Source organism: Perissodus microlepis, chromosome 17 (genome assembly GCF_051167445.1).
Source record: "Perissodus microlepis isolate ML-2025 ecotype Zambia chromosome 17, ASM5116744v1, whole genome shotgun sequence".
NCBI classification, from domain to species: domain Eukaryota; kingdom Metazoa; phylum Chordata; class Actinopteri; order Cichliformes; family Cichlidae; genus Perissodus; species Perissodus microlepis.
In genome coordinates this window covers 27924001-28068179 of record NC_140477.1, presented here as the reverse complement: position 1 = coordinate 28068179, position 144179 = coordinate 27924001, and the positions used below count along the sequence as shown (strand labels likewise).

Sequence of the window (144179 nt, the reverse complement as noted above, 5' to 3'; positions counted from 1 at the left end):
TAAGAAAATGTAAGAAAACCAAGCAATCTTGGTTAATGTAGGACAAATGTTATTTTTTTATTCTTTTATTTTTTTATTCTGCAACAATTAAAATGTAAAACAAGTTCAAAAACTGTTCTGTGGTGCACTCAAAAGTTATAAAATTTCATGAACAAGGTTTCAAATGTCATGCAGTTTTTCGGGGTACTTCAACATGGATGTAAAGTAGTACTGATCTAATGCAACCAAACTTAAACTGTTGTACTTGGCATAATAAAAGATCTGGATTATCCTCTCTACACAGTGTCATTGCTACAAGTGCTAATTTAGCAAAGGCAGGAACAAGAAAATGTAAAAATCCCACCACCCACTCCTGGTAAATTGCACCGTTTATGAATTACTAGCCATGAGAGTAAATCACCTTGGTCTTATTGCACGATTAAAAGTAATTTTACCCTCTGTGTTTGTTACTTTTGCTGCTAAACTGTTATAAAATGCAACCAAATATGATTTTAATGAAATTCAGAGGGGTGCATGACCATTATCTGGAAAGAACTTTCAGAACTTGAGTTTAACTGTAGTTGAGTTCACCATGTGACAAACAGGGGGGAATGGGGTGACCTGTTTATTGTTTGTGACATAGCTAGATTTTTTGCATGGGAAATGTTCCATATGTACCAAAAAATAGAAAACTATCCAAAGTTCATGCTCTGTTCACAAAGTTTTCAATTCTACTTACATTTGCTAGAATGTTTTTCCAAGTAACTTCTTCCAACACAGTGCAGTTTTGAAGAAATATAAATATGCACAATACGTTCTGGTGGGATTTCTTCATTGCCACAAACAAACCTATTTTTGCTTTTGAAATATGACTAATTTTGCTGGTGGTAGATTATTTTCATTACACTGCAGCTCTATGCTGAGACATGTAGCTGTTTCTTGATTGATGGAATATGGCATACGCACGGTCATATTACTGTTGTGACAGCTGGCTCCGTTTGAGTAATTGCTTGCTCGTGTATCTTCTTTTATGAATAATTGGAGGATTTCTTTGTCAACAGGGTTCACTTTGTGCCCATTTTGACTGTTACAGTTTGTTTGAGGAGGCTGGATGTGTAGTGCCATGTATCTTTCCAGAAAAAAAAAGAAAACACAAGTAGTTGTGTGGGTTTGTGCACATGTGCAGACTGCATGTGTGGGTGGATGTACTGTCAATACAGAATATATTAAACCAACAGATTGTTGTGAGCAGTAACACCATCATTTAATGAAGCTATCTGCTTGCTGGCTGTTCTTTGGTGGTACGCTAATGGTATAATTCCAAAATTAATGTGAAAATGAACCTGGGAAGACATCTGGTTTCTGTGTGTAAATTGTTTTTCTTAATTCATGCTATACATATAAAAATACAGTATGGCCCTTCAATGTAACACAAGACTTAATTATGCTGTTTGCCTTAATGTATTGGGATAGCTTTCACTAAAGTTGGATTCTGGAAGCTTCATGTTAATGAGGATAATTTATAGTATATTCACACAAATCTCAAACATCCTATGCAAATATGAACATAAGGGCTGAGGGAAATGGAAATATGAAAATACTTCAATTTTTATTCTCACTGAAAAAATGTGTGCATGCTCAGAGGTGTTTTGTCTTAACGTGGGAGTAGTAAGGCCACTGAAGGCAGGTGCTAACAGCAGCAGCTATAATGAAACTTCACCTGTTTTGATTTCCTATTTAAGCACCAATAGAGGCAGTAGCAGTTGAGGCTCCCTGTGCCTGATCGCCTCATTAAAGAGCCATAAAGCAGTTTGACACTCACAGGATGCCAATCCATCATAGCTAGGCCACTTCTGATAGGGGGTAAACCTCTGGGGGAGGAAAGCTGCAATGGCTGGAAGGAAAGGGAAAAAAAACAGTCCATGTCAAACTGAGCTGTCGTCTGGTGAGCTGAGATGCCAACACCCCTGAGGCGGCAGAGCTGGATCCAGATCCTGTAGTCGACTAACACGTCCCACAAACTCATGAGTGAGGCAATTAGCAGGAGCCCCTGTGGATAGCACATTCCTCTCCCAATGATTGTTTCCCTCCCCAACCCCCTCTTTCGTTTTCGTTTTGTCTTTCCGTCTCTTAAAATTCCTCTGCTTTCTTGCCAGTCCAGTGCTTACAATTCAGCTGTCATTTCAGTGCAGCGGTGGTTGTCTCCCCAAGCACAGTTGTGTGGCCTGTTGTTGTCTAACAGCAATGTTCCCAATTACTCTAATTACCTCTGCAGGAAAATAAAAAAAATAAAATTTCATTTGGGTAGCCAATTAACAAAATGGAAAGTTAAGGAGGAAATTCAGTTTGTAATTAAGTTGTCAACCATCTCATCATTTTGTGCAGCATTTTTTTTTACTGTAACACTTGCTAGTTAAAAGTTAATGTAAAAAGAAAGCATATATCTGTTTTGCATACACTCATGATGGGACTTTTAATGATTTCTTTGAACTGTTTTTTCCCATGGTGAAATGATTGTACAACATAAATCTTTTAATAACTTAAAAAAACAGTTTGGTACAAAAATTTGAATGTATTTTGGATTTAATCTAATCAATGCAGGGAACAAAATTGTACATACTGACTCAAATACACAGATATACCCCCACCAACGTTTGGATAAATGTCCCGTAGCAAGTTGTACCTCATTCAGATGCTTTTGATCACCATTAACAAACTTCTTGCATAATTCTGGCAAGATATTTGACCACTCTTCTTGGCAAAAGAGGTAGACTTCATTTAAATTGGTTGATTTCCTGGCACGGAACCAGCTTTTATACATCTTCCACAAAAGTGGGTTTAGGTTAGGGCTTTGAGAAGGCCCTACCAGAACCTTAACGTCATCCTGCTTTATCAATTCCAAAACCAGTTTTGATGTGATTCGGATAATGAATCATGAAATTGGTGAGGGACACCCAGCTGTGTCGATGTTTCAACTGTCTGGCTGTTGATTTGAGGTGAATTTGATGAATTTATATATATATATATATATATGTGTGTGTGTGTGTGTGTGTGTGTGTATATATATATATATATATATATATATATATATATAGTTGAGCTCTAAGGTTGAGTAGGTGCTTCTTTCTTGGTCAACACTCTCTCAGTCAATGCCAATGCCAGTGTAAAATTTACCTCAGCGTACACTATTATACTAGTTTTCCAGCTGTTTGAGCCTTGGTGGTTCCTGGTTTTCCTGAGTATCCTAACCAATTTCCTCTCATCTTAGGGTGACAGTTTAAGCCTTCTTCCAAACCTTGGCATTACACTGACACATATCTGTCACAGTGTTTACAGTTGTTTGAAATGAAGATCTTCGAATCTGCAGATCCTCCTTATTAAATCTTCACTGTGTTCCTTTGACTTTTCTATTGTTCTGAGTGCTAGTCAGTCTAATGAATGCTGTCAAAGAAATCTTTTATATGCTGGCAAAGACAAACTACTAGTACCAGTAGTTTAGTGAAACACTAGCATTAAACTCATAGGCCTTTGGTTTGTCAAATTAAAAGACACCTTATTATATATTTGTACCAGTTGGAGGGAACCAAACCACAGATGACCTTGCTCCTCCAAGGAATAAAGGATTTACCCTACTTGAACTATAAGACATAGGATGAACATGTTTATCTGATTAACTCACACCATCTGCTTGGAGATTTGAGCTACAAAAATTCTGCACTTTGGCTTGTAATACACTGGGAGAAACTGATATGCTTACAGCAACAGATGAAAACATATGAAATTTGTTTTATTATTCTGTTACTTTGCATGTGTTTTATATATATAAAAAAGTGATTTAATCTTTCAACCTGCAGTAAGCAGCAGTAGTGCTTCACCAAAATATACAAACAGTTAACATCCAGCTGGGGTATCTACCTACATTGACAGATGAATACTACTTGGTTAGGGTCATACCAAAGGTAAAACAGCACATACTTGACTTACATTTGTAAAATAACCATTACTACAAGTAAACGCTTGTGTGTGTTGGATGTTTGAAGTATGGAACTTTATTAGACTTTATGGCACTTTATTACATTATTAGATGTTGATACTGTATGTTGTAGCCATGACTCAGAGCCCTCTTGCCCTATTGGAGCTTTTTGAAAGCTCATATTGCTTGAACATTTGCTTAACAAAGTTAAAGTGCTTAATCGATGGCCACAAAATAACTCCAGTGTCTAACCTATAAACTATTTCATTTCAATCAAAGTATGATTTATAGGCATGGTTTTCACATTGTCAAACAATGACAAGAAACAAACACGCACCAACACACATACACACTTCTCCCTGAGGATAATATTTTCACATTGATGATATCCTGACATCAGTAACCCCCAAACTAAAAGGCATTCATTTTTTTCTCTACCACACATGTTCACTGAAGCAAAAGTCAACTTTTTCAGCTCCATGATGGTTTTAGCAGATTCTGACTTTGGTGAAAAACTCATAATGGTGTATTTATAACGATATATGCATGTTTTCACATTTACATGAAAAAAATCATTATTTTTTTTTAATGTTACATCTGTTCAGTTGAACCGTTCACTACCAACAACATTAGTAGGGGAACCAGACAAACTGAAAAAAAGTGTTCAGTGTCGCATTTGCAGGCTGGATTTCATCAATAGAGTGAAAGCTATGTCTATAGGGACTTCCTGTTTTTCTCTGCTAGTCAGAAAATCAGAAGAAATACATTTGATACAAAAATGTCTCAGAACCTAAGGGGCAAGTGGTAAATATGTAATTCCTGCCTCTGCACTGACACTGTAGGATAGCATACTGCTTTGAAAAACAAAGAGTGGCCTTTTTCCCCAGGCCTGCACATGCTGTGATATTAATAAATGTCCTTGATCATTTCCCACAGTGGGATCTTGTTAACCTATGCACCACACTTAATCAATCTTTAGAAAAACAAACTATGCCACCATGTAAGTACTTTACCTTAGAATATACTGCAAGATTGTGCATTTTTTTTATCTTAACACGCACACACACATAGTTGATAGAAGGATAATGTTAGATTTTTTTAATATACTGTATATATATATATTTATATATATATGCATGTGTGTGTGTGTGTGTGTGTGTGTGTGTGTGTGTGTGTGTTAGCTAATACTAGCAGCTGTCGACTCCAGATTAAACTCTACTTGGGTTTACTTGCTCAGGTGGGAGCTGAGAAGTTTTTATTTCTATTAAAAATGAAAAAAAGTTTTGAGTAGGTTTACACTTTGTTTTTAGCTCATGCATTTTCTAGATGTCTATCAAGGAGATGTTCGTCTAAGGGATGAAAATGGGCACACTAATTAGTAAGGAAACCTTTGTCAACATTTAGAGTTGGTAAAATTAACAAAAACTATTTTTTCAATTCATAAACTCATTACATTAATAAACATAAGTAATAACAAACTATAACTATTTGTCAACTACCAATAATTAGGCTTTTATTTATTGTTAACAATAGGTATATTTAATTATTGATGGATACACACATACACACACATACAGTTGCTGTTAGAAACTATTTTTATGTACTGCACCACATGCATTGCCTACAACTTGATTACTGAGCTATTACAGCACTCATGACCTTAAGCAGATTAGATGGAATAAATGCATTTTTGTATAGAGAGCATTTCCATTTAACAGCACTCAGGTCTGCTTGTAAAAATGCAGCTTACTGTGGGTCATCGCACCCAGCTCCGTGGGAAGAAATCTAACCAAAGTGGTGATAAAAAAAGAAAGAAAAGGAAAGGAAAAGAAGAGGAGGAGGATTGGTTCCTTCTGACTGAACTCACAGTGATATATTCATCAATAGTGCTGAAACCATGCAAGCAAGGCCGCAGATAGTTTAGCTGTTCTATTCTTGGCAAGGCAGATAGTGCCCCTCTTGTTAAATTCATCTGTCAATGCTATTGGAGAAGAAGATAAGAAGTGGAGTGACCCCACATGGAATCAGTCAAACTCATATCGATCACTCTTGCCTTCATTTCAGCTGGATGGTTAAAAATGATTAGAGTTCCGGAACTGAAGTTAATTCTCAGGGATTGGCTCTCTATAACAAGAGTCTGACATAATCGTTGCAAATGATCTCGCACTCTCATGCTATCAAATCCAGCTCCCCTCACAGGCAGAAGTTTAATCAAGGACTATTTGTCATTGTTTAAGATTTGCATTACCCCTGTCTGCTAAAGTCTGACACTGTGTGTCCAGGCAAGGATACTGCTATGACTTTTTTGTCCACCCTCTGGAAAGTAAAATGATTGATTAAAATGTGGTTTTAATGTCAAAGGCTCTGTCAGCAGCACGCTGGTAAGAAATGGGGGAAAAAGATTACTTTCTTGTGTAGAGCAAACTGCAAATGACTATTGAAGATGACCCTCCACTGAACGAAAAAAATGTTAGTTGACAGTGCTACAGTGAAACATGGGTGTCTGGAGCTGTTCAAATATTTTGCAGATCCCCTGACTAGAACTGAATGAAAGTCAATGAAAAACAAAAAAGCCCAATTATCTCTTCCAGTTCTGTTTCTTCCTCCAGTGTAGTACTCCACAGGTCTCGGCACTGTCATAGCTGCTCTTGGATGTTCACAAAAAAGGATGACTGCAATGATTCACCGCACTTAGTAGCAAAAACAAATGTGAGTCTCTTCAAATGTCATAGTGTGGAACTCAGCACTCACCACTAGTGTCATGGTCTGCGGCCCAGTGTCCAAGGAGCTGATGGGATGCCCTCGCCCACGGGTGTGGCTGTCGACTCCACACCCGCATCCCATCCCAGGCGATCATCAGGTGGACTATTTAACCCAGCTCACCCAGCTGCTCCACGCCAGTCCGTTAGTCACCTTTCAGCAGTAACGTGGCCCCACGTGAAGGAGGTTGTGAAATTCTGACTTGCTTTAAACAATGCTAATGCTAATGCTAATGCTCTTCACTCTCCTGCCCTCTGGGAGGCGCTACAGGAGCCTCCGGACTAAGACCACCAGGTACCGGAACAGCTTCTTCCCCACAGCTGTCAGACTCCTGAACTCTGCCTCCTGACATCTGACCCACGTTAACACATGGACTGAACATACACACACCCACAATGGACAACTGTACCCTCAAACACACAATAATAACATGGACTGAACCACCACTCACAACCACTAGCACTTTATATAGATACTGTAGAAATTATCCACATATCTAATTTATCTTAACTGCACTACTGTATAGCTCTGTAAATAATCATTCTGTACATACGATAATTTTTAACCCTACAACTGTTTACAACTTGCATAGTTCCCATTTCTGTATAACTGTATATCTCAGATTTCTGTAAAGTTATTTATTTCATATTCTGTATAGTTTTTCATATTTATATCCTGTTCATAGCCTGTACATAGCTTGTACTCACTACAGCCTGTACATACCTATAGTTATAGAATTCACAACATACTTCATACCGTGTACATTATAACATACCATAATAGACCCATTTCTGTAATATACTTACATATCTATATTATTGCTAATATATATTGTAATATATCTATATCACTAAAGCAGTTCTGGATGGATGCAAACTGCATTTCGTTGCCCTGTACCTGTGCATGTGCAATGACAATAAAGTTGAATTATATTCTATTCTATTCTATTCTATTCTATTCTATTCTAATCCTTTCCTTGTGCGCTCAGGTAACCGTTCGGCGTGTTTTGAGCCCTCACCTGCCTGTCCTCCTGCCCGCCTGGAGTTCGGATCACCTCCGGTCTTCATCTCCTCTGTTTTCCCTGGAGCTCTCCCGCGGACCCTCACCCCTCCCTCCGGTTCCCACGGCCCAGCCTTGATCGTAAGATTAACAACTCTACCCTGCTTATGCTGTTATTTCCCCGTTCCCCAGTAACTCTCTTCTTCTTTCTGTTGCAGCCTCCCTCAGTCCCGACTATGGCGTTCCTGAGTTGTTTATCTCCCGGTCCCTTGGTTTTCCAGTTAATCGGCATGTTTACCTTTGACCCTTCCGGGACACCCTTAGTTAAAAATAAAGTTTATTTTGCACGCACCTTGGCATGTTGTCTCTGCTTCTGGGTCCAGCTTGTGTGCTGAACTACGGTTCGTGACAACTACAATTTGAATATATTCATGAAAAGCAAGGACCAATAACTTGCATCCATCCAAGCTCACAGTTGATGAGCGGTGTGTTTTGGTAATTGTGCTTCACTTCCATTTCTCTTTAGGATTTAAAAAAAAAACATGTAGAAGTAAACATGAGACAAGTGGTTGCAGAGTGCAGAGTTGTGGGAACATAATGGAAAGAAGAGTTACATTCATTAGCAAGACAAACCTTTGAATATTTTGACTATTTTCATTCAAATCACATTCCACAAGTCATAGTTATTTCACAACCACATCCATTGGAGCTCGCTGTTTCAGTGCCGAATACCACTGCAGTATTCTCCTGAATGGCATTACCCATCAGGCAATTCCTCCACATCAGCACTGATATAGGAGGAGAAGAAGTCAAAACCGGAAGCGAAGAAATTCCTGTGTTTTTTTCTCCCAAGCCTCATTTTTTTCAGCCTGTTGCAGCACCTCCCTCTTTATAACCTGTGAATCTCTGAGCTTCTGTATCGATATCTCATCAAAATGGTGGGAAAAACAAATGCGATCCTGCAGTAGTGCTAGTCCTGAACTAAATTGGAGGGTTACATCAGGAAGGGCATCTGGTGTAAAATCTGCAACAAATCAAACATTCAAATGGTTCTCAAGAATGGTGACACCTTGAGAAATATGGGGTCATAAGCAAGATATGACCCCTGAGCGAATGTTATGTTTCACTTGCTCCCTTAATGAGTTGATTTTGTGAAAGTCTGCTGCAGATTTTTGATTAACTGTAGACACTTAAGATAGGGTCTGTTAAAACAAGCTCTGCAGAACTGTCTCAAGAAGTTCTGAAGCTGGAAGGAAATTTAGGTTTTGGGTATGAAGGGGACATAAGATCTGATAGGTTGAGCAGTACAGAGTTGGTAAAGTAAAGAAAGTAAACTGAGCAGATTTGGCAAATGGAATTTAGCAGGCAAACATAAAAAAAGAAAGAAAAAAAGCATATGCTAACACTGCTGGCCTCTGATATCAGGGAGAAAATCTTAATATCCACTGCCTGTTACAAAAACCACAATTGGTAGATGTGACCTCTTGTTTTGTTTTGCATGGTCCCCGAAGACTAAAAAAATAGCTAGTGAACATTATTAGAAATAACTTAGCAAGAACGAGTTTTAATTTTCAAAACTGATGTATGAATAATGAATAATGTTTTTATGCAGGTTGAAGGTGGAACAATGAGAAGCACTTAAATCTGTATTATAATGTCCCACCTACTGTCATGGAAGCCTGTTCACTTTGTAGATCTATCAGCTAATAGACCTCACAGGGGGGGTCCCATCTTACAAATTCTGGCATATTCTCTCCTTTCACAAAGGCACTCGCTCACTCTTGCTTTCTCACTGTCTTCCCCTTAGGTCCACATTCATTTGTGATGCCACTTTCAGCAACACCACAGTAAAATTTTTCATGAATTTCTAAGATTCTAACTCATCTGTTGTTTCAGAGTAGCCACACCTCCTTGCCCTTATTACCACCACATAAATCAATATGCTGAAATTAACCCACTATATAGTGCACAACACTCACAGGAGACTTTATTAGGTACACATTGCTAGTTCCGGATTGGACCCCCTGTTGCCTTGAGAACTCCCCTAATTCTTCATGGCACAAATTTAACAAGGTTCTGGAAACATTCCTCTGAGATTCTGGTCTATATTGACATGATAGTATCACACAGTTGCTGCAGATTTCCATGATGTGATTCCCCCATTCCACCACATCCCGAAGGTGCGCTAATGGATTGAGATAAGTGTGACTGAAAAGGCCATTTAAGTACAGTGAACTCATTGTCATTTTCAAAACACCACTTTCAGATGATTGGAGCTTTGTGACATCCTGCTGGAAGCAGCCATTAGAAAATGGGCACACTGTGGTCATAAAGGGATGAAAATGGTCAGCGACAAAACTTAGGCAGTCTCTAACATTTAAATCATGTTTAGTTAGTAGTAAGGGGCCCAAAGTGTGCCAAGAACACACTACCACCAGCAGCCTGAACCTTTGATAGAAGCAAAATTCATGCCTTCATGTAATTTATGCTTAGTTTCAACTCTACCATCTGAATGTGGCAACAGAGATTGACACTCATCAGACCTAGGGATGGGTACCGGTATCGGTTCTGACATAAACGGTAGTAACCAGACCGAAAAGCAGCGCACATTTCGGTGCTTTTTTTTTTCCTTTGACGTCTTACACTTTGGATTCCAGCCAATCATTTTACCTTTGCGAGCGTAGTAGGCGGGCCCAGGTACGTACGTTCTTTTAGAGCAGAGCTACAGATTAAAAATGCCCAAAGCGAAGCGGTCAAAAGTCTGGCTGTACTTCACAGCAAAAGATGCAAACTCAGCAGCCTGCAACAAGTGCTTTAAGGTGATACTGTGCAAAGGAGGCAACACCTCGAATCTGATGAAACACCTGGCGACGTATAACATTTTGTTAAAAGCCGAGAAAAGCGCCGTATTTGATAGCTTGCTGCGAGACCTCACACCGAGCACATCTACTGCGCGTGGGTTGCCTGTTATCTGACCCGGAGTTACATCCCCCAAAAACCCGAAGAGGAGAGTCCTGGCCCCTAGCCCTGCCAGTGTAGCAGAAATGATGACGGATGATGATGCAGCAGCAGCCGTTCTTCTCTGGGTCAGTAGCTTAATGTTGTTCGTGTGTAATTTACGTTGAGTAGGCTAACCGCGTTATTACATTAATGCACGTAAGGTGAACTAGCAAACATCATCATAGCTACATGCGGCTGTCTTCTTGTTTGATGGCAGATACTCCCTTCATCCTGGCCAAAAAGGCTAAAATGACCAAAGAAAAAGTGGAAAACAGCTAAACATGAGAGGTTTTTGGACAAAGTTTGTTTTTTCCATTGTTTAAGCACTGCTTCCAGCCAAGAGTGATGCCATAAATCCCCTATAGCTGCAGAAAAGGCTAACATTGTTATCTTTTTACAAAAAAAACAGCTGAACATGAGAGGTTTTAGGACAAAGTTTGTGTTCTCCATTCTTTAAGCACCGGTTCGAGCACCGTTTAAGCACCGGCACCGTTTCAAAAGTACCGGTTTGGTACTGGTATCGGATAAAACCTAAACGATACCCATCCCTAATCAGACCAGGCAATATTTTCCAATTTTCTATTGTCCAGTGTTGTTTCATGTTCTTGGGTAACAGGAATGGCATGTAGTATGGTCTTCTGCTGTTGTAGCCCATCTGATTCATGATTAGATGTCTTGTACAGAGATGCTCTTCTGCATACCTTGGTTGGAATGGACTGATTCTTATATTGCTCTTTTCTACTCTCCCGGAGTACTCAGAGCACTGTACACAACATGTCTCATTCACCCATTAAAACCCACTCATACAAGCACTTCTAAACTCAAGTGCAAACTAACCAACAATTGCACACATTCACACTCCGATGAACACATCGGAGTGTAACCCATAACCCCAAGATACAACTTAGGGTTAGTATATTGCCCAAAAATATTTGGCATGTAGACTGGGGAAGCCAAGAATTGAACTACCAACATTCTAATCAGCAGCTGATCTGCTCTACCACCTAAGCCACAGGCACCCCAGTGAGTGGCTATTTGAGTTATCAGCTAGACAAAAGCAGTCTATCCATTCTCCTTATACCTCTGACATCTACAAGGCCCAAGGATCATTCTCTGTTATTAATAATAAATAAAATGTATTATTATTATTATTATTATTATTATTATTATTATTATTATTATTATGTTATGTTAACCTTAGAGACTGTTGTGTCCGAACATCCCAGCAGTTTCTGAAACCAGACCAGTCCTTTTGGCACCAACAGCGGTGGAGCCAGTCACTTAAAATCACCTGTCTTTCAAACTTACACCCAGCATTTTGTCTTGACCATGTCTACATGTGTAAATGCATTTAGTTGCTGCATTGTAATTGGTTGATTAGATTTTTGTATTAATGAACAGTTGAACAGGTGTTGCCGTTTAATAGTGCTGTTCAAAACTATGCATTTCATCCAGTCTACGGTGTAATTCAAAACTGTCAATAAAAAGCGGTCTACAGATATTTTACACTATATCCATCGACCAGAACCGTGTCTCTTCATTTGTCTGAGCAGCAGGTTTTTGAAAAATGCTATCAAACCTGACACCTAGTTGAGACTTTGCTTACTGATAAATACAGTGTATTAGCAACTCATTGAAGATTAGTACATGCAAGCACAACTGCTCCAGTTTTCATTGTGCTTTTATAGGGTGATATGGTACAATCCAAGTTTGTTGTAAGTTAATTAATAACTCTCTTTATTAATGTGGAGGGATATGGCTCAATGACTATGCTATTTTTGTCCAAGTACACAAAGTAGCTTAAATATGGTGCAGGTGTTTGGACATTAATTTAGCTTTATTATGTAGGCGTGATACATCCCTGTAGTGTCTGAACTTTGCTAACAACTGTCTGCATTTTTTCTCTAGTTACTGCACTTTGTAGATGAGGGAATGAGTAAAGTAGTTGCCAGCTCAAAAAAGCCCTCATCTCCTTTATCTTCTACCTTATTCACCCGTATGCACTTCCATTATTCATTCACTGAGTACCACCAGTCCACCATTGTTTCATCATCAGATTCTCTTTGTCTGTTATGTTTGAGCTTTCCAACCATTTGATTTTATCTGCTACCTTTGAATTTAACCTTGACCTTTTTGCCTCCTGTGTCTGCTTTAGTTTAACCTACAGCTTTCCAGTGTGTGTATTTGTGTCTGCTTACTGAGTAACCCCAAAAAGTTATCAATTGTGACTTTTTTTGTATCAGTACCTAATTGTGCCTTTACATTGTGCAGAGACATATCTAATAAAGGATGATCTGAAGAGCTTGGTTATCATAGGTGGAATGTATTATGTGATGCACAACTTCTGTTCCTGAGTTATTATATGACTCATTTCTCCATGTAGTCAGCTACAAGGTCTGATTTCTAACCTGTACCTGAGGTATTTGTCCGATATGAGCTATCTCAGAGGACAGCCAAGCCAGGCAATGGCTCTGGTTTCCAGTTCTGTCTTTCCCCAAATTAGCAATCCAGTGGGGTCACCTCTCAGCCTTTGCTGCCATCATCAGGCCCATACTCCAAAAGGATTCCTCTGTTGCCACTGAATGCCAGCTTAAGCTATTGAAGGTCTTCTCCCTCATCCATTTGCTCCAGAGGGGCTCTGCCTTTGTCATCAGGTGTAGTGTTTCCAGTTAGCATGAGTAGTTTCACCTGAGTTTACCTAGTTTTTCATGTCCAGAAGTATGTTGTATTAAAAAAGACTGTCCCCTGCACAGTGTTCCCTTATCCACTCAAGCCCTTGGGGTCTTTTTCTTCCTTGTTAGTCTCTTGTGTTAGATTCTGTATCTCCCCTGCAGTGCTTTTTGTTTATATACCCTACCTTTTTCCCTTTGGTAGATGGGTTGGCTGCAGCTCTCCATGCCCCTGATAAAGACAAGCAGAAGAAAATGGATGGAGGGATAGTTGGATATTAGAAAGTAAAAAACAAAATAAATAATGCATGAATCATCTATAATGGATGGCTCTGAGAAAGTTAACATCTATGTTGTCAGTTTAAGTGATTTCACCACCCTGAACTGATTCCCAAAAAGTTTGAACATTAACTAAATCACAGGTCTGCTAAGGAAAAAGTCAAGTCTAAAATAAGGTCAAATTAACTGTGATTTATTTTGTTAACTAATATTACTTTTTCCATTTTTAGATTCTTTGTTAGTTTGTCATGGATGACCATGTAAGGTCTAATCTGATCATTTACGATTTTCATACCAAAATAGATTTCAAATCAATTCCACTAAGCCAGTGATGTTTAAAATAAGTCTCTGTGTCAAGTCATGTGACTCAGGTAGCAGAGCCTTGAGGGGCCTTTTGAAGAAATTAAACACAAAAGCTTGGGGCTATTGAAAAGTAGAAACAATGGTGTTGATGATGTAACAGTACTTTACTATTCAGTGTGTTTTTTGTCATCTAGTTTCTAGCTTTCTCCCAGTTTTGTCAATTTTGTGTAATTCTGACGTGTCAAGACGTATACCTTAAATAACACTGGTAAGGTGTTCCTCTTAACCAAATAGAGCACAGCAATGAATGAGGGCACAGCTTCAGTACATTATAGGATGATAAGGCAGGCAGCTGAGAAATAACTAAGAAAGGAAAGCACTGGGCTGGATGTAGGAAAACACAATGGCAGAGGCAGGGGGTTCTATCTGGCACTTCTGTGCTGTTTTGCACATCAGTTCAAAGGCTGCATCCTCTGGCAGTCCATATTTCAAAACCTAGTATATCAGACCAGGTTGACAGACCTGTCCTCTACTAAAGGCTTTAAAATGGGAGGAAATTGCTGTACCTTTTTGCAGCTCATTGTGCAATGGCCACTTGTTTAATGGTGCATTCAGAAGGTCTTTGTCAACATGGGGAAGTCAGGAAACAAGTTGTCAAGTAACATTTATCAGGTCTTTGCATCCAGGATTTTAATCATTTAGTAGTAAATACATCACCTGTACTGCAAAGTATCAAAGCAAATGTCACAAATAAATCACAGTTAATCCTCATCCATCTACCTCTCTCTCTCTCACACACACATATGCACACACACACAGATGCTCATAATTTAAACTTGTGATTTTGCACCAATCTTCTGCATGTTGTCAGGCTGTTACAGTACAATTTGCAAATACTTTGCCTTTTTAATGACCGTTGCTTTCACTAACATATTAAATGTACTTCCATCAAAGGAAATCTATACCTGGGAGAAGTTTATGCAGTGGGGGGTGGGGGGTGGGGTGCTCAGTGTGAGGAAAAAAGAGAAAAAAAAATACTTTCTCGTTATCCAATTTGATGTCCAGCTGGGCCACAGACCCACACCTTGCTCTTCTACTCAAAATAACAAAAGACAGCTCTATGCCTCCAGGCACCATTGGGTGTGCTTTTTTTTACATGTCCCAGTCCCTTTATCCTCACAGTATCTAAAAACCTAAAACTGCACTATGGAAAGATAAAGGTCGGGGACATTGGGTTTCAAATTCTTTGATGCTGCTATTAGAGTAGTTGTTCGAAAGACTCCAAGTATGCTTAATAAATATGAAAATTTTATGTTACACCAAACTGGGGAGAAAAAGAGATTTAAGCAAACTAAATTCCAGCCTGATCTTGTTCCAGAGGCATCACACACTTTAAATTTGGACAAAGCTGCTGGCATCACATACATGCACACAAGGTGTCCCATGGTGTATGTGCCATGACTCAGCAGCAACAGAGAAACAATAATTGCCGTCACCTTGGAACATAGTGCGGAGCTTTGCTTTTCCGTATGAAGGCTTAATGTTGCGATGTGGCATATTTTAACTGTAACTCTAATATTTTCATAAACTAAGTGCCTTTGGATTCCTTAACATAACTCCAACTAAAAGCAAAAGCAAGTAAAAATAAAGCAAAGCAGATTTCACCAACTTCCCAAACAAGACACAAATCCTGGTCTCCTGGCTGATAAACTCTTGATTTGCATAACAGCAGTGCTTGATGCCGTGAGATAAAGACATACTATCAGTTCTGAGTTTCTTTTTATTGTATTGTACACATAGTGAAGCACATGAAATGGTGACTTCTTTGAAATCCAGTGCTACTGATGGTTGTACCTTAATGGCATGTAATTGGTATCCCTACATTATTTCCAGTGGTTGTCATATTAAACAAATAAGGTGACAGGATGAGATGATTTGCTTTGACTCACCCAGGGCAAGAACAGCACAGTGTGAAGGGTGAACATAACATCACGAGTTGATATTCAGACAAAGTGATAGAGGCTGTACCCTAGCACCACCCCTGCGGGTCCTCTCAGAGTCCCACTGACTTCTCTTGATAATAGTGACAGCCGGTGATTGACATTTGCTAATTTCTCATTTTTGCTTTGCAAGTTTAAGGACAGTTTAAAGCTTGAGGCTCTAAGCAGGAGTCCATGTTAATGACAGTCCCTACTGGGACAAAACCAGTTCATTTAGACCCCGTCTAAATCATGCATCCTTGGCTCTGGTGAGTCTAATTGGGTAAGTAAATTTGACCGAAAATCATTGGAAAAAAGAATTTACTATAAGCATTAATGCTGAAACCCTCACAAGCTCTTTATGTCTACCATTTTTGCTACACAGGTAACAGTGAGTTGGTATATCATATTCTTTTATTACAGCTAAACGAAAAGAGAGCAACCATTTAAAATGAGCCATTGCCTCTGGTTATTTCACCAGTTTCAGTATTTGTAGCCATTTTCTCTAATTGTTGTAGTCAATTTAGGTACAGTACACCACTTAATTAGGATTAATTTGTTTTTGTTGCAAAAACCTTTTTCTGGCTTTAAATAACTGTCATTAAAGTTGTACCAAACCTGGCTAAACTCAGCTTTTAGCAAAGAAATTGATTCGATTCATTAGGACAAACATTCAAAAGAACTTCTTTATGAAAACTTTCATAATATATACTAAAATATAACCAATGGCTTGGTAATGGATATAGGAGACTATTATAAGCACTGATGTGGTTGTTTATTCTCAGTATTTTGAAGTCATATTGAAGCCTTTTATGGAGCTTCCATTCATTTATACCATTGCAGTCAACCTCTTTAAGTCATTTGATTTCCCATTCTAGACTGTTTATAGTGAGCAGAAGACATCAGTCGTAAATGTTGACAGCTGTATTGTATGAAGTTGGTAGTTCACCTAGTGAGTGTGCTCTTTCCATAAACTTCACTGCTCACTAAAAAGCCGCCTCCGCTCTGCCTTCCTGTTGAAAAACCAATTTAGTCCAAGAAAGCCAATGTAAAACTGAAACTTGGCATGCAACTATACAACAGAAAAACTAGTTACTCACAGAATAAAATGGCTTTGATATTGTCAGGCTAATGAATTGTGGTTCAAATGATAGTGCAATGTAAATACAAGTGCAGTCAAAAGAAGACTGTTACTCTAAACTGCAGGAATTTATGTTTGCAGACATGTCTCCATTCTGGAGAGCAATGGTAAGACCCAGTAAAGAACGGTGTTTTAGATATTCTTATATTTGTGTTGTTCCTGGATTAAGATTGCATCTAACCAATCACACTGTTATGATGTCATAGCTTTGCAGCTTGGAAACATTTAAGGAAAGAGAACCTAAAACAGGAGGCAGATCATTTCAGGATGAGGGTTATATGTTGGGATGTGATGATTGTTACAGGTTATGGGGTTAGAGCTACAGTGTTGGTGTATGGTGTGATGATGATTCATGTCACAAAACTATGACATCACTACAATGGGACTGTTCACTCGCACTGTTGAACTTGGATCAATATTAGTTTTGTTGACCCAGGAATAACACCAATGTGACGATATCAGATCACGTGTAAAGAACGGAAAAAGCTGCTCCTCCGTCACTGCTGGCTCCCACGCCGTCGCCTGCAGCTGCTGCTCCACCGCCATCTCCTCGTCCACGTCGGATTTGGCGAAAGTGGCCTCCTTCCAGGCCACTGACTGGACTTCGTCGCCGGCGTGGTCGGCCTCCGGACCTGCTCAACCTTCCGCGTGGTCGGCCACCGGACCTGCTCACTCACCTCAGCCGCTGGCCACGCGGCCGCCCTCCTGTTTCATTTTGAACAATCTCTGCCCAAAAAATCACTGACTTACAGATTAATTGTTTAAAAAATATTCCTTCTCTGCATCTGTCAGCTGTCCTATTTTCATTAGCCAGCCTTTATATGTCCTTCCAGTGAACTCATCAGTAGTCCTGCTTCAGATTACATCATGAGCCTTCCATTGTTCTTCACCCCTGCAGCATCACATGTTTATCAACTGATATTTCTGTGCACCAATGTCAAGACTACCTGCTCAAATTTTAAATTTATCTTTATTTAACCAAGAAACAAATGTCCATTGAGGTTAGTAAATCTCTTTTACAAGGATGTCCTGACCAAGAAGCAGCAGTGTGCCAAGTGCAAAACAAGCATTTATATACAGATACAACAATTTATAAAATTATTCACATTTACCACAAAACATGAAACTGTAAAATATATAAAATTCATTTCAACATTTAAAAACAATTTCATATCCCACATGTTTAAATTTTACAGGTACAGTTGGTGACTAAAACCTCTCAGTTTTTGTTTGAAACTAGACAAAGGGATGAGAAATTCCAACCTCAACCTGAGCTGCAGATCTTTCCAGGACCACAGGCTGAAAAAAGACAGACTTAACTTTCCTGACTCTGTGCTCGCAAGGGGCATGTTAAACACTTTAGCACAGCCAACTACTGGCTCTGAGATTGCAGGTGTTCTGGAGGGCAATGAACTTGGTGTAGATATATGATGGCAATTTGCTTACAATAGCCTTGTATATAAAAATATACCAATGGTTCATCCTTTGATTCTTGAGTGCAGTAAATCCAGCAAGGGTATACAAAGTGCAATGATGAGTCAGGAAGTGTGAGCCTGTTATATACCTTAGGGCAGTTTGCTAAATGGGGTCTAATTTAGCTAAAGTAGTGGGACAGGCCCATCGGTAGACGGCATCATCATATTCCAACTGTCTGTAAAAGAAGTTTATTCGCAAAGGACTCCTCACATTTTTCCTCAACTTTTCCTTATGTGCACACCATGTCAAATCATTTAATTACTCTTTGAGCTGTCCTCTAATTTAAGTCTCTCCTGAATGAATTCAGCTCTCTTGAGCTCTGAGTGAAGTTGATGTGGCACTTGAATGAATATGGATGGCCCTTTGAAGGGAGTCAGGGAAGAAGTTCCCCTGACACACATAGTACGAAATGTCACACAAAACATAAAAAAAAAGAAAACTATTTCCAGTATGAGCCAGCCAAATGAAGCAGAGCATAAGCTTACAGGAAACACACAAACCAGAAATCACATTTGAAAGGTGTTTAATTGAAATGGAGGGCAAAGCAGGCAGAGAGTGGGGTTAGCAGGTGAGTAAAGCTGGTGTGGAGGCGCAATGCCTGAGAACAGGTTGGCTTCTGACAGATGGTCGAGACCAATCTGTAGCACAGAGAAGAAACCCAGGTGTTTGTTCCAAGTACTTGGAACAAACACTGAGTGGCAAAACTAAACCTGAACTGGCTTGAGAATGTTCTCTACAACCTGAGCTGGTGGATCAATCTGGTGACATAAAAACTATATTGAAGCATGGTATACGATACAATTTTGCAGCTGCCAATAAGAACAGTAAAATTCACTCTATATTCACTGCTTCACTTTAGCCAATGTAAATAGTTGTGATGGAATGTGTGCAAAAATGTTCATTTTGCAAGTCAAAATTCTGATTTATTTTCTTAGTTTCATGTTGATTTAATAAAACACTACTTCACTCTGTCACCTTTCCCATCTACTATTTCCATTTTTAGAGGTAACTGTTGCTTATACAACTGATTTTTACATGTATTTTTGGTCTGGTTGCCAATGCTACAACAACATACACCTACATCTAGACCAAACCCCAATGGAGAATACTTACCCTCAGTGGTGATGTTTACCACCAGGCAAAGCAGGCAACTGTTTGCAGCCCCAGGCCACTGGAGGTCTCCGGGTACTGAAAAACATTCACCTATGGCAGTGGCGATGTGCTGAGTTTGCAGTGACAGTTGGAGAGACCTGCATTCCCTGTGGTTCCCACCTGATTCTTGCAGGTGCATGCACGATCCTGATCAAAAACCAACAACAATGCTGGACTTTTGTTTTCCTATCGCTTGAGCACACGGCTTTCAGAGACTGTTCATCAGGTGTAGATAGCTGACATCTTCATAAAACAAAGTTTCTCTCTTGTGCTCCAGTTTCCTCAAATTTTTTAAGGATGCACCACACACTTTGCTATGATGCCAATGTAAGCCAAGTTTCTGACTAATAGCATGCTGTGAATTGCTTTATTTTTCAAAGAAACTATTTCATGTTTTTCAAATGTTATGTCTGTAGCTTCAACTCAATAACTGCCAACATTTGCAATAGCTGGCAAGTAATAAAATGCACGAAGACCTTTTTAAGTTGGGTAGTTGTTCAGTTGTCTGTGTAAACACAACAGTGGTTCATATCTATATTTAATTAGATTTGTGCTGAATGTTTGATTGTGCTTTTTTTTATGTATATCTGTTTTTATATTACTGTGCAGCACTTTGTGGTTTTTATCCTGTGAAGAGTGCTATATAAATAAATTGAATTCTATTGAATTCATATCTTTAGTTAGGTGACTGCTTTTATGCTTGAGTGATGTGTAGCTTTGTGTTAAGCGGTTTTACAAACAAACAATAAAAGATTCCTTTGAAAATTTTCAGGTACAAGGACTGGACTGGAAAAGCAGCAAATGTCCAAAATGTCCAAAAGCCTGTAGAACTATTGCTCAGCTTTAAAAGAAAATGACAAAAAAAAGCCTGACTCCCTGGAAGCACAATATAAAAACATGAAGAATGACTCATGCTTTCACACAGTACTGTATATCAAACTTCATCTGAGGGATTGGTCTAATCAAAAACAACCAAAAACAAGCATGTGGTCCCTTTCAGCATGAAGGCTTTGCGTAGGGGTTAAAACATGATGATGGTGATGATGATGATGATGATGTATCATCATGTTAAAAAAAAGAAAAATCATTCATAACCACTCCACTGCAAACAACCCTCTGCTATGACTTCACAGAGAGCATTTCAAAACATGCCTAATGAATATTTTATGTAAGGAAAGCTTTGACATCAGCAAAGCAATCAGATAATGGCTACTTGTTAACTCATATCTGGCTGTAAGAAAGGAAAAGGCGTTTTTGCATCCCAGTCCTTTTTTCCCCCTTTCTTTTAAGAATATTTAAATGCTGACTCTACACCCGAACACCACCATTACTCCTTCCTTTCCTCAAACATACAGCCCATATGAGTGACATTTGTACAGGACTGCGAGAAAGGCATGGGTCAAAGACTACTTGCAAATCAATCTTGGTATTTTTAATCTTGGCACAGTACATGATGGCAGAGATTTTCTGCACCAGCACAATTAAAACGGTGTCAGCAATGTCCACAGGGTGCCAGTCAAACAGAAACATAACAAATTGACTTTCAAAACATCCCTGTTACTGTCAAAAGACTAATTGAATTTATCTACATTAAACCCATATGTTGCACGACTTTAAAAAAACAACAAAAACACAATTTGGAATGTGGTTGACTGATACTGCGGAAAATCACGTTGGTATTACAAAGCAGTGAGTATTTTGCAATTCAATATGATCTGACCCCCCCCCCCCCCCCCCAAAAAAAAAAAAAAACCCACAAAAACAAACAAAAAAAATTCTTGTATAATCAAATATTGTTGCCCAGAATTGTGCTCTCATCAAAGTGGAAATACTCCAGGAACAATGTTCAAGCTATTACAGGACAAAAGCTCCCAGAAACTAGACTGATGCAATTTTTAGTGACACTGCAGGGTGACCAATTCCTCCCAGGAGAGAAGCACTTGGAAGAAAAATCCACATGACATGAATATTTTTCTAAAGATTGCATAATAAATGTTCACTACAAATGTATTTCAGCTCTATGTATTAAGTTGGAGGGTCAATTCAAGGTCTGTATGTTATCAACAAAATTGTGGCTCAAAGCACAAATTTGCTAGACTAACAAATGGAAAATAAACTAAACAACTGGCAAATGTCACAGTGATTAAATCAAACGGGGTGTAACATTTATTTAGTTAAATTTGTCATAGGCTTTATAACTCAGATCATGAAGTCAAAATAAACCTTTGAATATTTGGGCAGGTGGGATCACTGGCACTTTTCCCAGCTTTAGTGAGTCTGTAAATAACTTTCACAAACTTAAATCTGAAAATTCACACATCACTCAATTTGCAGTTATTAATTTTGGCGTGTTTATAGCTCTTTATCTTCAGCATAAGGAGAGCTGAACTGGTGAAGCAACAGATAAGACAGCCGTTAATTCATTCAGTGGCTAATTGTTCTGCTTACACAAAGAGCAGCATCACAGACACCTCTTAAATCAGGTTTGGGCTTGCTGGTTGCCAGTTTGTTGCTGAAGATGGACTGAAGGGCTTTTAGTTTGTTTGGTTTTCTGTACATGTTAACTGTGTTTAGTAGGCAGTCTGGTAACCTGGGTTTCATTAGCCATACACAAAAAACTTTCGGATGCATGTATTAAAATTATTCATGACACCAAAATAAATAAATAAAAAAAACAAAAAAACAAACAGGTAAACTATGTATACTGGAACTGTTTGCTCTTTAAGGAATTATGCTTCTTAAAAAAAACAAAAAACACATGCATGGCTTAGTTTTCTGTTCTCTTTTGTTGTACGTTGGCTCAGCACAATAAGTTGATAAATCTGTTCCTTTGTGCCATTTCTTTAGGAGAGTAACCTGCTTAGGTGCACATGGATGCCTGTAGATGTCAGTGATAAATTCATTCATTTTAAATGATCACCCCTGATTGTACCTCACATGTTTTTCAGCAAGATTTCTGCTCCCATTGCAAACGTTCTGCAAATATAAAACTTTTTCATGTATTTCTGTGTAATTTATGTATTTCTTCTTTTAAATCATCTTGTAGCTCACATGTTTTTTTAGCAAATGTCTACTGCTATTCAAAACATTCTGCAAATAGAACGGATATGCATGTATCTGTATTTCTCTTTTGGAATAATGGACTTCTTAATTATGTTACTACACAGTTGAAATGTACTACTTTGACAGTTCAGAAAACACAAAAAGGACATGCAAGATTATTTTAAGATCAGCTAGCAGATCAATTCACGGTCTAGGGTTGTCTATTGCCCAGTGGCAGTTGAGATCGACTCCAGCATCCCTGTGACTGTGAACTAGATAAACGAAAGAAAATGGATGGATGAAATGATAGCATTAAAGAAAATATATTCATTGATTTATGGAACAGTTAGTTCAGAACAAGTTATGAAAAAAAAAAACATTGTGAATGTAATTTGCCCTTTGATCTGCTTGCAGCTTTTCCAGAGTGTCCAGATTGACCAATGCCACTTCCATGTGCATTACTGTATAAATATATTCATGAATATGACCTCTGAAGTTACACAAGAGTTTTTGGATATGAGGTAATAATGGTGGAAATTGAACATACATTAATATTGCACATTGGTTCTTAATAACACAACATAGTTGCTAATACCAACAACCCCCACACTTGAATAAAACTAAGTAGATAGATAGAGAGCTCATAGATTTCTGTCCCTTCCTGTGCTATCCTCTGTCAGCCTCTGGCCTGAACGATGGCTCTCAGTAACTTATGTGACGGTGGAGTTATCGCTGTGACTAATGGGCGCCTCAAAGGAATCAATAGCATGCATGCCTTGTGCTGAGGGAAAAATGCGTACATATTTCAGAGCCATTAAATGACCACAGTTACCATACAGAGGGCAATGTTTCTCAATTTGACCTGCCTTTTCATATCAGGAGGTAGGTTAGATATGAAAAATTAAAGAGTCAGATACAAATTGGAAAGGTGTGTACTGCTGCTGCTCTCTGCTGAAAGCATCAGGGCGGAGCAGGGGGGCTGCTGGTCTGCTTCTCGGGTCAAAGGGGATTTGTTAACAGCATTTGCTAGATCTCTACCGTCCCTTTTTAAGTGATAGTGTTTACAGGCATGCCAGATGATTTACGACCTTGCCTCCCGCAATCACATATTGTCTCGATTCAAGAGATACCACATGTAAAGCAAAGTTAATTAAATGATTGGGTGACATGGTGTTTTATCACAGGGGGCCCTGTCGTCACTACCTTAGTCGGCCATTTGACCTTTAATTATCTTCACTCAAAACTGGATTAGATAAAGCTTTGCACTCAATGGAAACATGGTGCTATCTATCCTTTCAATTACCCCTGTTCCTTGATGAAGAGGAGGGATTACTCATGTTATCTTAAATACAGTGATTATCTCCATGTTCTGTGTTTAACGGTTTTCTATGTCCTTAAATATTTTAGGGTTTTGGGGTTTTTTTGGGGGGTGGAGGGGGGGGTTGTATATCCATTAGTCCTTATCACCAAAGGATTTATCTCATGGACACCACGGATACCTGTTCAGAATATCATGGAAATCCATCATGTGTCGTGCTCTTGCTCATGCTGTTTATATGGAAATGGGGACAAAAAATTGTTGGTTCCAAATTTTGTAGTGTGAAAATGAAAACTTGTGCGTGTCTCAGTGTCTTCATAAATGCATATGTAACAAGCAACAAGTCTTTCCTGAACAAATTTCCTGCCTAGTTGGATTTCCAGTTATCACAACCATCTCTTGTGTAGAAGCACAAGCTGCCTTTCAGATCTGACGGCATATGGAAGCCCCCCAAGAGCCATGATACTGAAATTAATCACAACATTTTTTGGAAAGCAAAGGCTCTGTAAACAAAATTAACAAAGCAGATGAGCAGGCCAATAAGGGCATGTCCTGTTGACACTGGTGCAATATTGTCACTATGGACACGTAGAGAGCAGAAGATTTCCTCCTTGGCATAGTATGTCTTTCTGAGGCCCAAGCAGCTGGGGTTCTATTAATTAACTTGGCATTAGCAACATTTGGTTTTTTGTTCAGCATCGAGTGCACAAGGGTGGTTTAGGACTGTTAAATTAGGGCTCGGGAACAGGGGAATGCTTGCACCAGATTCAGGGAAAATTACAGCCAGTCTAACCACGAGGGAAGAAGCCTCTTCTGGAACCGCTGTGTAATTTAACATGGCTGTCAATCACTCTTTCTAAAGTACCTCTAAATCCCCTGTCTGTAGTGGGGATAAAACAACAACGCCAGGGATTGGCGACAGCTCTGTTTCTCAGTAAATATTCTCTCGAATCCCCCAAAACAGATGTCTAACATTCAATGTCTAAATAAATGTTGATGGATGGAAATTTTCCTTGGAAGGAAGCCAAATAATTATTCGGCATCCCAATTATTTTCCGAGGCAGGTGGTTCTGTTACGAAACCGACTTAATAGCTCATGTCAGAAATACCTGCTTCTAGCAATGACCTTTCAGTGTTTTCAGGTCAATGATGATGCATTTTCTTTTGACATATTTTATTTTTAATTCTATGAGTAATGTATTGATTTGAAAGCATGTTAATTTGATTAATTTGATTAAACTTTTTGCCTAGCTGCTGATAAATATATGTCTCTTTCCATTGCAGGTGAGCTTACTGGTGGAAGAAAACTATTTTTCATGACTTTATGCACATTTATAGACACGCATTGTTATTTGCTCTACTGCGCTCTGGTTTTGTACTGCTGAAAGCAGCCAATAGCTCACAAAAATTACTTAGAAACTATAAAAAAAAAAAAAAACAACAAAGTGAAAGTGATCCTTCATGATGATCGATGGACTTACAGAGACGTTTAAGCTGAATCTACAGCAGCATTATGGAGGCCTATAGCATGTTTCAGCCCAGTGTTTAGCAATTCAGCCCACAGCTTTTAATACGTTGGATCACTGTCACAGCATAAATCTAAAAAGGCCCACTGTATACAACCTTCTCAGCATCATACAGATGGTGCACATAATGGGTATACACATAATTTAGTAGCTACAGAAGCTATAGGATTTGGTCGAGGCTAAAACTGGAGTTAAATGAGACTTTTGGAAAGAATAGTAAATGTGTGGTAATGTCATCAGTTTCATATCTGTTTTCGTTCATGCCTGCTCTGTTCTGTTTTAGGATCTTAATTTCTTCTGGGAGAGTTGTGCGCTCCAAGAACAAAACAAACCTACTAAACATAAATTATGGAGATGTAATATTTACATATGGAAATGTAAATCTTGTTTTGTTTCGTTGTTTTGTAATGATCCTGAGTGACTTCAAGGTATTGTTTATAATTCCTGGATTCATAAATACAAAACTATTTGCAAGATCAACTGCTTTCTTTACAGTTTGAAACTGCTACATCAAAGTCCCCCGAAACATTTTTTATTTTTTATTGTGTTTGGATGTTGGTTGCTTTTTCATTTAATTTCAGCCCAGTCCGTGCACCTGATCATTTTCAGAGCAATGCGTATTAGAATCCAAATTTGAAATCTTTGCTTCAGATTTTTAGTATGTTGGGGGAGGGGGGGGGGGGGGGGGGATCTTATTAAAACTGATGCAATTATGAAAGCAGAAGAGTCTGATTTTGAAGCACCCCCAAAAAAACACAATGGCACACTATCAGTCATGGATTGGCCTCCTCAGAGCCCGGCCCTCGACATTATTGAAGCAGTCTGTGATCATCTTGATGAAAAATGGAAGAAAAAGTGGCCAAAATCTAAATAATTCAATTCAATTCGGTGTCAGTGCTGTGTCTGTGAATTAAAGACATCTCAATAGAGGAAGAGCTTTGGAATATCATTCAAGAAGCCTGGAGAACAATTCATGAAGATTACTGAAAAAAATCACAAGAAAGCTGCCTAAGAGTGTTGAGGTTGTGTTGAAGAAAGCAGGTGATCGTACCAAATATTAATGTTTGACCTTATATAATAATACCTTGTATTCCCATGTATTTTTGTGCATGTTTAAGTTAGTTACTACAAGCTATTTTCCATTTCCAGGCAAAATATAATGAGGGGTGCTCTAGACTTTTGCACATTACTATAGATGCTGTTTGCAGCATCATGGACACTCAGTCTGTTTGCTATTCTGGAGCCACAGGATGCTATGAGTTTTTTTTTCCCCACCATGCTTTCTGTGGTTTAGTTCTATTGAATTGAAAAACCTTAAAGTCTGATGTGAAACTTGTTTACAGTCAGAAATCAGAGCAAAAATGAAAGAAATCAGTGATGCAGAAAAACACCCTGAGCATGACTGCGATCGAGGAATATTGCACACAGCATTTTCTTTTATGATTTTTATTATTGGACAGCGAGGCGACAGAACGAGGGAAAAAATATGTGGCGAATGGTTAGCCTGTCGCCTTATTGCATTATGAGAGGAACAGGAAAATCATTTGAAAAATACAAATGAGTGGCAGTTATTTAGATTGCAGATGCATTCATTTGTAAGTCTGATTTTTTGTGTGTGTGCAGTATCGATGTGTAAATGATTGTCGAGTTGAAGTGATTGGCTTTTGCTCTCTGGCCAAAATGTTCTAATCCATTCTCCTAAGCTCCACTGTAATTGAAGTATTTAATTTGGGAAGATAGATAGGCCTATAAGGGTATTATGGTAATATAAAAAAATCGATTTCTCTGCATAAAGTTGGCAGTGCTGATTTTTGTAATATCGCCAGGGGGAAACGCCAGGTTATAGTTATTAATTTGTAATTTAATTTGTTTGTTTAATCAGGGGTCATAGACCACAGAAGAAAATTCATCAGTTCTACCCATGATTTTGTGCACACTCTGTGATCGCAGAACCTCCTGTGAATGCTTCTTTCTTTCTGCTTGCTGATTTTGGATACTTTTGTAGAATAACAAATGTTTTTCATTTAAAACACTGGAGAAACTACAGGAGCTCACTCTGCAGGTGGGGGGAGAGATATAGGAGAGGGGGAGAATGAACTCAACCTGGGTGTCTATTGTCTTGTGTAGTTTGGGAGATGATTGGATGATGGGGTGGGTGCAGTTTTCTCTGGGGTGGAGTCGGGTGGGCTGCCCCGGACTCTGTGGGGCTGGGCAGTGCTGCTGCTGCGGGCCCCGGTCCGGATGGGCCTGGGCCTCCTTGCCCTGGTGGGTTCCAGAGCGTGGGGGTGCCTACTGGGGTCAGCGGGGGAGCTGGCCCCAGGGAGGGGCCGCTTGCCCCTCCCTTTCTTCCCTCCCCATCCTCAGCTGCCTCCCTATTCCCGCTCTACCACACCCACCCACACACGCAGGGCTTGGGGTGAAGGTATGTCACCAGGGTGCAGGGGAGGCACTCCCCCTCTGTCCCCTTCTGGCCGCCTGTGCCTTAATTTTATTCTGCAACCTAGACATCCACATTACTCACACTCTCACATAACACATACATATAGGGCCTTGGGGGTGGGCACGTTTTACAGCATCCAGAGGATGGTCGTTGTACTCCAACCCACCTCTGGCGCTGGTGCCCTACCCTCAATTTTAAATGCATTTAGACACTGAGGGTTTTCGGGAGGAGCCGTGCTGCTCTCTGAGAGGAAGCTAGTACCATGCTCTCCTGAGTTTTAAATGCACTTTAGAACAGCACACAACAACATTACATATGAGCGGGCGTAGGGAGGTTTGAGGTCTTCACTCACCCCGGTTCTGTTAGCCGTCAGGGCTGGGGGGCTGGGAGGAGGTGCTGGCCGTCAGACTGGGGTCTGGGATGCGGGGCCTCCCTGCTACTGCAGATAAGGAGGTGGTCCGCTTGCCTCCACCCCAGAGAGAAGGGTTACATCTCCTGGGTCTAGGTGCGGCTTGCCCCTCTGGGGGCGGGGGTACCTGGACCTGGGATATAGAGTATGTTTGGGGAGTGCGACTGTCTGTGCAGTGTCTATTTGTGTCTGTCTACACGTTGGGTGAGTGCCGAGTATTTGGTTGTGCATATGGGGGTGGGAATGCACGTCTGTGTCCGCGTGAGCCTGTTTGTCTGTGTCTATATGTCAGGTTGGGTCTTAGACTCAACCTCTCTGGGTACATCTCAGGCCCTCTAAAGTACGGAGGCCTATCTCCCCTCACCACACTCCCTGCCGGTGGCTGATGCCCTTAGATGTTGGTGTGTTGGTGGTCCTTGTCATCTGGGGCTGGGCGCTCATGCATGTACCGGCTCACTCCTGGTGGCCGATTGGCGGGGCCGGGCGCCTGTGGCCCGGCTGGGCTCCTTCCGGGGGGTGGGATGCCCTCAGGCCTCTGGCCTCTGGGCCTGAAGCTCGGTCCTCTCTGGCACAGCTGGCTGCCGGCGGAGCCCGCGGGCACGCCACTGCAACCCCCTCTGGCCTCTGCTCCGTAGCTGCGGGGTGACCTCTCGTTTGGGGCTCTACTCAGCTCTTCCCAGGAGGGTGGCACGGTTCCCCCCCCTTTGGTGGTCCTCCTCGGGTCCTTGTACTCTGGGGCCTCTGGATATCTGGGGACTGGATCTCCTCCATACCTGCTTCATACCCTGGTGGACGAGGCTATGGCTCCCCACGCTCCCTAGCAGATCGTTACATGGAGAAACCTTTGGAATACAAGCATGCTGATCCACACAGGTATGCACACAGGTGTACACACGGGTGTTCACAGACGCGGACTACACCTTTCTTGGCTGCTGCCTCAAAGCACATTGTGCGCTGTCTATCTTGCGTGCTGCACAATATCGTTTATTATTTAGTATCTACTGTTATCTACTGCTAGCTAGTTTATTGTGATGGTGCTGTTTTTATTATGTTGCTCTTTGTTGTTTGCTTTCTCTTCTGTTTTTTTTCTCCATACAGGTGATCCAGGCGTTTTGTTTGTTTGTTTGTTTGTTTTTTCCTTTCTTCCCCCCCTTCTCACCGTCTCTTCTCCCCTTTGGTTTTCTTTCTCTCCCTCTCTTTCTTTCATTCTTTCGCCCTGTCCTATCCCCCAGTCACGTCTGTCCCGTTTGTAGCAACCGAAAATAAAATAAATACATAATTATAATAAAGGTCAATCAAATGGACCAATATGGCAAGGCCATGATGATCCACTTGGTAAAATAAATCCGCTTGGCATCTTTCTTGGCCTTAAGACAACAATTCTGATGGCTAAAGATCCAAACGGGACACAAAAAAAAAAAAAAAAAAAACCACTGGAGTAGTTCAGCTCATATCAAGTGTCCAGCCATCCATCTATCTATCTATCTATCTATCTATCTATCTATCTATCTATCTATCTATCTATCTATCTATCTATCTATCTATCTATCTATCCATCCATCCATCCATCCATCCATCCATCCATCCATCCATCCATCCATCCATCTCTTTGTCTATCCTTTAAACGGATAGACAAACATGCAAGAAAGCTTCCCCTTTGATTTTCCTGAAAACGTGCAAGCTGGAGATGGAGATTTTGAGATCTTTAATGACAGAGAGCTGGACAGACAGTACACCAGCCAGCTCAGCTCTGATGAATTAACTGTGGACAACCGAGTGCCAAACCCATCACTGCTCAGACAGTTTAAGTAGTGGTAGGTGTAAAATATGATTCAGAAGTCCCAAGAACTGGGGTGTCAATTTGTCCTCCAAACGCCCAACCAGCTCTCCCTACAGCCACCGAGCTTACAGATTTGTCTGAAACCAGCTGTAAATTTAATTTTAATGGTGCAACACCTTTTGCTGAGTCATGCACTTTCCCCTCCCCATCTCTCCTTTCCCCCACTCCTCTCTGCTTTTCCCAATGCTGTCACAAAACCGTCTTTCTCTCTGCCTTGTATTATCTCTGTCAGCAGAGAGCCCATGGATCTATCAGGGCAAGCTGGGAAATACAGATAGTGACAGGGGTAATGTGGACCAGGTCACTTCACATGCCTTAACTTGTCCCCTGTTTCAGTGCTCAATCTTCCGCAAACCACAGGTTGAGAATTTATCTGTATGACTTCCACTCAGCTTTGTGTCATTTGTTTACTCTTCTACCCAAAGCAAAAGGTGAGATTAGAAGAATGTACCATAAAAAAGACAAGAGAACCACTTTATTTTCCAGCAGTCCTTTTTCTAACACCCAGAGCAGCCTTAAATCTCAAAGCAGAGCAAGGACAAGACGTTAGATTCATTCTGTCTGTCCAAATATACTGTACCTCAACAAGCCGGTTACAGTCAAAGGGAACCAAATATCTGCTCTCAGAAACTGATGAATCAAATACTTTTTTCTTCTCATCTCTAAGACTGGCCCAAGGCATTCTGGTGGCATAACTAGACTCAATTCCCAACACCACATTAGGTATGTTATTACAGCGATGCAGGCCTAAGTATATGTCTTAAAAGAATGGAAACATTAAAAACTGAGATTTCTGGGAGTGTGAAAGTATTTCTGACACATTCACACATACCTCCTGACTATTTTAATGGATTGCAATTTAACTATCTTTGTCTCTCATGCACCACTGTGGGTTTCAGTATCTTGCTGAAAGACAAACAATAAACTGGATGGATGACCTAATCGACCTCCTTAGCCATAGCCTCCCACAAAGCTAAGCAGCTAATTGTAAAGAATGACTCTGATATTTAGTGCAGGTTACAACCTATATATAATATCTGTAAACATATATCTGTATGTGAACATGAGTATCTGCAGATGTGAGAGGATAAGACTTTTGGCACTGGCAACTTTGAGATGCTGTGCACAAGGTAAATAATAACAAATTATATGCAAATTCCTGCAGTTATCCAGCAGCAGCCCAAGTATCTGCTATCCCATGTTAGTCAGTGTCTTCATAGTCGGCTCCTGGAGTGGGGTCCTCGCCTCAGTCGTCCCCATTCAGAGGACCATTCAGAAATGTGAACCCAGGAGTCAAATGGAAATCAGAGAACACATCCAACAGGTTTGGTATAACTTCTCAAATGGCATACTTTAAAACAAGTTTCTTCTCTGTTACAGAAAGCCAGCGTCTTTTGGATCAATTGGCCTGAGTACACTTTTAGCAATGGAGCTAGCTAACCTTGCTAAGCTGCTTGCACCAGCTGTTTCAAGCATACAACCATTGCAAAGTGCCCTTGCTAGCCCAGGCATGGAGCCATCACATTCAGCCTCGATCCACATATCAGAGGCTCCTCCAGCAACCAGTGCAGAGACATGTTGTCTTTCTTTGTGTATTTGAAAATAGCGCACGGCTTGACAACACCTTAATATAAAGGAGACGATGTTTCCAATTGCAAAGATCTAAAACAAGTTAAAAACAGAGAAAAATCCAAACTTTTCACCATTGCTCCTCCAGATACACCTTACAAAACTCAAACCTTTCCATGGTCTTCCATAGAAAACAGTTGCATTGTTTGAAGGGCAGCTCAAAGGTCCTTTGTAGACAGAAGCCGAATCAGCCTAGAACATCTGATCTCATCTGAGACTCTTGGCAGACCAATGAAGAAGTCCTCTTGCAATTCTTTACTTTCTTTGTACCCACTTTAAAACAATGAAGAATAAAAGCTTGCTCTCTTCCTTAACAAGGCTGGCTCTGTCAACTCCTGCCCTGTATCTGACAAGACAGAGTAGATGATCTTTCTCTGCCCTTGTTTCTTCTCCAGGCTCCAAAAAATAAAGCAAGAGTGAACAAGAGCACCCTGTACTTTTGTGTCAGACTTTCTTCATTTTAAGGAGTTTAACATATCCTTGACTTCCTGTGGATTCACTCAATCGCTCAAGTTCCACAATATCAGACTCCAGATCTCCAACAGATCTGATGATGTTACGAGTAACATTAAGCGTGTGCTGTTGACACAGGAGTTGACTGAACCTTTCCATGGTCACACCACTCACTCAAAGAAGAGAAGTCACTTTTTCTCTGTTTAAAACATGACCAATAAAACATAAAAGTCTCTCTAAAACATCTGTTAGCAGTCATAGTTGAATTAAAAGGCCAGTAGGCACTTTTAGGTGAAATATTTGTAAAAGAAACATTGCATTCAACCAAAGAATGATCTGTAAAACCAGCAGGTAGGAACTTGATCTTGAATGTTTTAACAACATTAAAATGATGAGAAAAGAAAGAAATGCGATCAAGGTGAGCCAAAGAAATCCTACTGTCTTTATGTTGAGACCATGTGTACTGTCTGCAGCCTGCGAGCATCCTTCTCCATACATCCAGGCGCTCCAGAGCACACTGGCAAATTAAAAGAGGTTCTGCATGATGATCTAAAAGCTCACTCTCAGTATAGTTAAATTCTAAAAAATAAATAAGCAGTAACACTGCAATCTTTCAGTTTTTCATTAGGAAACATGTCTGCTCTGCTCCACCATTAGGAGCATAGAGATTTAAAAAAAAAAAAAAAACATTAAAAAGCTCAAAAGCAGCAGTGACTAATAAAGCTCTGTGTTGGGCCACTGTCTCCACTCTTACAGATACTGGGGCAAATGCCTTGGAAAATAAAATCCCCACTCCTACACTAAGTGTTGTACCATGTTTTAAAAAGACCTTCCCTGCCCACTCTCTATTTCAGTCCACTTCATTGTTCAAATCACTGTGGGTTTCCTATACAAACAGGACATCTGTGTAAGGTTTGCAGTTTTAAAGAACACTGCTCTCTTTTTCTGTTCCATAGCGCCATTTACATTCAAACTGCCCAGTACAAAACAAGTCACTCTGATCAGAGAACATGCTGTCACTGTCACTGTCATCAGAAAGCCTGGTTCTTCTACCCAGCTGGCTGATTCTCTGTCTTCTAGCCTTAGCGCCAACTTCTGCACCAGCTTTATCCACATTTGTTTTCTTATTGTGCCGTTTAATGGAGGTGCAGGATCCTCATATTCCATTTCTATAGACAGGCCAGCATGGTCCACCTCACCAACCTGAACAGCTCAAGCATCAACAATTTCCTCATTTGGACTCACTTTTATCATATTTCCCTCTTCCTCACAGCCAAAGCACTTCATAGCAGTGGACACTGCAAAAAAAATTTAATCATAATCTTCCAGTCTGACACGAAAGTGCAGCTTAAGCTCATCTGATTCATTACAACTGTGACATTCATAAACACTTGGTGTCTATAAGAGACAAAATGACTAAGTAAGGGTGATTTGCAACCAGACAAAACTTTCTTAATGGAAGACAAAACTTTCAACACAACACAAACGTCTTGAAAGCTCGCATCTCTGAAATTCATCACTTATAAATGGGGGCACATTAGAAAGAGTGATCAAGTAGCAGGCTGTCCCAGCAGAACAACTGACACAAAAGCTCCCCCAACAGCGATCCCATCCTCGACTAGCCTATTAATCCGATCTACCTTCTCAACAAACAGGACCACAGCTCTGTTCAGCGCCCACAGCCAAAGCAACCTCCTCCACCACACGCAGAAAACATTAACCCTGATGTCATGCTTTCGTGTCAGCATGGAAAAGCAACCTGTACTGGCCATGGTGTTTAGACACCAAGTGGCCAAAAACTTTACGAAAAACCCCACAAAATAATGAAACAAAACCAACTGATGAGAAAAAAAACAAATAAAAAAACTAGGAAAGAAGGAAGTATGGAAAAATACAGCTACGCAGATCAGACACCCTCTTGCAGTTCAGACCTTTCAAAGTCAAAGTCAAAGTCAGCTTTACTGTCAAAAACCATATATACAGATCATACACAGGAATCTCATATTGCAGTGCTCCCATGGCCCTCAGTGTTACGGGCCATGAGATGTAAGATGTAAATAAGGTAGTCCAACAAGTGCCACTCTAGAAGTCTCCAGAAGTTTACTGGCTGGTCATAAAATGTTGGGGGAATGTCACAGTTGTAAATATGGTTCTATCACAACTTTTTTTGTTTTCTTGCAATCAAATTTAAAGTGACTTTACATTTTTTATATAAACTAAAAGCACATTTTCTCCCTTTTAATATTTGATATGTTTTCTATGTTCAGTTGTGAATAAAACATTATTTGATGACATTTCCAGTTCATTGCACTCTGGTTTAATTATTTTACACAGCATCCCCGTTTTTTGGAATTGTGGTTGTATCAACCAATTCAGGCACCTGCAAGTAAACAGTCCTTGTGGATAATAAAAAGAGGGATTGAACTTTTTTGTAAATGCAATCTGGAATCTGCAGCTCTGCTGTTGATTGTGTTTTATTTATTTATTATTTAATTATTATATATTTATTATAAGCAACAACTGGGGAAAAGAACAGGACGTGTTGGTCACATGAACATGTTATCTTTGTCTTTCACTTGGACCTAACTGTCACTTGCAGACCTTGCTTCCATCCCATTCTTATAAAAGCGATCTCTGTGAGCAAATTTCTTAAAATCTGGCATAGTTCACTTAGAAGAAGAACCTATTAAAATTTGATGGTTGAAATTTAAAGTCACTGTGACCTCCAGAAAGCTGTTTTTCTCCCCCAAGGGTAAGAAGCTGTAGATGACAAGATTTCAAACAGATATCTAATAGGATAAAACAATGATCTGATAACATTCTATATAATGTCAGTGGCTGACTTCACTGTGACATCATTACTCTCCACAGAAAGAAGAATCTGTGCCCGTTTTAATATTTTACATTTGATTGAATACCGGATTGGTGAGATTAATCTCTGATGCCAAGAGATCAAATTCCTTTAAAGTTTTCTTTAGGGTTGCCTGTGCTGACGTGGATGCAGACTGCAACCCAAGGATTTGTTGGAGGCACACAACCCTAGGGAATAACTATTTAGTCAGAAAACTGGTGTACAGAGTAGGGATACAAAACCCAGGGCATATAAAGCAAATTTTGAAATAAACACACTGTGTCATCTATTTCAAAGGAAAGGGAAAAAGCTTTAGTTATGACAGGCAGATATTAAAGAGAAAAAAAAATAAAGTACAATTAACATTTGATTCATAACTTCAACAATGGATTTAATAACCTAATCTAGGAAATATTATTTCCCAGGAAACCATTTACACCCTATGTTTATTTGAAAATAGTACATAGAGAACATATCAAATCCTTTTGTTACCTAGCCTGCAACACAGTGCCAAACATGCCCCAATTTCAACCTCACACCTATAATTTCAAGATCAGATAATTTAAGTCAATAAATAATGTGTTGATTGCAACTTAAGGCAACTAATGGAAACAGAATCATTGGATGACATAACAGCAGCCACAAATGAAAACTATGAAACTGGCCCTGTAGTTTGGAAGAAAAACAAATAGGAGCTTTTTGATCTGCAAGTGAAATTTTCAAAGGTCAAAAATCACATATTCTATTCTATTGTATTCTATTCTATATCACTAAGAGTTAAGGTAAGGGTCACTTACAGCTCAGAGTAATCTATGTGGAATCTATGCGATCACCTACCACAGAAGAGCAAAATTAGTGTTGATCAAATGACACTTTCTGGGATGCCACTACAGTTCACTTGGCTGAGCAGGCAATCCATATGCCCAAAGGCTGTAGGGCCCGAGTTCAAATCTGCCTCGGCCCATTTCCTTTGTGTCATTCCCGCCTGCTCTCTACTGCCCTTGTCTAAAAACAATAAAGGCTGAAATAATAACAAATAAATCTCCAAAGAAGTGACATCTTCCACACAGGTGCCTAAAATTCTAACAAATGATAATTAATGATGATAAGCAAGATGAGACTGAGAAAATCCTGAAGCAGCTACAACAAAATCAGACTGATGCCTGTCACAGGACACTTTGATTAGAAAATGCAAATATTTAAACAGCAGCGTATTAATTTTAATGTGGGAATCTTGGAGTGTAGACACCATGCTGCTGTCCTACAGTATAAAGGGAAATGTAAATATTAGGTCTGCCTCCTTCAGCACGCACTGTATTATGGCAGTGTGGGTTAAAAACGTAATTGGGGCATCGGTACTTCAGAAGGATCCGCTATTGCTGGGACATTAAGCAAAGTTTTTGCTGAGAGTCATGTTTTCCAGTGCGTTCTGTTTCAAAAGACGAGCCACCTCTTGGAAAAGCCCTTTTCACCCACCGACTTGGCTTTACAATGCATCACTTCATTGGTGCCACTGATTCCTGGATTTTTAAGTCCTCGAAATATGTCAAAAGATTTTACAAGACCTCGTGCTCATCGTTTATTTTCACTTAACTCAAAATACGGGCTCAGCTGCAGTCTGTTTACACGAGCCTGTGTGAAATAAAACCAGACGCTCTAGCGAAGATTCACCTCAGCGCTGTAGAGCGAGAACAGCCTTTTGACTTAACCTTCAAGCACTGATGTAGAGGCATGGGCCTTTCCATCCCAAGTGCGGAGACAAATTGTGAGTTTGTTCAGTTCTGTCAGTACACACACACCAACCCCCAACAAGTAATAGCGTTGATATGAATTCCCTTGTACAGAGACAAGCTCTGACTGTTGTATTGAAAAGAGGGGGCTGTGTACTCCGCGATGGCCATGGGGGAGTTTTTCGCTTTCATCAATGAGGTCAGCCTCTCAGCAAAAGCTTGTTGCTGCCTAGTAGTTTATCTGCAATACATCATAGGTGATGGATGGGTAATGGAGAAGCCATAGCTTTCTCATTCACAGCACTATATCATTTCAGATAAATCTTCAAGCTATCTGTTCATTGGGTTTCGGTGATATCCTCCACGGCACAGCGTAGTCCTGGTATAAAGGCACACTGATCTATCCATATCTCTCAATTTTTCTAGCTTTCTTTCTTGAAATCTCTGTATTGCTAAGAATAAATATGACTACACAGATGGATTTAGCTGTGCTGCAGACCATGATGATTATTTTTCAGTCTTTTAATATTTCACCCTTTTTATTAAGCTTATTAGAAAAGAAAACATTACAGCAAAAGCAAAGAGAAGCAGTGGGAGTTCTTTGTCAAATGTTTATTACAGCTCTGCTTTGCTGGCTAATGATTAGCTTAGCAGGGGTAGTGGTTCAGTTTTTAGCTAACCTAAGGGCGCTCTGAGTGTGGGTTGTTTGTTTTTTTTTGACCTTGTAGAGGGATTTTTTTCATACAACTTTTCAAGTTTACTTCATTAACAGTGAACGGAAATACAATTTACATTTCATTTGCAATTTGTCTTTGCTAAAGTCTCCAGTGTTTCTAGTAAGGTGGCTGTCAGAAAAGAGCATTATCTGTATGAGATTATGAATGTGATCTGTGTTCACTAAAGGACAGAGAAAGCAGCTTACCTTATTCCACAGCTTTATCAATCCCACAATCCAAATGAATTAGCAGCCACACAGTTGAGCACTGCCGCTGTCGTACAGTGATGAATATCTCCAATGCGAACACAGATCACTATCAGAGTGCTACTGTTCACAAGGTTATCTCACCTTTATTATACTACCTCTGGTGTCAGGTTAATTTCTCTCCTCACAGGGGTCAGCATTAACCCCTATGCCAGCCACTACACAGAGTGTTGCTAATTGCACAATAAGTCCAAAAGAAAGAGAGATTTTATTGTTGCGCACTAAAAGGTAAACAACAATGATTCCAACTTACCTCCTTAAAAAGTCAAGGGGAGAAGCAGCAGTTTTCCTTTTGCGGAGAGAAGAAATGTTAAATATTCTCTCTGAGCCGTTTTAAAAGTTCCTTCTGTTCACAAACCTTTTGTCCTGGGTATTCAAAGATAAGCACATACCATAATAAACAGGGTATGATACTGCTGCCACTGGCTTATATTCTAATACCAAATCTGTAGTGCAGCAATAGATAGAAGGTAACACAAGATAGCTTGGGGTAATCTGTATGAAGCACGAGGTATATTCATCCCCCCTGCACCAAATAATCCTAGCTGTTTTAAATATAGAATAGATAACTGCTGCTCTGGTGGTATTCTGGGGGAGATGATAGACGGTGAAATGGAGCCAAAATGAATGGGCCCTTAGTTGAACAGGCCTAAATTCATTTCACAGACCCAGTGGAATGGAGTTATCTAAATCAACTGTCCTCCATGGCTGCCTGAGGGATATTGGAGACTGCTAAGGTCAAATTACAAGCGAGGATTCGACTTGTGTGTGACTGTGGAGAAATTACCTTAAGAGTTTGCAGGAGCCTGACAGGAGCCTGACAGTCAGCGTGTCTGCTACACTAAGATCCACTAAAACAAAAAGAAAGAAAAAACAACCCTTCCTGTTGTGTATTGAAGTCCCTATTGACAAAAGATGTAAAATCAAACAAGCGTTCACGCAAATTTAAAGGTTACATCTCTGATTCAGGAATGACTAAGCACTGACATGGATGTGAACCCCTTTTCTGAAGCGATCGCTGGCATTAGAAGATGAAGAATGACAGCGAAAAAGGCCAAATATCACACTCCTCTTCCTGCTAGAGGGACATCATCCAGACAGCCGTGGAGCTCGGATGAAATGTGACGCTCTCCAGACACCTCCAGGTCCTCTAATGAGATTGTGCTTAAGGTGTAAATTAGTTACACAGTCTTGCTCATCACAGACACTGGAGCAGCAAATCCACTGGGTTGTTCCAGTTCCACCAGCCATGATGGAGATCCATTTCATGAACATCGCTCATTAATATGCTAATGGAAGTCATTAATGCTTGATAGCGAAATTAATAGAATTATAGTACTTGGTGGGTCATAGCCAGGAACAGTGAAAAGGAAGGGGCTTTGTTTCCAGTAGGAGCCATTTGCAGGAAGAAACATGTTTCTAGTGAGAGTGTTTAAACATCCAAAAATCAGTGAATATGTTTTGTATTTAACACCTACAGATACGAAATGACTTATCCAGTGAAATGTGGACGTGGTTTGTGTTTCAGCACTGGTGAGTGAGCAGAAGCAGAGAATTTTGAGCATCAGCCTCCTGGTAGCAGTCACCTTTGACCACTGCAATCATCTGCTTCTCATACGCACATGCACGTTGTCACGGTGGTTTATATATGCGTCCAGTGTGTGATTATTTGAAAACAGATGCCACCAAGGGAGTGTGCTCGGTCTTAAATCTTCAGTTGATCAGTCGGCACGCATTAGAGATGAATGCATCAATCTAAATACTGATACTATTGATACCAACGCTGGTATTGGCATTGGATCGATGCTAGTGCGATAGGATCGATACTTTGTTTCTATCCTCCAAGTAGAGCATGTAGCCCACTGCTTTATTTTGGACATGTTGATACAGTTTCTGCGAACACTAAAAATGATGAGGGAAATTCATTTGCAATTATTTTAGCCATTTAGCTTTACCTTTTCATTGAGGACAACCTTGCGAGCGCCCTCTGCTGCACTACTGAATTACAGCTATCTCCCATAAAATGGGTAGTATAAAATTGAAGATTGCCTCTGGCTGAGTCTTTAAGTCTAGAAATGAGTGAGTGAGGTGTATGCAACAATACTGACTTCAGTACGCAACAAAACATTTAAGACTTTTATATACTGTCTATCCCAGTGGTTTTCAAACATTTTACACAATAGGCACAACCTTCACATATGCACACTGGCTTCTCTGCCAAGTGAGCTGCCACTGGCCTTTCTTTTAACTGTCTTGTTAGTTAAACAGCATCATCTGCATATTTGTAAATATTTCTTTATAATTTTCCCTTCATTACCTTGTCCAACCTTTTCACATAGTCTAACACATAACCCTACTGTTTCTTGCATTCTTTTTCATTCTTTTGAGTTAAGCTGAAGGCCATACAACGTTAAACTGCCAGCTTTTACAAAGATTTCCTTTTCTTTTTCCTTTACTTTGTGTTTTAGTTTGACCAGATGGACTCTGTCAGAAGACAAATCAGGATTATCAGAGTCTTGGTTGGTAAATAAATACTAACAGTTGTGGGCAGTAAATATATTGCATCCATTGTTTTTTGTTTGTTTGTTTGTTTGTTTGGTGTGGCTGTATAATGTAATAATTGACTCAAAGTGCAAACTGTGTGTGCCTTCCTTCGGGAACTACTTGTTTACCCAACCAAGCATTGACAGTTTTTTCAGCCGATCAGAAAGTTAAACTTCCAGGATCCCAGGAGCTCAAAAGATCGTGGTTATTCTGCCCAAGGTCAGCACCCCACCCACAGGCTTATCACCAGTAACAACTACGGAGCCAGAGGCCTTTAATATGAATGACAAATGAGTTGGGATAGTGGGACGACGCTGTCATCTTTGTACTTGCAGCATACAGATGGATGCACGCACTTAAGGAAATGCTTACATTAGACGCATTTTTCTAACAAGTTGTCACATTTTGCAGCACCGGTCTGATCGGAATTGACAGTTGGGGATATAAAAAAAATCAGAGTCTGTGTCACGCTGAATCTGCCACAAATCTCTGCTGGGACGCGACATAAATCAACTTCAGAACCACGGACAGCTCCAGTACGGTACGGCATACTAAAAGGAGGCTGGAACGCACGGGGAAACTGGGTTAATTAGCACCACACCGAGGCTACTGTGCCCACAGAATTCCACAGCCCCATTGCTCCCACGGATTAATTTCTGCTGTTTCTGGGTAGATTCTGGTGCCGACAGAATTATGAGATGAGGAACGGCCCGGGCACCCCCGCTCCCCCAACACACACACAAACACACACACAGACACACACAGAATTGTATATGTTGCAGTCTCATCGTCAGCGTTTATCAGTGCATCTCTGCAGTGAAGTATTTAGCATTCACTTTTTTTTTGTTCTTGATGTTTTAGGAATTATGGGCTGCTCTCTGAGAGGATTCAAATTGCATTTCAGATGTAATTCGGGCACAGTGCGCACGCTTTCCCACCAGCCTGCATGTTAATTATTTCTGCAAAGTAGTAAGAGCCAATAAAAAGGAAACGGAATCCGCCTCCCTGACCAATTCACATCCTGCACGCTCTGGCGCCGCTTTTGATCAATGCAATCTGAAATGAAATCAGGTGCCCAGGCAGCATACAGTTGAACAGCGCTGATCCCTGTTGCTATAATGTGTGCTGTCACAGTCATTATGAAAATGCCAGCATCTATTCATTCACTCAGTTGCTGTATCTCTGCTGCATGGTGATTTTTATTTTTATTTTATTTTATTTTGAAGCAGAGCCGCCTTTGCAGTGCCATTTAATGACTCATGGTTCATGCATAGGCATGCTCCACAAGACAAAACCAAAGAGGATTAGGCATTATGCTCAACACCTTCTCCTCCTCTAACTAATGTGACAGCTCAGACACATAAGGACTTAAACACTGACGTCCTCTCTAGAGGGGCTTTTTTCCTGGAGTTTGCAGCCAAGCAGTTATGAGGGATATTCAATGACTTCCGATGCTCGTGTCTTTAGAAATAACTGCAGCATTAAAACAAGTATATTGGGGCATAAAGTTAATGGCAGGAATGCCATTTCGAGCATTTTGCGAAAAGGGCTTTTCATCTGAAGTGAGCGGGGGGGATAAAGTCACGCATTATTATTCTCGCCACGTCGGCTACCTTAGTCTACCCTCCTTTGGCAGCTATTACAGAGGGCTACTTGTGTCTTAAACATGTGACTAAGTGAGAGAGGGGCACAGGGGAGAGCCGAAGCGCCCATGCCTGTTATCTGCTGAGCGCCTATACCTTCAGTTTCCACAGGATCTGCGCTCCTCCACACAGCGCTGCGGAGTAGGCGGGTCAAGTAGGTGGAACAAAAAAGAAAAAAGAAAAGAAAAAAGAAAAACGGTGCCGGGGCGGAATTCACAACGGGATATTTAACAATCTTCGTGGGGTGGCAGGTAGCCGCATTCCGTCGCATCTGTCCGAGGCTGGACCCCGCCGCTTTCTGGTAACTGCGCTAAGACAGCTTTTAATCTCCTGAACGTTAGCTCCTCTGCGCTCCTGGAGTCTTTCTCCTCCTCCTCCCTCTGCTCGTTTCTCCGATTGACTACATCTCCTGCTGGATGATTTCATTTTGTAAAGTCATTATCCCCAGAAAGGTCAGAGCCTCTGCTTCCAGGAACGTTGAATTAACTGTGGGATAAGCCGGTTGTCAACCCCAAGCGCACCCCCGACTGCTTTTCTCAAAGTTTCTCACTGGTGTAGAACCGACCGTCGGATTTGTCCGGAGCAGCTTTACCTCTTTTTTTCTCGGAGTGTTTTTCTTTTTTTTCTTTCTTTTTTTTTGAGTGCTGTGTTTTTTTTCCCTCCGTGGAGTTGCAGTTGAACCCTGACAAACTGTGAAATGAGTTTCTCCACAATCTGGGCAGCTGAGAGCCACCGGGATTCGGCGAGAGCATGGGACACACTGAGTTAAACTTTCTCTGTCGTCCTAAACCGCGGTGAGTTCTTGCAATTCAGCTTAATTTGTCGAATTTGTGCGAGTATAAAGTAAAAGAAAAACCCCACGCTACCTGTGGATGTTCACCCTCAGCACCGTGTTTGACCCGAATAGCTATTTGCATCTGCCGTGACTGTGACATCAGTGAATTTCTTTGTTGCTTGACCACAGTACAATGTGAAACTCTCACGCACAAACGCATACACACAGTCTCACCCCTGCATACATGCACACAAACTCCCGAACTGTATCTGCTGGCACTTTCAGGAGAGCATACACAATATTGCTTTTCATGCCTTGTCAGTTTATACATGAGCACAATCAGACTCATCTCCTCCTCCTCCTTTCTCATTGCCTGTCTCCTCCACCCCCCCCCCCCCCCCACCCCCCTCACCTACCCCTCCTTCACCCACACTGCCACTCTTTATCTGCCTTAACAACAAACATTTCTAATCTATATTCCTCAGGGGTGTATTGGCATTCGCTCCTGTGGAGGATCAGATCTCTTACACTGATGTGTGGACAGAGTACTGCTCGCCAAGCTCCCAGCTCTGCTCTCAGGCTGGAAGAGTGAAAAAAAAAAATAGTCCCACTGATTTCATAATTATACATCGCACCCTCAAGCCTCACCCTCAAAAAAGGCACATGAGTCAAAGGCAGCCTTATGGGATCAGTGGAGGCTGCGATAATGAGCCAAATACCCTCCAAGAAAACAAATAACATTTAAAATGCTATCATAGTGGCCCGAGGGCATGCTGGCATAGGTGCTATTTGCAGTATTTTAAATGTAACTTCATGTGAAAACCCCCAACTGCAGTGGCAGGAAGGTTTGTTTTGTTGCAAAGCTTCACGGTAGGAAAAAAAAAAGTCAGTGAATCACTGCTGTAATTCTCATTGCCACTTGCCAGTGTTAGGCACAAGTGCCAAAGCCTCAGACTGTTTATAGGGCCACAACAGGGCCACTGTTCAGCAGTGTCCTCATCTATCCTGGGAGACTGGTGAACCCAACCGTGTCCAGGCCTGAAAGGCACACTGTCTCCTCCTATGAAAAGAGAGATTTCTCTCCTTGCATCAGTCATCTGAGCAACAAAAACGGAAAGAGCTCAAAACCTTGTCTGATTCTACTTTTTTTTCTCTACTTCACTGCTGAGATGCCAGTCGAGGCTGTATATGGCATGTAAGTCTAATTTTCTGCGTTCGTGTCTGTTTGCTTGTCCGTCAGAGTGACCAGCTATAGGCTTTTTAGACTGAGGCTAACAGGAGGCACTACATGCCTGAGAGGGCTCCTTGTTCTTACAGTTTAGTGGTGGGAAGGAGGCGGCTTCATTTGAAGGTGTGATGGCTGAAGAAGGGTGGATGTGGTGGGAGGAAGTGGGGAAAAAAAGAGCAAAAAGGACGAGAAAAGCTCTGCGCAGAACATTAAGTTAATGCAACGTAAAGTAGTTTTCTGTTGCTGACTTCAGGAGGATCGGTGGATGAGGTTTAGAGGGCAGAGTGGTACCAAGTGTTCAGCTTAAGAAACCCTGTAATTGATCATAATTGCTATTTTTAGGGGGCAAATTACAGTTGGCATGATGACACAATGACATGAGGAAGTAAAGTCATAAGCTAAAGAAGAAACGAGAAGAAGAAGAAAAACAAGAAGATCACCCCATCTTGGTTTAGGTGGTATTTCGAGGGTCGAGTTTTGCCGGGATCCGCTCAACATCTTCAGCCCATTAATTTATGATAATGAGCAAACTGACAAAGTTTCACTTCAGACAGAGAAGAGCCGCTGCAAGGAGAAGAGGGAAAAGTGGGAGAGATGAGAAGATGAGAGAAAAGCTAAAGAGGAGAAAATCAAAAAGTTTCATTGAGGGATTTGAGGCTGACTTTGGCGCTAAAGTAGAATCTCTCAGATTAAGACCGACAGGGGCATTAAGCCAAAAATCTCTCTCTGAGGCAACTGGTAATTGAATGTTGAGTCTGAGCGTATTCTGTAGAGGCGCACAAACGGATGGACACAGGGCTGCTTTGAGAGCAAAATTGTACCATATTGCACATAATTCTTTACAGATCAAGCACAGACTTCCTGTCATTAAAACAGGCAGGTGTCACGCTGTCACCCTGCCCATAAATATGCACTGACAGAGGTGGCTGAGCATGTGACTGGATGACACATGAGGGGGGTTGCTTTTCAAATTTTAACTAGCTTACCTGTTCAGTAGTGGAAGAATCGTGCAGTGAAACATGTATTTCCATTTACAGATATTCACAGAGACAGAGTTGCAGCAGAATACCAGAAGAAAAAAGAGCCCAGAGTAAATAGTGAGGGAGGAATGTGTGCCTTTAATTTAAGAGCAACCTTTGTGTCTGTGTGTACAAGGCCACCAGCAGAAGAGGCCTATTTGTGTTCTCCGGTGATTTATAGAAGCTTCCTCTCTGTATGTTCTTGGCCACTCAGTGATATGCAGCCATATAAATGCTAGAAAGTGAGAAGTTTACAGTCTGAGGAGCAATCATTAAGACAGCTTTCCCCCTGTTTGCTTTCAGCTGAACTTTTACACACGGCACCTTATAATGATTTACAATATTCTCGCGGATTAATCCTCACAGAGTTTTACTCGTTAAAACCTCCAACCTGCTTCACACGCCATCGATTGAGCTAAACGATTGATCTCACGTTGCCTCCACAGACAGCCACCGCAAGGAAAAGACGTATGCAGATACTGTACGCTGCCGGAGAAACACTCAGAATTTTTTCTGCCTGTGCTAACATAATTATATTGATAGTCAACACTCGGAAATCAAAGTTTGCTGTGGATTGATTTGGAGGAGCTTGAGTGTTGCGAGCTAACTTTCTTTGCATAATGATGTGAAATGTTGATGTCAGTGTGTGAGCTGACTGGGCGCGCCGCTATTCATCTTTCATAATGAATTGTCGCTGTAGTAAATGAATGGTGCTGGGGGGGTGCTGTTTTTTGTTATCAGTTTATTGCTTCCTCCAGCCAAATTTTCCGTCTTGCGTTTGCGAGGAGAAGGATTTGTCGGACTGATCTATTTCCATGTTGGCCTAGAAGACGTCTGCTGTCGAGTCTCTCCGCCTTAATAAGCTACTGTCTCATTTTGTAAATAGTCACAGAAAGATTAAATTGGATTTTTTTTTAATACAAAGACATAGAGTCTTATGTGGCACATGCCTATGCCTGTTAAACAGAACTACACACTGTTTCACTGTAAAGTCCCACCGTGCATTTGTGACAATAACACGGGCTGGGTTATTGGGTTATATGCTGCCTGGCTCCACTGTTGCACAGCTGCATTCATTTCATATGGAGAACAAAGAGTTTTTGTTTTTGCTGTACGACAGTAGCATCCACACTGAGCAAATGCATCATTAGTACACAGTATATTGCCTTCGCCATACTTAACTCTAATGCATTGTTTTGGGGGTCTAGTTGCTCCAGACCCTCATAGAGGTAGGAGATACCAACCAAACAAACAAAAAACAAACAAAAAACACATCTTAATGTTTGCTGAGTTTTAGACATGTTGTTACAATTGCTGTTTAGCGAGATTTGATTTGAATAAATTCACCTGATTTCTTGTGTATCACAGATCCATGACTTACACAGTTACATGATCTGTTTTTTAAAATATATAAATTGCTTACTCTAGTAGTACCATTCCAAAATAAGTAAATATTTCTGCTTAAACATGCTCTTAATATGTTTAACCTTCAGTTCGAGGATCTATCCATATAAAAAACAACAAATAATTGTCAACATTTATAGGATATATTGTACTTTTTTGTCACCTCATTTATGAAACCAGCTGTATATTAAACTATATACTATTATTCTTCTGCTATATTGTTTTTATTATTATATATATTATAAATTTTAATCATGAAAATGTTTCCCGAGTGTCATGAATCTACATACAAGAGGCATGGAAGTAAGTAAGATTAAAACATGAGCCTGACTATGATGCTATTGTGTTTTGTTGATGATTAAAGTATCACAGGGTCACAATTTTGTCTCTATTTTGGTCTTGAAATGATACTAGTGTGCTGTAATACACAATTCAATCAAACAAACAGAAGTTTTAACATGTATTTGTCTTTCTGTATTGTTGAAAAATAAATGTTTCGTAAGCCACAGAAAAAGATTGCCTGAGTAAATGTCATTTTGTTTGCATGATTTGTTTGTTGCACTCCTTTTTACGTAAAATGATTGGAAAACACAACTATTACGTTGGAGCATTTGTCATAAATAAAGAAAGCAGCCTAGGTATGATAATCAGAGCCATTAATAGAGTTATTTAAAATAGAATGGGGCCATAAATCATCCCACTCTGTCATTTTATTTGCTAAAATAGCTTGGTTGCTTTAGAGTTAAAAATACATGAATATACAGTAGTGTATATGATTATAGCAGCACCAGCCAATTTAAATAGGAAATGTAAATAAGTTTCCATTTTTTCTATGAGTAGACTGGAATGTATTTGCATACAAAGAGGATTAGTAAAGATAAAGAAAACTGCAGAAAATCACAAAGTCTCATAGCTTTACAGGGATAAAATGAGTTTAAAAGAGCAGTTTAATGTAAAACATGAAATTAGGGCTCGTTGTCTTCTCTTATTAATTCAGATTTTAGTATCTGAGAGCATCATGGTGGGTGTTTTTTTTAAAAAAACATTCCATCATTAAATTGGATCACCAGCATCTTCAGAAGTAAATTTGAGAGTCCACAGAAAAACACCTACACAACAGTTTGTACAGGGGAAAAAAGCACTCAGTCACACACCCACACTGCCTACACACTTCCACTGACCTTCCCCGCAGCAGCTTAGCGTTGCTATTCATGTATTATTGTTTTGGGTTTTCATGTCTAAAGTTTTTAAATGCATGTTTGTAGATCTGTAAATATGTGTGTTCATGGCTGCGCATGTAAGCACTTTGATAGTGACATTTTTATTTATTTATTTATTTTTTTGGTCTTTGATGTCTTTTTCCCAGGACACCATGGGAGCTGATCCTTTTTATTTGTTTGTAAGACAGCCGGATGAGTGCAACTGGCAGTCATATTATAATTTCACAAAGGCTGTGTTTTACCCGTGGCACTGGTATGAGAGGCATTGTTGACAGTTGTAGCGGGGAAGATAACTAGGTTAATTAGGGCCAAAAACCTCATTAGTCAGCACGGAGGGGAAGATGTAAAGTTTATCAGTTCCTGTTTCCCTACTTTGAGGATGGTTTCAGGGTTGGCTTGCAGACAAGTTACAAAGTGGATCCTGTTGAAGAAATTCTAATGAAATGTTTTAATCAAATCCTCCCCCCTGCAAAGCGCATGCCTCCCCTCCATCTATTTTTCTACTATTGTTTTCCTTCAAATGTGTTCAAATTGTGAGATATCACAAAAAGAGACTTGTTTCAATTTGCATATTTGCTGTGCCAAGAAAGTAGATCTGCTCTGTGTGTGTGTTCCAGACATGGATATGGGGACACTTTGTGAGAACACACATACATACATTTACACTTACACACACACATACACAGCTCAGGCAGGTGACCATTACAGCTCTGGCATTCTTCAATAAGTGAGCAGATGTTCAGGGGCTGGAAGCTCAGTTCTGTCCCAATCTCCGACGAGAACGGCTGCTGAAATTCTCAAGAAAGATTAGGCTTGGGAGTTCCCTCGTCTCATCAAGTTTACTGTATCCTACAAAAGACGGGGTGAGAGTCAAGATCCAACACTGCAGTCGGTAGCCAGCCCTATATCTCTGGAGGAAACATGTAATTTTGGCTGTTACACAAAGTTACTGGAAGAGCTGCAGCGCAGCCTGAAAGAAAAAAAAATTGTGCAGACAGATACATCTATTCATCACAAATGGAGCAGATTGGTAGGCAAGGCGAAATAAATGAGCTGTTTAGAATATTCTGTTTAGCGAAATCAATTGAGATATTAACTCAAAGTGGCAACACTGCTAATTTTGTTAATTTAGCTCAAGAAGCCTGTGAATCAATCACCCGCTTTCAAAACGAGCAACGAATAATGTCGAGGATATCAGCAATCACGGCTTCTATGAAATCATTTCTTTGACCGAATGAGGAATTTGCAAACATTTTATTTCATCCCAGGGCTGCTAATCTGTGAGATTTTACAGCTGTACCATCTGAGGGCATTACAAATAATGGTTTTTATTGAATCTTTCAGTGTTTTCTGGGAAAAACGGGAAAAACAAAACAAAGAGAGCTGTCGTTTTCACGCAGATGCTCCAAATAGCTGGAGGAAATGCTGGCTCCGCACTGTGCACGTCATACCTTTAATGTAACCACCAGTAGTTCTTGTGATGAAAAATGCTTTGACTCAGTGTCTCATCTTTTCATTGACTTTTTTTGCCTCAGGGAAGAACATTTTGAGAGATGACTAAGTTATGGACATGTGTTTCATTTTTGCTTGACTGGTGTTCTCGCAAAAATAAAAATAAAACAGCCAACCCTGCTTTCCAATCTGAAGTTATGTTCCGAGAACAGCGGTAATTCTTTCATTGTGAAACACTGCACGTCCCGCAGCGTGTCATTATTGCAGTTGAGATACGGCACTTAATAGTCCAACAAATGTAATATCTAACAGAAGTCCACAGTAATACACATGCAATTTAGAATGGATGATGCACCTGCATTAGAAGTGTTAGGGACTGAAATCACTGATTTGAATCTGAAAATTCATTCAAAAGATTAAATGGCTCTATTTGTGTTGGGATCTCAATATTTGTAAGTCACTAATTTATTGTTAGGAGCTCAAATTCTAGACCCACATTCAGGAAATAAAAATATCTAAACAGCAAATTAAATATTTGCTTTTTTGGGTATCTTAAAGAAAACCCTACGGCAATACTGGATGAGACCTGCAAGGCATTTTGTAGAGCTTTTTTTTCTGCCATCCAACTGCTATCAACTTAATGGCTAATAACGTCGTGGCTCAGACACGGCTGTATATGTGGAGACAGGAAGAGAGATTGAGAGACAGTTAGGGAGGAACAGAGAGAGAGACTGGGGAGTTTATTTCTCAATTCCACCATTAAGCAAAAGTAATGTATTAACAGTATACACCAGCCAGAGCACACAGAATCATATTTAGCCTCAGCAGCCTGTCTTGGTTGATGGTATCAAATCATAAAAGTCTTCAGGTTCTTCCCTTTGTCATATTTCTTTTTTCCAAATTACCTTTAATACGCTTGATGAGATACAGCAGCAAACCCAATGGTTGTATCTTTTGTCTGAAAAGAAGAAAATTGTGTGGTCTTTTATATCACCGCCATATGCTGCAGGTTAAGGATTCTGATCATATAATTGCATTTTTGTTCATTTATAGGACACAAGGTTTTCTTTAGTGCTGCACATACAAGCACTTTTATAGATGTTGGCAGTCGATGTCAATAAGTACAACCTGTACCTTAGTGTGACTACCTGGACTTTAAGATTAAGAAAGAAAAAACTAGAAGGAAACCTGAGTTTTGAGATGATATTTTACAAATCCAGATGAGAAAATGTTGTCTGAAAGTATACTGCAGAAACTCTTTGCTCCTTTCAGACTTTATTGAGCACACACCATGTTGTCTGTGTTTTTATGTTCCTTCTACCTGCGTACTCCTCAACCGGTCGCAGCAGATGCCGACCCTTCCCTGAGCCTGCTTCTGCCAGATGCCCTTCCTTCCTGTTAAAAGGGAGTTCCTCCTCCCCCTTGTTGCCAGGTGCTTTCTCAGAGGGGATTATTGCAACATTGGGGTTCTCTGTGCAGCAGTGTAGGGTCTTTATCTTAGATTATCAAGTGCCTTAGAATGAATGTTGTTGTGATCTAACTCTATATAAATGAAAATGAGGTGAAGAGAATTTTCTGTGATTGCAGAGAATGGTTTAAACCCCAAGAGATGAAATGTATTTGGAAATAACTTGACAAATGTTTTATTCAGAATTTGAATAAGATGAGAAAGATGTATCACAGAGTTACGCATCACTTTTTTTTTTTTGCTGTGCCATCGACGTACGTGGCCTTTAGGTCAAGTAATGACAAGAAATTACACCTTGCATATGATGAGAGTCATCAAAGATGACTTGTTAAGTATTTTTTCAGCTGAAATATTTGATGTTCAGTGGTGCTTACTGAATATAGCCTGCCATTATGATGGGCAGTGGGCGTAAAAACGTTGTAGTTTGATCCACTGTTGGCTGTGCTTCAGTGGAATGGCCATTTGTTTAACACCCTCCTCTCTCTATTGAAGTAGCAGGACAAAAAAAAAAAGGAAAGCATTTCCAAATGGATATTTCTTCCCCACAGAAATAAACAGGACCTTGTCATAGGTGTCATTTCAAAGATAAATTGCAATCTCTGAGCGTTCCCGCTGCTCAAAGAAACATTATGTTTCCTCTGCAAATGTCTTGGACAATTTTTTTCTTTTACATGAAAAACAATCATGTGTCACATGACAAGGCTGAAGTGATTGTGCATGGGGGCACGTGCTGACTGTCCATTTCGTCAGAGAGCTGCTGGAAACCTTGAGAGTACAATGACAAGTGTTTACAAATCTAGGAAAAAAGGTTTATGGAATATTGTGTTTTACTTTTTTCAGATTGTAAATTGAAATTATAATTACCTCAGTCCTCATAGAATAAGCCCAGCAGCCTTTTTTGAGACCTACAAAAAGATTATGAAAAGAGTGGAAAAACAATAGTCGCTTGATTGTTCACATAAACATGGATTTGCTATATGATGCCACATCTCGCCTCCTTCCAATATTGTTCTTGGTATTTGCCAATCCGGAGGATGCAACTCTTCATTAAATTCATGTGTGGGAAAGTCTGGTCCCCCATCATTTGCACTCCCGTCACAATTCCGTTGAGAGGACCTCACATGAACAAACAGTGCTTTCATTTTATACAGAGGTTCCAAACAGCCTCGAGGTAACTGCTGGCCCACGTCGTGCAAAATCATATTTGAGTGGATCTGCTGGAGCCCCGGTTGCTTCCTTACTGCTTCAGATGAAAATTCCTTCCATCTTCTGACATTTGTTTTGTTGTTTCTAGATTATACAGGGGGCTCAAGGACGAGTGCTTTTAACATGGCTTCATGAAATGCACTGAGTGCACAAGTTGAATATGATCGCATAATCTAGAGGTAAAGTAAGAAAAAAAAGAGAGAAATGCATTTGTCTGCAAAATAGCAAATGTCCGTATGTCATTAGCGATTTGATGCAAAGTTGGCTTTTAGAGGTAATTGAGGCAGATGAGGATGAGAGTGGGTTGTGTGAGGAAGGTGAGACAAAAGAAGTATGGTGGGGTGAAAAAGAGAGAAAGCGAGGCGAAGAGAATCGAGAGAGTCCCGTGTTCTCCTGCATCAGCGTTTTGGCCAGCTGCCTGTTGGATGATAGGATTAAAGAGTCTTTAAATGTGACCTCTGAGCTGTATTTTGATATTAACATGCCAGAAACTGCCCTCTGAGCAAGGTCACTTTATACACAACATGCACAATGTAAAGTAGAAAAAAACAAAGCATTTCATCTGTGTTATGAGAGGCTGGAGGTAGGTGTGGATTCATCTAACAGAGCTGCACTAGCAGCTTATTTTTGGGGCCATTTTACTGCAGCAGAAGCACACTGTCAGTACACAGCAACTTGTTCTCAAACTTCACACTATAGGATAGTAACCCGTAACTTTGGTGTCAGATTTTTGACAAAACACACACAAAGCACAACTGCTCACTGTGTGGCAGCGTCTCTGCTGAAGGAATAGGGACGGAGAAAGAAAAGTGAAACGCTCAAGCTCAAACGGAGAGCGTGGCAGACGATAACAGAAATGCTGGGAAGACAGAGGTCTCTCTGTCACAGTCAAATAAACTATTCAGCGCTGCTGGAATGCGAGGAGAAATTGCTGAAGGAAACACTCACAGTTTAACTGCATCAACAACAAAGAAGCTGAAAGAGATCCGGGGGAGGATTTGCCCTGTTTCGGCACCGGGTAACACCGTTCTCAGCTCTGTTTCATTAAAATTGTACCACGTTTCTGCCTACTACATGTTATACAAGACCTTAAGGTAATGTGTACTTATCAAAACTGCAGACTTGTGGGTGGAGTCTTTAACCTGACCTGACTTGATCAGTTAGTTTTTCCATTTGATCAAGTCTTTCCCAGTTAGGTTATCATAAAGATGATTTTTCAACAATCGGCAAAAAAATAAATAAATAAAAAAGCGCAAGTTATGCAAATGATAAAGCAGTGGGCTGCTATGAGAGCAAATAATTTTTCTGATCCAGTTCATCAGGTTTCAGTGCAGGGTCACAGCTGGGCAAAGTTCACCTCAGTCTCATATAGTGCTGTCTCCATCGGCTGTCCCTGCAGAGTTCTTCCCCTTCCACATCCAGCTTTTGATCGCCTCATCCAAGTCTGGCTTTCCCCTTTGTGTCTGTGGCTCTACAATGTAAAGCTGTAACATGCATTAGCAGCACAGCTTTTTCTTTCTGTTTGTCTGTGTCTTTCTTTTGTAAAAGGTGGGATTTCAGGGGCTGGATGCATCCCAACTCCAGTCACTGAGTCAGATGTCCTACCCTTCAGCTGTTAACATCGAGGAACCCTGGCATGTTAGGAGGAGTCTAACAGACAGGGAGTCTGCTCTTTGCAGGTTTTAATAAACTTAAAGTCTATTCCCAGCTGTAGAATCAAAGACTTGACTGCTCTGGACTGCTCTGAAATGAGACTTTTGACTCAACTCCCTGAAGTCTTGAGCTCACAGAAGATTTGAAAGTAAAATAACTCAAGACCCAAGTCAGGCTAGAGACTAATTTCTTCAATTTTGGCAATGTACTTTAAGCACCATGCAGCAGCTGTGAAAGAAAAATGTTCCACAAAATACTCGAACAGCTTGGATTATGACTCAGTTTAATACTTATAACCCAACTTGGACATTTGAGTTTAGATTTGAGACCTGCACTGGTGCAATTGAGACTTAACTGCCTGTTGGAGATCTGAATATGCATGTCTTTTAAAAAAAAATATACATTTTGCATAGTTCAATGATGTCATGCAAAAACCAAATTGCATGTACAGGCATTAGCATGTGCTTTCTGTTAATTAAAAGTACACTAAACCATAAAGCCGGTTATACAGATGTTTACATAAACACAAGTGAGAATGGACACACACACCAGGGCTTGACAAACTGAGTCTGGGGAGTGCTGACAGTGATGTCAGACTGAAATCAATTTCCAAATTGCCAGCTCCTCTCATCTCATTAAAATGACGAAATTAAAGTCCTCCTGCATGTTTAACTTTCAATAATTAACCCTGTAGATGAATATATCATCGTATTTGATAGCAATTTTGTTCTTTTTTTTTGTTCCCTTTACCCACCTCAAGCTGTGGTGTGTTCTTCCAGTGCTGTCGCCTGCATTGTCTGAGAGCAGTGATTTTTTTTTAAACCTTCACACCCCCGGTCATATGGCTGACTTAACTTGACAGATTGTCATCACAATACTGTAATGGGACTCACCCCCCCACCCCCAACACACATACATGCACACACACTGCAGGGGAGATGATTGACAGAACTCAAAATGGTGATAGAGACTAATGCGAGCTCTGGACAACAGTCTGAACAGCAGGTAGTCTGATAAATCACAGCAGCCAAGACTTTTTATCTTAAAGTGTGTCTGTGCGTGTGGGAGTGTGTTCTTCCTTCCATTGATTTGCATGAAACTGCAGCTCTTAATAGATGTGTTGCGGTGTGACAGTAAAGTGTTCGAGTATGACGGGGATAGTTTTAAAAACAGCAGCAAAGCAATTATTCACCAAGTTAAAGAGATGAATTTATAATTAGAATCATGCCAGTTTAGTCTTTTTTCTTCCTGGTGAAACTTCTACATCCGAATATTTCTGCAAATCACAGCGCCACACTGCAGTAGAAGTGTGTAAAATTAGTAATCAAGTCTTTTCAGTTTTTGCTCATATTATTTTCTTTTGGATGGAAATCCCAGCTCACATGGAGCAGTGAACGCAGCGAATTGTAACAAAAGTGAAATACACTTTTTTTGGGTGGGGGGCTAAATGGTTTTGTGTCTCTCTAAAGTAAGATAGATTCACAGCACTTTATTGCTAGAGATGGCACAATACCACTTTTTTATGTCCGATACCAATACTGATATCATAAATTTGGATATTTGCAGATACCGATATGAATCTGATATAGTGTATTTTTTAATGAATAAAACTGTTTTTTTAAATACATCTTGCTGCATTTTGTATAAGTTCACACTCGAGTTTTAAAACACAAAACACTAAAGCTATTCTGTTATACCTGTAGGCAAAAAATACACTGCACCGAAAATATTTCATAGTTCAGCAATACTGGTCTATCTAATTTACTCAAACCTACACCATCCTCCCTATTCTGGTATTTTAAAGAGTACTTAGCAGAAATATTAAACAACCTAAATAATAGGGCTGCCAACTCCCAGCAAAAAAAAAAAAAAAAAAAGGCAACCACCCCCACCCTGTGATGCTTAATCGATGCAATCAACTTAAATTCAATGCATGTGTAAAAAAAAATGCACAGAAATCAATTATTTTTCTACAATAATTAAATAGATTCAACATCTTTCTTCAACAGAATTGCAGACTGCACAGATGGTACCTTCCCAAAGAAAAAAGTACTATAGCTTACTAGGGTATATTAGACTTAATAGTTACTATATACAATAATGGACTTCTATACATTTTACATCAGATTAAAACTTTGGGAGTAAGATTAAGATAATTATTTATGAAAAGCTAGACATTTTAAATGAGAATAAGAAAGAAAAGTATGTCTTTGTGCCCCCTTTTCCCTGTTAATGCCCTACCTGGCCCCCTGGCTAAACTTTGCTAGATCCGCCCCTGCACAGTTACCAGCCGTCAGCTACGTAGAAAAGGATCCTGGTGTAGAAAGTAATATTAAATAAATTCTAATTGTTGTTTCTGTTGTTTAGCCGCTGGTTTCCTCTTTCTGGTGCAAAGTGGGCCAAAAACAAACAAGAGAGACGGGAGTCGCGACAGAAAAGCCGTTGTTAAGCTTAACGTGGGATATATATATATATATATATATATATATATGCTTTACAAACATTCAGAGATGAACTTACACACTTGCTTTACTTCTCTTTGGGATAACTTTCTCAGAGATGAAATGCCGGTTTGGTATAGCGAAGCTCCAAATGCTGAACCACACCGACGACAGGTCTGGCACGCCACATCCGCTCTATCACGTGACGCATACTGCTCCGACGTGCTAAGGTTGCGAGCCGAGTTACGTCATGTCGCAAGTTTTGTGAGGTGCTTTCGTGATATTTAATGGATCGGATTACATTTTTTATTTCCCTCCGATATCCGATCCAGTAATTTAGTTCAGTGTCAGACCGATGCCGATACATAATATCGGATCGGTCCATCCCTAATTATTGCTGGGTCTTTTTGCTTGAAAATACTGCAATTAAACTATGTTATTGCTTTCTCATCATGCTCCAGAAAAATTATTTCTCTTTATTTGTGTAAAGTAGGGTTATAATTAATGATTGGGTTCGTTTAATTATTAGCAATCTCTTTTTTTGTGTGCATTTGCATTATCAAAGAAATCATGTCTGAAAAAACCTGTAAAACACAGAATGGATATTTTGTAGCTGCTTTTGATTTTAGTTTTAGTTTGTTGACCGTTTTATTTATTTATTTAAAATAGCATGACATTTTGAAGTCCCTTGTTTTGTACAGTTTTTTATAGTCTGATGTTTTCAGTATTTTCAGATATATTGCAGACATTTTAACAGTTTGCTGTAAAAATGCATAATAATTATACAGTAATGTTCATTTTTTTCACTTTAAGACAGCAAACTACTGTTACATTTAAATTCAGATTTCATTTAGAGATGCTGTAATGGTTCCTTCGGATTAGGCTTTGGTTGCTGTGGAGCAGTGATGTGTTTTCCTGTGCTTCTGGGAGTGAGAAGGTTTGAACTAGAACTGGGACACCACGATAGAGGCTTTAGTGGCTACTTCCATTAGTCCAGGTTTCATAATGTTCCATATCTGTGTGATAAAAGAAGAATGGAAACTTGGAGGAAAAAGAAAATGCTTAAATAGGGCACAGGTGTAGACATTTTACAGTAAAACAATGAAGCAACAGTATAATGGCAACCAAACAGTTGACAGTATTCTACTGCAAATCTTATATTCTATACATCACAGTGCATCATTTCTTTTACAGTAAGAAACTGTTTTTATAGATTACAGTAAACACACTGTAAAAGGACTTGTCATTATTTTACAGTAAAGTAACATGAAATTTTACTGAAGCAGCACCATTAAAGCAACAGGCGCTCACAAGCTTAAATTAGCAGGTGTCATTTTTACATTTATTAATTCAAGTTTCACATAATGAACCCGATTCAAACAGCATTGCCACACCGTACTTATTACTCTGCATTATCACAGAATCCCTGGAGAGGCTTCTGTCAGCTGCAACATATTCTGAGGATTTTTTCTTGTTTATTTCTGTCTTTGTAGCCAAGTTTCTTCCTTGCTGGTTGTGGGTGTTTGTTTGTTTGCTGAACTGTGTGTTTGTGCTTTTGCCTTAGGTGTTCGGGGGGCATTGAGGCGATGCAGGTCCCTCGGTCATCCCAGTGGAGGAGCCAGCTAATGACAAGTATCTTTGGCTGCTGAACGCCCCCCACCACCACCACCATCACCACCACCCTCATCCCTCCTACCCTCCATCCATCTCTGATGGCTCTATGGGGCATCCTCAGCCTCAGCCTTCACTGCTGGGTGTGTTTATGGTCCAGTGTAACAGCAACAGCAACATCAGCCAGCCTCCCAAATGACAAACCCGGGGGACCCCTGGACTGGCTCCTGTCTGATAAGGGGCCCTTCCACCACTCCCCAGAGTACATCGACTTTGTGGAAAAGAACCGGCAAGGTTTCTCCACCAGATACAAGATATACAGGTGAGTTGTGACTGCAGCATGAGGAGACGCTTTTACACTGTATTTACTACTGCCAAATCGCTACCCTATTATATGCATGACAGATCTCACAGCAGTCACATCAAATAGTCTCTGTGGTTGTCCTTTGAAAGATCAGCTGTGTGTAAATAAGGCCACATGATATCGATGTTAATGTGTTTACATTTTGAGGTTAGTCACAGTCTCAGCATTTTGTTAACTCCAGGCTTCTGTGTACAGTCAGTATGGTGCTAAACACTTTAACTGCTAACAGAGAAAGGCTGACACCAAAGTTCTTTAGCTTGTGAATATATTGCACCTATTATTACAATTTAAAAGTCTTAAAATATATTAAAAATCAGCTTATTTTGATTCAATGCAGTTAGCAACCAACAATCTAGCAAAAGACACAGTTACAGTAGGCAATACATTCATTGTGTGGCCTATGCATTGATTTAGGGACTGTTCAAAGAAAGAGACATTGGCAGTGACTATTTCCTGTAGGTACCACCGGGCGATTATCAGTCTGCTGTTGCGTATTTTGTGGTGTGTAATAAGAAAGATTTACTCATGTACTCTTCATAATTAATGTGAAATGTGAATTTCGGCAACCTGAGAGCTAAATGAAAGTCCTTTACTGACCCACATAAAGCACTGTAGTGAAAATGATAATGCTTGCAATGAAATGAAGCCGCTTCATGTAAATGAAATGATGGAGATGAGGAAGGAAAGGAGTAAACTTTTATCTGCCATGGTTGAAAAAGCTTTTAAAAGCATGCTCATACATCTGTTGTAGAATACATGTAAGGGACAAGTCAAAGTTAAAAAGAAAGATATTGCAGGGGATTTTATTCTGAAAATACACGTTTCAGGGTACCAAGGGTTTTTAGGACATCTTCCATTCCTTGTTTTCTATTTTTGCAACGTGTATGGGAGGAGAGAAAATTCAATATATGTGTAGAGCATTTAGTGGGCAGTATGCTTTATGAAATCCCTGTTCATGGCTCTTTAATACACAGACTGTATTATTTGGCTTGCATTGTCATGCATTAAAGCATCCTCACAGCACAGTGCTCACAGGATAATTGACACGCCTAGACAGAATCATGATGTATTACATGCACGCGCGCTGCTATCAGCTGGTTCTATATCACATTCTGCTGCTCTCCAAACCCTCTGGGAGTCACCTGATCAGGTGGTCAAATGAGATCTGTTGATTAGCACTGTAAAAGAAGAAAGATTTGCCATGACAGCACAGTCAGAGGTATCGCCACGCGACCAAATTAGTGGAGATTGTGTCATGAATCATATCCGTCGTCGTTTAGGAGGATGTTGTCCAGGCTTCTGGAAATGGACAGACGGGATTCCTGTCATCTACGGATCGTTGTAAGGATGCTTTATGGCTTCTGTGATCGGTTGCTGTGTTCGAGCTTTTTAATATTTCCTTCCCCGGCAAAAGGCAGTGGTCCGCTGGAGCTGAGCTGCATGGGCGGCAAGATTAATAGTCTTATCATGTGGCCAAGTGATTAGTGAGCTCTTAGTACTTATTACTCTGCATTATCACAGAATCCCTGGAGAGGCTTCTGTCAGCTGCAAGGTTGTGTTTGAGGCCCTCTAGATTACTACAATGCGGCATTGATTAATAGTGATTATATAAAAAGGAAAAACCAACCTAAAAAGTAAATAGCCTGTAAATCTTCCCAAACTGAATTCACTTGGATTCAGTACCATTTGATTTCAGTAACCGACAGACATGGGCGGATACAGCTGCGTGTTTTTGTTCTAGCAAAAAAAAAAAAAAAACAACAACAACAACTTTCTTTTCAGTCCCAGTGTTGGGGGGTGAAGTGTAGTGATGAGTTTGGGCACACACACCTGGACATAGCTCATAAAAAATTCAGGGAGGATTGTTTTATTAAAGAAATGTGGGCCCGCTGCAGTTTTCTCCCAAGGGGGTCAAACCACATGGTTATGCCCCTGTTGTGTTACAAATGTCCTTAAATTTCCAGTCAGGCTATTTCTGTACTACAAGAACAGATCGCTATGCACTGTTAAGGTAGTCACTGACCCTCTTTTGGCCTGCGAAAGATTAAATGAATCCTACTTACTACTCCTCAAAACCAAAAGATAGCGAGCACATCTTCAAAGACTGATGTTTGCATTTATTTAAATAAAAGGGACCTAAATAGGTGTGGTGTTGATTGGTTGATTGGTTTTGATTCAGCTTTTTTATTAGTAATTGAGCTGGGTATTTCCGTTACAATCCTGTCTAAACTTTAAATTGCATTTAAACAGAATACAATTATTGAAATTTCATGAACCCATATTTTATTCATAATAGAACATTGAAAATTTATTAAGTGCTTTCACTGAGAAAATGTACCATTTAAGAAATAATAAGGTTGTTTTGAATTCAGCATCTCAAAAAGGTTGGGTTATGCCAACAAAAAATTGAGAAAAGTCAATGGTATAGGTCAGTAACATGATTGGGGGTAAAAGGAGCATCTTAGTGAGACAGTTTCTCAGATGTAAAGATGGGCAGAGGTTCACCAATGTGCAAAAATCTCCCTAAAGACTGTTGTTTAAAAAAAGAGGGGATGCTACACAGTGGTAAACATGGTCCTGTTCCAATCTTTTGAGACATGTTCCTGCCATCACGTTCATGATCTTATTTTCTTTTTCAGTTCTTATTTTTTCGCACTATGTCACTAAAACATGTTTTTATTTACATTTTACACAATGTTTTTGGAACTGTGGCTGTATAATAGCAATTTACTTTATTTCTTATATCCATAATGCAATGTTGGAATATTGTCTTAACACAAGCAGCCACACAAGGTAATGTTTAATTTGTATGGCAACATAGTTTTGTGATTTAGAAAAATCTGACCACATTATATATACAATCAATCTAATAAAAATTTACTGAGGAATTACAGATTTCTTTATTTTATTTTTAAATTAGACTGTATTTAAAAGTTGGAACTACCACCCTGCGGTTAGAGATTTACCACTGTGTAGCCTAGAGTATTAAACTTTTTGCTATTGTGACTCGTAGGAGGGAAAACCTGACTATTAAATTGCTTACTGGCTGTAGAAGTATAACTGGCCAATCCTTAGAATTTTCATTATGACTTTAAGTGATAATTGAACCAGTAACCAGTATAAATTTGGTCAGATGGTCATTCCTTCTTCTATATGAAGTCATTTTGTAACCTGAAGAGTCATCATTGCTGACAATTAAATATAATACAAGTTTAAGCACATGGTTTCACTCTTCAGAAACACCACCACCAAGCAGTTACATATTTTGCCAGTATACATTGGTGTTTTCTCTCTCTCTCTCTCTCTCTATATATATATATATATATATATATATATATATATATATATATATTTCAGAACTGCTCAGCATTATTTTGCTACCCCATTAGTGTTTGTTGTGGAAGTTGCTGAGCTGAAGCTCTGGTCAACCTACACCGCCTTGTCACTTGAATGCATTTAAATGACTTTTGTGTGGAGATAAATATTCCTGGCTTATCTAACACAAACCTTGCAGTACCTCTCAGGATGAGACAAGCCCAAAGGTGCTTTTACTGTAATATTTGTCACTACAAGCAAATTGCCTTTCAGCTCAATCATTATCTGCTGCCTATTATCATTATTATTAGTAGCATTAGCAGATAAAACCAATGGATTCCTTATAGCATATTATATTATAGCTGTGTTTATTCAACGCTCATTGTTTTAAGAATTGCACTAAATTCCAGATAAAATCCTTTTTGCTGTATGAAGTGATTTGGGAGCTATTAAAACTGTTTTGCACTAAGTTTGCCATCTCACCCGCGGTATGCAAAAACATTTTTTTTAATATTCTGTAATATACTCAGTGATATGTGAAGTGATCTTGGTGATCCCATAGTGTGCAGATTAAATAATATTGTTGTTCCTCCTTTTATTTGGTGTGAGATTTTGTAGATGTGTCTAGGTAGTAGGATGCTTCACTTTGATGAACGTTTTTACTTTATTAAATGTCACATGTAACTCTATGCAGAGAGCAGTTCTGCACATGCCCTTTAAATTGGGTTGTGGTGGGTTACCAGATTTTGTGACAGATGAGTTCAAAGTATACGTATTATGTGGAGTGTGTTAGATTAGAAAGATTAGCTGGCAATTACACACACACACAAAATAGAATTCGACTTAAGTTATGAAAGTAATAACAGATAGTTTTGAAATAATAGAGAAACTCTGGAAACACAGAGGTGTTGGCAAGTATTACCAGAACATTATGTATGCTGTGATTTCTGATTGAATCCCAGTATTAAAAGATCCATTCCTTAGTCTCTTCCTCAAAATGAGGACTTTATGCATAAATTAATAAGCTAGAGTAACATCAAACCTTCCATAAACATCTCTCTCTTACTCTGTAAAATAAAATGTAACAAATAAATACATCCAAGAATATAATCTGCTCCCAGTTTGAGTGCATCTCTCTCACATACACAAACATGCCACATGTGGAGGTTAGTTGACAAAAGACAGGTGGAGTAAAATAGCAGCATCAACATCACCAACTTACCGACATGTTATGTTACAGTAAGCAATAGACCGAACACCAAGAGCTGGAGAGAGAGAGAGAGAGAGAGAAATGCATTGTCATCATAGGATGATTTCAGGCGTATCAACTCACCTGACTTGAAATTTGCTGTTAAATGAAAAACTTTTGCAACATACAAAATAAAGTTGCTGGTGTAGCCTGAAAATCCTGACTGCTGACTAATAATAGGTGCAATATATTCACTTTCTGTTCTTCTAGTATGTTGCATGCTACTGCTAACACGTAGGGGCTCTTAGATTGATTTGTTCATGAGTCCGGATTGGACCAACATTTGATCCAAAGATGTGTGTCCATATTACGCATAGGTTTCCTGTACATGTCGAGGACCAAGATGTTTGACAAAAGCGGAAGAAGAAAATTAATGCACAGGATTTTTGTTCCTAATAACAACAGTAGAAAAAGGTTGTAGTTAACCATTTTAACAGTGATAAGTATGAGGCTGCTTAGTTTAACACTAAACAGGCGATATCAGTTAAGTTAACAGTGCTCACCAGGTGATTGCCAGTTTATAGTTACATACCCAGCTTATTATACCAGCTGGGTGTCTGATGACCAGTAGAGTGTATGTATTCTATTTTATTTTATTATTATTATTATTTTATTCTATTCTTACTACTGAGCTGGGTGACCTTCCTGCATCCTCATTTTCTAGCATTTGTCCCCCTTCGGTGTGGGTTATTCCTTTCTTTTTTCATTCAACTACATTTATTCACTCCAAATGACATCCCGATTCCCTTGCTGTGGATCCTGGTGATGTGGATCAGTGAGTAAATTTTTTTAGTCACTCTTGACTTAACTTGATGTCTCCAATGTGCAGGTGGTGGCTGATCATCATTCCACTTGTAAATATATCCACTCTTTGTGATGAACTGACTTAGAGGATTAAGGCCTATGCAGAACAGCAGTGGGAACAGTGCATCACTTTGGTCTTTTTTGCACTTGGTGATCACTGACTTGGAGTTGGTCTACAGCTCCTCTCCTTTCCCACTGAGTTGCTGATGAAGGTAATGGTCATCTGTGACACTCCTCATGTGCATTAATAAGCCTTGGTTGTCCATGGCCCTGTCACTGGTCACTGTTCCTTCTTTGGATCACGTTTGATAGATACTGACCACTGCAGACCGGGCATGCACCACAAGAGCTGCCATTTTGGAGATTCTCTGAGCCAGTCGTCTAGCCATCATGCTTTTGCTTTTGTCAAAGTTGCCCAGTCTTCCTGCTTCTAACACATCAACTTTCTCATATTTCAGCTGTGATAGACTTATGACTCTGTGGGTCTGTTCCTGTGCTGCCACAATCAGAGCCTCTGTGCTGTCCTTTAAGTGGGCCTTTTCTAGCCACTGGCAAGATTTCTTGATGTCAGCCCCTTCCTCTATTTGTTGATCGTACATCCCAGGTGCATCGGTCACTCGGTCTGTCTTCAGCTAGCTTGGGCATTCTTGAAGCAGCTCATCTCAGGGTGGGGGCATCTTCCTGATCTATTTTTTCGGATTGTTGATTGTCACGCTGACACTCACTAAACCTTGCACTCCACCTTTCTGTTGCTCATAGAGCCTCAGGGTGCTGGACTTTCTGTGGCCTGCTTGTTATTCCAGCAAGGTATCTGATGACTGGTACACTGCATACACCCTACACTGCAAAAACTCAAAATCTTACCAAGTATATTTGTCTTATTTCTAGTCAAAATTATCTCATTACACTTAAAATAAGACACAGTCAGCTACAGGGCAACATTTCAGTAAGCTAAAGGAACTTGTTTCAAGACAGTGAATCTTGAAACTAGAGAAAACTAGAGATTTTTCACTTGTTCCACTGGCAGATTTTTTCACTTATTTCAAGCTAAAATACCTCGTATTAAGTGAAAAAAAAAATCTGCCAGTGGAACAAGTGAAAAATCTCTAGTTTTAAGATTCACTGTCTTGAAACAAGTTCCTTTAGTTTACTGAAATGTTACCCTGTAGCTGACTGTCTTATTTTAAGTGTAATGAGATAATTCTGACTAGAAATAAGACACTTGGTAAGATTTTGTTTTTGCAGTGTAGGGTGTATGTATTGATGGCTTGGATCTTATTCTTATTGTTGAGATGGCTTACCCTTTTAGAGGTGTTTTGCTGGCTGACCTTCTTGTGTCTTTATCATGGTTCCCATTGGCCTGTGGGATATCAGGTACTTTCCTGTTTGTCTCCTATTCTGCCATCTGGCAACTCCAACTCAATCCCAGTCCGGATCACCTTCCCTGTCTTTCGTCTGTCTTTCTGTCTGCTGCTCTCTCTTTATATGTATGTGTGTGTTTATGTGTTTTTGTTTTATATCAGAGATGAGATGTAACAGGACTCAAACCTTCCAAAAACCTCAACTCTTGAGTGGTCAATCCACAGACAATTTTCCCAAATGTCTCATGGATCATCAAGACGTTTTTGGCTAATGTGAAATTAACCTTTGTTGTTCATATAGGCTCAGACAGATTTAGAAAGCTTTTTTCTTTTCCCTAATAAGTGAATCATCATTTAAAAATTTCATTTTTTGGTTATTATGGGTATCTTTGTCTAATAAAAAAGTGAGCAATCTGAAACATGCAAATGTGACATGTTAAAAGATCAAACCTTTAAAAATAAACTCCAGTCTTTCAACATGCTGAAGTCAATTTAGTCTACCCCCCCCCCCCCCAAAAAAAAAAAAGCTGCTGTCAACATAGATATTAAAGTCATCAACAACACATAATTGCTTCACACTTTAAATTAAGGACACATAATTAAACTACTACAACAGTTTTCAGTGGAATTAATTACAGCACAGATAGCATCAATGTGTCTTTGAGCGCCGCTGTATATTAACGAATAGTGGACTAAAACAATGGGATTCTTCTAATTATTCCTAATTTATTTATTCAACATGCCAGAGTACTTATGATGCACCCATTCTTTGTGTTCAACTTGATCACAACAAAGCGGCTTACGGTTTGCTATAAGAGGCACTTCAGCTACAATGAACAACAGCAGAGTTCCTAAACCACAAGGGAGACTGCAGGTGCTCTGAAGAGGGTTGAGGTGAGTGTTTTAGAGCAAACTCCCTCAGCGCTGCTTCTCAACATCCCACTGCTACATTCTAACTGATGTTCTCTGTCTTATCTCCTCTCCTGAAATCCCCTTAGAGGTTTTGACAACTCCAAGTTCTCCCATGAGGTAAATAATCTGGTAAAAGAACCATAATAAATAGTAGGCTTTTTAAGACTCTTCCCTTTGATTGTTTTGGAAAAACTGTTGCTCTCTTAGCACTTGGTTGTTTTGGAAGTGAAATAAAAAACATTCCACAATTATTTAAATCAGTAAAAATCATAAAGGTTTTAAAGAGGCAATGATTCCACTGTAAATGGACAAAATGCAGGCTCATTTGCTTTAATTTTTTTTCTTATTGTCATTCCTTTAGTGCCATCGTGACTTTGACGTTTACAGTTTCGAGTGAAATATCTCTGTGACTTACAGCTGGCTTGTCAGATATTTTATTCAGATTGCTTGGTTTCAGCCGCAAGTTTGTTTTAGGCTAATTTGCAATGAACACACAGCACTGTGGCACTTGACATGCGTTACACCTGCTAAATAGAAACGTAGGTTATTAGCATCAGCGCTGACATTACCATTTAGTTCAAAGCACTGTGAGAACAGCACAGCCTCACCCAACCATTGCAGTCACAGCATCAGACTATAAGTCCTGTTGAAATAAATTCACCCTGATTGTGTTGCTATGTCACATTAAAGTTATGTTTTCTTGGATGCATTTAAAAAATTATAGAAGATAGTGAAGAGCCACAGTATGTTCATATGTATTGATACAATAATCACAATACAACACTGTCTCACCTGTTTCTCTTTTGAATATTGCAAACTGTCCTCTGTCATGTGAGAAGCTTTCACCAGTAAGTGTTTTTGACCATTGTGCTACATTCGTAAGTAAATGTGGCTTTCGCTTGTGTTTGTTGCCAGTGATAATTTTTGACAGTCCTTTTTTAGTTGAAAGACATGCTGCTTAGCGCCGACTGCAGGGCAGAGGTGATTGAAAGTGACAATATTATTTTCTGGTCTGCTCTTCCACATGTGTAGTTCAGATTTCTGCTAAATCCTAATAAATGCTCAATGACAGGAGAAGATGAATTACCAGAATCGGTGGCTCGAGTTACAGTGTTTGAGCTGGCTCAGCAGTGATGGAGTAATGAAATCACACCACGTTATGCCTCTACTCAATTTCCCACTTTTCTTACTGATTGAATTTGAAAGATTTTTTAACAAGTTCTGCAAAGGAAATGAAAGAGGCTTTGTGTTTTTGTGGGTGTTCAAGTGTGTGTGATTGTGTGCTTTGGGGATTCACTGGAGAGCATCCCCACTGCTTCCAATGCAAACACAATGTGGGCCTTCTGCCTTAGCCACCTGTTCATGGCAAACACTGCCAAGAGGAAAGCTGCCAAATTCACCAGGGTGAAGGTAAGAGTGCTGACATGCATTTGGCCTTACTCTGAACCTCTTGTGTCTAGAAAATCCATGTGGTTATTTTTTGTGTTTTAAGATTTCAATAAAATTACAATTTAACTGTGAATTGATTGAATTGATTATGCTGATTAAAGGTTGTAAAACCACTTACACTCATGAAAAAAAGCCCACCTTTCTTAAATCCTAAAGGTTTTTGTTTCAGGACAATAAAAATAGTCTGGTCCTTTCGGCAGCTTTCTGGTCTGGAGGATTCAGGTGTTTGTTAGCACAATGCCACAGACAAAAGCAATTGTCGCCGACCATCAAGGCGAGGGATATAGGATCATTTTCAAACAGTTGGAAGTCCATTATTCTATAGAGAGGAAGATTATCCAGAAGTGGAAAACTTTCAAAGCAGTTGGCAATCTTCCCAGAAGTGAACATTCTAACAAATTCACCCCAAAGTCAGACTTTATAATGCTCAGAGAAACTGCAAAAACCCAAGAGCTACAGCTCAGACTCTGCAGACCTCAGTTAGCATGTTTATGACAGTGATATTAGAACAAGACTGAACAAGTATGGCTTGTTTGGAAGGGTTGCAGGAGAAAGCCTCTTCTTACTAAAAAGCATCTTCTTACTGGCAGCACAGCTTATGTTAAGTTGTTAACAAACCACAAGGCTTCTAGAACAATGTCGTCCGAAAAGATGAGACAAAAGTGGAGCTGTTTTGCTAAAACGCACAGTATAACATTTGACAAAAACCAAACACCACATGATCTTGGCACCTTTCAGTCATTGGGGCAACAGTGTAAACCAAAATATTCAGTAGTCTAATGCAATACGAGGTCAACTCTCTGATAGCTAAAGCTTGGTCAAAAAAATAAAAGCAAACCTACAATAGAATGACCGAAAAAGAAAATATTCAAGAGTGCAGCAATGGTCAAAGTAAAGACCTGAAACTGATTGAAATGCTGTGGCTGTTTCTTAAGAGAGCTGTGCATAAATGAATGCTTGCACACCTCAAAGAACCTAACACTGAAAGATGAGTGGCCCAAAATTACTCCACACTACTGTGAGAGACTGATAAATTCATATGGGAACGTTATTGCAGTTATTAGTTATTATTATTAGACCTATTGCTGCTGAAGGTGCCTCTATAAGCTATTAAATGATGGGGTATATTAAGCTTCACACAATGCTTCTGGATTTTGGCTTAGGGTTTTTTTTTGTGTGAAGTAATGACATGGTGTGATATGTCATGTTAGGCTGTTCATCTCAGGTTGTATTTACCTAATTGTAAGACCTGGTAGGGATGATATTGAACTGCAGTTTTGTGTAGCTGATATTTGACATTTTTGCGTTCTTTTTAAGTCTGGGGTGGTTTAGAAGTTGGAGTGCAATCATCCCTCTAATTTGTAGTTGAGTAGTACAAAATTAACAACACATGGAAGTATTTTAGTTTAGTAAAAGTGCATCAGTTATTGAGTCCTTTATATTTATCCAGGACTGCAGAGTAGACTGAATGTTTATGAACTCAAAATATCATTTTGGATTGCCTTGGATTGCCTCATCAAATATCCTCACACAAAGACAAAAAAAGAAAATATCAACAAAAACAGAAATGTACACATGCCCTGAGAAAAAACACACTTTAATTATTCCACTTACCCACTCAGTGGAGATAAAAGAAAGAATAATATTCATATGAAGGCAGAGTAATAATGATTCTTCTAGTTTAAACAGCTAATAGCTGAAGGGACAAAAGATCTCAAGTATTGGTTAACTGTAGGCATGCATATCCTGCATGCTGATTAAAGTAAAAGAAATATCATGTGCAAAGGCAGTAGCTGCTTCTATAAAGTCATCTTAGTGGCTTTTACCCTAAAACGATGGTCAGGAACATTCAGATTACAGCCAGTGATCTTCTGACAGACTCACTGTCCATTTTGTTAACCATACTAAGGCTATCAAGGCAACAGACGAGCACAAAGGAATGTAGCACAATGGTCAAAAACACTTACTGGTGAAAGCTCCTCACATGATAGAGGACAGTTTGCAATATTCAAAAGAGAAACAGGTGAGACAGTGTTGTATTGTGATTATTGTATCAATACATATGAACATACTGTGGCTCTTCAAATTCGTTGAGGTCTTGATTTAAAGCTTTTGTCATACTATCTTTTATACTTTTTTAAATGCATCCAAAAAACACAACCTTAATGTGACATAGCAACACAACCAGGGTGAATTTATTTCAACAGGACTTATAGTCTGATGCTGTGACTGCAATGGTTGGGTGCGGCTGTGCTGTTCTCACAGTGCTTTGAGCTAAATGGTAATGTCAGCGCTGATGCTAATAACCTACGTTTCTATTTAGCAGGTGTAACGCATGTCAAGTGCCACAGTGCTGTGTGTTCATTGCAAATTAGCCTAAAACAAACTGCAGCTGAAACCAAGCAATCTGAATAAAATATCTGACAAGCCAGCTGTAAGTCGCAGAGATATTTCACTCGAAACTGTAAACGTCAAAGTCATGATGGCACTAAAGGAATGACAATAAGAAAAAAAATTAAAGCAACACTTAACTCACAGCCTTTCCACAGCAGCTAACAATATCATCTACAACCGGACAATGTTTCATCGCCATATCACTGAAGATCTACGGTATCCATACAAACATCAGAATGCAGAGATGGTCCAGCTGAAACAGGACCTTTTGGGGTTTGAAAGGAAGAAAAAAAAATCAACAACTTGGCAGTAATGGTGTTAAGAGAGTTGAAACTGATGAAACTGATGTACCCCTGCAAAAAGAAGAAATGAAATTGATAATAATAATGACTTAGCTGGGTGTAGAGAGGACTGCAGCCCCCAAAAATCAACTCTGTAGTGAAACCCATTTCATTTTATCCTTTCCCTGCAGGATGAACCATTTGGCCTATTGGGGGTTTAAGATAAGACAGGCCTAGCTTATCACAGTCAACGATAACTGAAGAAGCGAACAACAGCGGGGGATTTTCAAATACTCTTCCTGTACCTGTAATTCCCCCCGCCTCCCCCTCCCTCCCTTTCTATTTCTCTTTTTTTTTTGGTCCCACAGAACGTGCTGTGGCTTTGAAGTAGTGCTTTCACACTGCAAAGTGGAACTCAAGAGACATAGTGTCCCATTTGAAGAGGTCATTTATTTGTACGGCATGAAATGAGGTGAAGATTAATAGCTACACTAGATATATCTGAGCAAGAGATTAGTCAAAGCCTTTGTCTGAATACTACAGTGTCAGCAAAAAGGTCAACTGGTACCACATATCCATTTAACATCATTATGTTTACTTCGCACACTGCCCTCAATTTCTGCTTAATTTTGTGTGAATCAGTCTCGCTTTATAGTTCTATAACAGAAAAGGAAAATGATATGAGTTGTTTATAATCTGTGTCACCAGCTTGCTCTAACTTTTGTATGCAGCAGCCTGAGTTCTTGGCGATTTACTCTTTGTATCATTTAAACATCTGTGTGTTGGAGCTTTCCTCATTACTCCTGGTTTAATGTGATATATACCCTTTCAAAAGGCCACACTCCCTCCATCCATCATCTGCAGCCAAGGTTGTTCAACCCATTCTGATTACAGCAGTCAAGCTTTTACTCAGAAGACAGAAAAGTGCAACATTTGACTGATTGGACAATGCAGCTCACAAACATTTACTAAATGTTTGTTATTTCCTGCCACACAGTGAAGTCTGACAAAAATAATCCATCACTCGGGACAGTCGTATTCATTTCTGCATGGCTCATTTGTGCTTTTGATGCTCACGCTGCATCAGGATGTAACCCATCAAAAAAAAAAGTTTTAAATGAATAGAGTGCTCTCCAAAACAGGCAGAAGGGTTTTTTTGAGGAACATTTTTCTCGTTACTTTCTTCTCACATGAGCGTGATTATGTGAGTAAATTGGGAGCAGCGCCAAGCAGAAATTGGCACCACACTCTGGTACCCTCCAAGAGAAATTTCAAAGTAATCACAGTCTATCTGTTATAATTACAGCTGTGATATCTGTCTGTGACTTCATAAATGTCTCTTTAGAAATTCATTGCAATGTAGATTTGCAAGGAAAGAGCGGAAAAAAAAAATCTATCTTCAGCAGTTCTTGGCTTAATAACTAAGTTTTACATTTTTTTTAAACATCAAAAACATTGAACGGCTTTAAAAAGGAAACAGCCTTAATTTAGCAAAATGGCAAACTAGGTTATTTCTCTGTAGGCGGGATGTCTTTTTTCATGTTTATCTGTTCTTTTTTTATCTATGTCATGATAATATTAATACAAGTCCCATCATAAATTAAATATCTGTGTTTTATACTTAATCTAACTGTCAGGAAAACTGTAACAGAAAAAAGTTTTTTTTTAAAAAAAAGCCTTCAAATTGAAAATGTCAAAATGCAGCTCTGCTTCCTAAAGCTGATTTGTTTGTCATAAACAGAAAGTAAAAGATAAAGTAAATTAAAGTAATATTGATTTTGTGAAGTTATGGAAAAATATATTAATGTGGGGTGGACAGCAATTGAACAAGAAATCCATCCATCCATCCATTTTCTTCCGCTTATCCGGGGCCGGGTCACAGTTGCAGCAGCCTAAGCAGCCTAAGCAGCCTCCTCCAGCTTGTTTCGGGGACCACCAAGGCGTTCCCAGGCCAGCCGAGAGATATAATCTCTCCAGCGTGTTCTGGGTCTGCCCCGGTGCCTCCTCCAGGTGGGACATGCCCAGAACACCTGACCCAGGAGGCGCCCAGGAGGCATCCTTGTCAGATGCCTTGACCATCTCAACTGGCTCCTTTCGATGTGAAGGAGCAGCAGCTCTACTCTGAGCCCTTCCCGGATGGCCATACTTCTCACCCTATCTCTAAGGGAGAGGCCAGCCACCCTTCGGAGGAAGCCCATTTCTGCCGCTTGTATCCGCGATCTCATTCTTTTGGTCACTACCCGCAGCTCGTGACCATAGGTGAGGGTAGGGACGTAGATTGACCGGTAAATTCATTCAGAAAGTCATGCATGTTGCTGTTGATGTTAACCCCACAACTGCCACTGCTTTTAAAGAAAACAATGAAGGAGCATCCACTGCAGTTTAATCTCTCTGATTAGACAGTTTCCACAATAAAAGAAGAACAACATAACAGCAAAATCAAATCAACAACAGCTAACAAGACAGCTGTCAGGTATTGTTGGATAGATTTTATAGTAACACCTTTTTCAACATTTAGCTTGTTGAGTTGTCAGTGGATTTTATAAGCAGTTCTCTTCCATGTTTACTTAAAGAATAAAAAATCTCAACACAAAATGAAATGTAACTAAGATTCTCATCTAAATTTTACAAAATCTGATTGGTAGGTGGAAAGAAATAATAATAATTTTCATGAAGTCCCAGAACATTTAATGTGAGCAGCACCAGCATAGATACTGAAGTTGGTTGAAGTAACTGTTGCCACCCTCGTGTTATATCTTTTGGGCCTTTAAACATCAATACAGATTAGGAATCCCTGAGCTTAGCACTCACTTCTAAGCGCTTCTTTCCTGTATAGTGACCCTGTGTTTTGATCTTCGGCTACCTTAGTCGCATGGAGTTAGGCCATGGGTTCTCTTATCCTGTTTGTTATGACAGCAGGGTAGCAATGGTCAGAGTACAACTTGAAGCCTTGCCTGAAAGTCTGCAAGTAGCAGCGCTTTCATCAAAGTTAGCAGACTTTTTTCTCCCTGTTGGAGATACTGAAATAAAAAACCTTCCACCTGAGCTCAGTGGGTACACAGCATATGTTGCAACAGTACCCTATAGATTTGAGAGCGTGAACCCGCAGACACACTTTGCTATTGATACTTTGAACAAAAGACCGAGTCAATATATGGTGAATGAGTGCATATAAGCAAAGTTTTTTATTTGCTGTTCACCCATGCGTGCAGTCAGCTTTTCAGTCATTTCCTGTGCCATGCTTTAGTTTACGATCCGTTAATGTTGTGTATTGTAGCCTTTGGGCCTTTTATATCAGAGCACAAGCCTGTGAGGAGCCTCAGAAGTTATTTAGTTTTATCTCTTTGGTTTCTTTGGTGATTAACTTCACATTTGTGAGGCTTTTTCAAAGCAGTAAATAGTGTCTTGGGTCAAAACCACACTGATAAAAAAAACTTTTTGCTATCAGTTAGACTCATATTGGCAGCCGACATTTGTATTTCAGTTTTGGCAGTCGCCATCGTGTTGATGAGGGGGAAAAAAAGATATAGCGGATTACCATTTTACATACTGCATTTGTATGTGCTTTAGTGACTTGATTGATATTTTTCTTTATTCTTACTGCTTTTTACACTTCTATACAAGGTGACCGTGAGTACTTTGAAAGGTGCCTAAAATAAAATGCATGATTATTATCACTTTATGTTTTGTTATGACTTGGTTCTTAATCAAAACAAATATATTGGGTAGCAAAAGTAAAATGCATTATAGCAAAACTCCAAGGAGACCTTTTTACACGAAGGATACCATACGAAGTTCTCTTCTCACAACGCAGTGTTCTCAGCCAGTACTTTTTTGCCACATGCTAGACAAACAAAGCACACAAGAGGCTACATTTGATTCACTGAGGCTCACTCTGTTGAGAACAGTGTGTAAGTGCAACTAACGTAAACAGTACTATGTGTGAAGGACGCTTCATGTGGAAATTTATCATCCTTGAACTTTATGGTAACAGAATAACTTTGTGTGAAGTCAAAGCACTGCCAAATGGAATCCCAGTACAAAGAGCTGTGCCTCGGGCAAATGTTGCACACAAATACTTGGAAAAATGCATGCAGGGTGCAAGGTTGGTCTTTATTGATTGAACATCTGTATCCTTTAGTTGGTTGCATCTCACTCCGCTTCAGTTTATCGTGCTGTCTTTGACATACGGTATCTATTTTTCCTCTCATGATGTCCTTGCTGTGTTTTCACATGGAAGTCGATGAAGTCTCAGCAGCATATAGGCTGTATGGAGGAGAGAGGTGGCAAGATGGTTCTGCTTTATAGTATTATTCATTTTTCTTTCTTAAATTATTATCGTCTGTCAAGTGCAATCCTACACCAATATGTTCATACATATTCTAGTAAATAACAAGTATTAATTACAGTAAATGCATCACATAAGCTACACTTGACGTGAAAATAATTTGAAGGAAATGACAGAGGAAGAATCTGAAGACGTAACAAAGGCTCAGAGTCTTTTCTTTAGGCTCATCTCACTTTTTCTTTTTCAATATAGAAAACATCCATTATTGTTTCTTTTACTGCCTTGTACCTTGTGAATTTTGATGTATATCTCTGTAATGATGGGGTTATTAAAGAAAACAGCTGGAAGCTGCGTAGTTGGAGCACATTTTTATCCCATGTGGCAGTCGTGGTTTCAGTTGATAGCAGATTTTTCTCTGGATGTTATTTTTAAAGGAATTCTTGTGAATTCATTCATTCTTTTGTTTCTCACTCTTTCTCTGAGCTGCACCTTAATTCAGGCTGTGTCAGCATGGTCGAGAGGTTTTGAACACTGTCATAGCACACAACATAATAACGTAAATGCAATGCACTACTCTTTCTTTCACTATTTCTCTGTCTTTGCTGTTTCTGTCTCTTCGTGTAATTTATTCAGCTCAATTTTAGGCAGAAGATCTGTCTGTATGATGTCACTGTATCTCTAATATGCAAACACGGTCAACTCCTTTACCTTAGAAGAAGTGATGCCATAATGACTACTTTAAGCCATGTTTTTCCACTGCTAATTGTTTATTCTATACTGTTGCTGTGACGTTTTGGATCAACTGAAGGCTTTCCAAGGAGTTTTGTTAATAAACATTTATAGCATGAAGTTTCCATATATCACATTGCTAAGTGTAGCAACAGTTCAAATCAAAGCAATTCAATTTGCAATTATGTAAAAAGGCCAGAATACAGAGAAAATACTAAAGAACCTGTAATAAGTGATTATGACATATTTTATAGCTGCATAAATGATTGAAAGTCACGTGAACCTTTCTTTTAAATAAAGATTGCTTTTACATGTAGTGTTAATCAACAAAATATAATCTGTCTATACTCTTCTATATGTGTTTTTTTCTTTCTCTTGGCTAAGCTGCTGTCTTCTTCTTTGCTGGTGCATTTCTGCGTATCTTGGCACATTATTTTCATCTGTTAATCGGTGTGAACCAGTGAGCATGTCTGCTTCAGAACTACAAGCTGTTTGCTATAAGTCGAAAATTGCGCAAATCTTGTTTTCATTTGTTTTCAGGTAATCTTATTTTCTCTTATCATTTAGAAACCCTAATCTAGTGGATATTAATAATAATCACTTCTCATTTTCCAGGGAGTTTGGAAGATGGAAGGTGAACAACTTGGCGGTGGAAAGGAGAGATTTTCTGGAGTCTCCGTTACCTCTTACTCCTGAGTTCATCAGGAACATCCGACTCTTGGGCCGCAGGCCCACCACCCAGATGATCACTGACAGCCTGATCAGGAAGTATGGGACTCACTTCCTGTTGTCAGCTACCCTGGGAGGTAACAATTATTAACCATCCTCTAACGATTGTTTTACCATTCACTGTTGTTTCCTTGGGCAGTTCAGGACCACCATGTAGGTGCTGTTTTTAGATTAGATCACACTTTGGAAGAACTGTTGAAACTATGTGTACGTGCACATTTCAATTTTTGCCATGAACTTCAGACAAAATAAGAAATAAAATTGAAGTTGAAGGGTCAAAATGACACACTGGAGCAAAACAGATTAAACAGATGAAATTACAGTTTTTGGTAAGCGTTCTTCTATGAAATCTGTTGCTGGCAGATCTTATCAGCAGTAACTACCTATAGATATTCAGCTAGGCAGTTTTGCTCAACTCACAGCTCTGATCCTGATTTTCATATCTCTGACATGCTTTCAGAGCTAAATAATGAATGATGCAAAAAGACTTTGGTCCCAGGTCATTTGCACCTGCAAATGACTAACAGAAATAAAAGAGCAATGTTGCTCTTAAACTCCAGCGTAGAACTACTTAGCCATATATTTCAGCTTAGAATAAACAGGGAAATGTGCTTTAAGGAACTAGTTCTCACTCAGGTGATCTGGGGTTAAATAAAGTATGCAATTTGCGGTAAAAGCTTTTAAAATTTGGTTTTCCAGGTGGTCCATATGGAAAACAGATGGATGGGACATAATAATGCAATACACTCAGAGTAACCGAAAAACACATCACAGTGGAATTATATGCCACTGGCAGCTCAGAAAATTGGTCTCCAGGGATGTATGAATACATGTAAAAGCCTGTGTATCGTGAACCTGCCACTCCCACTCCCAGTCACAGCCACGGAATTTTTGATTTTCTACCGGCTGATGAATGGATAAGCACTAATAGTTCTCTGACTCGAGAGGCGGAAAAAAAAAAGTCATTTAAGATGCTGGAGAGTCCCGGGCAAGTCTTGAAAAGCACATTTGCTTTTTACAAAACAACACATGTCAATTACTTTAGACGCAACTCCTGGCTTTGAAAAGGTCGCTGTTGTGAGTAGATGCATAAAATGCAACCCTCCCAGCTACCAGAGCTGATGCAGCCCTGCACTCTGGCTCTCAGCCAGGACTGAGTGGTATGAAGAGAGGAGAATGAGGAGTTTGCCTTGGATCTTTGCCAGTGATATGCCTCTGTGGTTCTGAATGGATAGCCTCTGTGTTCGGAAACATATGGACTTAATGAAATTAATAAATAGATTGCAATATTAAGAGCTTGCCCTTCAGCAGCTGAGTAAGAAAGGCAGTGGGCAGAAAAATGGCCCTGAAGCATTAGCACTGCATTATGATGAGAAATATGATGTGCAGTGTCTTGGGAACTCTCAGAGCTCCAAGTGTGCTGCATCACAGCTCCTAGACTTATGAAGTCCTGATTGCAGTGATCAGTGCCGTCTGATTCGGGGTGACGTGACTTATCCTAATTATGGTCAAGTGTCTTTATGCTTCAGAGGCGCCTGCTGTCGCTGTGCTCACAACCACCTGGAGTTTGGTGCATGTATCTCTCAGCAGGTTTTAAAGTACCCTATCAATTGAAAGACCATTTGCATCAATGCTAGCTAATAAAGCAATCTTGAAAGGACTAGCTGAGGTACAAGATCAGCTCCTAAAGTTTGAATGAAGTAGTTGACCTCAGTGACACTTAATGCATTTAGCTACATATGTGGAAGAGCTTGCACATGATCTTCATTTGTATTTGCAGGCATGCTAGCTTTAGCTTACATGCGCTTGAAGAAAGGCAGCACTGGGTGGATTTTATTCAAACAATCATTTATTCTTGGTGTTTTTGATAATGTTTGTCCAGAGTTCTTTACACAGAGGTTATTAGAGGCAACAGAGAGGTTTGGGGAAGGTCTCATTTTGAAGCTCTGCTGCAAAATATTGTGACACTAGAAATAAATTCCTCTGGGAAAAGTTGGATCCTAGAATGTATTTATTTATTTCATGTTCTAAGTGTCTTTTAAAGACCACCTATGTAACATTATGCGGGAAAACATCTATAACATTCTGGTTCTATATGCTACAAATGCTGCTGACATTTTCCCCTTTTCAAAATTTCAAATAATGTCAACTTTAGGTTGTTTAGTGGTGCTGGTTTAGCTCACCTGGTTGATGTGTGTTCTTTCTGTCTACCGAGCCTGTCCTGTCCTAATGAAGGCTAAAAATCCCCCCAAATACATTATGGGAAATTTTCTTTTTTTCAGTTAATTAAAAAAAATCTATTAACATGCATAATGAGCTTTGGTCAGGTACGACAAAATGCAAGTGAAAAGATCTGAGCTCCACGATAAAGAAAAACAACTAAAAAAAAACCCCAAACAAGTCAGGGTCAGTAGCTCTGACCCTGACTTTATGTTAAAAAAAAAAATGAAGGGCCTTAATTTCAATAAGCAATGTGAACTCTCTATTCCCTTTTCTAAAACTCTGAGCGGCATTTGAAAACAATTAAATTTGATTATCTTTTAATTGCAGGAGAAGAGGCCTTAACCATATTTGTGGATAAGCGGAAACTGAGTAAGAAAGCAGAGGTGAGCGATTACTCGGGCAACTCTTCCACTGTGACTCTGGAAGCTCTGCACCAGCTGGCTGCCTCCTACTTCATCGACAGGGAGAGCACTCTGCGCAAGCTGCACCACATCCAGATCGCCTCCACTGCAATCAAGGTATCTTTGTGTGCTTGTTATGAGTTATATAGGGACATATTTAACTGTATACATTATTAAAGCTTCTATCTAGTTCAGTTTTTATCCATCAGTCAAATCACAATGACAGTAAACTGACATTGTTATACTATAATCTAAGGCTAGAACACTTGTGCTCTCAGTAGATCACTCTCTCTCCTTCTCAACTTGGAACATTATTTCACTTCTGCTGCATACTTGGAGCTAAATCAGACTCCTCTTATATATAGTGCCTAAAAATGTATTAGACCCCCCACCCAATGTAAGATTTGTGCCGAAGCTGCACTAAAATAACACACTTGGTAATTACCAAAATAATATTTCTCGTGTCTGTAATGGTTCATCCATTAGCATGAGTAAGTTCTTTAATCAAAATAATATTTCTGATGCTAAAATACAATTAGTGTTGTTATTCATGAATTTTCAAGTTTATTGTTTTGCAAACAATGAGAAACAATACTAAAGTACATCATCATTTTGTGATAAACCTGTCAAATTACAGTTATTTACTTTCAACAGATAAAAAAAAATTCACCAGTTGAATTACTTAAAAATATGAACTCAGTTCAGTGAATTGAGTAATTTTTGTGTTAATACTACGATAGATAGATAGATAGATAGATAGACAGATAGATAGATAAGGATTGTTTTCTCATTGCAAACATCAAACTATGTCCAACAAACCTTCCTTTGTATTGCTTCTGCATTACAAGGTTCATTTTCATGAAAACAGGTAGAAGTGGGTGGGAATACTGTTGCCATTTAGCACTAGAACCCACTGGAACCACCATGGGGGTCATTTTAACCACCTGCCGCAGCAGTGTCAAAACTGGACATAAAAGGAATTTAAGATTCATTTTATGTGATTGAATTATGTTGCAGTTGCTTTAGACTTTCATGAGAAATGGGAAATGCAAAAGCAATTCAAAACTTCTACTTCAACAAACAAGATAATTAACACATACCAGCCTTTTAATTGTTGTAGCTGATGAGTGTGTAAAACTTTAAAATGAAAATGGGTTTTTATAACAGAGTGCTAGCTTTTTACTGAATAGACTGAACATGACACACATATTAAAATTCATCAAGAAAGTAACTAATGCTTTCTAATTGTTTGAAGAAGAACACTAAGAGTTGCACCACTGCCACACACTTTCCCATCCACAGCTTCCAGCTCTTCAGCTTTGCTCCTCATGGCTATGATTCCCACACAAATCAACTACACTATATGTTTCCACCCTCTGGGAACTATGCTTGGATCAACTATAGCTTTGCCCTGAAACTTGACACTGATTCAAAACTCACCAGCAAGACCATCTCTGAATGGCTCAAAAAAAAAAAAAAAAAAACTAGCCTAATCAGATACCAGAAATAAATCCGAGATGTTTTGACATAAACTTAACCACACTCAACAACCCTCCAATGCAGCTGAATTAAAACACTCATAGCTCCGTATTATCTATTAATCAAATCAAGCTCTCTTTGGCTCATAGTTTTAAATTGTGTCTAAACCACTACAGTTGCTAGGCAACAAGACAAGACACAATTGTTAACATAGGAAATGATAATACGTGATAATACATCTAATATGCACGATAGCAAAAAGTAGTTTTATTCCTGCAATTCTCAAAAAGATAAACAAACAAAAAAACATCTCATAAATTTTAAAGACCAGTACTGAATGAAAAGCATTAAAAAATATATTGCCTAGTTGCATATAACTGTTATTATTCTATAAATGATGAATAAAAGTTTTCCTCTTATGAGCTATCAGAGATATATAATTTTTAATTTCAACCTTTCCCTTGTTAAAACACGGCGATAACGGCAATGAAAATAAAGCAGAAGATTATACTTTTTATCCTCCCGCTTGTGATGAGATATGATCTTCAGCTGCAAGCACATCCGAGTCTGGAGGAAGCTCCGTGATGAGCACATATGGTGAGGGAAAGATAAATGAGCCTTGTGAAACACGCCTCACGACAGTTTTCTGCCTCCAGTTGTCACCTTCAGGTAGCATGGGGTTAATAGGGTGACAGAGGGAGGGATGACCCTTCTTTTCTACCTTTTTCATTTCTCGGTACACAGCGGCGGTGGTCCTGTGAAGTGACGCTTTCTTTGCTGTAGCAGAACATGAATCAGATCCCTCCTACTTATATCAAAGCTCTGTCCTCTCGCTACATTGTGTTCAGGGAGGATTGGATATTTCTTTCTGCAGATCAGGCAGGCACATGTGAGGTGGAGAGGCAGAAACTTTTGTCTGTTTCATTTCTTGGGAATCAGGGCTTTTTTCAGTTTTTTTTTTTTCTCCTGAAGCTACAGACGCGAAGAGAAGACGAGAGAGTGTTGCTTTCATGCTCCAAAGGCAGTCATCTGGTGTAACTGACAGGTGGGAAGTAGTATGAGGAGACATTCACCTCCAACGCTGGTGGGAAGAGAGTCAAAGGAGCGACAGATTCCTCCACACTTGCGCATCATTTCCACAGGGTGTTGACCCGTACAGTAGCAGAACAGACCTGCATGAATTGAACTTGAGGAATGAATGAGAGGGTTGCAGGTGAGGCAAAGGCCCCCTCCGGCAGTCTCCATGCAAAGAGAAATTTGAAGCTCATTTTGAAGAAAAAGCACTTTGCTGTGGTTTGCCGGGGGGGGGACGACTTTGGAAATCTGGGCTTTATTCAAGAAGTCACAGTGCAGAGGAGAGTCTGATTGGACCAGCTTGTTTGTACAATGAGTAATGACTGCAGTTGTTAGAGAACAGAGGGGAGCAGTTTTGCTACAATTTGAGAATTTCCTAGACTGAATCAATGGTCAGATCCCCACCTGACTCACACCATATTTGCCAGCCTATCTAAACACAGTGATGAACAGTGTGCCGGTCACGAAGTAGAAAACAGCAGGATCATCTGGTTTTGATATTTCCTTCTTGTGGAGAGTCAATTTATTGGGCTTTGTGGCTCACATTTGAGTGCGCCCAGTCTTGTGACTCGATCGATTGGTGGCTGAACTATCACAGAGCAGATAGGCAGCTGCTGTGGTCATTTATGATTTCCTTCAAACTAGTTTTTTCTCACAGGATATGTCTGGCATGAAGATACCAAGGAGAAAAATAATAAATCAGTCATAGACATACTGCACACACACAGAGCCACAAATTGACACACTCATAAGGGCAGTTGGAGGCAATTGAGAAGGCTGGTTTGTGTTGTTTTTTAGCCCACACATTTCTGCTGTCTGCAGCGCAGCGGTCACTTCTCTCTCTCTTGTTAAGAAAATTTGCATGTATCTCTATTCCTGTTAGGGAATGGAGCAATTTATGAAGAGTAGCTTCAGAAAACAGAATTTCTGAGATAAAGTTTGTAATTTTTTAGGATTTGTCAAAAACTAAACAGGAAGTGAGAATGGACCTGAAATCCATCAGGTTAACAGAAACAGAGACTATGAAACAGAGACATCATTTCATAACAGCCAGTCACTAATGCTAACTTAGATATTAGCTCAGGTTCCCTTTGCAGTGATGTCATGTCATATGTGTGAGTCAGAGTTTTCACACTTTTATTATAATTATTGCCAATAATTATGTGGTAACTGTCAATTTACATCTTAATCAAAAATAATAATTTGCTCTATTATTTTTTTGCTTTTTTTAAAATAAAACTGACATTTGAAAAATCATGAATAACACCAATAATTATATTTTATGAAAAAGTGTGCTTGCGTTTACTAATGGATTAACAATGACAGAAACATACGAAATGATTTTGATTATTACTAATGCCGTTCATTTAGGCTTTGGCACAAACCTTGATCTAAGAAATGTGTTAAGCACTGTGTGTGAGGCGGTCCGTCACCGGTCTACGCTGAGAACACTGAAAATTGGCCAATTCAGTTTCCCGGCTGGTCGATCTCCACCATAAATAGCCCTTAAGTGAGCTAAAAACTGGGAAGTCACAGAGATTGGTTCGATGAAATGACAACACTACAGATTAGATCATGCACGGTTAGTGTTTGTGGCCCATGTCACGGAAAATACATAAAACAAATATCAGGATTTGAAAAGGATACTGCAAAAGCAGCATTTTTTAATGCATCCTGCACAGCCGTGTGCAGCTATGTGGCAGAATGTAAGTAGCTACTAGAGGAATCTGAATGCACATGTATTGTTTCCTTTATACTGTTCTGTTTTTCTGGCACACGCCCAAACTCCCACACTCCCTCACTCCTCCACAGACACCTTGCATAAAAGATAAAAAATAAAAATGGAAGGCCTGTTCCTTCTTTACGTTTGCAGAGTAGGTGTCTGCAGCATGCTCACACAACACACACACAAACACACACACGCTTATCATTACCTCTCGCGTCTCATGTATCTATTGTAATTGACTTTAGTGGAAGCATTCGTGTACCTGTGGGGTCTCAATTTTCCTCACCTTTAAAAGCGTGTGCCAGCCTGGTCAGCCAGACCACTGCACTAAGGTTATAATTTTGGTTCCTCGCTCCCTCAAAGAATTTTTGTCAATCACTCCTAAGCTCACACTTCTTGCTGGACGTTTTAAGGCCAAATGAACAATTTTCTGTGAGGGTTTTGCAGAATGTTTGCGAATACTGCCACTGGACTATAATTTGAGATGGTGAAGAAAACGGGCAGACAAAGACACACATTTTCCACTTTCATCTTCCACATTTGCTTCCATCCCTCATGTAGTCTTGTGCTGAGGTACAGGTGGCCAATAATGTCCTATTAAGTATTTTTAATATACCAGAATGTATCTACAGTGAATAGCAGCTGCTAAGCAAAGCGGAAATTGAATGCTCTGCTCATCACTCAGTGTTTTGCCATATGGCATATCATATGGCATATCAAATAATTCCTTATATGGATTCAATATTCATGGGGTCTGAAAGCCAGCATTGTATCTCATTTCCTCACAGTCATATCAGCATTAAAATCCCTCATAAGGGAAACAAGGGATTTATAATGTGATATAAATATTATAGTCAGAGAATTGCACTCAAATTATCTTCCATTTTCCTTTTCCCATTCACAGAGGATATTTATTCTTCCTTCCGAATCTTTCTTCTGGATTAGGCTTTTGATTAAAGAGCCCCGTACTGAGTTTTCACTTCTCTCCAGCACCGGCCTGATGTTAGTTCCCAAGCCCTTCAGCCCTCTGTGATGGCGCTACCGATCGTCTGACCCTTATTGTCTTGCCTCGTCCATCTGTCACTTTACACCAACTGTCCTCTGACAAGCCTGACCAGGACAAATCACTGAACAAAATATGGTGTCCCGCAACCACAAAGAGAGAAAAATGAGAAAGTGTTAGGTGCTCCTCACTATGTCATGGAAAGAAAAAAGGAGAGAGCTGAAATAGGATCTTGTCTTGCAAATGAAGTGAAAACAGAGTCTTTGTTGGAGAGGCTTTGTGACAAAGGTCAATCGAAACATCTTCAATCAGTGGCTGGGGTTGGGGAAAAAAAGGAAAAGTAGACTTCTTGCATAGAAATAAGTGCAACAAAGCACTCTTACAGCAATTTAGGGGAATCAAAATGAGCTTAACCACGTTTCCATTCCTTTCACATTCACTAGTGCAATCGATTATGGAGGAACTACTTTATTTAATCAGAGGCGAGACAGCCATTTATGTTGCATAAGGTACATTTTCTGTGACCTACTATGCCCCATTTGTGCCTGAAATGTAGAAGTACCCTTTAAGCATATCTTTCTATAAAGAAATCTAACTTAATCATGCACTTGTCCTAAAATGGATGCAGTTGGGAATTGATAAATGAGCCTTTTATTTGTTGTTGCCCAGGTGACAGAGACCCGCACAGGTCCTCTTGGATGCAGTAACTATGACAACCTTGATTCTGTGAGCTCGGTGCTGGTTCAGAGCCCTGAAAATAAAGTCCAGCTGCAAGGTTTGTTGAATTTCTACCACTTTTATTGTGACTGTCGTGACATTATATATTTTATCTGAAAAGACAGAAATATGGGGATTTCTAGATTGCATTAAGTGCGTTACACACTCTGGCAGCAGACAGACTCTCCAAGGTCTCGGTTTGATGACAAAACTAAACCCAGCTTTGTTTTACAGGCTTGCAAGTGATCCTTCCAGACTACTTGAGAGAGAGTTTTGTACAGGCGGCTCTCAGCTACATAGCCTGCAATGGAGAGGGTGAGTTTGTCTGCAAGGACAGTGACTGCTGGTGCAGCTGTGACCCCAAGTTCCCAGAGTGCAACTGCCCCTACATGGACATCCAAGCCATGGAGGAGAGCCTGGAAAGAATCACCGAGACATGGGGCATGCTGTATAAGGAATTTGAAGAATCAGGTGAGGAGGGCCTCTTGATAAAAATGCATTATTGGAGCCTTTCACGTTGCATTCCTCATTTAAATTCAGGAAAATCAGACAGTTTGAATATAAATCATTTATACGAGTGAAAGTAGGGATGATTTCAGCTTTTTTATCTGCACCATTAAATCTGAGTGAGAATCCTCTATGTATGTCCCTGCCTATTCTATGATTTATAGGTAAACTGTTATAGTTGACTGAGCACTGGGGATCCTGGCATACTGTCTGGATATAGCAAATTAACAACGCAACATGACCAGATTAGAAAAAAAAAAAAAATCAACAGCTTTCGGCTCAGGTAGTTTACAATATGTCTGGAGCAGATTAAGCAGCTATAAAACCCATTTATTCTCCGTCCAGCTTTTCATATCACCAGTGAAACAGAGTTTGAATGGAACCTCTAAGCATAATGTTTGGTTATTATTGCTGTGCTCGGTCACCAAGCCTTGGTGATTATTACTCAGATGAAATCAAAATTGATGGGTTTTTTTTTTTCTTCCAGTCTTGAGATTTGCCTGAAATATCCCTAAGTGCAATTACTTTCAAACTTTATGTTCTAGTAGCTGGCTGTGAAGCTAGGGCAGGAGCGTGCCCAGAATATAGACACCCACAGGTGTCATAAATGTGTCCTTTAGCAGGGGATAGCGCCGATTTTTAGCTCGCTGCTTTATCAGCAGAAGCAGAAGTCATAAAGGCTGGCTGTGGCACAGGTGGAAGAGCGGGTTGTCCAATAATTGCAGGTTTGGCAGATTGATCCCCAGCCTCTTCATTTGCTGAAGTGTCCTTCAAAAAGACTGAATGCCAAGAGGAGCACGTTGCATGGCAGCTGAGTATATGAAGGGTAACTGACAGGCATTGTAACGAGCTTTAGAACATGCCTAAATAACTATATAAGTGCAGACCATTTACCATCTAAATCCAACCAAGAATAAAGACTCCTAATTCTTGGTTGGTGATAAAAGGATACATTATATATCTGTTCTTCTATAACTGCTGGCCTCAGATGATCTTAATTCACATAGTATATGTGCAATTTAGCTGATAACGAGACATTTCTTAACACCAATAAGGCTGTTTACATGATAATTTTTAAATTTCAATGCTTTCAGCATCAAATAAAAACTGTTTTTGTCGCAATGCTTTTTCAGATTTTGCTTTCTCAAATTTGAGCCATGATCCACAGAGAGAGAAATGTATCTTTCTGCTCCAAAGTGCACCAGATTTTTTTTTTTGGCTTTACTGAAAATGATGAAAAGGTGAGAAGTGACTCTGCAAAGCACCAGCTGCCAGATGCCGTCCCTATTCAGGTACTCCAAAGTCTACATTTGTAGTCAAAACAGACAAGGCCGCCAAAATTTGTCGACATTAAAAGGCTCCTTGTTTGTTTGCCTCAAACTGCGGAACCGATAGATAAATATCCTACATGCACTCACCGCTGCAGGAAGTAAATTATGGCAGGAAGCCATAAAGGTTTTCCTTGTTAGCATCCTACACATGATGGACAGAAAAATCACAGTAAGGTCATGCAGAATTTTTTTCATCCAAGCTGTTAATCTGTGTGAAAGTAAAATCCAACAGCTGATACCATACAGTTTTTAGACTTCTCCCACTTAATGGCAACATATCCTCATATTACAGTTTAGGTAAGGCTAACATACAGCCCTGTTTAATACATAGAACCTATATCCATTTAACATAGGTCATGATTCTCTAGTAGAAGTCAGTGAATATACTTAGAAGTACTTCCAAAAGTAGCTGTTAGCAAACACAGTTTGCAGCATCTACAAATGCAAGTTTAAAAAAACAAAACAGACAAAACTAGCATAGAAGATAAATATACACATATTCCAGAAATTCTGCTAGCAAGATCTCACTCAAAGAGCCCGAAGAAAATTACTACAGTCTGATCAATACAAGTATGAAATTACTTTTGGAAATCATGGATGTAATCGTGGATGTGTATTCATTACACAAAAGAGGACAGAGGAAACTAACTTTAAGCATATGCTTTAAATTTCAGTATCCATGATGGCATAGGGATGCATTATAAATGGTAACTGGACTGGTACTTATTCAGGATTTTAAACATGTTTTGGCCAACAAATATATCTCTAAAATAAACAAAACAAAACAAAAAAACGATAAAATGTCACAGGTAAAGACAATATGCACCATCTAATTTTTTTCCCCATTTTTCATAGTTGTAATAGATGCACGACAGACCGGACCACGTTTCCATGCTCTTCAGCATACTTTTATTCACCGGTTGCTGTTGTCACACACACACAGAGCTGCAGGTTTTCAGCTCGCAGCTTAACTCTTCCCCAACAACAACAATAACAACAACAGTACAGGATCTAGTTCAGCCTTTAAGCTGGCGAGGCATGATTGCGGATGCCACTCAGATGTGTCCGCCTCCCCTGCAGCGGCACCGCAGACCACGCCCCGCCACAACAGTCTTGACACAATTTTTTGAAAACAAGAGTGTAAATGAAAAGTTACTTTCAAATACATAATGATTTGATCTACTACTGACCATCTGAGTACAATAAAATATAAATCAGATATTTAGCAGTGTAGCAATGAACTTTGTAAAATGTGTTTTAATGTGACTGGTTTTATCTTTCGCTTTATCTCTTGATTTGTTTTTCTATGACACTTTGGGCAAACTTAAAAATAAAATGCACTAAAAATTGAATTCAATTCATTTTTAGTTATCTAGCCCTAATTCACAACAACAGTCATCTCAAGGCACTTTATATATTGTGTAAAAAAAACAAAAAAAACACCATACAATATTAGTGAGAAAACCCCAACAATCAGACAAACCCCTGTGAACAAGCACTTGAGCAGCACAGTGGGAAGGAAAAACTCCCTTTTAACAGGAAGAAACCTCCTGCAGAACCAGGCTCAGGGAGGGGCGGCCATCTGCTGCATTCGGGTGGGGGGTGAGGACACAGAGAACAAGTGAGGGAGACAGGAGAAAATACAAACGATGGTAGAGCGAAGACACAGTTTAATGACATGCATTAATTGTCAAGGAACCAAACCAGATCTGGACTCGTGAGACCCTGACAGTAATGGTGTATAATCACATGGGGATGGAAGAGACGGGAGTGTAGCCTCCCATTCTACTTTTAGAACCTCTAGTAAGCACAAGCAAGCCTGCAGTCTGAGAGCAAAATGCTCTGTTGGGATGATAATAATGCTTAATGTCTTAAAGATATGATGCGGCCTGATGTTTTCTGAAATAAAATTAAATATTAATTTGCATGTATAAGGTTTAATTTTATTATATTTTCCACATTCTCCTTTTATTTCAGTGTATTGCTTAAAAATGTATTGTGCAATTTATTTAAGTTTTGATTTTGGGAGAAATGAAGTCTCACGAATACGATACTCTTGGCGTTACAGGGTCACCAAAGGTAATATTGCAGGATTGTTTCAAAGATCTTTTTAATACATTTTGACTAAAATAACTTAAATACATGGATGGTTTTACTTTTCCCAACAGTGGTGCCTCCTAAATAAATAATTGCACTACATGCAGTACAGTTAACACCTTTATTATGGACTGCTGTGAACACTGGTTAGGTCTTTGACTTTCTGATTTGGCCCATTTCTTTTGTCCGTACACTTGATTAAAATCCTTTGACATCTTCAATATATACTGAAATAACTTGAAGTGGCAGCTTTTGTTGTTCTTTTCATTTTGCTGTCTTTGTCCTTAATAGTTGAGCTGCATGGCTTAAAAAAAAGGGAGGGGCCTGTCAACCACAATAGTGTGGGTCTGTTATCATAACCAAAATATTGTGATCATGTGCTGTCCAACAGTGAATGATTGGTTGTGGATGAAATGAGGATTGAGGGATTTAAATTTTGTGTGTTAAGATAAGCCAGCTTCATAGCGGGCTGACTGCATAATTCAGTCATGACAGTTTTGCTCATTGACCTGAACAAAACTGGTTATTATTTCAGTTATATTTTCATATCCCAGTCCTATTGCCAAGATAAATTCTTAATATTTCTACTTACTTAGTAAGACTGCAATAGTGGTGATGAGTTATGCCTTTTACCTCTTTCTCCTATGTCTGTTGTTGCAGATGAATTCAAGGCCTTCTATGCAAGGCTGCCCCAAAACTATTTCCTGAACATGTCAACCATACAGCACTTGTGGTCCCTGGATAGCCTGTTCCAGTGGCGATATGAGCAGCTGGAGAACAGCATGCGGGTCCTCTCCAGACGTGCTGAGAGAGTCATCTTCAAACTCTTCAGTCTCAGTAAAAGATGTCACAGACAGCCCCAAGTGCGCATACCAAGAGAACGGTGAGCACAACCACAGTAACACGCATTCTCATGCTCACCATTATTATGTTCACATTAAATCTCAATAATTCTGCACAGCTTCAAAATGTTCTCATACCACAACTCTATATACTGTGGCCTTTTACATTAAAGCGGTGTCTTTTGGTGCAGTGTTCTTGTTTGAGGTTTTCCTCATAGAGGTTGCACATCACAAGTTTACTCTATAGACTAATCCAGACACATTGATTAAAGTAAACAAGTTGCCATTGTAGTTCTGGCATTTAGCCTGCGTACCCTTGCAATTACTTTTTGAATAGGGGGAGATTATAAAATAGATTTTTCTGTGGAATCACTCTTGCACCTGCATTTGCTAAGAATTTTTGTACATCTTGTTGCAGTCATTGAAATGTTGTTAAAACAGATCAGGCATTTTTAAATAGCTTTAATTTTTTATCCAAGGTTTTTACAGCTGCATTTCAAAAGAAAGGAGTTCACATAGCATGCATTACTGTAACATTAAGCTCCTAACTCTGAATCCCCCTGCAATGTTTTTGAAACCAGAGTTTCTTGACTTGTTTCATGTCTGAATGTTGAAAATCTTCATAAAAAATGAATAAAAATCCCTAATTTGTCTAAATACAAAGACAGAATTATGAGGTATAAAGCCTTTTGTTAATTAAAACTTAATTAATGAATTGATTAATTAGCAAGTTAAGCTAATTAAGTGACAATATTACACTTACACATCAGTGTTAAATTTGGTTTTAGGCAAATTCAGTAACACATTCCAAGACTTATTAACACATTTATTATACATAAATGCTTGTGTGGCAATATTTCGTTAAAAATATAACTATCACTACATTTGTTCCACAATGTTTTCTGATGTGTGACTTCTGTGGTTCAGTTTAACCTACTTGAATTATTGACTGATGTGCAAAAGGCACCTGCATTTTTGAAACAATTACAGACACACACACATAGGTGGATAGCTATGACAACCTAGCATCCACCATCTATGTAGAGATGGGTAAGTAAAGGTATATTCCAGTATGCACTATTTGCTGCTTTCAGAGTTGTTTGAGAGTTGTCTTATTTTTGGAGGGAAGCACTTTTTTTTAATTACACAATATTTTGTTGTTTTAATTGTCCAGATTTAGTCACCTAGCTCAGAAGAATTCTATAATGTGTGTTGATTTGACTGTCACTAGCTAATATTTGCTGTGGAGATGCTGTTTTTTTGTCTCCTTAATATGAGTTACTTTATAGTTGAAGACTTGGAAGGACAAGCACAGGACACACATAATATATATGTACTTTTGTAGCACAAATACCAAAGTCCCTTTATTCCCTTCAGTTTTTTGAAGCTATGAAGATTTCCCACTTACACAACCACATATTCAGTCATTTAATAGCATGTTATTCCAAGCAGTTTGTAAAAATCTAAAAGTTTGTTAAAAAATTAATCCTTTAATTTAAAAAAATAACGTATTGGCAAACCCTAACATCATGCACCTTAACCATTTGCTGCTGAGAGAGGAAGGTTTTTATTTCTATGGCTTGAGTGTGACAGTCACGGGGGACGAGGAACCAAGCGCAGGACACACAGAGGTAGGATAAGATCCAAGATCTAGTCTTCAGTTCAGACAGCTAGTGAAGGCAGGCAAAAGGTCTCTACACAGAAAAGTAACAGCAAACACAATTTAATACAAAAGGAAAAGTACACAGGAAAATATAGATCCACCCAGCAAACACCAGAAGGCTAGAGTACAAGTCATAATGAGGCAGTAACAAGCCACTCAACACTTCTCAAAAAATACAGAGGTGTGTGATTGGCTAATTGGAAACAGGTGTGAGAGATATCACAGGAGAGACCAATTAGAGCAGGGCATATAGTCACAGAGGAGGGAAAACTAACACAGGCTGGAAGTTAAACTGATAATGGTGTAAACAGACCAAAAATTACAAAAGGAAACAGGAAGTTACTCAACAGAAACCCAAAATGAGACTAAAAAGGTAATTTGTCAGTAAAACGTACAGATCTGCCCTTATAAGTGTTTGAGCTTTTTCTTGGAGGAGACAAATCACACACTGGTCTTTTAAGATTGAAAGAAATCCACATTCGTAATGGGTACCTTTTACCTGCCAGAAGAGGCGATTGGAGAAGGTGACGAATCTAGCAATCACTGTCAGTCACACTACGCTCACCTCGATTCAACTGCCACGGTAATGCTGCAGAAATGGCGACATAAATCAACACATAAATCAACTTTCAGATTAATCTATTAGCGTTTGCTCTGTTTAATGTCCAGCCCGTGTCTCTGTTGTTCTTTCTTTTCTGTTTCTCAGTGTACCCTCTTCTTAATCAATGTTATTCTCTTCACCACATTGCCAAAACACACATTAATCACTGATCTATGCAGCTGATATTCCCACAAGTTTGCCAGGAAGCGTCATCGCACTCGTCCAGGCACTGTTTATCTACGTTATTATTGGCACATCAACTGTAAAGCCTTCCCTTTCTTTTCTGTCTTCATAGAAATCTCCATACTTAGTAGAAAGAGACTTGGAAAGGGGTGTGCGTCAGCTGGCTTTGGAGAGAAAGAGAAGCTCTTGAAAACCACCCTTAGTCTCTCTTTAACACCCTGTTCGTAGGACTTGCGATAGAAGGGAGATATGTGATTGATTTTGCTTCCTGCGGGCTAGTTTTCCACTACGCTGACAATTATGAGCAAATAAGCCAGTGGAAGCAGCAGTCGGCTCGGCTTTTGTTCAGCAGCTAATGATGAGACAGCACAGTACTCTTTGTGCTCAAACTTTGGCCATTATGCATAATGATCCACATTGCCATTCAAGTGATGCTTTTAGTACTTGTGCTTTAATCAGGTTAGAAAATACCTTTCTTATGCATAGATCTCTCCCATATAAAGGTGCTGATTTTTCCTTTTCTATGTACACTTTTGAAAGTTTCTCTGGTGGAGTCCTCTCCTCTTTGACTTCTTCCAGAGTGTCATTAAGATTTGACTTGAAAAGTGTTGAATAGCTTTTTAATGACCCTTTCAAGGCATTTGGTAGATTTGACAATTTTGTCCTTAAAATCATAGTGTTTAATGGACATTCATTTGTACAGATGAAAAAATGGCCCAAGTGCAATTATTGCACTTCATGACTCTGGTGACTTCTTTATGTTCTTCATATTGATTGCTCTTGATGGCTTGGTCTGTTACTGGCTGACTAATAATATACAGTACCTCTGGCAGAAGATAAACATGATGAAATGTTCTGAAAATAAGTAGCACAGTGCTCCTCTGAGGAGCCTGTACTGCAAATCCAACAATAGAACATTAGCAGTAGAAATAGTATTTCAAGCGCAGTGTTATTATTGTAAAATACCACAGTGATAATAATGATTTGATTCAGTCTTGGGGTACCTGCAGAACCCAGAGTTTTGTTTTTTTTTTTTTATAAATACGTTTTATGTTACTGTTACAATTCACCATTATTTTGTTCTTATGTGTGTTCCCTAAAGACTCAATATATAATTTCCTCCTGCTTTTGTTTTCAGTGCTTTTTAAAAAATGTCACTGTACACATCCCAATGTACAGGGATGATCGGTGACATCAGCTAAATTCGCCAAATCCCATGTGTACATCTTGTACAAATACATACAGTTTACTGATTTCTTGCTTGCACAAAGTTCTGACCTCAGCTCCATCCAACACCTTTGAGATAAATTGGAACCGAGCCAGTCCTTATCGTCTAAAATCATTATTGAATCTCACTAATGCTCTTATGACTGAAAGGTAGCGAATCCCTGCACCCATGTTCCAAAATCTTCCTTCCTTCCCAGAAGACTAGAAATCTGATTAATGGCAATGGAATCAGAATAATAAGTTCAATTATCACATTTGTATATAATGTGCAAGTCACCATATGTTGTACAGTATTTTACTTGAAGCTTGACTATAATATTTTATGTACTTTATCTATAGAATTAAATGACTCACACAGCTCCGCATTTGCTTGATTGTATTATCAAAGCTCAGTGTTGCTGGCTCGTCGCAGCACAAAACTCTGTGATTTACAGCAGCGGTTTGGAGAAAGAGTTGTGGGGAGCACGAAGCCTGTACATAATCACACCGGGGAACTAACAGTACAACCGCAGTCTTCTATTGGTGACTGCTTTGCTGTGCTGAAGCTGTCAGAGGTGAAATGCCTTACCCACAGGTAGCGGTTGATGGAAAGGAAGAGTCCTTTCGGTTCATTTCCCATGACCGCATTTTCCATTAGAGGGTTTTGATATTCAAATCAGTGATTTTCCGAGCTCCGGCTTGCTTGCCACTGTCAAGCACACAATAACAGCAGAGTACAGAGGAAAATACCCTAAATGTAATCCAGCAAACATTTTCAGATTAGCATAAAGTTTCCTTCAATGCATCCTCATCAAAGAAGCCTTTTTTCTACAAGTGAAGCCAGAGGTATAGAGTGAGCATTGCATTCATGAAGCAAAGAGGATAAAAGCCATAAAGTCCTACAGAAGGGAATCAAACCCAAGTGCTCATGGGGGAATTATATGTATGTCTGAGATTAAACTCCCCCTACAACTGCTGTGCACTTCCAATATTTATGTCACTAACTCATCAAAGACAGTTTCTCTTGCTCTCTATTCAGGTTCTCACGCTTTACTTTCCAGAACTGCTTGTACCCGCAGTCTTCGCATGCATAACCTACATCATAAAATATTAAAGTGTAGTAAAGAAAACTAATACGAGAGACTCAGGTACTTCTATAAGTATTTTGTTTAAGTGTTAACATGTCTACATATCTACACATTACCAAAGAAAATATAAAAATATCATTATTTTGTGTGCTTTATATTAGAAAACATAGAACAACAAATCTTTTCAGTATAAAGTACAAAAATATCAAACTATTGGGACATGGAGATTTTATAACTAGCCGAGATATTTATTTTGATTCAGTCAACACAGGTAAAGTTTCACAGTTTTGCTGGCTACTGACCAAATGGCATTATGTAAGAATGCTCAGAATGATAATCTCTCTCTGGAGCAATGATGGGTTGAAAACTCACGGGCATGTGATTGTTGCCGTATTGGTGAATTTTATGCTTTTAAGAGCTTTTATCTACATGCCAAAAAAGTTAAAAGAGTTAATGGTCGTTATACGCCTACTATAAGTGTTAACCTATTGTTAGATCCAGTAGTGTTTGGTCTAACAGTTCTGGATTCTGTACCCTTCAGTACAAAATACTAGTTCTTAGTGCTGTTTGCTCAGGAATGAATTCATTTTCATATTTTTCTTTTAATGTACCATATTTGTGTTATGAAAATTCTTTGTCATCCTCAGGCTGTCAAACAGGCTGGAACTTTCATATTGACCTTAAGAAACCCTTGTGAATTGTTCTGTTTTAGGTTACCATCCCATTGGGGAAAATAATGAAAAGGACTGACAAAGAACCGACAGTCCTTTGGTGACACTGGGACGACTGTGTTGTACTCATTTTAGTCAAACAGTAGTTGGTTCCACTTGATCTAGGTTAGAACAAAGTTAAATCAAAATATTCCACAACTTTCAGCCATCTCTTGTGAACCTTTCTTTTGGCTGATGGAGTTTGATCATTTGTCACTATCACATAACCTAATTAATGAAAAAAAAGTATTTTGACATTTTGCTTTTCTAAGTAGTAAATACAAAGTCAGTGACAACAAAGTGTCAACAAGCTCTTGAAATAAAGATTTCGTAAAAAATAAACTTTTTGCACAAGTCTTTTGACCTGTAAATGACCTAAACGATCACTAAAATGATGTCAGGTCTTTCTTTCTTTTATTTTTTAACAAGCAAGCTGTCTGCAGACCCAGACAAGTGTCCTGGGCTTAATAAAACACTTCCCTATTAAAATGGCTCATCCTTAAAGCTAGTTCAATAACCAGTCCCTCTTTGCCTTTATCTCTTTGTCTTTTTTTTTTTCCCCACCAGGCCTCAGTCCTACTGGCTGAGTCATTTCCAGTCACTCCTATATTGCTCAGAGAACAACCAGCTTGGTGCATTCTCAGAGGAGCTCCACAGCTGCAGCTGCCGATATGAACACAGCTCCTGTCAGCTGCCTCCACCCTGCTCTGTTGGAGAAGGCTTGGCCTGTGCGGCCTGTGCACCAGACAACCAAACCCGCTGTGGGAGCTGCAACCCAGGCTTTGCCCTGACACAAGGGACCTGCAGGCCTATGGTGGCAGACTCTACAGAGAACTATCTGGGGTTCGAGACAGACCTTCAGGATTTGGAGCTGGGCTACCTACTGCAGAGAGCTGACCGCAGGCTTGAGGTAGTTTTCTTTTGGCCTTTGTGTAATCATGTCAGGCTCAGTGAGAGCTGAGCTGTCTTTTCCCAGCAGTAGTCTTGGAAAGACGCATGTAAAAAATCTTGCCCTCTTGGTGACTGAAACCCTTTAGTTTCACCACTTTTTCTTTTATACCATTTATTGTCCTACCACACAGAAAGTTTGTGGTTTCTTTTTTTATTTTACTTACTTTTGCTAGAAAAAGTGACCTGGAGGAGTCACTCTAGAACAGGGGTCTCAAACTTAAATGAGCTGTTGGCCATTGCTGGCACTGTCATCTCATGTGAGGGCCGCTTTAGTGTTCAAGTAGTACAAAAATCAAACAAGAAAACACCCACAAATATTTCTGAAAATGTAATGTTTTGTTTGTTTTTTAAAACAAGATATTGTATAACAAGCCAAAACTGCAAACATGAACACATTTTTTTCTTCTCACTCTTAACTAGCCTTTCATTGCCTTTCATTGAACTACCACATAAACAAATTGGTGCTCTCTTTCTGGCCAGACACGTGGCAGCATTCCTGCTATAATTTTGTTCATATTTAACAAAATATAAATGCAGACATAAGTGTACACATTAGTTTTTGGCTGCTAGTGAAAATTGTTTTCTTTACAAATAACTAACACAGCCAATCCCTCAACATGTTTGTACTCTCTGCTCATATTGCCGTCCTATTAATGTTATATTAAACTTAATTTAACATTGCACTCAACAACAAACACATCCTCCATCCCTGAGAAAAAAAAGTAACTTCAAGGGCCAAATTGCATTATATTTCCTCATGTCAATATAGGAAGTGGCGTGGGCTGCAGATGGCCCCCGGAGCACAAGTTTGAGACCCCTGCTCTAGAAACTACAGTATGATGCCCTTCATGGCCTTCCTTTGTGAATTAAGTTGATGTTGTCAAAAAGGATTGCAGATTGACTCTATCCAAAGGCCACGGGATAGTTTTAACCCATCCTTTATGCCCTAATCTGGTTCATTCAGCTCTATTAAATGACAGTGTAGCGATTTTGGCATGTGGATGCGTAAAAAAAACCAAACAACATTTTCCAAGATGGTTTCCATAGTGCCAAAAAAAGTCCATGAAGGATCTTACATTTTGGTCTTAAAATACAGTGAAAACAGAGGAAAATTTTCCATCTGAGCATGTCACAATTTCTAATATCTTAATATCATGTGTAAACCATAAATACATTGTGCCTTCTTCAATTCAAACCAGGCTCTTTTGCCTTGTAATATGCCTTTTATAAAGTTGCCTAAAAAGGCAGCTCATAGTTTTTAGAATACTCCACACCTTATTTGGCTATCACTTAAAAAGTCATGCACATAAAAACCCTTTTCTGTAACATAACTTGATTTAGCCCGGTTTGTGACCGATCCCATCTAGCATCTATTTACATCTGCAAACGCCTTAAGGTTACTCAGGTCGGTTCACGTCCAAAGACAAGAAATCACATAATCTGGAAAAAAGGTAAACATAGACAAACTGATTAGAATAGCATGCCTGTGAAAGGATCACATTTAGAACTCATGTTGTTCTCCAATAAATATAGAATTTCTCCAGTAGACATGGAGGTGAAGTGAAAGCCTCGCCTCCACAGATTACCAGAACGTATGAGTAACATTAGTAGAACCATCAAAAATCTGTTTTTAGCACTGCATCTTATTTTACTGAAAGTATGTATTTACTTTGTCTGACAGGTCCATGCAATCTTCATCAGCAATGACATGCGACTCAACAGCTGGTTTGATCCATCATGGAGGAAGAGGATGCTGCTGACGCTTAAGAGCAACAAATATAAGACCAACATGGTCCACATGCTGCTGGGAATATCCCTTCAGATCTGCCTTACAAAGAATAGCACCCTGGAGCCTGCCCTTACACTCTATATCAATCCTTTTGGTGGGAGCCACTCAGAGAGCTGGTACATCACTGTCAACGAGAACAATTTTCCAGACTGGCAGGCCACCAAACTGGACCTGCCCTTTGACTGCTACAACTGGACTCTGACATTGGGCAACAAGTGGAAGACATTCTTTGAAACCATCCACATCTACCTTCGTAGCAGGATAAAGACTCAGGATGGACTGAATGACAGCATTTATTATGAGCCTTTAGAAATGGCAGATCCTGCTCGGAACCTGGGCTACATGAAGATAAACAGTATCCAGGTCTTTGGCTACAGCATGCATTTTGACCCGGAGGCAATCCGTGACTTGATTCTGCAACTGGACTACCCATACACTCAAGGGTCCCAGGACACAGCTATGCTCCAGCTCTTGGAAATACGAGACCGGGTCAACCGGCTGTCCCCTCCCGGTCAACAGAGATTGGACCTGTTTGCCTGCCTTCTCCGGCACAGACTCAAACTGACTGCCAGCGAGGTGGTTCGCATCCATGCTTCCTTACAGGCCTTCAGCTCACGTCTGCCCAATTCAGTGGATTACGAGACTACCAAGCTGTGCAGTTAACAGCTGCTTGAAAGGAAATACAGTCTGTAAATGGCTAGAAGGAGAACTCATGGACATAGGATTTGTGCCCATTGTGATACAGATGCTTATATTTGTGCTCATTGTCTATGGATTACCAGACTCTACAATTAATCAGGAGTTGATTGGCTGTGGACAGCTGAAGAATGTACTGTACTGGTTGTTCTGGTTTTTCTTTTGTGGCAACTACCTTCAGTGCTATAGTATAATGAATGGGAAGGATCAGTAAGGAAATACACAACTCTCCAGAACAAACTCTTTACAAAAGATGTCTACAGTAGAAATTCAGATATCGCTTCATAAAGTTGAACCATCCTGTTTCGAAATGACTCTGCTCATTTATACTGTAAGTACCAATGACAAATGAACGGACATTTTATGTTAAAAATGGTACAGTCTGTTTGTTTGTAATTTTTATATGTTCCTTTGCTTTAGTGACAGTGCACTTTCCATGGAAACCAGAATACAGTGGTGTCAGTCAAGATTTTGTAGATAAATTGATATTAAAACATCACGTTATAACACATTCCAGCTGTCAGAAGAATTTTTGGGTCCCTTTCGTATTAAGGAATTGCATCACAGACTTTTTGTAAGCATGGTTCAAATTTTCAGGGGGTGATCAGGATGACAGTCAAGAGTACAGAGTACCATGTATTTAGGGATTTGTACAACCAGTTTGACCAGACAGTTGTTAGTCTGCACCAAGAACATTAGTCAGTTAAATTAATCATTACTTTTCTCATAATGCACAACACCAGTTAAATGTTGATTTCTATGATATTACAGACAACAGTCGCCATCAATTTAGGCAAATTGTAAGTAAGCAGGTTAAAAAGTACAGCTAATGACAGGCGCACTAACCAGCGCAACTCTGCAGTACTTGGATTACAAAATTAAGTGTTGTTTAGGCTGTTACTTGATATTAAGGAGAATGGAAGAATACATTACAGCAGGTCCTGTCTAAAGTTCAAATCTTACACTGGGCTTCATAAATGACTTTCTATGTCAGCTTTCCAGATAAGGAAACACAGCATGTCTTTGCCATATCTACAAGCAGGTGGGCTATCCTTGTGGTCCACTGTACAGTCAAACTGTTCAGCAGTCTCAGTAGACTTACCTTTGTTCAGGCTCTTTCTCAGGTGAGTGAGACCTCATTAAATAGAGCGGTTGACCCCAAGAACTCGATTACAGTGCATAACGTCGTCCTACACAAGATGTTAATTTGTAAGGACACAAGGTGGTACTAGCACTGGATATGTCAGTAACACTCAGCAAATTAATTTGACATTGTGTGCAATGTTATGCATGGTGCAATGTGCCACACATGTGATTTGTTTATATTAGAATGTTATTTACATTTTAAAGGGGCTCTTAAATATACTTGTAAAAATGTTCCATTTGTCTCAGATATTCTTTCCTCTTTAAAAATAATTCATGCAGGGCATGCTGTGGGGATAACGTTATGTGAATTAAGGGTAGCCCCCTTAGCACCCACAGCTGTGTACTTGGTATAGCCTGTAAAAAATAATTTTATAATTCTTGCACCTTTAAGGTGACCTATAACCTGTAAAATTCAATTGGAAAAACAGATTAAAACCTTGAGAGTGTATCAACATGGAGCAATTTGGATTTGGGCAGTGTTCTTTATAAAAACATCCCAAATATCTCAAATTGGGGTCATCTTGGTACAGTCCTCAGGTCACCTCATAGATTTTAAGTTGGATTCAGGTCTGTGCAATTGCCAAGTTATTCCAAAACTTTTTCTGGTGGAGCCATTGGGTTTTTTGGTTAGTTGATGTGCTGATAGGTGAAACATCTCTTTGTCTCAAGTTTTTCAGCAGATTTTGTCTGAGAACTAACTATGACTTGGAACTGTTAAAATGTCCTTCCACCTTGACTAAAACTCCAGTTCAAACTTAAGAAAAACTGCCCTAAAACATGATGCTGCCACCACCATGATTCATCGTAGGTATGGTGTTCTTTTGGTGATGTGCAGTGCTGTTTCTGAGCCAAATGTACGTTTTGGAATTATGGACAAAAAGTTCAACCTTGGTCTCATTGCATCATAACAAGTTTTCCCATATAAAGTAAGCTGGGCATATGAAGAATGTGGAGATTGTGTCACATGTAGCACACAAACAGTTCTTGCAAGAAATTCCTGCAGGGCCTTTAGTTTTACTGTAGGCCTCTTGGAAGTCCATCTTCCCAGTTTTCTTTTTGTCCTTTTATAAGTATTGACAGGATATCCCGTTATTGTTAGTGCCTCTGTTCTGCCATATTTTTACTACTTATTTACTACTTATGACTGTCTTCACTGTGTATCCTGGTATATTTAATGCGTTTGAAATTCTTTTGTACCCTCTTGCGAACTGAAATCTTTCAACAGCAATATCCCTTTGCTGCATTGTAGGCTCTTTGCAGTCTTTAGCTTTTGCTGTAAGAGCTAAGTGTGAAGCAAATGTCAGAAAAATCTAACTAATTAAACTAGAACATCTGAAATATATTTGATTTAAATCTGTAACTTTGACTGATTGGTTACATGTCGTAACTAGTGGATTTGAATGGGACTGGTTAATTTTGACAAACACTGACATATCTGCAGTAAGAGGGATATGCAAACACGTTATTATTCAACACCATAAAAGATGATTATAAAACTGAATTATACAAGTTATAGGTAAGATGAAAGAAGTTCTGAAAAGTGTGCAGAAGTGTTATGTCCATTGTAGTAGTTTAAAAAGTAATAATGTAAGAAAATATACAGAAAATATACAGAAAATACAATCTACACACAAACAAAAGAGCTGGCCAGTGGCTCACAGGAAACAACATTTATGCATTAAATTATCTGTAACCTCTGAAAAATTCACTTTGTGTTTGCTTGTTTGCAAATCATAACTAGTGGATGTTATTGCTACAAAGTACATGCATATTATATAAATACAGTATTACACAACAGCAGCTCTTTACTTTCTTGCCAGCAACTGTGGGTTGAGATGTTGATTCTGATGATGCACTGATTCTGCTATCTGTGAATTAAATGAGAAACTTAATAATCACCTTTGGCATTTCTAGTACACTTAAGTGCCTGCTTACAACTGAGGACACTTTGGTCAGGGACGTAACTTGAACTAAACAACCCATGATCCACCATTAAAGACTAAAGACTCACTTATAATTAAATAAATATACGCAATATATCCATCCATTTTCTCCCACTTATCCAATTCAGAGTCATGGGAAGGGGCTGGAGCCTATCCCAGCTGCCATAGGGCAAGTGACAGACTGACAACCGGGACAGGTCGCCAGTCTGTTGCAGAGCTAACACTGAAAGATAGATAGCGATTCACAACTAAGGCCAATTTAGAATCACCACTTAATCTAACCCCACTAACTGCGTGTCTTTGGACTGTGAGAGGAAGCTGCAGTACCAGGAGAGAACCCACAAAGACATGGAAAAAAAATGCAAACACCACATAGAAAGGCAAGATGGCGGATTCGAATCCAGGCCCTTCTTGCTAAAACACAACTGAAAATGTAAAAAGAGAGAAAACAAACTGCAATTTTTCTTTCAGCTGTCAATTAGTAGAGATGCAGGCCCTCAATAATTCCCCAGAGTGTGCTGCATGGACTTCAGCACCTGTGATTCCCACGGTTTTGGGTTTAAATGTCTAGGAACACTTGTTAAGCCTTCAATTGTGATATGAACACCGAAGCTACTTCCCAAGGTGGTTTGTAAATGCTAATGGATTCTTGCCAAAATGAAAATAGTCAATGACCATCAGCTGGGGACCTTAGGATGCCACATAGTAGAGCAGGGCGATATGACCAAAAATATTTATCACGATATACATTTGAAAATTTGCGATAACGATATAACTGACGATATAATTGACACTAGAAAATATACTTTACAACTCCACAACTTTTTTAGTGCAAAAAAGCCCATCAATGTATTTTCACTTAAACAAGCAGCTGTTTTTTATGTGCATTAATGTTATATAAAAATGTAACAGTGCAAATTCCTTGCTGACAGTTTAACGAAAAGGCATTTCCAGTGGAAATTGGCCGACATATCCTCAGCATAACCATGTATAATATCCACAAAACTTAAAAAGAGGTTATACACACACAATACGGTAATATTATGTTGAAGCACAGTATCTATCACTCCGCGAGGCTCCTGCCTACGATAGCCGCAATGCTCCGACAATCCATCAAGCGGTGCGGGTTCGTAGCTTAGCAAAGTCGCACTAAAACATCTGACAGATTTTCGAGCGCCGTGTACGACATAAAATCATTTCGAGGTCAGTAAACACAACCAGAGTTCATACATAAGGCACACGGGATCATAAGGGTCACTGTCGATTTTCAGAAAAATCAAAGGATTGATTTTAAGGGTGCCGTATTTTCCAAACAATACGGTAATAACGACGGCCCACTAGCATGTGCTACCAAAAATAGTGCTTTGTTGTGTATCTGACGGACGAAAGCTAAACCAGTTCCACACCACTGAAGTTGCAGCATTTTTACAAACCAATTCTGGTTCATCCGTTTCATTTAACAACCCACTTTCACTCTTCTCATTCTGCGTCGCCACCATGTGCGTATGTAAACATAGGCACTGCGCATGCGCGTTTTACCCATATTCTATCGTGATATGTCATTTTCCTATCGTTGACCAAAATTACACCGGTATTACCGTGAACGGTATGATATAGCCCAACCCTAACGCATAGTAGCAGGGCTGAACGGTGACATGTGATTTGAGCACCAGAACACAAGAAAGAAAGTAGAAAGCCAAGAGTGTGCCACACATTTATGTCTGTTTATTTATTTAAAGATTTTGAAACCACTTCATTTAACAGAAAACTAAAGCTCAGAGACATGAGAAATGCGCTCCACATCTGATTACATCTGCTGCATTTACTGGCATTATAGTATCATTTCAAACAAATAAGTTAAAAGGTGATACATATAGTTACTTTTTTTTTTTAGATTGCTTGCTGTCACTTGTCTAGTAGAGTTTTCCAAGACCATGCTGGATGTGTTCCCTTTTATTTTATTTGTGTAGGTAAATCTGCAGAAGTTAAGCAGTACATTTTCTCTGAACAATATTTGGTTGGTTTGGAAGAAAATCCCTCTGTTTACTTTCTCTTTAAACAACAGCATGTGTTAAAAAAACAAAAACAAGGGGGAACAGTGTGAAATTGAAATGAAGAGGTTCAAATTGCAGAAAGGAATTGTGTATTTAGTCACTCGCAATTTTGTGCACGTACACCCGCTGAGCTGATTTCCTGAAAAACAGGAGTGGTAGATGCAGAGACGCACAATCAACACTGGAACTCACAGGTGAGTCAAGGGCAGAGGGCCGCTGCAGCATTTGACTAAAGCCCGAGGGCCAGATATATAAACAATGCATGTGCCTTTCCATGTGCATAAACTGCTATTTACAAGGGAATAAAGTGTGATAAAAATGTGCCGGCCGCACATATATTTCAGTACACATATACGCTCGTTAACATAAACAGAAGTTAAAACAGAACAAATGATTTTTACTGAGCCAATTATCACTGTGATATTATCCCTATTTTTCTGCTTTTCAACCAACAATTTTTTATCAGGTCGTGTTGTATCAATTCTTATAAGGTGGCTAATTATGGGTCTATATTTTATCTGTATTTTCTGCTGAAATCGTATATGGAAATGATGATCATTTTTTGGCTAAAGAGAAGAGTAGCAATGATGTGCATATGTGTAAAACAATGACTAAGCTTTATAAAGAGTGGATTTGTAGCTTTGTTTAATCATCCAGTGTCAGGTGCCGGTTTTAGGAACATAAATATTTCAGTGTGTTTGGTTTTTCAGAAATATGTCAATCTCTCTCTCGCCTGTAGAAGATAACATCCCATCAGCAATGGATGTGTGAGTTTAACGTTCCAGTCTCTCCTCCTGTCTCTGTGATTGATATGGATGGATGGGTGGATGGATGGGATGTGAGGTACACTATACCTATGCAGCTGGCTACACCAGCTGTGTAGTGGCCTCCCTCCTGCTTTACACATTTAACTGCAAGCTGAAGCCTTTGTCAACACTTTCAGGCCTCTTAAACAAACAGATATGCTTGTGTGTTGGGCTTTGAGCTCTGTCAAATAAGTCTTGAGTGCACAGCGGTGCACTGTTGTCGAACAGATCCAGTGTAGACCCTAACAGAGGATAGCAGATGCTGCTATTGTGATGTTGACATGCTGCTTCCGCTGTGTGGCCACTTTAGACAAGGTGATGGGACGAAATACCAATTAGCTCAGGCAGCAGACAGCACTTTCTGTTCAACTAAAGTGCATAGCAAAACCATCATTAAAATGGTGCCTGCAAGAAATGCCTGTGTGTGGGGTTGTGTCAGTGTGTCAGGGCAAAGGGGGAGAAAACAAGAGCTTTACTTTTAACATCAGGGGCCATTTTGTACAGACAGCGCTCAAAAATATTTAAGTACAACCTCAATCTTTTCATGACCTTTAGTGAATTAGAGGTACACTCGTCAAAGTGAAATGTACTCATCATCATCTGCTCTTTTCAGTTCAAAAGAGAATTGCAGAATCCCAGTGCTGCCTGATGAGACAAAGCAAACCACTATGCTGGGTACATTCTGGTCTAAGCAACTAATAGCTGGAATTAAAGGGGTGGCCGCTCTGATACAAAATTAGAACCTGTCTATTTAAACACTGAATGCAATCTTGCTAGTGAGCTATCCGGCTGGCAGTTTACTGTTGTTCAATGAGAGACTGTCTCTTTAGAGCATGTGTAAAATGATGGTAGGAGGCCGTCAACACGACAGCAGCAGGTAGCCATTTGTGTTTTAATCAACAAAAGTTCAGTTAAGCTGGGAACACTCTACTGGAAACAGTCTAAGATTTCACACATTTACTACAACATGTTTTTTTCTACATGGTCTTTGCTAGTATTTTCTCCACTGTGAGAGAGGAGAACAAACTTGTAATAAATCACACCTAAAACGACTGTTAGCAATGACCTGATGTTAAAAAACAAAAAGAAAGAAGATTCAAATCTATTCAGATCAGTTCATATATACATACATATATGTATATATATATATATAGATAGATAGATAGATAGATAGATAGATAGTGCTGGCCACCAACAGCCAAGGCGAAATTTTGTGTTATATTTTTGCCACACGCTCAGTGTTGGAGGGCCTTCAGTCTGGGCATCTTTGTTTTTCAATACCAGACAGATGTGGGGGAAGATTTGACTATGAAACAGTGGACACTGCACGCTGAATGACAAGTAGCTAAGTGACCATGCCATTTATTTCTCTCTATTTTGACACTAATTGGGGATTATAATTCACAAAATTAGTATGAATATGAAACTATCTATTGAGTGCGCATATAAATATACCATGGAAGCTTTTCCCATAAACCTTTCACAACTCCCTTCAACAGTTTTCCAACCAGGAATCTGCATCATTTATATGCGCTGCACACAAACTAACTGGACCCAGAGGCACTGAACATTAATCCTGGAATAATGCACAAATAGTAAAACTCTTCTGGCTTTTAAAAAACCGAGGCCATAATTTGCAGACACTATATAGTGCATGACCTTATTTGGTTCAGTCAACCGTCACCTGTCAGGTTAATAGTAAATGCTGAACTACACCTGCTTCTGAAAAAATGCGTACATGCAGACAGTGAGCATGAAAAAAAAAAACTACAGAGTTAAGAAAGTCAAATATCACTTGATGTGTGATGAAAGCATGCTGTAAATTTAATGTTACATTATCTGTGAGTTTAAACTTTAATTGTAGGCAGCCAAGCTTCACTGTGTAAGTTGTGTTTCACACATGAGTGGACTCTGGCTTTTTACTTTTCCTCACATTAATTAATTACTAATGTCTCCCGTTTAGGTGGGATCAAATAATGCTAAAGAGATAAATAAACATATGGGCTTTACGTTTAGCTGCTGATTAAATCCTGTTATGTGTCTGTACTCTAGGTCAAAGATCCTGCCTGCATTATTAATCTCAGGTGCAAGATGTCATCTCTGATCTGTTCAAATGTACGTGCGTCAGTGACACCGCACACCAAAGGGAAGTCAAGCACCTGTGAAGGTTAACAGTCATCACCTCAATTTGTCTGCTCCTCCCATCAACTCCAACTCGTGTCAAAAGCTACGGTGGATGAGGACTGTACATGGATGAGTAGCGTTTGATGAGATGTGAGTGGTGGAATGTATTACCAAATGTCAGCATGTCTTTTCCTGGATACAGCCGTGTCAATTACACACAGGAAATGAGCGCTTACCACTGCACAGAATATGCAGCTCGGAAAGATTGAAAGACATCACCTCTGGTTATGACATAGTTTCAACTTTGAGGTCGTTGAATGTCCAAAAACCGACTCAACTGAATAGGCAATCCTGAAGTTGTTAAATAGGTTGTAACCCAGTGTACAGGAGGGAAAGGCATTACAACATTTCCCCCATCTTCACCAAACTAAAGAAAAAGAAATACATAAAATAACAACAAGACATTCACACAGCCTGAGTAATTAGGGATTTGGAGGGTGATTTTCAAAGAAAAATGGAAATGGAGGAGTGAAAATAATTCTGCCCTACAGTACATATTCCTCCTCCAGCAAAATGAAAAGATCCCAAGGTAGTAGGCCCATAATTATGATGTTTAACAGCACTCTGCTCATTGTGCAATTACTACACTCGGTTCTAAAAACTCATCCAGCAGAGGCAGCTATAGCCATAATTCATTACCTCAAGCTTGTAAATAGCTCTCTCTCTCTCTCTCTCTTTTTTCATTCCACAGATGACTCTAGCCTCCCATGTGACAGTGTGAGTGGGTGGCAAGAAGAGCGCTTTGATTAGAGAAGCTTTGACCTTTAGTAATCTGTCAGTCAGAGGCATCAGAGGCTAGAAAAGCGTGTCTAATTCACTGTAAAGCGTCTTGATTAAAGCCTCCATCTGAAGTTTCCTGAAGATGTTTGCTTCACCTTTATTTATGCATTCATTTTCTGTTTTGAATTTGAAGAGAAATTTGCCCAAAGGCAGAACAGTTATGCAGATGATGACCTTGGACATTTAAAATAAACCTTTAAAAAAATAAATCACTCAAAACAAGAAACCAGACAAGACAGGTAAGGTAATTTGTAGAGGCTTTCAGTTGACTAAAAGCAATTGCAAACACATTTTGAGCATACTGAATGGATAAAAGAGAACTTTTTTTTCTTACCATATGTGTTGCTGTACTTCTCTGGACACCTGAGAGATCTCTGCTATCTGTCCTCAGTGGTCTGGTGGGTCAATATTCCTGTGCAATGTCTGATTTGTATTTCCTTGCCTAAACCACTTAGAGTAGTGATTTATAAGGAGCGGTTTTATTTTAAAATCAATTTTTGACAGAATGAACCCCAGAGCAAATATTTGAGAATTGGAGCGATGAGAACTTTATTAGAGACACGGTGCTCTTATTGAGCTACATCTGAGGTGTCTGCGTTGATTTTCACAAAGATGTGAGAAAATCTCATTACTATAGATAAAAGTTTTTAGTATATTTCAGTAGTTTTTCTACAAAATCTGCTTAGACAAGAATTGCTTGATTCTGGCTATAAATTGAAGTGGTTATTTGTGAGGTCAATTTTAGGTATGAAGTCAGGACTACACTAAATCTCAGATTCTATCAACGTGATGAGCAAACAACTCTAAAAAGTTCTGATCAACATCATTATTTTTGTGTTTTTGCTACTATTAAAATAAACTCTAGCAGGAGTGGCATAATAAAATTAACTACAAGGGAAGATCATGGTCTCGGTTAAGGGTACCTTGTTGAGTTTTGTTGTAAACAAACCAAATTTATGCTAGCATTCAGGGTTCTTTGGTAAACATCCTTGAGCTTTAACAAACACATTGAATAGATTTCCATCTATTCATCTAAAGGTTTTTACAAAAACACAGTTAAGCCTTTTTTGTTTGCATGCTTGTTTACTCCAAAGAGCAACCTCTGGTTAATGTGAAACACAGTTCCTCTAATGGCCACTTGAGGCTGACTTCAAAATCAAGTCAGGCCCCACTGACTCCGGTTTTACGTGCACATTCAAGTTTCAAATTCCAACTTCTGACTTATTCAGGGGTGCACATTAGCATATTCCAGAAAAAGTGATAGGAATATTGCTTAATACTTATAGACAGAGCTCTCCGTATGACTTAATGAGTCAATAGTGGAAGTATAGATTAAAGGTTTACAGTTTTACTGCTGCTTACTTTTGGTATGTTGGACTTTGCGAGCGGAAAATCCGACTTGAAGGAGCGGTCCGCAAAACAAATCTGACTGGGAACTTGGAATTTCCGACTCCCGCTGTATTTAGAAACCCACCATAAGATGGTTAACTACAGAGGTGCAAAAACCAGTTTGTTTCCTCCCTTCATAACAACTACATGATGGCTGTGGGAAATGCAAATACCCATTCTGGAGTTATACTAGAAGGAATTGAAGTTATTGTGTTGTGTGGTAGTGACCATCCAAGAAATAGTTTCAGCTTTTGAGAGTGAATGTCATGTACTGAGCTGGTTATACAGTACTAATATATGTATGTGTCCACAGTTAGATCCGTACGTTTTTTTCCTTGAGTTTTACTGTACACCAGTTTTGTTCTGTACACCAGCACAGATGATTTAAAATATTTTTATACACCCATTATTAAGATAAAACCTATAGATGGGAAGTTGTGACACTATAGTTTTATTAATGATTAAGACATGCATATTGTAATATAATGTTCCCTTTCTCATCTACAAAGTTGTGCAACTAATTGACGTATTATCTTCCCCCCCCCCTTTTTTAAATCCCTGCTAGAGCAGATCACCTGAATAGAGAATCCTATGGTATGTGATTTATCATTTGAGAGACTCAGAATCAACAAACATATTTGTACACTTCTGTCTAACACCCTTTCCAGAAAAATCTACTTGTTCAAATCAATATCCCTTCCATTGTATTTTTGCAGACTTTAAATCTCAATGTCAGTGTGGATGTGCATTTACTATAGCATAGTGTAAGACTTCAGCTTCTGTAAAGACCAAACTTTTCCTCCCTGGGGATCCGACACTGGAATGAAACAGAGAACAGGAGGAGAAGGCAAAAGGTAACTGTCGCCCGCCAATAAATCAATACGCTGCTTTATTACTTCAGAGAACAAAAGGCTCTGCACTGAGATCGATTGCACCTCTGAGGAGCCTCTGATAAGAAAAAAATATAAATAAATAAAACTCTCCTGGCATTTGGCTGCTCCATCCCTACGACCAGATCAGCATCAATTTATTACTGATGTGATGGTTTCCGCCTGATGTGTTTTTGTATAAGCACAAATCAATCCCGAGTTTATTAGCCACTATGATGCATTGTAAAATGACATTACTCAGGGTGCTAGATGAATGCCATTCATTAGGAGGTGAGGCTGCATCGACCGTGGATGTGCAGAGAATGAGAGCGAGTGAGTGAAAGGCAAGTGGAAGAAAACAGTTCTGGAGTTTGGGCTGAATTTATCTGTACTGGGGATGAAATAAGTGTTAAGCTAGATTACAAGGCGTAGAAGAGGACAATATTAATTTGAAGATTAACCCCTTAACTGATATTTGATTAGTTTTTTAGACTTTTACATCATCATTGCAATTCTCCCCTAATTATATTGTAACGACCGTGGGTTAGTGGAGCTAAACTGGCGAAACTGCTCACTAGCTAAACGGCTAGCGGGATGCTAGCGGCTATCGCTAAACTTCGCAACGGATGGAGAGCGCTCGTGCCTCATACACCGCACGACCCCGAGCGTCTCAACAGCAGACTGATAATCCCTAAATGATCCAGCAGGAGGCAGTAGTGGTTCACACCAGTCGTTTATTTACCATCTTTTTCTACAACCACGTAACGCTGCTGACACCGAACCCCTATCCCGCTCCCACCACATAGAGTCGCGGTGTCAGCCAACCATGCCAATTCAACCCACTCCACAGAACACACATCAACTTCACTGTGGCTTACATTAACATAACACTAACACAACATGCGAATCAAACACATAGGAACTAGCAGAACGATAGAAAACACAGACAACACAATACCCAGAATGCATCTGGCTAACAACCCCAGCCAGGTCATTACACAGCCCCCTCCCAAAAAGGTTTAGTGTCCCCACAACCTTAACTGTCCACTCTGTAGTCCAGCAAATGTCCGGGCCGGCGTCGAGTACGCTTCGGCCTTGACTGGGAATCCATGGCGCCCCCATTCGGGCCGGGCGTAGGGGGCAAGGAGTCCCCAGGCTGCACACCAGCCTGTGGGTTGGGGGCAAGCGGATGGTATGGCGCCAGCCTGTCCTTGTGTAGCACCACCCGCCTTCCCCGTCCCGGCATCCAGACTCTGAAGACCACCTCCGATAGCTGTTCCAGGATCTCGCCCGGGCCTTGCCAGTGGCTCATGAGCTTGGGGGTCAGCCCCCGCTTCCTCTGGGGGCAGAACACCCAGACCTGATCTCCGGCCCCCAGCATAGGACCGTGCGCACGGGTATCATACGCCCGTTTCTGGCGGGCCCCGGCTCCCTCCAACGTCCGTCTTGCCAGCTGATGCACCGTGTGCAACCGCTCCCTGAGCCGCCGGAAGTAGTCCATCTCTGGTCCACCGGCAATCTCCGGCTCAGGGGGCGCCCCGAACACCAAGTCCACCGGGGTTCGGAGCTCCCTTCCGAACATCAACGCCGCAGGAGTACACTGACTTGACTCCTGCACTGCTGTTCGATACGCCCACAAAACAAGGGGCAGGTGTTGGTCCCAGTCCCTCTGATGTTGGCTGGTCAGGATGGCCAGCTGGGTGGCCAGCGTGCGGTTGAACCGCTCAACCAGACCATCGCTCTGAGGATGGAGGGGGGTGGTCCTCGTTTTTCTCACCCCCAGCCTCCGACACACTTCTCCCAGCACCTGGCTCTCAAAATTCCTCCCTTGGTCGCTATGGAGCTCCTCCGGTACACCAAACCGCGTGAACATCTCATCCACCAGAGTCCGCGCCGTCGTCACCGCACTCTGATCCGGCACCGCGTACGCCTCTGGCCACTTTGAGAAATAATCCATCGCGACCAGGACATACCGGTTGCCGGCATCAGTAACAGGGAACGGACCTAGGATGTCCACTCCGATCCGCTCCATTGGCGCCCCAACTAGGTATTGCTGCAATGGGGCATGGGAGCGCTGGCTGGGACCTTTCTGCGCCGTGCAGTCGTCACAGCAGTGGACATGGATCTCCACGTCCTGACGACACCCCGGCCAGTAGAACCGCCGTCTCAGCCGTCGCACCGTCTTGCCATTCCCAAAATGGCCGGTACCTGCAGCCCCATGAACCCAGCGGAGGACCTCAGGCCGCAAGGCCCGGGGAACCAGGAGCTGGAGTATGTCGCCTCCCCCGTCTGGCGCTCGCCACCGCCGGTAGATTACACCACCATGGAGCTCCAGGCTGTTCCACTGGGAGTACAGCGACTTGGTCTCGGGCCCCTGGGAAGACACGGCGGACCAGTCTGGCCGTGTCCCTGCCTCCATCCAGTCCCTCACCATCCCCAGCGCTGGATCGCTCACCTGGTGCTGCTGTAGCTCCGCCGCGGTGAAAGGCTCCTGCCCTTCATCCACACCCTCAGGTTCCGCTGCTGCCGATGTCGGACCCCGGTCCAGCTCCTCCAGGCGCCTGCAGTACCGGCACTCATCCGCAGAACAGGGACGCCTGGACAGGGCGTCAGCGTTGGCGTGCTGCCGTCCTGGTCGGTGCTGGGCCTCAAAGTCGTACTCTTGTAGTATTTCCAGCCACCGGGCCACCTGACCCTCCGGCTGGCGAAAGTTCAGCATCCAGGTTAGGCTGGCGTGGTCAGTCCTGAGCAGGAACTTAGTGCCCAGGAGGTAAGGTCGGAAATGACGAACCGCCAGGACCACAGCCAACAGCTCATGCCGGGTAACACAGTAATTCCTCTCGGCCCGGCTGAGGCTGCAGCTGTAGTATGCCACCACTCGCTCCTCAGCCTCTCCCCTCTGGGAGAGCACCGCTCCGACCCCCACGTTGCTGGCGTCAGTGTCCAAAAGGAAAGGCTGGCTGGGGTCAGGATACGCCAAGACCGGGGCACTCACAAGGGCAGTTTTCAGCTGCTCAAAAGCCGCTGCACAGTCCTCCGTCCAAGCAAACCGCTGACCCTTGTTTGTCAACTGATGCAGGGGGCTGGCGACGGTGGCAAAGTCTTTTACAAACCTCCTATAATAGGAGGCCAGCCCCAGGAAGCTTCGTAGCTCGGCGACGTTCGATGGGGGGGGCCAGTCCCCCACAGCAACCACCTTCTCGGGGTCAGTAGCCACCCCCTTTTCGCTCACCACATGTCCCAGGAACTTCACCTGGCGAGCAAGAAGGTTGCACTTGGCCGGGTTCAGCTTTAGTCCGGCCCCGCGGATGGCAGTCAGAACCTCTCGTAGGTTAGCCACGGCCTGTTCAAAGTCCTTAGCATGAGTCAGCAAGTCATCCAAATAGACCACGCAGCGGGCACGGGGAATGTCTTTGAGGACCTTTTCCATTAACCTTTCAAACGTGGCTGGTGCATTGCATAGTCCAAAAGGCATCACCTTAAACTGCCACAGTCCTTGCCCTATGGTGAATGCAGTCTTGGGCCGTGCCTCGGCAGCGAGCTCAACCAACTGGACCCAGCGATGTAATCCAGTGCGTCATCGATGCGAGGTAACGGGTAAGAGTCCTTGCGGGTGACCGCGTTCAAACGCCTGTAGTCCACACAAGGGCGCCACCCCCCTGTTTTCTTCCGCACCATAACCACAGGTGCGGCCCATGGACTATCCGAGGGTTCAATGACGCCATTAGCTGCCATCTCTTTTATCAGTCCCTCGGCAGCTTGGCGTTTGGCGAGGGGCAGGCGGTGGGGCCGCAGCCGGATTGGAGCAGCTGCTCCAGTGTCTATAGTGTGCTGCACCAGGCCCGTCCTTGTGCAGTCCTCTTCCCTGGCGGCAAAAGTGTCCATAAACTCTGCCAAGAGGCTCTGCAGCTGCCGCTGCTGTGTCGCACTGAGGTGCACCCCACTCCGCCGCCCAAGCTCCTCTACTGCCGCGACAGTCTCAGGTGACGGGGAGACTGCCGAGCTAGGCGGCGACTCTGGCTGCGGGATGTTGGCCCTGCTTACGTTCACCCCCTGGGTCCTCTTCCGCACCCTGGCCGCTCTCGGCCCCTGGCTATGGCATGGGGCTGTGGGGCGCGAGGGCTTTGGGGGTGCTGGTGGGGTGGGGGTCTCTCCCTGGCTACCGCGGCCCACTTGGAGCTGCACGGTCTCAGCACCAAGGTGGATGGCAACTCCCGGCACATCGACCCGTGCCCCCCAGTGGGCCAGCAAGTCCAGTCCAACAATGCACTCGTCTGTTATGTCGGCAAGCCAGAACTCGTGGTTCACACTGTTCGTTCCCACCACCACCTGCAGAGTCTTTTTCCCGGGCATCACAGTCTTTTCTCCTGTGACAGTGTGCAACGCTGTGTGAGTAGGGGTCCAGTCTTTCGGCAATGAGCCGCCCGTCTCCGGAAGCACCCCCCTCCGCAGCAAGCAGATGGTGGACCCCGTGTCCACCAGGGCCCGGCAAGACCGTCCATCAATTATACAGTCCAGGTACAGTCCACGGGTGGACCCACAGCGGCCCACCACGGGATGAGTGTCACGGAGAGGGTTTACTGATTGGGGTGGGGGTTCCCTCACTGTCCCACCCCGTGGCCGTTTCCCGTCGGTGATGTCACTCGGCTCCGAGGACTAGGTGCGGGACAGTTCCGGGCGAGGTGACCGGGTTCTCCGCACCGATAACAGCAGTCCGTCCGGCGCCTCCGACGGGGAACTGCCTCTGATTGGGCTCGTCTGGCCTCCTCCTCCTCATCCGACTGGGACGCGCTCATCTCTCGCTCGACCATCCTGGCCGATCGTCGGGTCACTGGCTCGCCCCGCAGCACCTCCTCAGCCCGCTCAGCCTCCCTCAATGCCTCCTCCAGGTCTCGGGGGGATGACAGCCGGACATGCTGTCGCAGCCTCTCCGGTGTGAGGCCCCTCAGGAAGGCGTGGAGACCCAGCTCCTCCCGTGCCGCTCCTGGGAATGTCGGATAGCCCCGTCGGGCATAGAGGCGGACGTCCGCAGCAAAGGACCCCAGGCTCTCTCCCTCGCGTCGGCGTCGGCAAGCCAGCTCCTCCCTGCTCTGTTCGGCTGGTGGTCTCTGTCCAAACCGTCTGCCGAGCGCCGTGGTCAAAGCCCGGAGGTCGCGCTGCTCCTCTGGGGGCAGGTCCAGCAGAACCTGGAGCGCTGGGCCCTCCAGTGCAAGTGCCAGGTGGGTGGCAGTCTCTTCTTGGCCCCATCCGTTGTGAGTGGCAGCCAGCGTGACCTGGGCCAGGTACGGCTCCAGCTGCGTCGCCCCAGTGTAGTGCTGTAGCTTAGCAGCCGTCCTGCCAGGAAGCTGTGATGCGGCCCCAGGAATCCCCTCCCGTCGCTGGGAGAGCAGGGGGTGGCTGTTCCGGGGCGCGCTGTGGCCCTCTGGCCGCCCCAGCTCGGGTCTTCTCCGCTGGGTCTCGGCAGCCATGCTTTCCAGAAGCGAGCAGTTGTCTCGGATTATACGCTCTAATTCGCCTATGGTCGGCTCCATAGTGTCTGCTAGACACTCATGAATCCCACTTCTGACACCAATTGTAACGACCGTGGGTTAGTGGAGCTAAACTGGCGAAACTGCTCACTAGCTAAACGGCTAGCGGGACGCTAGCGGCTATCGCTAAACTTCGCAACGGATGGAGAGCGCTCGTGCCTCATACACCGCACGACCCCGAGCGTCTCAACAGCAGACTGATAATCCCTAAATGATCCAGCAGGAGGCAGTAGTGGTTCACACCAGTCGTTTATTTACCATCTTTTTCTACAACCACGTAACGCTGCTGACACCGAACCCCTATCCCGCTCCCACCACATAGAGTCGCGGTGTCAGCCAACCATGCCAATTCAACCCACTCCACAGAACACACATCAACTTCACTGTGGCTTACATTAACATAACACTAACACAACATGCGAATCAAACACATAGGAACTAGCAGAACGATAGAAAACACAGACAACACAATACCCAGAATGCATCTGGCTAACAACCCCAGCCAGGTCATTACAATATGTAAATTAATAAAAAAAAAATACTCCAGTTTCGAAAATCAGAATTTTTTGTGATTCAGGCTTTTACGTTTAACATTTAAGATGGACAGAAGAAAATCAATGTAGTGTAACATACCGGTATATGTTTCAAAGAAAGATTGTCATAACACATTCTGCAGGGTTCATGCAGCAGGAGGGAAATAACTTATTTATGACTATTCGTGTAGGCTTATTAAAAGTCAATCAGGTGCTTTCATTTTAGAATTTCAGCCTTTGAGCAGTACTACTTTACTACACTGGGTTATGTAAAAAAGCTACATTCAAAATTTCACTAAAAAGTGTTTAATCCAATATGTAATTCATGTATATGATTAAAATACTGTACTTAGGGGTCACGCGTAAAAGCACTGGGCAGCACAAAACACAATATGAGAAGAACCACTTGGCTGGTTATTGGAATCATTAACAGCAGTCCAAGAAGACGGAGCTCAAGGAGTCAGACACAGCTGTAGGAATGGCCTTTTCAAAATGTTATGGCATTATATGCACCCTACACAGGATATATTGTACTACAGCACTATTTCTGACACATTAATAATAAATTGAATTGGCATAGTCACATTGCAAACAAGGCAGAAACAGTCCACAAATGCAAAAAAATGCTGTTAATTATTCAGCTCAGCTCAAAATCAATTATTTATTTATTTATTTATTTTTTGGTCCAGTATATTAACACATTTCTTTTCCCAAAGTAAGCTGGATACTGTGTGTACTCGAGAAATCACCAGAATGATGTGTCCTTGTCACATCACACAGAGTGGAGAAAACAGCATGAAATCGTCAGCATGGAGGATGAGAGACAGGGCCGGACATTGCTTCTACTTTTATTATGGAAATAGTCTTTCAAACGTCACACACAGCACCACAGCAACTGTGCAGATGCACCCAACAGAACACAAATGTACTATGCTTGAATAGAAATGCTGCTCGCACGGCACCAAAACCACATTGTGAACTCATTTTAGGGTGTTATCATAATTGTCAGATTGTTGCAGCATATGTTGCATAGTGCTGCTTGTAAGGGCCACTGGTTTTAGTGCTGTATTCATACAGGCTTTATCATAATCTCTATTTTTTGCACAGTAAGCTAATATTAGGCATGTGGTGGCTGCAACGCCCGTGCAGAATGCAGCCACATGTTTCGCAGGATTATACGTCTGCGTATACAAACAAATATACGTTTGCTTGTTTCTCTGCATCTGTTGAGATGAAGGGGAATCAACAGAGCACGCATCTGATTAGGCTTGATGAACCCTGTTGGATTGAAGAGAAAGTGGAACACCAGTCCCCGGAGTCTGCATGGCATCGAATGCAAAAAAATAAAATAAAACAACAGAGATGAGACGGAAAGCCGAAGATAAAAAGAGACAAAAAGAAGGACTGCTCTCACCAATACTCGAATACGCTCCCATAAATTCCAGCAACTTGTTTGTGTTTGTTTTCACCGCTGTTCATTATTCCAGGTGATCAGACTTCAGAATGAACACGCGTACCGTTCTGGTCAGCAAAACACACATTTACAGATGAGATAAAAGAAACACGGCGGGACACACAAGAATGCGATCGGCTTTAATGGGATAATTGGATGTGAAACTGTCATTCCACCTGGTGAGGGACTGCTTGTGCGAGGCGAGCGGCTAGACGGCAACAAAAAACCAACCTAATCAGCCAGGCCCACTGAGAGCCATTTTATGCTGCAACATCAATTACAAAAGAATTGCTTTAGGGATACTCTGTCCAGGCTTTCCAATGCATCACTTATTAGACAATCCTTTGCTCTGACATGTACTCATCAGAGGATTGAGGCACCAGTGCTAGACAAGGTCATTTATGAATTATTTGGATTTGTGTCACTGTTTTTTCTTGTGTATGTGTGGTTTGTTTTTTACAAATAGACTTCTCCACAGTCAATGTCTGAGTCTGTCTGTGTGTAAAGGGACCGGGGTGTGTAATCAGTACTATTTCTTCCCTGGATAACTGAGACACTGTAGTCTGACAGTTAAAATATTTCTTACTTATTTCTTTAACGTTAGACTGGCCCTTATAATTATGTCTAATTGGGGTCATTTAAATTGGGATTCATTATGTAGTTTTTCCTGGAGGTACTGCAAATGGATAGAAGTACCATAAGAGAAAATCAGCTGTGAAGAAAGCTTTGGTGAAAATGAAAAGGGTTTTTTTTGTGATACCTCTACATTAGCTATAGCTCCTACAGAGTGCTTCACTGCCATTGATAATTGGATGTCTTTAAATTTCTTCCATCTCAATCCAGGCAAAAAGGGGCTTCATGTCTTCAGCTCCCATTAACTTCTCTAAGGAGGTCAGTCATTACACAGGCAACTCTTCCTTCTCCTCCCCAAAGTCAAAACACCTGCTAAGAATCTTGGCATTATTTCTCACCAACATTTACATTTTGAAACTCGCATCCCTAAAGCTCATCCATCGCAAAACTTTTATTGGCTCCCGATAACTTTAACTTTCTCCCATCTTGATTGTTGTAGCTCACTTTTCACATCTATCTCCCAGTCCTCCATAGTCTGTCTTGAGATGGTTAAGAATGCAGCAACTAGGCTGTTCACACATCGCCCTTATTCCCGATGCCCTTCACTGGCTTTCAATGAAATTCAAAATACATTAAAAAAAAGATTAATGGCATATAAAGCCCTCTATGGCTGGACTTCTGTATATATGGCAGACCTGCTCAGACCTCATTTCAGCAGTTGGAGTCTCTGATCACCTGACTGGTGTGGTCCATGTGGTTATTTTGAAACAACTGCTGAGTTTTTTTTTTCTTTAATCTTTTGACTCTTACTTTTTGTTCTTTTCCTTCTAATGTATACAGAAGTGTGCATGCAGGAATGAATGTAAAACTGTATGTATGTGTTTATATGTTTTGACATGTACACTTATCTTTAACGTGTGGTTTTATGCAAACTGTAAGGCACTTTTTAACAGTGTGTTTAGAACATGTTATACAAATAAAGTTATCATTCGTGAAAAAGGTGCTTTTTATATGGAATGGCCCAATGTGGGTCGTCAGTTGATACATTATGTTGAAAAAGTCATGAAAGTTGTAAGAAAATTATTTGTCCAGTTGATTGTTAGCATGGGTCGGGGTCCCATTAATTGTGGAGTACTTCACAAGTGCTCACTTTGAGATGAGAAGTTCAGAGAATTGAGGACGAAGGAGCTTGGAAAGAAAACGACTGGACATCTTTAAGTTTCGTGAAGATGTTTCACTTCTCATCCAAGAGGCTTTCTCAGTTTCAAGTATGATCATTTACCTAATTAAGATTTTTCAGGTGTTACCCACATGCTAGCATTCATGTTTCTTACAGCATCTTGCAAGGGGCCTGCTCATGAAAACATTACCTCTTAGTGTTGATAATGTCAAAAACTCTACAGGCCATCTTTGAAATAAACATTTGCACCAATGCTTTCTTGTGTATAAAAATCACTACTGTGATAGCTACTGTATCTAGGAAACAATTGGTATTATGATTCTTATAGAGATGCTGCTTTGCTTATGAGCTATGACGGCTAATGCGGTATATGATTACAATATTAGAAGAGTTATCTCTCCTATGCTCTTCATTTAGCACTGATTTAATTGAAGACCTATAAAAATCAGTAGCATAAGTTCCAAGAATAAATAAGATGACTGTATTATTGCATTAGGTTTTGTTTTCCTTGCATCATAAATCTAATGAAGTAAAATAATATCAGCCACTATTTTTGTTTTAGTGAGTGTATTATATCTCTCAGTGATACCAAGCCACATCTTCCACTTGCTGTATATTTGACATGTAAATGGCCTGTATTTGTATAGTGCTTTACTTAGTCCCTAAGGACCCCAAAGCGCTTTACACTGGTGATGGCAAGCTACATTGTGCCACCCTGGGGCGCACTGACAGAGGCGAGGCTGCCGGACACTGGTGCCACCTCTGACCACCACCAGTAGGCAACGGGTGAAGTGTCTTGCCCAAGGACACAACGGCCGAGACTGTCCGAGCGGGGGCTTGAACCGGCAACCTTCCGATTACAAGACGAACTGCCAACTCTTGAGCCACAATCGCCCCATGTAGGTAAGGTAAGGTTTTGTTTATTACTTCACAACATAATGTAAATAAAAAACGGGTAATTCAATCACTTCACACTCGAAAAAGGAGCTCATCATCTTTAAGAATAATGATTCAAGAAAAGGCGTGTTCAAGAAAACGCATGACTTGTGTTCGTTAAAAAAGAAAAGAAGCTTCCATTACACACAGACACACACACACTCCAAATCAAATTCTGAGCAGCCTGAAGTGCTGGGAAATGATCATTAGGAGCCTCAGTGGCACTTGAGACGTTGCAGTTGACGTGCGGAGGATGCTGCTCCCCGCAACCTCATGGTGATATGCGTCAGCAATCAGAGGGAGAAGATGTGTACCAAACAGCCGGGATAATTAAGGTTGAGCCAACAAACATAATCAACGCCCAATCAGGCTGCATTGTGGCAAGCTACATTGCCTGAAGAAGCCCGTGTTAATTTTCTGCTTCTACATAAAGTGGCTGATGGTGAGAACATAAGATATCTCCGTTTGAATAGGTATTTATTACCAGAGAAAAAAACAAGTTTAAAGGTTTTGCGCTTTTACCATGAAATTTACTAAATGAAGCAATTTTCTTATTGCATACCTGGTGCTGTGTATGTTGTGGCGTTTGCATGTTCTCTTTGTGTCAGTTACTACCGTCTAAAGACATCCACGTAAGGTTAACTGGTGATTCTAATGTTTGTATGTGTTTGCCAAATCACAAGTTGGTTTCTGTTGTGACATTACACTTACTGTAATGCAAGGAGACCATTTCCTACTTTACAGAAGTTTACTTTTACTATAAATTGTCTGATTAGCAGTTGTTACACCTACAGCGGCTGTCACTGGGTCTGTTACAAGTCTGTGTGGGCAGCCAAGGTTGTATGCCTACACATGGCCCACAGCGGTTTTTGCCTTTTTGATCCCAGTGAATGTTTTATTGTGGACTACTTTAACCCCATAGTAATTTTAACAATTTTCTGTGGGCAAGTTATATTGAGTTTTCCAAATGAAGTTAACAGGCTTGGCGGAAAAAAAAGTAAACTTTTTGTTTAGTTGTTACTGAAGTTTACATCAGCACCTCAGAGTACTCTGTAGTTAAAGCTAGAACAAATACTGGAGATCTTAAATTTCTAAATTAAATGAAATTAAAAAGTCTTTACATGTCTGTGATAATACTTATATTAGATAAATTATTATTTATAGATAAATAATCAGTGGTAGCTGAAGCCTCTAGTTTTTCCAGAGAAATGTGCACTATAACTATACCAGCTTTCCTCACTTAAGAAAATGAGTTAAGTGGCTGTTAATTTTTAGAAGTTCACTGATTTTTTTTGAAGTGATGTTAAAAGAATAAACACGAAAGAAAGCAATGACATCATTCTATCAGTAGGAGAAAGCAATGCACTAAACCATGCCTAGGCTGCCAAAGAGAAGAAGAAAAACAGCCACTTGTTTCCACTATTCAACATGAATGTTTCCACTATTTGTGCTCTGCTTTTTTTATGGCTGAAGATTGTTATGCAGTCAGTGTAGCATACTGGTTAAAGATCATCAGACTGCTTGGATTTTAGCCACTTTTTAGAGACTCATTTTCTCTTTTGAAGAATAAGAAGGTCGGTACCATATAATATAAATATAAACTATTACTCCTGTAAGACCTAAATTGCTATTTTGAAGTAATGTTTGAAATTAACTGTGTTTTGTCAGAAGCCCATTAATGTTGATGCCTATGGATTTTCCCCACAACAGATAGTAACTGTTGGCTGTCCTGTCAAATATGGTGGTGTTTTTATTGTTTTTGAGAGTGTTTTTGTGTTATTTTGAAGATAAGATAAAATAAGACTTTATTGATCCCACGACGGGGAAATTTTTGCGTTACCTCAGCTCAGGTACAGATATTAGAAGGAAAATACAAATAAAATACAAACAAATAAAAAATAAGTAAGATAATACACTATATACAAGGTTTCACAATTTTCTCTTTTTTCATTGTTCTTGATTGTCAGAACAGAAAGAGGAATTCTGGAGTAAGTTGGATGAAGTGTTAGAGTGTCCTTAGGAGCTTCCTGGAAAGTGCTTATTGGAGCAGATTTCAGTGCACATGTGGTTGAAGGGAAGAGAGGTGATGAGGAAGTGCTGGCCAGGTAAGGTCTCAAGGAGAGAATTGTATAAGGACAGATGGTAATGAGCATATTAGAAAAGGGATGATGAATATGGAATTGGCACACTGGAGGAAAAGAGGATGCAGCGAAGGAGGACATGTGGTTTGGTGTGACAGAGGAGGATGCTAGGGATAGGATGAGATGAAGGCAGACTATGCACTGTGGCGACTCCTAAAGACAGTCTTTTTTTGTTGTTCAGTACTACTTTGTACTGCAAGGCCTCCTTTCCAGCAAGGCCACAGAGGGCTCGTGTTAGCAGGCCTGCCACATCAGATGGTGATCCCAAGGTTCACAGGTGGCTTCCTATTTGGGACCCACACTGCATTGCTCCACTAGGCTCCCAAATGGGCTCCACAATGAAGGGCCGAGGGGCTTTACCTTATTTATTATCAAGTTTACAACAAATTTTAATTTTATTAATTAATCCTAAATTACCATATTAATTCTACTTGTAACTCATTTTTGTTAAAAAAGTACTACTTTATGTATTATAATTACTTACTGTAGAAAGTAATTCATTACATTACTTTTTACATTTTGGTCTTAGCTACATTGTCAGTTAATTACTAGATATTACTGTCTTAATGAGTACAAACAAAAGGCTTTCTTTTTAAATTATAACACAAGACTGACAACAAAGTTGAAAACCATCTGTAGCAAGTCTCCCAGTATAGCCCAGGCTCACCAAACGTGAACCAGTCGTGATAAAGCAATGTGAATATCTGAAACAAATACACTGATCTCATTATTTCAAACTTTGGCAATGTTTGGTTTGAGCATTCAACACTATAACTAATATAAACACAGATTCACATTAGTTTATAGAATTCTGATGTTCGGACTCTTCTTTGTGCACTTTGCCTCACTGTTATTTGAGTGAGATTATTCTTGTTCCCTATTTCAGTTTACTTCTAGCATGAATTTAAAGGTTAGATCCTTTTGTATCATTCTGTTTTTGTTTTGCTTTATTTCCCGCACTTCTGTTTCTTTTTCTGCCCTTTCTGTTGTCTTGGGTTTATCTGTTCCTTTTCATCGCTCTAACTGATGTTTGTATTTTGTTTGCCCTTTTTGTCATCTAATCTTGCCCCCGTTCTTCAAGCTTTACTTTTTGTTTTAATCATTTTTCCTCACTATTTATTTTTTTACTATAACTTAAAATATAACATACTTACTATCACTGCATCCTTCAGTCTTGTGTTGGGTTATCAGCTGTTGGGTTCATGCATAAACGTCCCCTGAATTTTGACACCCACATATGTAAATGGATGTAATTTTCATCAGTATGTGACATCAGGGAAAGGACTTTAAAAAGCCTAGCATTTGAATTTTTATTCAAATGGGGTTAGGACAGCAGCAGCAAATTTTTCCCCCCCCCTGCTTTCACTTGAAATGAATCAAACTGTAAATTAGGTACAAACACATTTGCATTGTGAGTTCACACAAGGACATTTCTCCAACTCCTACTGTTTCTTTTAGCTTTAATGACTTTTTTTCCCCCTCTAATAGAGGCATGAAATTCTCCAAAATAATGACGAGACAGGGAAGCTGTGGCTTTAATTAAGGAATGCTATCATTGTGATCATTTTTATTCATAAACACGAGTTAAAAGCGGCAAAAGATGCTGTGGAGAGAGGGATATATTATTGATTGAAGGGAAAGATTAGAAATTAATGACCCATATGTCCCAGATTGAATAATCAATTTCAATTAATATCAATTTCACAGTGCAGCTGCTTGGTAACAGTTCTGAGATCTGCTTTGGTGCCGTTCATTTTTCAGCCTCGTGGGGAGAGTGTGCCCATGGCGTGAGAATGGGGACCGTGCAGGGTGGAACAATGGGCAGAAGGCATGGTCATATACGTCTTTTATGCTGTTCCTTCACAGGAAGTTAATGTGATTCCCACTGACCCCCTAGAGCTACCATCTCTTGCATTTTTCTTTATATGAGGAAAATATCAACAGTACATATTGATGTTGCATTTTTGCTCCTCTACCTGGCAAAGCAGAGAGCAAAAAATTGGAAAACTGGTTGGGAGAGCACAGTGTTCCCGTTTGGCCTTGAATACAATACAAAACCATCCATCATTCAAGTCTTATTTGAGGTGACAGTGATGAGGTGCTTGAGTGTGTGTGCATGCATTGCATCTGCGCATGTACCTACATGCTGTGGAGAGGTAACAATCTCCCCCGAGGAGTGCAAGTGATATTTTGAATCCAAATTGAATGGATGGGGTGATTGCTCCAGGAGAACATAATAGTGACATCTCAATAGGCATGCCCTTATCAGGGAAATAATAAGACTATTTTCATGACCAAAATTAGGCATGCAGACTGTCAGAAAGAAAAAAAAAGAAAGTGAGGGAGAGCGAGAGGGAAAAAAGATAGGTCTGAACCAAATGAACCAAAGAAGATGCTTATTAGAGAAGTTCAATTTGCATATATTGTATGTCAGACATATTGGCAAAAATGTCAAAAACTAAATCAAAAGAAGCCCTTCTAGTGTATCTGCTGAAATTGCTCCTTGATCAGAGTGAATGGATTTGACAGAATGGTGACGTTGTGGCTATCTTGCGGAAATAAATCATTGCTGAGACATTTATGAGACATAGCAGGAGTGCAAGCTTCCCCCTCACTGTTGTTAGATCAGAAAGAAAAAAAAAAAAACACCCTCCCCACATTTCCATGCAAATTGCAAACCATTTCTTTTTTTCCTAAAACCAATTTGGATACATTAAATTCTGGAATTTTTTCAGTGCAAAAAGATGCCCTTCAAATCATTTTTTTGTTCTTTGAGGCGAGAGCGGGACTGCAGACTGATGCAGTCCTGTCACCACAGCAGATTTCTGGAGGTATCTGAGTGAACTGTTATGCAGCAACCTGCATAAATATAACACACACAAAAAAATGTGGAGGAAAAAAAATCATATGACTCATAAAAACAGTTTTACACAGAATGAGTTTAAAGGCCTCTGTGCCTCTTACTATCCTCCATCCCACCACTTAACGAGCTTTGGTTAAATTGCAAAATGGCCTAAAGCCCATCATGCTGCAGTAGTCAGTGTATAATCTAGTCATTTTCTCTTGCATCATGCCGCACTCTGGCAAATGGTGTCCGTCTACCACTGTAGTTTCAAACCTGAGAGCTGGATTTCCAGAAGACATACTGTGTTACATTGGATGTCCATCAGTGTTATTTTCTGCAAGAAAAAGAAGATCATCCACTTATTGATGTTTACCCACTGAAATTTTCTGTTGAAGAGAGGTCTAAAAGATGTCTAAAAGGTGCACACCCATTGCAAAAGGCCAAAGCATCACACTGCTTCCACTGGCTTACGTTCTTCCGATGCATCCAGCTATCAACGTGATGTAAAAGAAAACAGAAGAAAAAAGATTCATCAGATTAGGCCACCTTCTTCTATTGTTCTGTGGTCCTGTTCTGATGCTCATGATGCTCATGTAACCATTGTTGGTACTTTTCAGCAGTATGGATCTTGTATACAAAACACAAGATCCATAGAGGCTGGGGTCTATCACACCAGGCAAGATCCCAGGTGCAGGCTGTGTAAAGATGCCCCTGAGACAATCCGGCACATAACTGCAGGGTGCAAGATGCAAGCATGCAGGACATACATGGAACACCATAACCAAGTGGCCGGCATAGTATGTAGGAACATCTGTGCATCTGTACATCCTGAGGTCAAAATGGGAGACACCCCTAGGGTGGTAGAGAGTGACCGAGCTAAGATCCTGTGGGACTTCCAGATACAGACAAACTAAAAGGTGATGACTAACCAACCAGACAAAGTGGTGATAAAGAAGCAGAGAAAGACGGTCATAGTGATAGATGTATCGATACCGAATGACAGCAACATCAGGAAGAAGGAACAAGAGAAGCTTGTGTGTGTGTGTGTATATATGTGTATATATATATATATGTATATATATATATATATACACACTTCATATGTGCCATGGGTCATGGGTCTGTTCACCTCTCAACTACATGTAGACATTAAGGGAGGTCTTTTCAACAGGCTTGAAGAACACATTTTCACCTTTCACTTTTCAACCAAGTCTCTGTGTTTAAACATCTTACAAAGTTGTCTTTGATGTCTTTTCACCAGGTTTTTACTGGGTGAGTGCACGAAGAGGGCATTTCTGACAGTCGAGCCCTGTCTTATATGGCCCCAAATCGCCTGGCAAGATCCCTGTCAGCCTGTCTCTGAGAAGTGAGCCTGAGGGCCTGTAAAGTCAAGTGGCTTTGACACTCAAGACAAATGTCCTCAGCTTACGTTTGTGAATACTGGATCACTACCCATGGCTGTATGGCACACTCATCTATGCACAGGCACAGAGGAAACTAATTACTTATGTTATCATCACCATCATCATCATCAAGTTCACATGCGCTGTTTCCAAAAAGCAAATGTAGGGCAGTCAGCGAGCCTTATCGTTTGTGCAGGCACCGGCACCTTTCAAAACTTACAGGCATTAATTAAGAATCCATTATGTGCCTAAATCCATCAGAAACATGGACATTATGCAGAGTGGCATCACATTAGTCTAGCCTGTGTTGTGTTTTGTATGCAAGTGTTGTAACAACTTCTTGTGGGTTTTTGTAAAAAGAGCAGCGAAGCCATCTGTTTCTTAGCGGTTCAGGATGCAGAGTGAATATTGATAAGGACACCAATGTTCTTGCTAATATGTCAGCTCACAGCTCTATCAGATAAGCCAGAGCAGCGGGATAACATGTAACTTATGTCATAACTATCAATCTGACACAAACAGGAACAGCATTTGTATTTTCGCTGGTGCACCTGCAGATACCGACTTGACAAATCGAGCCAAATTACAGCCGATTTACCACAAAAAAATATTTTTTTTTCAGAGGCTTTTGTTGCCTTTAAGCCCTGGAATTTCCATGTAAGGGTTTACAATGCAAAATTCACAAATGATATTGATTTTTTAATGCCTGGGTGAGCATACAGTTCATATTCTTGCCTCATTCTGGCAGTGAGATACGTGTGTAAGTAAGTCAAGGTGTGAACCCAGGCCTCAGATATACATTTGGAGACCAATGAATCTTGTCCAGCTTTGACCTTTTATTGGAATGATACGGAGCCCCGGAGGGGACATGGGAGAAAAAAAAATTAAGACGGACTTTTGCGAGATCTCGCAAAACAAACTCGGGATCTCGCAAAACTTTTGCGAGCTCTCGCAAAACAAACTCGGGATCTCGCAAAACTTTTGCGAGCTCTCGCAAAACAAACTCGGGATCTCGCAAAACAAACTCGGGATCTCGCAAAAACTTTTGCGAGATCTCGCAAAAGTTTTAGCCGCATTCTTCCCGTTAGCTCGAAGCTAATGGGAGGTCGAGACCTACTACAGCCGGGAGGAACACCGCTTTCCCGGCACATCGTGCCTCGACCTCCCGGTTGGCTTCGAGCCGGCGTCCGAAGAATGCGGCTAAAACTTTTGCGAGATCTCGCAAAAGTTTTGCGAGATCCCGAGTTTGTTTTGCGAGATCTCGCAAAAGTTTTGCGAGATCCCGAGTTTGTTTTGCGAGATCTCGCAAAAGTTTTGCGAGATCCCGAGTTTGTTTTGCGAGAGCATGCAAAAGTTTTGCGAGATCCCGAGTTTGTTTTGCGAGATCTCGCAAAACGTTTGCGAGATCCCGAGTTAGTTTTGCGAGATCTCGCAAAAGTCCGTCTTAATTTTTTTTTTCTCCCATGTCCCCTGCGGGGCTCCGTAGAATGACGTCCACTTTGGTTTTTTTTTTTTAGGAAACTTTTTCATTTGAGCATTTAGACAATTTGTAATTTATTCAGGTTTTCATGATGCAAAGCTTTCCTTTCAAGCTGGACACACTAAAGGAAGCCACCAGGATAACGCCAAATAAAGGACCACCCAGACATGCTACAAGGCACCAGCGTCAGGCCTTGATAGAATTTTATTCCTCAAGGACAAGATAATTTGGAGTGATTACAGATACATCACCTTTTAATCTGAATATTTACAGCATCAGATTGAGTCATACATAAATCAGCCAAGAGGTCACATGAAAGGCGCGTGCCTCTGAGATAGTCCCAACACATTCTTTGAAGGTCGCATAGCTCTAATCGTTATCTTCAGCCCTCGTACTAAAATCAAAGAGGGAACAGAAAACGACAGAGAAACAAGATTCATCTTAAATCCCTGTAAGCCTTTATTGAATAAACGCTCACTCACAATGAACCCAGCATACTGGAACAAATGTAAACAGGGAACTGACACACATCCATGCACAAACACACACTCTCAAACCTGAGATACAAAGGAAAACAAAATGAAAGTAAAAAAGAAAACACTACTGTAGCCGGCCAGAGCTACATAGACTATTGCAGTTCACTGCAGGGCTGCAAATCAAGGAAGTCATTAGTTCTGGATAACACTGAAGTTTTGCTTGTACACTTCTGATGGGCAAGCAATTTGTGTTTGTGTTTCCAGGATTTTTAAATTCAGTGACACCTAGGAGGACCAGAAATGAGCCAGCAAGGGTTCATGGAAAAAAATCCCCATATTTTGTCTGAAATAAATTCTGTTGCAAACCACATGAAAATGGACTGACTTGTAATAGATAATATTATAATATAAGACCTCCTGCCTCAACAATACAAAAGCTGTAATAAAGAAAACGATTGAACCTTGGTGGTAATGAAGATAACAAAAGTCTGGTTGCAGCCACATGAAGGCTATTTGAGTACTAGTGTTCGTTGTCATATTTAGGAAACCAGTTTGAGATGGTCTGAGCTTTGTGATGTGATGCTCTACCCTGCAGGAAGCAGACATAAGAAGATGGGTACACTGGTCATAAAGGGATGGACACAGTCAGCAACAAGATGCCACATAGGCCGTGGTGTTTAAATGATGCTCAGCCGGTACAAAGGGCTCAAAGTACATCAAGAAAATATCCCTGACATCATTACACCACCCTAGTGGTGGTGTAATGATGTCAGGGATATTTTGATATCCCTGAACCTTTGATAGCAGGCAGGATGGATCCAGGCTTTTATAAGTGTTTTTATACTGTTGTTTCTACCATTCAAATGGCACAACAGAAATCGAGACTCTTTTGACCAGACAAAAAATTTTCCAATCCTTTGTTGTCCAATAGAACTGTAGGCCCAGTTTCCTGTTAATTGTTGACAGTAGTTGCACTTGGCATGGTCAACCTCTGTAGACCATTTGCTTCAAGGTTTATGTTGTAAGTTCAGAGATGCTCTTCTGCATACCTTGGTTGCAATGAGTGGTTATTCTGTTATTATTGCCTTTCTATAAACTTAAAGCAGTCTAGCCATTCTAGAAAGCAAGGCTTTTTTGCCGCTCACTGGATATGTTCTCTTTTTTTGGTCATTCTCTGTAAACGCTGTGGGAAGTAAATCATCAGTTTCTGAAATATTCAGAACAATCCGTCTGGTACCAAAAACCATAACATGTCCAAATTCACTGAAATTAACTTCTTCCCCATATTGATGCACAGTTTTAACTTCAACAAGTCATCTTCACCATATCTACAGTAGATGCCTAAATGAGTTGCAAGTGTTCAGTGAGTGTAATTCATTAAAATGATGAATTAGAGATGAAACACTCCTTTTTTCTCAGACCACTTTCCTTCGTATTTTTTATATGACACCTCTGTCTGAGAATAGGTGATATTGCCAACGCAATGATCTGCCATTCTTTTCAGCTACACCCCAGGCTTATTCACAGCACTCTAGTAAGGAACATCCAATTTTTTCAATGCATGTGTTCACGGTGGGTAGGATAACCTCAGTCTGCTGCCACAGCTCACAAAGACCACCCTACTTCAATCCTCTTCACCAAATGCAACCTTATAACCATTTACATTACTTCAAAGCAGTTCTGCTGTTTGTAGCTACAAGTCCTATGTGATAGTCAGCTTTTGAAGCTTACCTGTACTAGTGATTAAAAGTTTAAAAGTTAAACCCTATCGTCAGACAAGGACATGAATACTGAATAGGGTGTTATGTCCAGTTCTTACTACAGCATATGTTTTATGTAAGTACTTTGTAGTTATGATAAGGTAGGGTCAGACAACTGAAGCAAAGGGTATGCTGGCAAAAGAGTAATTACAGGTCAAAGACTCCATGTCAGGTAAAGCCAAAAAACAGCATCAGCATGATTTACCATCCTATTCACAAGACAGAAAACCTCTATTTCAATAATTTGTAAAAAATTTTAATCGTACCTCAACTTTCCGGGGTCCTATTTTAGTAACTAAAAAGATACTCATTTACTTTTCAAATCAGTTTTGTCTTTCAGTCTTCTCTAAACTGGTATTTGAAATGATTTTAAAGTCAAATGAATGTTAGCAAATAAAGCCTCTTTGGACACTTTGATCTGATGAAACAAGCTTGGTGACAAGTCTACATCTAACGTCAAGATGTCTGGAGAATTGTCATTACGATAGGAATTACTGACCCAGCTGAAGCCTGATTAAAGTTAATTGCTCCCCAGTGTGCTATGACCAAGCGTGACAGATTGCACGGCCATGTACGTCCACATTTACGCCCACAAGACCGAGCTCGAATGAATACCTCTGTGGGTGCTGCCAAGTGGGACTGCAGTTGAGGGCTAATGTGAAAGCTATCCATCATGTTTTGATCACTATATTCTCGAAAGGTACTCAGATGGAACTGATGATAAACTGCTCAAAATACGCATAATAACTCTTTGAGCCTGGAGGCATTCCAGTTCTCGTCTTTCTTAAGATGAGAAAAATTCTTTAAAGTTTAATTACTGACCCAACAACATGGTACAGTAGAAGCTGAAGAAGGCATCTTTTCAGTCACACTCATCTCTCCAGCCCCTCCTGAGACGACGGAAAACATTCGCAGGTTCTGAAGAATGTCACACGCATTTCTCTTGCATAACATTTGTACATTATGCATAAACTGTGGGAATAAAAAAAAAAACAAGTACAAATTTGACTACTTGATAAGAATGTGACAGTCGTTAAATATTCAAAAACTCTGCCCTCTGTTCTCAGCTCTGAATTAATGTGAATGTTCTCACTGCAGTAATATGTGTCTCATATCACTCTTAATTACCTCCCACGGTTCAAGATTGGAGCTGATGACCCATTTATTCATTTATTTTTCGTGAGACAATCTGTGCAATCTGTGATAACTGCTCCAGGGTTAATAGCAGAAAACAAAGTTTAAAAAAACAGGACAAAGACATTGTCAAAACATGCAATTAAAATATTTACAGAGAATTAGTCAAAAGACCAGAGTATGAAAGTGAGAGGATACACTGTAAGTTATTTTTTCATCCATTTATTGTGGTTGTTTTGTTTTGTTCTTGTTGATGCATACTGTTTTTTTTTTTCTCTTTAATTGTACAACTTTCTCTGACATAGCATTCATGCGCAACAAAAACAACACCTTCCTCAACACCTTCCTCAACTTGCAAACAATCAGGGGAAACGAAGAAATGCAGTTAGAGGTAAATAGTTTCTCAAGGGGAACAAAACCAGCTCCAGTGTGGCTTTGCTGGCTTAAAAAAGATAATGAAGAAGAATACCGCTAAAATGCTTATAAGCTACTGAGATTTTTTTAATTGGTCTTTTCTTATACTTCATTGTCCTCCAATTTTATATCCAGGAAGTTGCTACTACTTTTTAGACAGGGTGTTGAAATGAATGGGATGAAGCACGGGCAGCTTAAGTTAATATGACTTTTAATTAAACCTTTCTGACACACGTTATAGGCTGAACAATATCATATTGAGTCTTTTTTATGCACAGTCAGAGCTGACATTGTTGTACTGTCGTAACTGAACAAAGACAAATGTCTGCAATTAACAGTTAGGAGGCTGCAACAGAAGTGTGTCATACTGTAGTCCCATCTCTCCACTGCTGCTCTGACTTTTTCTTTCGTTCCTTGGCCTCCATCCCACGCTCAACTTTTATTGTTTTGCTTTTTTCTCAAGTTCTCACAGCTTTCCCCCGATCCTCCTCATATGACAAGCAGCTCACCGCCTGCTTCATTCTGCAAGCCTTCCAATCCCATTCACCTGCCTACCTGTCTACTCCTCACTGGTAATTCCTCCCCTCATATGTGCTGCTTCACCAGCTCAAGACCTTCTCATCTGCCAACGTCATTCACACGGCCAAAGCTTTTTGACAATAAACCTTTTAAATAGACTTACATTGTGCATTTGTGTCTGCCAGCGTTTCTTACTTTTCTTGATACTCGTAGTATAGTAACACAATATAAAACTAGCTTTTAAGCATGTGTTTCTTATGGCAAACTACATGGTAAAACAGACCAAGGGCAGGAAAAGAAATTATATTTTCTGATGCAAAGACTAAATCTTCAGACAATGACAGGCTTCTCTTGCCTTTAACATCCCTCCAAGTCCCTTTCTTTGGATGAATCCTGACAGCTGACTTGGAACTCATGAATCATCAAGAGAAAATTAATAATTCCAGCATATAAACGTCGACTCTGTGTGGAACAGCTGTCTTGTCAGATGTGTAAAAGAAAACAGAACAGTATTTATAGTCAGATACATTTTATGAAGTTACTGCTGAGGTGTGTTAAGGTGCACATCAGACACAGTTTAGATGTGATGCTGCAGGTATTTATTAAATCAAAGAAATGACACTGCACCGTGTTATATACTAGATCTGATACTAGAGACAAGTAAAGGAAGCAAATAGAAAAAAAAAACCCAAAAAACATGGAAGCTTATTTGTGATCTTTTTGCTTTCTATGTATACTGCTTACTACAGACACAAGCTGAGGCATTTTTGGCTTTCATTATGCAGAAATGTGAAGAAAAACTGAAACACTAAAAGAACAACCACTTTCCTCTCTAAAAAGAACTTTCATGGCCTGCAAAACAACAATTGCCTTTAATATGTAATAAGATTGCATGCAAAAAATCCTGTATCAACAATTTTTAATTAACTAGCTTGCCACTGTGGCCCCTTACTGAATCCCATTAGTAGTTTTTTTTAATGTAACAAATAACTAAAACACACAAAAAGGTTGCTGTGTTAGACAAGTGACAATAATAAAAAAGCAAGACATACAATTTAAAGAGGAGTAGTTTTAAGACATAAGAACATGCAAAACGGTATCATGAGTTGAAAGTTGTTGTAGAATATTTTGTAACCCAGTTTGTCCTCTCTTCAAAGTCAAAAGATTCTCCACACACTCAAACTTATCCAATTAATATTTTCTGTTCTGATTATTTTCTTGCAGACTGAACGATGGGTCTAACAAATGTAAATTGCATCAGTGCCCTCATTGTGAGTGACTGTCACAATGATTCCAGTGCACCTAGTCTCTCCCGAGTCTCAGTTGGAAGTGCTCCATTCTTTAATTAGACATGAGAAAGAGAAAAGGGCTGAATATATGTTGGTGATGAACTCTTCAGTAATTCAGTTTCACTAAACAATGCCACTGCACTTTGATTATTAATGACAAAGTCATTTCATTTTCCTCTCCCTAACCTTGTTAATGGCATTTGAGTCTTGTGGTGAGCAAGGATGCAGCGGAGTGTCCTCAGCAAAAGCATGAATGCCTATCCAGCTCAGGGATGTATTTTTTTTATTTTTTATTTTTTTTGTGTCCCGTTTGGATCTTTAGCCATCAGAATTGTTGTCTTAAGGCCAAGAAAGATGCCAAGCGGATTTATTTTACCAAGTGGATCATCATGGCCTTGCCATATTGGTCCATTTGATTGACCTTTATTATAATTATGTATTTATTTTATTTTCGGTTGCTACAAACGGGACAGACGTGACTGGGGGATAGGACAGGGAGAAAGAATGAAAGAAAGAGAGGGAGAGAAAGAAAACCAAAGGGAAGAAGAGATGGTGAGAAGGGGGGGAAGAAAGGAAAAAACAAACAAACAAAACGCCTGGATCACCTGTATGGAGAAAAAAAACAGAAGAGAAAGCAAACAACAAAGAGCAACATAATAAAAACAGCACCATCACAATAAACTAGCTAGCAGTAGATAACAGTAGATACTAAATAATAAATAATATTGTGCAGCACGCAAGATAGACAGCGCACAATGTGCTTTGAGGCAGCAGCCAAGAAAGGTGTAGTCCGCGTCTGTGAACACCCGTGTGGATCAGCATGCTTGTATTCCAAAGGTTTCTCCATGTAACGATCTGCTAGGGAGTGTGGGGAGCCATAGCCCCGTCCACCAGGGTATGAAGCAGGTATGGAGGAGATCCAGGCCCCAGATATCCAGAGGCCCCAGAGTACAAGGACCCGAGGAGGACCACCAAAGGGGGGGGGAACCGTGCCACCCTCCTGGGAAGAGCTGAGTAGAGCCCCAAACGAGAGGTCACCCCGCAGCTACAGAGCAGAGGCCAGAGGGGGTTGCAGTGGCGTGCCCGCGGGCTCCGCCGGCAGCCAGCTGTGCCAGAGAGGACCGAGCTTCAGGCCCAGAGGCCAGAGGCCTGAGGGCATCCCACCCCCCGGAAGGAGCCCAGCCGGGCCACAGGCGCCCGGCCCCGCCAATCGGCCACCAGGAGTGAGCCGGTACATGCATGAGCGCCCAGCCCCAGATGACAAGGACCACCAACACACCAACGTCTAAGGGCATCAGCCACCGGCAGGGAGTGTGGTGAGGGGAGATAGGCCTCCGTACTTTAGAGGGCCTGAGATGTACCCAGAGAGGTTGAGTCTAAGACCCAACCTGACATATAGACACAGACAAACAGGCACACGCGGACACAGACGTGCATTCCCACCCCCATATGCCCAACCAAATACTCGGCACTCACCCAACGTGTAGACAGACACAAATAGACACCGCACAGACAGTCGCACTCCCCAAACATACTATATATCCCAGGTCCAGGTACCCCCGCCCCCAGAGGGGCAAGCCGCACCTAGACCCAGGAGATGTAACCCTTCTCTCTGGGGTGGAGGCAAGCGGACCACCTCCTTATCTGCAGTAGCAGGGAGGCCCTGCATCCCAGACCCCAGTCTGACGGCCAGCACCTCCTCCCAGCCCCCCAGCCCTGACGGCTAACAGAACCGGGGTGAGTGAAGACCTCAAACCTCCCTACGCCCGCTCATATGTAATGTTGTTGTGTGCTGTTCTAAAGTGCATTTAAAACTCAGGAGAGCATGGTACTAGCTTCCTCTCAGAGAGCAGCACGGCTCCTCCCGAAAACCCTCAGTGTCTAAATGCATTTAAAATTGAGGGTAGGGCACCAGCGCCAGAGGTGGGTTGGAGTACAACGACCATCCTCTGGATGCTGTAAAACGTGCCCACCCCCAAGGCCCTATATGTATGTGTTATGTGAGAGTGTGAGTAATGTGGATGTCTAGGTTGCAGAATAAAATTGAGGCACAGGCGGCCAGAAGGGGACAGAGGGGGAGTGCCTCCCCTGCACCCTGGTGACATACCTGCACCCCAAGCCCTGCGTGTGTGGGTGGGTGTGGTAGAGCGGGAATAGGGAGGCAGCTGAGGATGGGGAGGGAAGAAAGGGAGGGGCAAGCGGCCCCTCCCTGGGGCCAGCTCCCCCGCTGACCCCAGTAGGCACCCCCACGCTCTGGAACCCACCAGGGCAAGGAGGCCCAGGCCCATCCGGACCGGGGCCCGCAGCAGCAGCACTGCCCAGCCGCACAGAGTCCGGGGCAGCCCACCCGACTCCACCCCAGAGAAAACTGCACCCACCCCATCATCCAATCATCTCCCAAACTACACAAGACAATAGACACCCAGGTTGAGTTCATTCTCCCCCTCTCCTATATCTCTCCCCCCACCTGCAGAGTGAGCTCCTGTAGTGAGGAGACCACCTGCAAAGATGTAACAACCTCCCCACCAGTTAGAGAGCCCCCTAGTTGGGCCGATGCACCAGAGGTCCCCTGCACTGGGGCTGAGCCCCCCTGCACCCACCCGCCCACTGCTCCGGCGACACAACAGCCAGGACCCAAGCCCCCAAGGCCCGGCCAGCACCCCAGACCGGGGGGCGGAGCACCCCCAGACCCCCAAGCCTCCACGCCCGTCCCGGACCCTCCCAGGGGCAGCCAGGCTACCAGGCCAGTAACCAACGTCCGCCAGCACAGACCCTCCCCCATCTCCGCTGTACGCAGCCACAAGGAAAACACCATCCAAGAGCCCCAGAGCTTCTAACCAGGTCATGGCCACAGCCCCCAGGTTAGGCCCTCCAGGGAAACGTCCCTAGGGACTCCCCAGACGCCCTAAGGCCGTCCCTACCCCCACATCAACCACAATAGCGAAGGCAGGACCAAACCATGACCCCCCACCCCCACTAGGTGATGAAGCCGATCAAAGGAGCCCAAAGGGATTGATCAAATGTGATGGCAGAGGTTGTATCAAGACTAATGTGATCTATTAGATGGTTTTTATATTGGTTAGAATTAAGATTATTTTTATTTTTCCAGTTAATGAGGACCATTTTCTTGGCAATGCATAGGGCCGTAAAAACAACGTGGGCTGTGTTTATTTCTGCAGTGACCTCATCCAAGTTGCCCAGCAAGCATACTAAAGGGGAGGCTGGAATGTTACATTTCAGACACTTTGATAAGTCTTCACATATCTCACGCCAAAATTTCTGAACTGGTGGACAGAACCAAAGAGCGTGGATGTAATTGTCCGGTGTATTTGCTGTGCAGTGTGAGCAGTTGTTGGAAGGCGTATAGCCCATCTTGAACATCCTATGACCAGTATAGTGCACTCTGTGTAATATTTTGTATTGTATTAATTGCAAACTGGGATTTCTGATCCATTGAAAGGTTTTTAAGCATATCTGAGACCAAAGGTTTGGGTCTAAGTTGATTGATAAATCTGCTTCCCATTTTGCAATAGGAAGGGATATTGATTCATCTATTTTAGAAAGTGTTCTGTATATTTTAGACAATAATTTGGGGGGTTTTAGACTAAGAAATTGTACCACACTTGGTGGTGTTTGTAATTCAGCTTCACTGGGATTAAATTTCTTTTTTACTATGGATTTAATTTGTTGATATTCCAAAAATCGTTTCTTGTTGATCCCATATTGTATAACTAGTCTGTCAAACGAAATAAAGTCTGTTCCTTCCAATATATGTTCCAAGTATTTAATTCCTTTGCAACTCCAATCTGAAAAGTTTATCATATTATTGTTTTGTAATATGTCCGGGTTGTTCCAGATAGGTGTACGTTTGCATGGGATTAATGAAGACTCTGTCATTTTTAGAAACTCCCACCATGCTGTCAGAGAAGAGCTAATATTGATGCTTTTAAAGCATTCATGTCGTTTGATGTTTGAGCTGATAAATGGTAGGTCTGAAATTTCTAGGTTATTACATAGTGCCTGTTCTACATCTATCCAAGGTTCATCTAAGAAGGTGTGTTTAAACCATCTAGAGATGAACTGAAGCCTGTTGGCTAAAAAATAGTGATTAAAGTTAGGCAGATCTAATCCTCCTTTATCCTTGGTCCTTTGTAGTGTTTTTAAGCTGATACGTGGGGGTTTATCTTTCCAAAGGAATTTAGAAATGTACGAGTCTAGAGATCTGAACCAATCTTGTGATGGCTTATTTGGGATCATTGAAAATAAATAGTTTATTTTTGGCAAGATCATCATTTTTATAGCGGCGACCCTTCCCATGAGTGATATGGGTAAAGATTTCCATCTAGCCAGGTCGCCTTCTACTGTCTTTAAAAGTGGGATGTGGTTTAATTTAGTTAATTCTGAAAGTTTAGGAGAGACATTGATACCTAAATATTTTATATTTCCACATTGCAGTGGGGAAGGAGAAGAATTATGGAAGGAGCAATTAATCGGAAGAACTGTTGATTTCGACCAGTTAATTGAATAATCTGAGACACTTGAGAAGGAATTTATCAATGCAATTACCCCAGAGATATTGGTTTGTGAGTTTTGGAGAAAAAGTAACACATCATCTGCATAAAGGCTGATTTTATGTTCTATATTCTTACATTTTATGCCCTTAATTGTTGTAGCCTGTCTAATTGCTGCTGCTAATGGCTCAATAAAAATTGCAAACAGTGAAGGGGAGAGTGGGCATCCCTGTCTGGTGCCCCTCAGAAGAGAGAAGCGGGAGGATGTTTGGTCATTTGTTCTGACACAAGCTGTTGGGGAGTTATATAATATTTTTAACCAGTTTATGAAACAGGGTCCAAAACCAAATTTATGTAAAGTTGCAAATAGAAATTTCCAGTTAACTCTGTCAAATGCTTTTTCTGCATCTAAAGAAAATATTATGGTTTCAGTGTTTTTACTGCATGAGTAGTCTATTAAATTAAGTAATCTACGTGTATTTGTTGATGAGTGCCTACCTTTTATAAAACCAGTTTGGTCAGGATGAATTAAAAGGGGGGTTATTTTCTCTAATCTCTTTGAGAGAGCTTTGCAGATTATTTTAAGGTCTACATTAATAAGGGATATTGGACGATAGCTTGAGGGATATACAGGGTCTTTGCCTGGTTTTTGTAAGAGACTGATATTTGCAGAGTTCATATTTGGTGGTAGTCTACCATTTTCTTTGATTTCCTGCAACATCCTGTGAAAAACTGGTGCCAGAATTGTCCAGAATTCTTTGTAAAAATCTGTTGGAAAACCATCTGGACCTGGAGCCTGTATTTTTAATCATTGCTTTCATCTCATACAGCTTCTTTGTCCATTCAATTCAGTTCAGTTGTATTTATATAGTAGCAGATCAGAACAACAGTTGCCTCATGGTGCTTGATATTGTAAGGTAAAGACCCTACAATAGTAGAGAGAAATCCCCCGAGCCAGAGCTTGGTGACAGTGGGAAGGAAAAACTCCTTTTAACAGGAAGAAACCTTCAGCAGAACCAGGCTCAGGGAGGGACGTCTATTGTATTATTGCAGGGTCTTTCTTTCAATAGAAATTGGCTTAAGGCTGCTGTTGTTGTGATTTGGAGCTATATGAATAAAACTGAACTGAACTGAATTGAATCTGCCACAACTGGTACAACAAATTGGGGATATAAAGTGATATAAGGATATTACCTTCTCTCTACTTGAAATCAACAAGCTATAAAAATAGAGGTTATATATATGACTGAGTGAGAAAACTAGGTAATGCTAAAGGAGGGGAAAAAACACAAGTAAATCTATTTCTTGTTTTATTTCTTGTTTAGCCAGCAAAATGTACCCCCCCCCCCCCCCCCCTTTTTTTTTTTTTTTAAAGTAGACTGTGCAAAGCAAGAGCTTGCAAATGTTAACATATTTGCTGTCTGTAGCTATTTATTATCTGGAGATCTAAAAAGAAATAAATAAATAAAAGTAATAAGATGGTTCATGTTATGTGATATAGCAATAACAGCCCTATTAAAAAGTACTGCACAAGAATTAAGTTTCAGACCTCCAATACCGAAGCTCTAGCTCCATCTAATGAAAAGACGCCCTGAGGAAACACAACTCTAATGAAAGCCAAGATTAATTGATGCAAAGTATAAAATACAGATGCCACGGATGCTGAACACAAATTGGATGGTGAGTTTTTCCTTTTTTTTCCCCAGTAGTAATCTGTGCCAGCATCCTTAATCCAAAAGAGAATACCCTGACTTGCTTTTGCAGGGTATTCTCTATAAAACACATTTGGCCAAGTAATTTGACTGTGGTAGAGGCGTTCTGCAAGTGTTGTTATAAAGTATAACATCACTTGGATTTCTAACTAACATCATCATTCAGCATTTCAGGTCAGTGCAAATTTGGCAAATTCCGTAATTTCACTCTGGGTATTCAGTTTCCTCCCACTGTCTAACTGACACTGGGCGTGAATGTAAGCATAAATGGTTGTCGATCTTTGTTTGTTAGACTTGCCATAGACTGGCGAACTGCCCAGGATGTACCCCCCAATGTCCCATGATAGCTGGGATATCCAGTTCAAGGTTGTCCGTATGTAACCTCGAACTGGTTATGCTGGGACAGATCTAAAATGAATGAGAAAACCATATAGCAACCCTAAAGGGCTAAAGATAATCATGTAGAAAAACAATATTTCAGTTGGATTTAGTCTCTTTAGTCAGCTCTCCTCTTCATAAAAACTGCTCAATAGGTGTTTTTTTTTAATAACTCATCCTGAAAACTGAAGTTGGACACTTGGTAGCTGTGATAATGTGTGGTCAGAATCATCTCTGCTAACAGGACTGAATCACTAAATTAGATCTCTCTGCAGTTGCTGGTGCCCTTTGGAGATTTCTAACAGAATTACCAGTGTTAGTCTCTTACCTTGCACTAATTAAAGGATATTCGCTGTATGTGTCACACAGCTTCCTAATCAAACCTATACTAGTGTTAACCGACAACTAACACCACCCTTTCTCCCACATATGTAACTTTATCCCAAGAAATGAACACGGCAGCAGCCCGAACTCAAACACTGACACTTGAAAACAGAGTCCAAAATCAGTGAAGGACAACACCTTTTACAGTCTTTGGTCCACCTTTAAGAAACCACAAACCAAATGTTAATCAGGTAAGGTTTGTGCTTTTTTATGGTTAACTATTTTAACTAGTAATATTGTCATACCACAAAATAATTATATAATAATAATAATAATAATAATAATTAACTATTTGCTTGTTAAATTGTTTTCAAGCGTGAGACAGATTCATGGAGAGCAAATGACAACCTGAAAAGATGAACCTTGCCACAGTTTTTATTTTAGCTGCAGTCGATGTGAAATCAATTTCAAGTAACTGCCATAGCTGTAGAGAGAGACTCTAGTATAGGCCAAATAAGGCCACTCTACAGTATGTCTCACTATTCCATTCATTTATTTTTTATTGATATGACTGATAGCTGAGCAACAAGGAAGATGAAATTTGAAAATGAGGAAAATTATATGATATAATGGTTCATAGATTTAAAAAAGTGGCCAAAAAAGGAAACAAGTGAAAGCAATGGAAATGGTGCCACCTATTATCCCTCCTTGTGTACTTTTTCCTTTTTTGTTTTGTGGAAATACTTATTATTACTGCTCATAAAAGCAGCATGACCACCATTAATCCCAGTGAGTTGTCTACTGGTGATATCTGTGGGAGTGTTATCAACTGATAAGGGTTATCCATTGGGGTGATTCATTAAAACTGATGTGTTTGTTTTGTTTATACTATAGTTGAAAGTGTGCACTTTACAAATTTTGGGGGGTTTCTTTGCTCTCTCTTTCTCTCACGTACTCATGGTCCTGTTACACATGCTACCAAAAACATTAATTCGACCATTTGTTCTTCATATTCTCAAGGTAAATCCAGGTGTAAAGTTGTTAATTCAAACAAATCCTTCTTGGGTAGGTATGTTCTTGGACACTCACAGATCAGTCATTGTGTACTTATGACATAGTCCTGTCTGTTTATTTAAATTACTATAGTCACAGTCAGCTTTAGACCCCCCCAAATCAAATGTGCAAACAATTGTAATCATAGGTATTAATGGATTGCTCTTTTACTTAGCACACAGCAGGGGTTTGTGTACTATCTCTGGAGCTTGACATTTAAGCATGGCCATTGTTTTATTACTTTTTAACATTAGTACTGTTTTGTCTGTCAAACATTTTTTCGTACAGAGCTCAGCAGGTATCAGGGGTAGCATGTTTCTTAATTAGGAAAAGTAACTGCAAACGACTCATTTGTGTGCAAGTTATGAATTTATATGCATGAGTAATTAATTTTGTGGCACAAATTAGCAATACATACTGTCTAATATGCAATTTGTGTTCTCGAATGAATTAATTTCATCCCTCAAATGAGTGGAATCATGATCTCATAACAACAGCAGCTGAAGTCAGAGGTTGTTTTGGCTCTGTTCAGCATCTTTGTCATTTCGTTCTTAGGTCTTTTTGGACCACTTAGGCTGGATGCTACTGACAATCTTAGTATCAAGAGGTTTCTTATTGCACTGTGACTCTCCAGCCTTCCAGTCTGAACAAGCAGTGGTGATCAATGCAATCTATGAAAATCTCATAAGTCAAGTCACAGTGGAATTCTCTTAGTATTGTAAAAGACACAATATCAGCTGCTTCATATGGAAATACGTTAGCCTTCAGGCTGCAGGGTTCAAACAGAAAGCTTTGCTGTGTTCAGCACAAACTCTGAAAAAATATAGGCAAATGAATCAAACAGGGACACCACAAAAAAAAGAGAAAATACAGGGAGATATAGCAAGAAGACTATTTATACTAATGCACAACTTTGAGCTGCTTTTTAGTAGACTGTTGCTGAAATAAATGCTCACCATCAAAGTTCCTATGAACATATTAACTGTTTGATTTGATGGGACTTACATTCAAGCAGTGCACCTGCTTATTAAAACAGTGCACATCTAGTATGTGCCCATACCGGTGCCCCCATGGAAGCTTTCTGCTGGGCTACATTTTCTGAGTCATTAAATCTGTGCCACTGCAGAGTGGGTCACCAGTTCTCATCAGTGGGGTCAACCAGGAACAAAAGTAACTGAGTTTTTCTCGGCGCCTAGCATGAATACACGGTAAGCTTTTTTCACCTCTTTGTCATTACCTCTTCATGTACTAAAGCTGTGTGTTTTCATCATAGTCTTACTTATCACAAGTGGACCACTGCCAATACTTTCCAAATAACAGCAGAGTACAGCCTCATATGCATTGCCATATCTACAGCCTCATCACAATGTATTTTAACTGTGAGGACAAGAAGTGGTTGGTTCAATCTGCAGATTATCCTGTTCTAATTAATTAAAATCAATTTTAGAATACACCACCCCACCCCACCGAATCAACCAGCACACACACACACACACACACACACACACACACACATTTGCTGATTGGTTTTGGTTTGTGTTTAATTATGAGCATGTGGATCACTGAACAATTGGTTTTATGCAGTTAATGCATGCTTGCCAACATTCTTTCCCCCAGGTGCACAGTGATACAGTTTTACCAGATCCTTATCCTCTCCTAAGCAACAATATTATAATATGTTTAAACAAAGATTTTACATGTCAATGATGATGACTTGGACTGCCCAGCAATAGGTCTAGTCGAGTCCTTCTGTAATTTTTTCCCCTTCCACAGTAACAGCATGTATTTAGTGATGGTAATGATGGTCTCTCACCAATCTATTCATTTTCTTAACTGCATAACCTCGTCCTAGGGCTATCCTCCATGGAAACTCGTGGATTTTTGGGACTTAGAATGCTTTTAATGTCCACTGACTGATAGAGTTTGACAATTATGTGGTTGAAATGTATGGGTTTCAATGACAGGAGTCCAATCCATATTCATGAAATTGTAATCACCACCACCAGCATATGCTGAATTTGACATATGACACAAACTGAGAATGTAAAATTACCTTTGCAATGGGATGATGAATGTGAAACTCAAAAGAACTGAGATATTGAAAAGAATGTTATAAACATATAGATGTTAATAATCGTTGTATTTGTGACTATATTTGTCCAAAGTTGTGTTGTGATTGTCCTGCCAGTTAATGAGAAGATAGTGTGCACAGAGACGTATGTACATAAATATTCTATGATGATTATAGTAAGAAGGTGAGGATCCAACAATTTTTTGCCATGTTATTTGATAAATGGCCAAATGCAAGCACAGGCTATAATAAAATTACAGTCAATTTGCACTGCAGTTTGTGTTAACTGATATTGTATTGTAGTGATATTTAAGCAGGCTAACAGACAAAAAACCATAATGTTAATGGTCAACAAAAAAAATGGATTAGCATGTTTTTAACCAGTTCTGAGGAGTTTTCATTGGTTAGATCATCACCACAATCTGATGCCCCTTACACAAAAAAGTCCAAATTTAAAATGCCCTATCTGTGCTGCTGTTCACTGGTAATGTGTCTGTTTTTGTAAAAGAAAGCATGGACAAAAAACAAACAAACAAAAAATTATGCTGACTTTGCATTTTCATACTTCTGATTCATTTGACTCAAAGTGATTTTCCAGGCCTAAGGATTCTTTCAGGCAGCACTACTGGTGCCTATTTCCTGCATCCTTTAGTTAGCACTCATGGGTAGAAACACATTTACCTTCAAACTTGACCTTTTAATGAGAGGCCTGTACAGTAACAATGCTGTATTAAGAAAATCTTTCCACAAACATACAGATATGTGGGAAAATGTTTTGCAGACGTTTTTACTGTACAAAGTGTCTCAAGGGATCACATTTTGCCATAAATGACAAACACAGAAAACAATACCAGCTATCCGGTTGCACCTTGCACAGTGATGTTAAAAGCAAGCTGCTCTGAAGTGGTACACACACACACACACACACACACTGTAATAACCCTGAAGGCAGGTAAAATAGTTAGGTTTTTTTTTCAGGACACAATTTTTTTTAAACAATGGTTGAGGGTTAGAGTTCAAACCTGCAGTCCAGGGCCTAGGGATACTGGAGTCTGTTTCGGGCTGACTCTAGATACAGAGAGGTTGATTACTCAGGAGAACAGGCAAAAAGTCTTTATCTAGCAATGATCTTCATTCTTAGGAAAAAAAATGACCCCAATAGGCAGGCCTTGCATTACAGGGGAAAAAACGTCCACTCTATTTTCTGGGAGCACAAATATTAGTCCACTTCTAACTAAGATTCCATCATTCTACCTGACACACATTATAAACGATTCATAGTTTTCTTCCAGGAGAGAAAAAAAAAAAAACGTATTCTTGGCCTTCTCAAAAACACAAGGTTAACGTTAGCGAAAGGCTGACCATGTTCTGATGCAAAAAAATGCAAAAACTGAAATATATGAAATGAAAGTTGTATTTATTCAAATAATTAACCGCTCATGTAAACAATATATACCAATCAAGTAAATTTCATTCAACCAGATCGCATTACTTTTAATATTTTACATTATAAAATCCATTTATTCATCCTTATGCTGA

At 40.3% G+C, this 144179-nt stretch overlaps 1 protein-coding gene across 2 annotated transcripts; it reads left to right on the top strand.

The window, feature by feature from the left end:
* The first annotated feature begins 41899 nt into the window (after positions 1-41899).
* LOC146369807 (BMP/retinoic acid-inducible neural-specific protein 3-like) lies at positions 41900-98267 on the top strand. 2 transcript variants are annotated; one of them, XM_084909802.1, is made up of 9 exons: positions 41900-42911; positions 57548-57916; positions 75356-75546; positions 78020-78210; positions 84045-84150; positions 84327-84563; positions 88688-88910; positions 94888-95230; positions 96953-98267. In XM_084909802.1, the coding sequence occupies exons 2-9, from the start codon at positions 57696-57698 to the stop codon at positions 97721-97723; spliced, it is 2283 nt and encodes a 760-aa protein (XP_084765928.1). In that variant the 5' UTR covers positions 41900-42911; positions 57548-57695; the 3' UTR covers positions 97724-98267. The 2 variants fall into 2 exon arrangements, with proteins under 2 accessions (XP_084765928.1, XP_084765929.1); XM_084909803.1 differs by lacking the exon at positions 41900-42911 and adding an exon at positions 43422-44087.
* Positions 98268-144179: the final 45912 nt, after the last annotated feature.

Excerpts from the sequence above, each read along its gene's own strand:
- LOC146369807 (XM_084909802.1), top strand. The coding sequence starts at position 57,696 with ATGGCTCTATGGGGCATCCTCAGCCTCAGCCTTCACTGCTGGGTGTGT. Across the intron at positions 57,917-75,355 it reads ACCAGATACAAGATATACAG|GGAGTTTGGAAGATGGAAGG; the intron begins GTGAGTTGTGAC and ends CTCATTTTCCAG. Across the intron at positions 88,911-94,887 it reads GTGCGCATACCAAGAGAACG|GCCTCAGTCCTACTGGCTGA; the intron begins GTGAGCACAACC and ends TTTCCCCACCAG.